General features: G+C 45.0%; 3 protein-coding genes, 1 long non-coding RNA gene and 1 pseudogene across 10 annotated transcripts; 3 read left to right on the top strand and 2 right to left on the bottom strand.

Annotated features, from left to right (window-relative positions):
* Window positions 1-31,444: 31,444 nt before the first annotated feature.
* Window positions 31,445-86,132, bottom strand: LOC113897301. Its single transcript, XR_003512320.1, has 4 exons — window positions 86,050-86,132; window positions 41,064-41,143; window positions 40,558-40,639; window positions 31,445-31,531 (listed from the first exon to the last, which is right to left on the bottom strand). It is a non-coding gene; the product is annotated as an uncharacterized LOC113897301 (long non-coding RNA).
* On the top strand, window positions 31,474-44,992 carry LOC113897274 (histone-lysine N-methyltransferase PRDM9-like). Its single transcript, XM_027549827.1, has 10 exons — window positions 31,474-31,557; window positions 31,964-32,087; window positions 32,395-32,502; window positions 36,694-36,743; window positions 38,532-38,688; window positions 39,529-39,630; window positions 39,847-40,118; window positions 40,696-40,763; window positions 41,909-42,102; window positions 43,783-44,992. Exons 1-10 carry the CDS (start codon window positions 31,483-31,485, stop codon window positions 44,724-44,726), a joined length of 2,094 nt encoding a protein of 697 aa, XP_027405628.1. The 5' UTR covers window positions 31,474-31,482; the 3' UTR covers window positions 44,727-44,992.
* Window positions 57,530-57,904, bottom strand: LOC113897299 (histone H4). The gene has a single exon (XM_027549911.1). The coding sequence runs from the start codon at window positions 57,870-57,872 to the stop codon at window positions 57,561-57,563; it is 312 nt and encodes a 103-aa protein (XP_027405712.1). The 5' UTR covers window positions 57,873-57,904; the 3' UTR covers window positions 57,530-57,560.
* LOC113897279 (zinc finger protein 596-like) lies at window positions 86,079-100,098 on the top strand. Of its 7 annotated transcripts, none has more exons than XM_027549881.1 (8): window positions 86,079-86,238; window positions 89,056-89,140; window positions 91,059-91,277; window positions 92,955-93,037; window positions 94,970-95,096; window positions 96,282-96,377; window positions 97,144-97,235; window positions 97,704-100,036. In XM_027549881.1, the coding sequence occupies exons 4-8, from the start codon at window positions 93,026-93,028 to the stop codon at window positions 98,949-98,951; spliced, it is 1,575 nt and encodes a 524-aa protein (XP_027405682.1). In that variant the 5' UTR covers window positions 86,079-86,238; window positions 89,056-89,140; window positions 91,059-91,277; window positions 92,955-93,025; the 3' UTR covers window positions 98,952-100,036. The 7 variants fall into 7 exon arrangements, with proteins under 7 accessions (XP_027405682.1, XP_027405702.1, XP_027405692.1 ...); XM_027549901.1 differs by lacking the exon at window positions 86,079-86,238 and adding an exon at window positions 86,251-86,480 and having other exon boundaries at window positions 97,707-100,036; XM_027549871.1 differs by lacking the exon at window positions 86,079-86,238 and adding an exon at window positions 86,254-86,480.
* An 11,177-nt stretch (window positions 100,099-111,275) lies between these two features.
* On the top strand, window positions 111,276-111,707 carry LOC113898321 (annotated as a pseudogene).
* Window positions 111,708-132,045: the final 20,338 nt, after the last annotated feature.

Below are 132,045 nucleotides of genomic sequence, written 5' to 3'. Positions count from 1 at the left end.
TTTTGTTTTCACTTTTTTCTATAGTTATTGCTAACAGTAATACTACCATAGGAGCTCTTATTAAATTTTTTTTACTTGCTATGCTAGTCATAGAACCAAAGGCCAATATCTACATCAAACAGGAGAAACATTAATGGAAACTGTAAACAATTTTATTTATATAACATTGCCGTGCTCCTATACAGTCAAAATGGACATTCAAAAGGACTTGATTTTTCTGAATGTTTATTTCAGAAAGTTACAATTGCTGCTGCTAAGTCGCTTCAGTCGTATCCAACTCTTTGCGACCCCATAGACGGCAGCCCACCAGGTCCCCCCCATCCCTGGGATTCTCCAGGCGAGAACAATGGAGTGGGTTACCATTTCCTTCTCCAGTGCAGGAAAGGTGAAAAGTGAAAGTGAAGTCACTCAGTCGTGTCCGACCCTCAGCGACCCCATGGACTGCAGCCTACCAGGCTCCTCCGCCCATGGATTTTCCAGGCAAGATACTGGAGTGGGGTGTCCATCGCCTTCTCCAAATTACAATTGGAGCCTGCCGCAAAAAATAAAACTAATAATATATTAATACATAATGTTAATAATATACAATTGGTCATTCTTTTTCCTATTCTACCACAGCTGACTGGAAGTCAGTTTTAGTGACTACTACTAACATAAGACCCTCACCAATAAGTGAAGAGATATCAGAAAATCCATAATAGATCTAAAACCATCCAAGATAAAATGAGATTAAAAAAAATACAGTGACATCTTAGCTGGTGTAAGAAAACAGGATGATATATAAAGGAAGCCAACAATCATGTACAGGCCATGGAAGCTTGTGGCTGTCACGAGTGTTGACTTTGTCCTTCATCTGAGGTTGTAAAAAAATGTGTTGTAAAATCCTGAGGTTTGCAGCAGTTGTAACCTACTGAAGAGACTGCAAAAAGGGTTTCTAGAATATCCTGACAATTCCATCTACCAGGCTGTGGTGAGCTCAAGCAATACATACTCCAGAGGACAGAAGACAAATTGGAAGTGGGAATGACTTCTACTGCATTAGGGAGAAAGGGCATGTTGCTACTCAGCCTAGTACATGTGTAGAAGCAACACCTCAGTGATTAAACCTTTAAAAAGACGCTATAAAAATGACAACGACTGGTAAAATAGACCTCAGAAGTGCCTTCTTAGACCTCCCATCATAAGCACAAGCATAATAAAAACACTGAGTTTTCATGTCTCACACAAATTAGACTCACTTATGACTTTGCTTTGAGAGGATTTGAACTACTCATTGTTAAAGAGAAATGATCCTTTCTTCTCTGAAGATTTGTGAATCATTCAGTTGGGTGTGGTGAATAAAATACTTAAGGATCTAATACATAAAAATGCAATAGGCAAAGCACAGAGATTTTTTTTCCTTTTTCAAAGGATGGAATATTTTGTATTTGCACTAATTTATATGTCTTGACTTCAGTACAATTATATATTGACATTTTTAGTTGAAATACAAAGGACTAAAAATATTGACCTAATACTAATAAATCATGTTGGTATGTGTGGTTGTCACATATGATTCACAGGAGATTTAAATTCACATTTGTCAATGTAAAGGATTAATGATATTTAGCTTCTTCATGAATCTATACCATTAATGAAGAGCTTTTCTCAACGTATTTCACTGAGGGAACTACAAGGATGATAGGCATAATACTATGCTTCAACTCATGATTTCTAAGCATTGCTTACAATACAGATCTGATTTCCAACATCAGGGTTCTTTCAGTGTCCTTGAACAGCATTTTTTTCTGTATACAGAAGAGAAAAAAAAACTCATGAATATCAAACTTGTTCACATAAAACGAGTGTATGAATTGTTATCTTCCTGACCCAGGGATCAAACCCACATCACTTCCATCTCCTGCACTGTAGGCAAGTTATTTACTGACTGTGCCACCTAGAATCAATATACATTTCAAGAACCACTGCCATCAGCTTCTACTGTTCATGACCAAAGTAGGAGAAAGAACATTGAAAGAAGTACCCATAAAAAGTACTCATAGGTCAAGGAACTGTTACTGGGTACTCCAGTTATTACTGGGACAAGTCAGTTCCTCCAATGATGAGGGTATAACTGAAAAATTATTACAAATTCATGGGATGCGATGTCTGCATGATAAATGGGTTCCTCTTATGCTACTGCTTCAGGTGTGCCTACTTCAGCATGAAGGACTGCACTTCAAGGGGATGCCTGCTATTCCAGCTCAAGCAACAGATGGAGAAGTGCAGATCATTGTCCTTTGTAAAATAATCCACAGTTTGTCAACATATTAACATGCCAGAGCAACCCTTGGGATGGAAACTCAAAAAACAGGTTAGGCTCTCTTTTTGCCAAGCCCTGCGATAAAATAAAATCAAAAAAAAGAAAGTAGCATCAATTTTGTCAGGACTTCCTCACCTTTTCTTTCTGGATGGCAGGAAGCAGACATTGCCAAGCCAGATGACTGCAGGATTAATTGTGAACTAACATTTGGTGGGGTGGAAGCTCATCACTCTAGTAAGAATGTGGCTCAATTAAACTGTTTCACTTTCATTCACTTCATGTACATAGAGTTCTATAATCCCTCATTAAAGAATAAATAAATTATGCTTCTTTACACCTTCACAATCTTTTGGTTTACACGAATGTAAATTCCTAGTCTGGCATTTATACAATGAGTGTTACACGGTAGTAATAGTGAATAAATGATGATGAGCAATGACAGGAAGTTTATTTAGTCTCTGTTTGAATTCTCAATTTTTATATAATCAATCAGTGAAATATACTTACAGATGTGAATATTTTAGTGGCATGCTTAAATACACATTGAGTAGTGCTATGATAACTCATAGTGTTGGCACAATAATTGTCATGGTATTATGTCTTTTTCATATTCTTTCCATTATACATTATCATAAGATATCAATACAGTTTCCTAAACTGTACAGTAGGTCTTTTGGTTTCTTTCATATATAGTACTATGTATTTGTTAATAATTCAAACAAAAACTGTACACAAATATTCATAGTGACATTATTCACAATAGCCCAAAGGTAGAACCCATTCAAGTGTCCACTGGTGGTGAATGAATACGCAACACAGGGTATATTCAAAAGCTTGAACAGTATTCTACCATACAAAAAAATAAACTAAAATGGAGCTGCCACTTGCCAAGAAATTACAGAAATTACTCCAAAACTAACACATGGAATAAATATATATGTCAATTTCAATTCATGCTATGTACTCAAAAGGTTTGGGAAAATGGGCTGAAAAAAATGCATATCTGCAGTCATATTCACAATAGCATGATTCACACTGGCCAACAAACAAACAAGCTAAGTGTCTATGGCAGCCAATTCCATAAACAAACTGTGGTATACACACAATGAAAATATGATTCAGCCCTTAAAAGTCAGTAATTCTGACAATGCTACAATGTGGACGAACATCATGGTCATTATATTAAGTGAAATAAACCAGACCAAAAAAGGACAAACTTGTGATTCCACTAGTATGAGATATCCAAACAAGTCAAACCAAAGCCAGAAGAAGCAGAAAGTGATTCCCAGGGATCGAAGACAGTTCATTTTTCATGGACCCCACCCAGTTTCCTTGGGTAAACTGACTTCTCATGATATCTCCAAAACCAATTACACAAACAATTGGAAGCCATATCCAATCAAATGAATGTAGACATAATTTTACAATTTATACCAACCCCACTCAAACCTCTCAGCAGACAAAAGGCAAAACTATATCTATGGTACCTCAGTTTTGCTTAAAATTGTATCTACAGTACCACAGTTTTGCTTATGAAATTCAACAAAAAAAAAAATAAAGTCTATTCAAAAGAGGATATAAAATTTATACTATGAACTTTAAAAAATTAGAAATTTAAACTGTGAAAAACCTTACTCACAAAACTTAAACACAAGCCACAGAAAAATATTTACAAAATATATATCTGATAAAGGATTGTACTCCAACTAACACAAAAAATCGGGAACAAACAACCTCATTAAAAATGTATAAATCTGAACACCTGGCCAAAGAAAATATACAGATAGTAAATCAGCATATCAAAAATACTCAAAATCATATATTATTAGGAAATTACAAACTAAAACAACAATGAAGTCGCACTGCACACCTATTAGATCCAGGAAACTCAAAAAACGGGGGGTGGGGGTGGCGGGGCTTCTCTGGTGGTTCAGTGGTAAAGAATCTGCCTGACAATGCAAGAGACTCAAGTTCGATCCCTTAGGAAATCCCCACAGAGAAACTTAGCTGGATTTTTCCTCAGCTAAACAAGGCTCACCATACCCCTTCAGCATGAGAATTAGTTGGACTTAATTAACTTTTTTTTTAAGAGGACACATGATCATCTCTGAAACCAAGTTCAGGCGGCTCTCTGAGTCACATTTACAAGATAACTCTCATTTCAAAGGAATTCTCTGTATATATCAGATAGAAGGATGACAGTCTTGTGAAACTCTTTTTTTTATCAATAGGAAAGCTAAGACGTAAATCTGTACAACAACTATACCCTATCTTTTCCTTATAGTTTTATTTTTAATATTTGTTTTTTATTTGGCTGCACCAGGTGGACCTTCGTTGAGGCAAGCCACATATTTAGCTACAGCATGCAAACTCTTCGTTGTGGCATGGGAGATCTAGTTCTCTGATCAGGGATGGAACCTGGGCCTCTTCTTAAAGAGTGTCCAGTCTTAGCACCTGACCACCAGAAGCCCCTGTTTTGTTTTAGATGAAGACGGTATCCCAAGGTGATATCTTGGGCCATTTCAGTCACTGACTCAGTTTCCCAAGTTCTCTCCAAAGCACGCACAAGGTGCACATTATTAAAACTGGTTTGCACAAACAAGAGAAGGTAGTTCATACTACACCACTGTATGCTTACAACTATGTAAATGGTAAATGGCATGTTATTTATTTTTAATTACTATGGGGAAAAAGAATGTAGTATTGATACATGTTACAAAATGAATAAACATTAAAAACATCTTTGTGAAAAAAATCCATATAGAAAAGGCCACCCAGATCCCATATTCACCATGTCTGCTTTACATCCACCAAGTTTGTCCAAATGACAGAAAATCTCAGTAACAGTCTAAAAAAAATTGGATGAGGATGGGAAAAAAGATATATCATACAATTGGAAATTGCTGAAAGTGGAAGTGGGCTGTGGATTACATTATAATGTAGAAACTATATGATTTCTGATTTTGGAGATAATAGCTGGTTCCACTGGAGAATGCACCCATTTGGATAAAACACATGGAGTATTTTAGATGATGTGTGCAAATTTGAGTACTTTTTTACCATTCATTAAGAGTTTTTGTGGCACACAACCATGTCAATACCAAAAAGAAAATCAGATCAGACAGGCTTGAAATTTTTCCTCATAGAGGCCAAGACTACCACAGATCAAGTTCAAGGACGCTGTGATGCTCATTGTCCTTGTAGGGAGTCCCATGGAATTTCCAAATAAAATTTCCCCCACATAACTTCACAAAAGTTTTTAGAATACATTCAGTAAAGTTGAATAATTCGGGATCATTTTTTCAATCATATAAATAATACAATTTACATCTGAGTCCAATATACGAAAAATCAGTTGGTTTCTATACACTGAAAACAATCGAGAAACTAAATTAAGAAAAACTTAACCAAGGACGGAAAAGACCAGTAGTCAGGAAAACTGGAAAGCAGTGATAAAGAACCAAAGAAAACATAAACAGAAAAAAATATTCCATGCTCATGCACCTGGAAAAATGAGTTATTTAAAATTTCCATCTAACCAAAGCCTCAGCAAATGCACTGCAATCAAATATAATATCCAATGGCATTTTTCATGGAAATAGAAATATTCCTAACAATATTCTGCAACAACTAAGGACCCTGAACAGCAAAAAAAGACTCTGAGAGAGAAAGAATGAACCTGGAGGCATCTTCCTCTCCAACTTCAAACTACATCACATAGCTGTAGTACCACAACAGTGAGGAACTGGCACCAAACACCAGGCCAGGGACTCGAGGAAAGAATAGAGAGCCCAGGAATAAAGCCACATGTATTGGACAGTTCATGAAAATCAAGCCAAGAACGTGGCAAAGATGAAAGGACAGTCTTTCAAGAAACAGTGACAGGAAATCTGGCCACCTACACCAAAGAACATCACTGGCCATCTCTAGATCATACAGAAATCTAACTAAAAAACCCGCCATTTTGCACATGAGCTCTTTCCCCCGAGTCCTCTGAGATGGACCTCCGGTCGTGTTCAGCTGGACACAGGAAACGTCTACTTCGTCATTATTTTCCCCTCTTGCAGCACGTCCCTGCTGGCGAGCACTGAGGCAACCACCCCGCTCCTCTCAGCCTGGACGCAGCCTCGTCATCCACAAGCCTCAACCCTGACGATCCTGAGGAGACAAAGCTCCTGCCAGCTGGTCACCAAGCCGAGTCTGAAGGCAAACGTCCTGTGCCCACGGGTCAGAGCGGGGTTTGGCGCCCCCTGCGGGCCACCAGAGAAGAGCGGGCAGTCCCCGCGCTCACAGACCCCAGAGGGCTCACCCAGAACCAGCTTTGCTGTGAGCACTCAGACTGGAAACCCAAACTGAAATGGAGCCAAAAATCTCCATGACCCTGCTCAACACACGGCCAGGGAACAATTGATTAAAAAACATACGTAATGAAAGGAACATAAACAAACTTTGCAACTGACACACCACATTTCAATTGAAAACTATAAACATTTTAGAAAACAACAAAAGATCTACATGACCTTGAGTCTGGTGATGAGTTCTAAAACACAACAAAAAAGCCAATATACAAAATGTTTCAAATAAATTAATTAAAATGCTGACTTTTAAAAATGTATGCATTCACTCTGTAAAGGACCTTACTCAAGAAAACCAAAGGACAAAGTGTTACGGGAACCACTAACCAAAACCACCTGCCCGTCCTTGCCGGGCACCAGAGAAACCACCTGCAGGAGTCGTCTTACAACAGAGGTCCTGGGTAAGGAACAAGGAACTAACAGATCAGATCAGATCAGTCGCTCAGTCGTGTCCGACTCTTTGGGACCCCATGAATCACAGCATGCCAGGCCTCCCTGTCCATCACCAACTCCCGGAGTTCACTCAGACTCACGTCCATCGAGTCAGTGATGCCATCCAGCCATCTCATCCTCTGTCGTCCCCTTCTCCTCCTGCCCCCAATCCCTCCCAGCATCAGAGTCTTTTCCAATGAGTCAACTCTTCGCATGAGGTGGCCAAAGTCCTGGAGTTTCAGCTTTAGCATCATTCTTCCCAAGAAATCCCAGGCTGATCTCCTTCAGAATGGACTGGTTGGATCTCCTTGCAGTCCAAGGGACTCTCAAGAGTCTTCTCCAACACCATAGTTCAAAAGCATCAATTCTTCGGCACTCAGACTTCGTCACAGTCCAACTCTTCACATCCATACATGACCACAGGAAAAACCATAGCCTTGACTAGAGGAACTTTTGTTGGCAAAGTAATGTCTCTGCCTTTGAATATGCTGTATAGGTTGGTCATAACTTTCCTTCCAAGAAGTAAACGTCTTTTAATTCATGGCTGCAATCACCATCTGCAGTGATTTTGGGGCCCAGAAAAATAAAGTCTGACACTGTTTCCACTGTTTCCCCATCTATTTCCCATGAAGTGATGGGACCGGATGCCATGATCTTTGTTTTCTGAATGTTGAGCTTTAAGCCAACTTTTTCACTCTCCACTTTCACTTTCTTCAAGAGGCTTTTTAGTTTCTCTCACTTTCTGCCATAAGGGTGGTGTCATCTGAAGGAACTAACAAGCTACCACCAACCAGAAGAATTCAGGAAAGGTCAAAGGAGACGGGAGACTCCAATCCGCAGGTCTTACCAACCTCCCAGGATCCTCCTTACTAGAATCCACCTTGGATGAGTGATGCATATGCCACCAGGAAGGACCCCAATTCAGAATGACTGGCCAGAGACAAACCAGAAGCTAACCCAATGCCCATAAAACCTGAGACTGTGAGCCACGTGGCAGAGTAGTTCTCTCAGCTTCCCTCACCCTCCTGCCCTCCACCCAGGCAGCCCTTCCCAATAAAATCTCCTGCTTTGACAGCACACGTCTCCTTGGACAATTCATTTCCAAGTGTCAGAAAAGAGCCTGCTCTCAGGCTGTGGAAAGGGTTCTCCCTTCCTGCATCAAAATCACAAACCAAGAGAAAATATCTTCCAAATGTGTATCTGTGCAAAAGGAAATGGCATCCACTCCAGTATTCTTGTCTGGGAGATCCCATGGACAGAGGAGCCTGGTGGGCTACAGTCCAACAGCAGGGCATTTTGAAGAGAGGAAACAGTCCCAGGAAAGTTGAGGAGCTCACCAAAGGCCCCAAAGCTTTCGATGGCACAGCCAGAACTGTGGCTGAGCACCCCCAGCTCCCAGGCCTCTTGATACTGGCCCCTCTCACCAGATACAGGTGTGGCAACTAGAATCTAAAACGTGGCTGAAGGCTTCCCTGGTGGCTGAGTGTTAAAGAATCTTCATGCCAATGCAGAAGACGCAGGTTGGATCCCTGTCCATGCTGTGGAGCAGCTAAGCCCACACACCGCAATCAATGAGCCTGTGTTCTAGATCCCGGAAGCTGCAACTATTGAGCCAATGAGCCCAGAGCCTGTGTCCCACAACAGGAGTCACCAGTGAGAAGCCCACACACCACAACTAGCGTAGCCTCTGCTCACCATAACTAGACAAAAGCCCACACGACGAAGACCCATCACAGCCAAACATTAATATTTTTTAAAATGCATATCTGATAAGAATTTGTACTCAAATTATACCAAGAACTCTAGAGCAAACAACCCATGAATAATTGGTAAAGACTGAAACAGAAACCTGGCCACAGAGGGTACACTGATAATAAACAACCATAAAAAACACCTGGCCACAGAGGGTACTCTGATAGTAAACAACCATAAAAAACATACTCAAGATCCTGGTGGGATGTGTGCACAGCCACCTTTGGAAGACAGTCTGACAGTTTTTTTCCAAAGCTAAACAGACTCATCTAGGATGCAATACTATACCTCTTGTATTTAGACAACAGCTTTGAAAAACTGTGTTCAAACAAAAACTAGCATAAAATAATGAACGTAGCTCTATTCTGGGTTAAAATTGGTTAAAACTGAAAGCATCAGAATGTTCTTCTGTAAGTTAATTAATAAGCAGATTAGGGCACATATACATCAAGGGGAGCAGAATATGCAACCCCAGGTTGTGTCTTTTGGACATCACGATAATTCTGGACTGACATTTTAAAACAGCAGATCCAAAAAATGTTTGAAATTGCCATTTTAGGAATTAAATTTACATTTATTAGGGAAATCTCCACTTGTAAGGCTGTCTCCACCTGTGTACCAGAAATAGAAGGATAACTACGTCTTAAGAGAAGCTAGTCCATGGAGATGGCCTGGATGTAAATCTGCATAATATCCAGACCCTTGTTTACTGTGCTTTGCCTCCAAACCTCCCAAATCATTCCACCATGCCCCGCCCCCCAATATCTTTCTTTTGTTCTTAGCTAAAGATAGCCCATAAGTCACAGGCTTGGGCCATTTCAGGTTTTCCTAGGTACCTTACAAGCATATAAGGGGGTATGCATGGTAATAAGCTTCTGTTTTTCCTCAAGCTCATCTGCCTTCATTGTGGGGGAAAGTCTCAATGAGGAAAAGAGAAATATAAAGGGAACATTATTTTTCTTCCAATACACATGCATTGGGATAGTATTTGGAAATATAATAGAATGAACCATCAAATCAAGCAAAAACCATGGATGAATCTTCATGTATATTGCTAAGTGAAAGAATCCAGTCTACACACTGCTAAGCTGCTACTGCTAAGTTGCTTCAGTCGTGTCTGACTCTGTGCGACCCCATAGCTCACCAGGCTCCCCCGTCCCTGGGATTCTCCAGGCAAGAACACTGGAGTGGGTTAATGACCCCATTTATACTACATTCTGAAAAAGGCAAAAACAGACTTAGAAAAAGATTATGAGGCAGGAGGTTCAATATTCCATCTGATACATTACAATTGGACGTGAGTTTGAGTAAGCTCCGGGAGTTGGTGATGGACAGGGAAGGTTGGCGGGCTGCAGTCCATGGGGTCGCAAAGAGTTAGACACAACTGAACGACTGAACTGACATTACAGATGAATATCTACCACTGTGCATTTGTATAAACCCATAGATCTTAGACCTCAATTAGTAAATCATAATCTATTCAAATTTAGTAATTTAGGATATGAGAGTGTCACAGAATGAAACACAGAATACAGCGGAGTCTAAATGACTTAGAAATGCATGGAAAAAACTCACGCTTTGTTGGTGGCAGGGACGGTATAGGCTTACAAAAGCTGAAGCACCAGCAGGTCCTGAGGATCTTAGCTCAAAGAAAGCCGGAACTGGGAAGATAAAGGGGTACAGCAGAGCCCCCACCCCACCGGGAGGGGATGAGAGCTGTGGACAGATTTCAAGGAGAGTAGCACTGGTTAACCACACACTGGGCTGCTTGGTGCAAAGAAAGCCAAAACTGGGAAGATAAAGGGGTACAGTAAGGCCTGCACCCCGTCCCAGTCCTCCTGCTTCCCAGCACACTCTCTGGGCCTGGAGGAGGGTCCTCTCCAACTGGTCCGGTGTGTGGACCCATGGGCAGCGTCACTGGGTGGTCACAGCCGGGCACATGGGGCCCCTGGGCCACATGCAGCCGCCCAGGGCTTCCAGGAGCCCATGTGCAAGCGCCGGGACAGACATCTGACACATGGATTCACCACCTAAAGTGGAAACACCTATTTCCTGGGAATCTGGAACTTAGCTTTTTTAAGGCCCTTTCCTTGGCCCTCTCCCTTCTGGGCTGCTGTGTCTCCTGACTCCTCCCCCTGAGATGTGTAGCTCTCAGGAGCATCCCCAGGACCTGAGCTACTCAGCAGCTCCCACTGTGGTCCAGCCTCTCAGAGGGGCTGCTCCACCGCCCGTTGTAAACAGGGGAACTCGCAGTGGAAAGGCCCCTGCGTGACGGGCAGGAGACAGCTGCGCAGGGATGGCCACGCCCACGCCTTCTCTGCCTGCCCAAGCCTCCGGACCGCCGGGTTCACGGACTCTGTTCTCCTAGTAAGGGCCTCGGAGATCCCCCTTGGTCCTTCTGAAGTGTTCTTGAACGCGAGTGCAGGAAGCTAGCACACACTTTTCCGTATTCCGGTTCTGTAATGCGGCTCAAGCCTTTCCCTTCCACAACCGCACTGGCAGTGTTGGGAGTCACTTGGCTCGTTTTTTCCGTTTAGTTGCTCTGATTAACTGCAAGGACCACATGCCTACACACATCTCTAACTGGAGCATGCACGGCCCCAGTTCCAGGCATGGGGGATGCAAAACAGAGTGTCTGTGATACAGCTTCCTGGGGCATCATGTTTATTCCCGGTGCTTTAGAAGGACACCCATTCAGCCTGAACTAACCCCACAACGTCCCAAAGCCGAAACACCAATGGGTCCTGAGGAGACCCATCTCCTGTCAGCCTGAAGTGAACCCCACAATTCCCAAGGCCAAAACCTGAGCAGGTCCTGAGGAGACCAGACTCCCTGTCTTCCTGAACTGAGTCCCACAACGTCCCAAAGCTGAAGCCCCAATGGGTCCTGAGGAGACCAGACTCCCTGTCTTCCTGAACTGAGTCCCACAACGTCCCAAAGCTGAAGCCCCAATGGGTCCTGAGGAGACCAGACTCCCTTCAGCCTGAACTGACCCCCACAGCGTCCCAAAGCTGAAGCCCCAATGGGTCCTGAGGAGACCAGACTCCCATCAGCAGCCACAGGCAGCCAGGTGCTCAGGCAGAGCGGGAATTCCGCTTGGGGTGGGGGTGGGTCCGGGAGGCGGGCTCCTCGCTCTCTGCCAGCCAATGGAAACTGCAGATCAAGCCTCCCTCACTCGCGCAGGCACAGCTAAGTGGAGACTCCGCCCCTCAGGGCAGTTGGCTAGGTCCATTAAACTATGGAAATTCAAACTGAATATTGCCAATGTGCAAAACTTCTCCAAAATAGTTAAGGAATAATTAACTTGAAACTGTTTAGAATGAAATGTAGTCAGCAAATTCACTCAACTTTATTAACAGACATTTAAATTTTGAAACTATCAAAATTGTGGACATAAACACATTAAATCTACATAACCCTGGGTTTGGTCTGTATATCATGAGCTTTGAGTTTTAAACACACAAGCTGTCAGTCCACAAAAGAAAAATATTGTTGACTTTATAGAAATAAAGATGTCTATTCTGAAAGACCTCATTCAGAAAATCAAAATACAAGCCACAAAACTGGGAGAAAAATATTTGCAAAATTCATATCTGATACAGGATTTAGACACAAAATAGACAAAGACCTATTGAACAACCCTATAAACAATAAGTAAAGATCTGAACAGACACCCAGACCAAAAAAAGTTATACAGATAGTACAAAACAGAAACATGCTCAACATCATACACCATTAGGGAATTACAAATTAAAGTCACGAGCTATCACACTATACATATTAGGCTGCTAAACTCTAACTATATGACAATACCAATTGCTGGATGCTGAGGAATAGCAGGAACGCTCCCTCACTGCTGGTGGGATGCATGCACAGCCACCTTGTAACACAGTTGGCAGTTTTCTCCGAAGCTAAACAAACCTCACCTTGGGATCCAACAATCGTACTTCCAGTATTTAGGAAACTGCTTTGAAAAATCCATGCCCAAATGCAAACAAAGATGAACGTAGGCACAGCAGCACTATCCATAATAGTTAAAAGCTTGAAGTAATCAGGGTATCCTTCAATAGATGAATGCATAATCAAATTGGGGTATATTCATGCCAAAGCAAGTAGAACATGCCACCCCAAAATATGTCTCTCTGCTGTGAGGATTGCTTAAGTCCACTTCCATGGGAAAAAAAAAAAAGGAGGACTCTCAGTAAACTAAGTAGCAATTGCCATTTTGTGATGGACATTTACAACAGAGAAATCTCTGCATTTAAGGGTTGTCCCTGTTTGCACCAGAAATAAAAGGATAATTAAAACTCAAGTAAACTTATCAATGGAGAAGTCCCAACTTAAATCTATAAACAATCATACCCTTCTTTACTGTGTTTTGTGTAATTACCTTCCATAATGGGCTTCTCCCATTCCTCAGGGTCTTGTTTTTAGCTGAAGATGGCATTTAAGGTGGTGACTTTGGACATTTCAGGGAGTGAATCAGGATTCTTTGGTAGCTCCCCTGTATACAGAAGCTATTTGTTGTTTTAGTCACTAAGTCATGTTCACCTCTTTGTGACCCCATGGACTGTAGCCCGCCAGGCTCCTCTGTCCATGGGCTTCCCCAGGCAATAATACTGGAATGGGTTGCCATTTCCTTCTCCAGGGGATGTTCCCAACCCAGGGGTCAAACCCAAGTCTCCTGTATTGCCGGGAGCTACCATGGGAGATCCCACCCATGACAAAGGTCATGCGGAGAGGACCTGACAGGCAAAGGTGGATCAGGATTTGAGGGATTCCCTGGACCTGCTCGAGCATCTACCCCAAAACCAAAATCTGTCTGTCTACTGTTTATTATATTATACCTTTCACCAACTCTTCTGACATTAACAGGGGGCTATCCCCGACCACCTTTCTCTGGAAAACATCAACTTATGGCTCTAATTAATAAGTCTCCTGGGCATGAAAGGAGTATTTCAATTCAAACCCCTCTGTTGACATTTTAGCTTGCTTGACAGGTTTATCCATACTCTTGCAATTAACATACATGATTGTTCACAACTGCCCACCTTGAAAGGCACGGGAAGCCAAAACATTCTAAAAGTCCTAATGAGCATAGAGTCCTTTAAGGGGTAAAAAATTATTAGAAAAGTACTGGTAAAGGGCTTCATTGTTGGGCCAATGCTTGCTGCCAAGTTTCCATATCCCTTATCCATTGTGCACCTGGGAGTGCATCGGTTAACATAGTTGGAATGTAAGGAAAACAAGCAGAAGCCTTGGAATTAACCACATCAGACCTTTGAGCTAATTGGTTCTTTCTTTGTTGTAACTCCCTGCACCTTTGCTCCGTGAGAATGTAACTCTGTTTAGCACTTTCTGAGGCTGACATAGATTAGAAATATAAAGAAAAAAACACTTCAAGGGTAAATAAGTTTTCTGGTTGAGCAGCCTTTATCAAAACGGATCATAAAATGTCCACAGGCCTCCAAGGCCAGAAGATAATGTACACAACATTGTTTATGGGAAAGGTATGCAGAAAAAATCCTGGTTTCGATAAAGACAAAACAGATGTAATGTTTGGGCTGACTCTGCATGACTTTGCATCTTTCATTTCCCTCTATGTACAAGTCAAGGTATAAAAGTTCCTTTTGAAAATAAAGTTATGGGCCTCACTCACCAAAGCTTGGTCTCCCTGTGTCATTCTCTCTTTCCTTTTCTTTCTTTCTCCCTCTGTTCTTCTTTCAGGATGACTCCTTGGAACACAGGAGCTTTATTGGCTTTCTGTGTAAACCAAGGAAGATCAAGCCTCTTTCTCTCCCCTTTTACTTTCCTTATCGCCAATGCCATCATCCTGAGGGTACCCCTGGATCCTGCTGGGGCTGGACCCCAGCACTGTATTACAGGCAGATTCTTTACCACAAAGCCACCAGGGAAGCATAGAGGAGGTATGCTTCTATTTTTTCTCCTGGTAATTTGTCTTTTATTATGGAAGGGCAGAGTGAAAATTGTTTTTCCTCCCATACACATGCAATGGAGTATTACTCATCAGTAGTAAGGAATGAACCACCAAACTTTGAAATGTATGGTTAAATCTCATGTGCATATCACTCAGTGAAAGAATACAGTCTGGAGAAACAGCACACAGTATGACCTCATTTATGAAATTCTAGGAAAAGCAAAGCTACATAGATGATAAACAGATCATCTGCTGAAGAGGGTTGAAGTATTCCCTGTGATGCTTTAGGATGGACATCTGTCATTATGCATTTGTCTACGCTCATCAATTTGTATAGCCCAAGGGATCAAGCAATCTATTCAAGTATAGTTATTTAGAGTGTAGGAGAGTTGCAGGACAGAATACACAATGCAACAAAACCTAATCACATTATAAATGCACTAAAAAGATATCTCACTGTAGGAGATGGGGCAAAATGTGTTGACTTTGGAAATGAATGAATCGATACACAAAAGGCAAAATGGCCTGCACATAAACACTGGGCTTCATTTTATAGAGATCCTTCCAGAGTGCAGTAGCTAGCAATTCTGAGACCACTGTACACATAACCTGAAGAGGAGAAAAGAGCTGACAAATGCAAATGGCTCCTTGCTGCAGGAGTGGGAAGTTACAGATAAACAAAGAACAACAGGATGAAACTGAGCCCCTGACCACCAATCCTTATGGCTCTGAGTTGTGCCCAACAGGACCACCATCACCTGCACGTAGGTGCTATAACCCACCTGCCCCTTCTGGCCTTTCCCCTTCCTCTCTGCGATGATTCCAGTGACATTTCCAGCCTGCACCCCTCTCCCAGGCCAGGTGCATCTCATGGCCTCCCCATCTCATCCTGGGAACTAACAGGCCCCTCAAGGACTGTGATCCTGTTGCTCCCCATGCCCAGGAGGCAGCCCCAAGTTCTCCAGCTGCTGAGCCCAGATACCTGGTGTAACTGAGCAGGAGCCTATGGGACCCTCCCAGGACAGACCCCATCCTGTATCCTCTGCTGTAACTCCTCTCTGAAGTATAGAGATAATAGTATCTGAGGCACACTCAGGGAGTTGTTTTACCACTGCTAAAAGCCCCACTGAGTGGAAGAAGTTAACTACTTGATGAGCATGAACACATCACCCCCAGGGTGTCCAGTGCCTGAGGATTTGTGAGGTTAGCCACCTGTTACCTCACCAACCAGAGAACCGTGCACCAGTGAATCACATACTCTGTGACCCACACCCCTCCCTCATGTGGCCCATAAAACTTTCTTGAAGCCTTTCAGGGATTTCAGGGTTTAGAGCACGAGTTACCTGTCTCCACGTATTGGTGCCTTTACAATTAATGCTGCACTTTCCTTTACTGCACCTGGTGTCAGGCGACTGGCTTTACTGTACTCAGGTGTGTGGACTTGGTTCAGTAACACAGAAGCCTCCCAGGTTCCCAGTTCCTTGTGCCCCAGGGACTGTCAGCTCCCTCTCCGGGGCGTATGGCCAACCCCCACACTGATTCCCCTCTACACTCTCAGCCTTTGCCCAAGCCTAATCCCTCCATCAGGCCCTGACAAAGCTCCCTGCCCTCACAGTGCATCTCACATCTCACCCAACATGGTCTTTCTGAAGCCTGAACAAGACCATGCCCTGCTCCTCCCTGTGATTCCCCTCACCTGATGAAGCCAGGCATGATCCATTCCAGGTAACTCCAGGATCCTCATTCTCTCCAGACCCCACCTGTGTGGCCGCTGTCTGTGCCTGTCTATATGGGCCTGTGGTGATCTCCTAAAATGAGGGTTATTTTATATACAGATAATGGGGTGAATGGTGGCCCCAAAAGATGTGTCCCCCCCTCCTCCAGAACACAGAAACAGGGCCATATCTGGGAAAAGGGTCTTTGTAGATGTAATTAAGGATCTCAAGTTAAGGTCATATAGGGTTATGGTGACCTTCAATCCAACTGACAGAGTCCTTATAAGAGATGAAAGAGGACACAGACGAGAAGCCTCATGAAGATGGAGGCAGACATGGGAGGGAGGGGGCCACAAGCCCTGGGACCCCTGGAGCCCCAAAGCTGGAGAAGGCAGGAAGGACCCTATCCTGGAGCCTCTGGAGGAACCTCAGCCCTGTGCCACCTTGATCTTAGGTGTCTGGTCTCCAGGACTGGGGGAGGATGAATTCCTGTTGTTTTAAATCACCCAATATGTGGTCGTCTGTTAGAGAAGCCACAGAGAACTCACACAGGCCCTGCTCTGTAGGATCCTAGAAGTGTGGGTCTCACTAAAGGCAGATGGAGGCTGGATTACAGAACCCTTAGAGTCAGCACTGGGCCCTCATAAATGCTAAAGCAGTGGCTAGACCCCAAAATGTTGAGGGGTGAAGTCTGAACCCTGTCCCTAGGGGTACTGGCTGCACATGCCTCCCCAGGTTCTTAAACCTGTTCATGTGGTGTAGTATCTACATGTCCTGACTGAGGACATTTAATGTCACTGTTCACATTGCTCATTAAGAACACACCAGTTACACAGGTGAAAATCCAATTAGGATGCTTGCTACACCAATGAGCAATTCTGAAGATAGTCGGGGGTGGGGAATTAAGTGCAGACAGCAGCCCTTCCACTCTCCCACACCTCCTCTGTCTGAGTCCAGCCCCGGTTGGATCCAGGGATTCCCTCAGGATGACGGCGTCGGCAATTAAGGGATAGCAAAGGCTGAGAGATTTATTAGATGCTCAATAATAACTGGTTTACGTGGGAGATCAATAAAGTTCGTGACACCAAACTTGTTCTGACCACGGAGGCAGCAGGCGCCCTCTCAAATAGCGGAAGGTGCCCCACCTTAGGCACCTTCTCGAGTGGGTCTTAGAAGCCCAAGCAAATAAGTGGTCGCAGAGGACCCCCGAGCTCCAGATTATTTTGGCATGAAGGAAGAACAGAAGAGAAAAGGAGGAAACGGAAACAAGAAAGAATGACACGGGGAGATCAAGCTTCAGTGAGCAAGGCCCGTAGCTTTATTTTCAACAGGGGCTTGTATACCCTAAGTTGCACACAGAGGATAATAGGGGATGTGAAATCATGTAAAGTCAGCAGTCTTTGATCCTTATCAAAACCAGGGTTTCTTTCCTGCAAATTTATCGTATATAAATGGTTTAGGTGATTTACATCATCTTCTGGCCAGAAGGCCTATTAACATTTTATGACTCTTGACAAAGGTTTGTCAACCGTAAGACTTATTTCTCTAAGAGTAATTTTTTAAGGTTTGGCGCCATCCTCCGAAGGTGTTAGATACAGTTGCATTCCTATAGGGCAGAGGTGCAGTGGGTTTACAACAAAGGAAAGAATGTATTACCTTAAGGGTCTAAAGTTGCTAATACCAAGGCCACTACTTATTTTTTCTACATACCAACTATAATTAATTAATACACATTCAAGGATACAATACAGGGGATGTGGAAACTTGGCAGCAAGCATTGGCTCATCAATGAAATATTTTACTAGTTTTATTCTGACAGTTTCTAACTCTCTGAGAGGCTCTAAGCTATTTGAATATCTTAAGCTTCCCCTGCCTCTTGAGGCTGGGAGACTGTAAACAATCGTATGCATAGCTGTAGGAGTCCGGGGAAACTTGTCAGGTGAGTTAGAGAGCTAACTGAGGGGTTTAGATTTAAACACTCCTAATGCCCAGGAACTCTATTAACTGGAGCTGTAAGTTAACTCTTTATCAGAGAGAGCTAGATGGCGGTGGGGGACAGCCCCCAGTAAAGTCAGAGGTGAGAGCACAAAGCAGTAAAGTAGGCAGACTCTGGTTTTGGTGGGTAGATGCTCGAGAATATCCAGGGGGATTCCTGAGGCTCAATCCTGCCTTTGCGTATGCCAAGCCTCCTTCCTCATGACCTTTGCCACGGCTGGAGCTCCTCACGCCGGCTCCTGGCACTCCTCCACACTCCTGACCCCCTCCTCCACATTTCTGACCCCCTCCTCTACCCTCCTAACCCCCCACCCCCACTCGCACAAGGGTTAGGGTTCTCAGTGGGAAGCTGGGGGACCACACAGAGGCATCTTGAAGTAAATGCTGCCTGATCCCTAGGCTAGCTGCTCCTGAACATTCTCCACCCATCCCAGTTAAAATACTCGAATATGTGCAAAGAAAATTAGAGAAACCAAGGGAACATTTCACACAAAGATGGGCTCAATAAAGGACAGAAATGGTATGGACCTAACGAAAGCAGAAGATATTAAGAAGAGGCAGCAAGAATACAGAGAACTATATAAAAAAGATCTTAATGACCCGGATAACCATGATGATTTGATCACTTGCCTAGACAGCCTAGAGTGTGAAGTCAGCTGTGCCTTAGGAAGCATCACTATGAACAAAGCTAGTGAAGGTGATGGAATTCCAGCTGAGCTATTGGAAATCCTGAAAGATGATGCTGTTAAAGTGCTGCACTCAATATTCCAGGAAATTTGGAAAACTCAGCAGTGGCCACAGGACTGGAAAAGGTCAGTTTTCATTCCAATCCCAAAAAAGGGCAATGCCATAGAATGTTCAAACTACCACACAGCTGCACTGATTTCACATGCTAGCAAAGTAACGCTCTAAATTCTCCAAAAGAGGCTTCAACAGTCCATGAACCAAGAACTTCCAGATGTTCAAGCTGGATTTAGAAAAGGCAGAGGTACCAGAGATCAAATTGCCAACATCCACTGCATCATAAAAAAGCAAGAGAATTCCAGAAAAACATCTACTTCTGCTTCATTGACTGTGCTAAAGCCTTTGACTGTGTGAATGACAACAAACTGTGGAAAATTCTTAAGCAGATGGGAATACGAGACCACCTTATCTGCCTCCTGCAAAACTTTATCCTGGTCAAGAAGCAACAGTTAGAACTGGACGTGGATCACTGGACTGATTCCAAATTGGGAAAGAAGTATGTCAAGACTGTATAGTGCCACCCTGCTTATTTAACTTACATTCAGAGTAAATCACAATAAATGCCTGGCTGGATGAAGCACAAGCTGGAATCAAGATTGCCGGGAGAAATAGCAATAAACAGAGATGCAGATGACACCACCCTTATAGCAGAAAGTGAGGAGGAACTAAAGAGCTTCTAGATGAAAGTGAAAAAGGAGAGTGAAAAAGTAGGCTTAAAAGTCAACATTCAAAAAACTAAGATCATGGCATCCAGTCCCATCACTTCATGGCAAATAGATGGGGAAACAATGGAAACAGTGACAGACTTTATTTTCTTGGGCTCCAAAATCACTGCAGATGGTGACTGCAGACATGAAATTAAAAGACGCTTGTTCCTTGGAATAAAAGCTATGAGCAGCCTAGACAGTATATTAAAAAGCAGAGACATTACTTTGCTGACCAAGATCCATCTAGTCAAAGCTATGGTTTTTCCAGTAGTCATGTATGGATGTGAGAGTTGGGCCATAAAGAAAGCTGACTGCCAAAGAATTGATGCTTTTGAACTATGGTGTTGGAGAAGTCTCTTGAAAGTCCCTCGGACTGCAAGGAATCCAACCAGTCATTCCTAAAGGAAATCAGTCCTGAATAGTTATTGGAAGGATTGATGCTGAAGCTGAAGCTCCAAATCTTTTGCCTCCTGATGAGAAGAGCTGACTCATTTGAAAAGACCCTGATGTTGGGAAAGATCGAAGGCGGGAGGAGAAGGGGATGACAGAGGATAAGATGGTTGGATGGCATCACTGACTCGATGGACATGAGCTGAGCAAGCTCCGGGAGTTGGTGACGGAAAGGGAAGCTTGGCCTGCTGCAGCGCATGGGGCCACAAAGAGTCAGACATGACTGAGCAACTGAACTGAACTGAACTGAACTAGGGAACATCGAGTGAAAATCATGAGGTATCACACCACACTTATCAGGACTACTAAACTCCATATACATGACAATATCCACTGCTGGAGGATGAGGAAAAGAAATCTCCCTCACTGCTGGTGGGATGTATCTACGGCCACTTTATAACACAGCTGTGCAGTGTTTTCCAAAGCCAAAACACTGGATCCAACAATCATGTGTTCAGTGTTGTCAACTGCTTTGAAATTTTATCCCAAATTTAAACAAGGATGCAATTATGCACAGCAGCACTATTCATAATAGCTAAAAAAATTGAAAAAAAAATCATGATATCCTTCAATACATGAAAGCATAAGCAAAATGGGGTTCCTCCATGATAAGATGAGTAGAATATGCCACCCCAAAATATGCCTCTCTGGCATAAGGATTATTTCAGTCTAACTTTTAAAAAAGAAAAAACAGAAATTTCATAAAAGTAAGTAGCAATTGCCCTTTTGTGAAGGACATTTACAACAGAGAACTCTACATATTTAAGGGCTATCCCTCTTGGCACTAGAAGCAGATGACTAGTAACTCTCGGGTAATTCTTATCAGTGGCGAGGTCCTGACTTAAATCTGCAACAATCATACATTTCTTTACTATGTTTGCATGATAACCTGTCACAACAGGCTTCCCCATTTCCCCAAGGTCTTTCTTTTATTTTTCTCTAAAGATCGCACTTGAGGTGATGGCTTTGGACATTTCAGGGAGTGACTCAGGTTTCCTGGATAGTTGCCCTATATACAGGAGGTATAAAAGTTATTAAATGTCTGCTTTTCTCCTGGTGATGTCTCAAACTCACTGCTTTTATACAGGAACTGGAGAACGAGGCTGGGCTCCTGAAGGCCACTCCTTTTCATCTAAGTTTCTTCTATCAGTGTTGTAGTGAAAAGGGAAAAAGAGAAATGATTTTCTCTTCTTTCCTGAGAACAAAGAAGATAAAGAGAACAGTGAGCAGGCCGAATCCCTCCTAGATTTTCCTTTACTGCTCCTAATCTGTACTCTGTAACTAAGTCTGCTTTTCTGCTCCCTAACTCTGCTTGAGCTACATCCTGCACCTATTCTCCTCTAACCCCATACTACTTACACCCTAGTGCTTGCCTTTCCCACGGACCACCCCTTGCAGTTTTCCTTCTTTTTGCATTTCAGAAAGAAAGCAGCAGTGCAATGAACCAGAGATGAACAGACCTAATTACCCAGCTTCCTGATACCAGCTCTGATTTTTGTGGGAGTTTATTGCTGTTGTTATTTTATAATTTTATTTATTTTTTTATTTATTGTCTATTTTCGGCTGCACTGAATCTTTGCTGCTGTGTGGACTTTCCTTTAGTTGAGGAGAGTGTGGGCTTCTCCTGGTTGCAGTGTGAGGGCTTGTCATTCAACTATTGAGCCTGTGCTCGAAAGCCTGGGAGCCACAACTGTTGAGCTCACGTGCTGCAACCACAGAAGCCCACAGACCCCGAAGCCTGTGCTCCACAAGAAGAGAAGACACTGCAATGAGAAGCCTCACATCACAAGGAAGAGCAGCCCCCACTCACTGAAACTAGGGAAAACCCGTGCACAGCAACAAAGACAGTTCAGCCAAAAATAGATAAATAAACAAGTAAAATCAACATTTTTAAAAATTAAGGTAAAATAGTCAACAAGGACCTACTGTATAGCACAGGCAACTACACTCAACATTTTGTAATAACTTATAAGGGGGAAAATGGCAGAGTAGAAGGACATGTGGTCATCTTCTCCTGCAAGAACTCCAAAATTGCAACTCTCTGTGAAACAACCATGTACAGGAGAATGTTGGATCCCACCAAAAAAAGATACCCCACATCCAAGGGCAAAGGAGATGCCCCAATAAGATGGTAGGAGGGGCAAAATTGCATTTAGAATCAAACCCCATGCCCTCCAGAGACCCTTGGAGGGCTCAAATGAACCATGTGTGCACCAGGACACAGGGGCCCCACAGAGACTGACCAGACCTGCCTTTGAGTGTTTGAGTGTCTCCTGCAGAGGCAAGTGTCAGCAGTGGGCTGCCACATGGACAGGGGCTCTGGCTGCAGCAGACCTGGGTCACACAGCATGTGGCGTAAGCCCTCTTGGAGGAAGTTGCCACTAGACCCATCACAGAGACACCAAGCAGACAACCCACAAACTGCAGAACAATTATACCAAAGAAATTCTTGCACTGTTAAGAAAGTTCTAGCACCCACAACAGATTTCCCAACCTGGGGATTTGACAAAGGGACTGAGAACCTCCAGGAAATTAGACGTTGGAGGCCAGTGGTATTTCATTACAAAACTTCCACAGGACTTGGGAAACAGGCTCTTGGCTGTTGGCTCTTGGCTTTTGTGCACACACAAAACCTGTGTGCACCAGGAGCCAGGAAAAAGGAGCAGTCTCCCCACAAGTGACTGAGTTAGACTTCCCTGTGAGAGTCCAGGAGTCTCTGGTGGAAGTGTGGGTCAACACTTTGGCCTCAGGCAAAACAACAGGGAGGGAACACAGCCTCCCCCATCAATAGAAAATTAGATTAAAGATTACTGAGCATGGCCCCACCCATCAGAACAAGACCCAGTTTTCCCCATAGTCATTGTCTCCCATCAGGAAGCTTCCATAACTCTCTTATCCTCATTCGTAAGAGGGCAGACAGAATGAAAACCACAATCACAGAAAACTAACCAAACTGATCACACGGACTACAGCTTTGTTGAACTCAATGAAACAATGAGCCATGCTGTGTAGGGCCTCCCAAGACAAAAGGTTCATGGTGGAGAGTTCTGACAACACATGGTCCACTGGAGAAGGGACCACTTCAGTATTCTTGCCTTGAGAACTCCATGAACAGTATGAAAAGGCAAAAAGATATGACACTGAGCGATGAACTCCCCAGGTCAGTCAGTGCCCAACTATGCTACTGGAGAATAGTGGAGAAATAACTCCAGAAAGAATGAAGAGATGGAGCAAAAGTGAAAATAGTGCCCAGTTGTGGATGTGACTGGTGATGGAAGTAAAGTCTGATGCAGTAAAGAACAATATTGCATCAGTTCAGTTCAGTCACTCAGTCGTGTCTGACTCTGCGACCCCATGAATCACAGCACACCAGGCCTCCCTGTCCATCACCAACTCCCGGAGTTCACTCAGACTCACGTCCATCGAGTCAGTGATGCCATCCAGCCATCTCATCCTCTGTCGTCCCCTTCTCCTCCTGCCCCTAATCCCTCCCAGCATCAGAGTCTTTTCCAATGAGTCAACTCTTCGCGTGAGGTGGCCAAAGTACTGGAATTTCAGCTTTAGCATCATTCCTTCCAAAGAAATCCCAGGGCTGATCTCCTTCAGAATGGACTGGTTGGATCTCCTTGCAGTCCAAGGGATTCTCAAGAGTCTTCTACAGCACCACAGTTCAAAAGCATCAATTCTTTGGTGCTCAGCTTTCTTCACAGTCCAACTCTCATAGAGCCTGGAATATTAGGTTCATGATCACAGGATATTGGATGTGGTCAAATAGGAGATGGCAAGAGTGAACATTGACATTTTAGGAATCAGTGAACTAAAATGGACTGGAGTGGGAGAATTTAATTCAGATGATCATTACATCTACTGCTATGGGCAAGAATTCCTTAGAAAAAATGGAGTAGCCCTCATAGTCAACAAGAGTCCAAAATGCAGTATTTGGGTGCAATCTAAAAAATGACAGAATGATCTCTCTTTGTCTCCAAGGCAAACCATTCAATATCAGAATAATCCCAGTCTATGTCCCAACCATTACTCCCAAAGAAGCTGAAGTTGAATGGTTCTATGAGGACTTACAAGACCTTCTAGAACTAATACCAAAATAAGATGCGGTTTTCATCATAGGGGACTGGAATTCAAAAGCAGGAAGTGAATCAGACTATACTACAAAGCCACAGTCATCAGGACAGTATGGTACTGGCACAAATACAGAAATATAGATCAACATAACAAAGTAGAAAGCCCAGAGATGAATCCACGAACCTATGGACACCTTATCTTTGACAAAGGAGGCAAAAATATACAATGGAGAAAAGACAATCTCTTTAACAAGTGGTGCTGGGAAAACTGGTCAACTACCTGTAAAAGAATGAAACTAGAACACTTTCTAAGACCATACACAAAAGTAAACTCAAAATGGATTAAAGATCTAAATTTAAGACCAGAAATTATAAAACTCCTAGAGGAAACCATAGGCAGAACACTCTCTGACGTAAATCACAGCAAGATCCTCTATGACCCATCTCCCAGAGTAATGGAAATAAAAGCAAAAATAAACAAATAGGACCTAATTAAACTTAAAAGCTTTTACACAATGAAGGAAACTATAAGCAAGGTGAAAAGACAGAATGGGAGAAAATAATAGCAAATGAAACAACTGACGAAGACTCAATCTCCAAAATATACAAGCAGCTCATGCAGCTCAATACCAGAAAAATAAATGACCCAATCAAAAAATGGGCCAAAGAACTAAACAGACATTTCTCCAAATAAAACAAACAGATGGCTAACAAACACATGAAAAGATGCTCAACATGACTCATTATCAGAAATGCAAATTAAAACCACCATGACGTACCATCTCACGCCAGTCAGAATGGCTGCCATTTAAAAGTCTACAAACAGTAAATGCTGGAGATGGTGTTGAGTAAAGGGAACCCTCTTACACTGTTGGTGGGAATGTAAACTAGTACAGCCACTATGGAGAACAGTGTGGAAATTCCTTAAAAAACTGGAAATAGAATTGCCATATGACCCAGCAATCCCACTGCTGGGCATACACACCAAGGAAACCAGAATTGAAAGAGACACCCGTACACCAGTGTTCATTGCAACACTGTTTACAATAGCTAGGACAGGAAGCAGGACAGGAGAAGGCAATGGCAACCCACTCCAGTACTCTTGCCTGGCAAATCCCATGGACAGAGGAGCCTGGTAGGCTGCAGTCCATGGAGTCGCTAGGAGTCAGACACGACTTCACTTTCATGTATTGGAGAAGGAAATGGCAACCCACTCCAGTGCTCTTGCATGGAGAATCCCAGGGACAGGGGAGCCTGGTGGCCTGTCGTCTATGGGGTCTCGCAGAGTCGGACACGACTGAAGTGACTTAGCAGGACAGGAAGCAACCTAGATGTCCATAGGCAGATGAATGGATGAGAAAGTTGTAATACATATACACAATGGAATATTACTCAGCTATGAAAAAGAACACATTTGAGTCAGTTCCAATGAGGTGGATGAAACTGGAGCCTGTCATTCAGAGTGAAGTAAGTCAGAAAGAAAAACACCAATACAATATATTAACATATATATGGAATTTAGAAACATCATAACGATGACCCTATAGACAAGAGGAAAAGAGACACATGTAAAGAACAGACTTTTGGACTCTGTGGGAGAAGACGAGGGTGGGATGATATGACAGAATACCATTGAAACATGTATATTACCATATGTGAACTAGATGACCAGTCCAAGTTAGATGCATGAAACAGGGCACTCAAAGCTGGTGTACTGGGACAACCCAGAGGGATGGGATGGGGAGGGAAGTGGGAGGGGGCTTTGGGACAGGGGGACACATGTACACCCATGACTGACTCATGTCAACGTATGGCAAAAACCACCACAATATTGTAAAGTAATCCGCCTCCAGCTAAAATAAATTAATTTTTTTTAAGTAGGAAGTCAAGAGATACCTGGAGTAACCAGCAAGTTTGGCCTTGGAGTACAAATTGAAGCAGGGCAAAGGTTAACAGAGTTTTGCAAAGAAAATGCACTGGTCATAGCAAACACTATCTTTCAACAACCCGAGAGAAGACTCTACACATGGGTATCACAAGAAGGTCAATACCAAAATCAGATGATTATGTTCTTTGTAGCCAAAGATGGAGAAGCTCTATACAGTCAGCAGAAACAAGACCAGGAGCTGACTGTGGCTCATATCATGATGTCCTTATTGCAAAATTCAGACTTCAATTGAAGAAAGTATGTTATACCTGCCATTCAGGTATGACATAAATCAAATCCCTTATGATTATACAGTGGAAGTGACAAATAGATTCAAGGGATTAGATCTGATAAACAAAGTGCCTGAAGAGCTATGGATGGAGGTTCCTAACATTGTACAGGAGGCCATGATCAAAACCATCCACCAAAATGAAATGCAGAAAGGCAAAAGGGTTGTCTGAGGAGGCCTTACAAATAGCTGAGAAAAGAAGAGAAGCTAAAGGCAAAGGAGAAAAGGAAAAAGATATACCCATCTGAATGCAAGGTTCCAAAGAATACCAAGGAGATATAAGAAAAATCTCTTAAGTGAACAATGTGGAAAAAAAAATAGAGGGAAACAATAGAATGGGAAATAATAGAGATCTCTTTAAGAAAATTAAAGCTACCAAGGGAACATTTCATGCAAAGATGGGCACAGTAAAGGACACAAAAGGTATGGACCATTTCTGAAGCAATAGATATTAAGAAGAGGTGGCAAGAATACACAGAACTATACAAAAGAGAGCTTAATGACCCAGATAATCATGATGGTGTTTTCACCCACCTAGAGCCAGACATCTTCGAATGTGATGTCAAATGGGCCTTAGGAAGCATCACTACGAACAAAGCAAGTGGAATTCCAGCTGAGCTATTGCAAGTCCTAAAAGATGATGCTCTTAAAATGCTGCACTCAACATGCCAGCAAATTTGGAAAACTCAGCAGTGGCTACAGGACTGGAAAAGGTCAGTTTTCATTCCAATCCCAAAGAAAAGCACTGCCAAAGAATGTTCAAACTATTGCACAATTGTGCTCATCTCACATGCTAGCAAAGTAATGCTCAAAATTCTCCAAGTGAGGTTTCAACATACGTGAACCAAGAACTTCCAGATGTTCAAGCTGGATTTAGAAAAGACAGAGGAACCAGAGATCAAATTGCCAATATCCACTGGGTCATAGAAAAAGCAAGAGAGTCCAGAAAAACATCTACTTCTGCTTTATTGACTACACCAAAGACTTTGACTGTGGATCACAACCAACTGTTGGAAAATTCCCAAAAGTTGGGAATACCAGACCACCTAACCTGCCTCCTGAGAAATCTGTATGAGGGTCAAGAAGCAACAGTTACAACTAGACTAGTTCTACATTGAGAACAACTAGACAACAGACTAGTTCTAAATTGAGAAAAGAGTACATCAAGGCTGTATATTGTCACCATGTTTACATAACTTATGTGCAGAGTACATCATGGGAAATGCCAGGCTGAATGAAGCACAAGCTGGAATCAAGATTGCCGGGAGAAATACCAATAACCTCAGATATGCAGATGACACCACCCTTATGGCAGAAAATGAAGCAGAACTAAGAGACTCTTGATGAAAGTGAAAAAGGAGAGTTTAAAAGCTGACTTAAAGCTCAACATTCAGAAAACAAAGATCATGGCATTCGGTTCCATCACTTCATGGCAAATAGATGGGGAAACAATTGAAACCGTAACAGACTTTATTTTCTTGGGCTCCAAAATCACTGCAGATGGTGACTGCAGCCATGAAATTCAAAGACACTTGCTTCTTGGAAGGAAAGTTATGACCAACCTAGACAGCATATTAAAAAGCAGAGACATTACTTTGCCAAGAAAGGTCCATCTAGTCAAAGCTATGGTTTTTCCAGTAGTCATGTATGGTTATGAGAGTTGGGCCATGAAGAAAGCTGAGTGCCAAAGAATTGATGCTTTTGAACTGTGGTGTTGGAGAAGACTCTTGAGAGTCCCTTGGACTGCAAAGAGATCCAACCAGTCAGTCCTAGAGGAAATCAGTCCTGAATATTCATTGGAAGGACTGATGCTGAAGCTGAAGCTCCAATACTTTGACCACCTGATGTGAAGAACTGACTCATTTGAAAAGACCCTGATACTGGGAAAGATTGAAGGTGGGAGGAGAAGGGGATGACAGAGGATGAGATGGTTGATGGCATCACCGATTCAATGGACATGAGTTGAGCAAGCTCTGGGAGTTAGTGATGGACAGAGAAGGCTGGTGTATTTCAGTCCATGTGATCACAGAGTCAGACACAACTGAGCGACTGAACTGAACTGATAAGGGGAAAGAATATAAAGAAGAATAGATATCTGTATCAAGAATAGATATCTAAATCTATACCAGGCCAGCTGGAATGTAAGGGATGCTGATGGTGACTGGTTCTGACTCTAAAGATTTCAATCAACGGAAGCTTGGAGTCTGCCACAGCCCAAGACCCTTAATGATCATGCCTGTAAAGTTAATCTGTTAGCCACTTACTCGTGTCTGACTCTTTGCAACCCCCTGGACTATCAGTCTCCTCTGTCCATGGGATTCTCCAGGCAAGAATACTGGAGTGGACTGCCAGGCCCTCCTCTGGGGATCTTCCCCACTTAGGGATTGAACCTGGGTCTTCTGGTATGGGCAGATTGTTTACCGTCTGAGCCACCATGAAAGCCTGAACATGCCTGTACCCATAGATTAAAGCTTCGCCAACTTTGTGGTTTAGAGAGAGATACTCCTCTGGAAAGCTCCATGGTGTTCTCCATAGTTCTACAAGTAATACACTTTTCCTTCCCACGAGCTTTGTCTGGGTTGTATCTTCTGGCTCAACACCCACCAAGAGGTAAACTCACTTTCCTGGTAACATTTCTCCGCCCAGACTCCCAACCACCACTTGATACTAATTCTACAGTCAGTTGTCTTGTTTCCAATACATGGAAATCACGTTATTTTTCTGTGAACGAATCTAGCTAAGGGCCAGAAACAGTGTCCCTGTTTTATCTTGTGAAGCCAGTAGGCGTCAAGCAAACTCAGCTCTGTGGATCCTTTGTCCTCCAGTTCGATGCCTCATTTTACAGAAAATACTTGCAAGGCTTTGAGGTTTTATTTATGCCTCATTTCTGAAGGCTTTTAATACCTACATTAAATATATAGATGACTCATCAGTGCCACTGCTACTTTGAGGTTTAAAATCCTCCAAGTTTTTTCTAACATACTTATTCCATGCCTTGCATTTAAATCTTTAACCATATGTTGTTTATCCTGTGTCTCATCAGAATTTAATTACACCGTTTTCCCCTGAATAATGCACTACTCATCACATAGAGTTCTTGCCAAAACTGGATTTGACAAGGGAGGGCACAGGTGGGCCTAGGAGAAAGTCCAGGAGCACGACTACTGTCTGGTGGAGCCGAGATTCCAGTTGAGGGCACTGGAAGGAAACATCGAGCCTGAGGACAACCTGCCCACTTGAGGATCCAGGCCTAAGAGGCCATGCCTGAAAACTAGCAAAGAAAACGGCCGAGATGCACCTGCGCGCTTGAGGCTTCTTGACAGACACGCCCCCAGAGCGGCCAATCCCCGAGCGGTGGGGCGGGGCCTCCATCGCGCTCCGCACCCTCCCAGCGCCTATTGGCCAGACTGCCTCTGTCGCAACGCTGATTGGTCGCTCGTGCCTGACAGGGTACAGCCCGGCGGCTCGCCCTTCACTTCACCTCAGCGCAAGAGGACTGGACGTCTCTGTGGTGCTAGCGGGCCCCAGGCGGGGTTGGGCAGTGCCGCAGGACAGCGAGGAGACTGATGGGAACACACCCGTGCAACCCTCATAAACCCTTAGCCTGACGGCTTCAAATTCCAGGGTGGGAGGCCCGAAATCCTGTCAGCTTTGAGGAACCTGAATCCTAATCTGAAGGAAGCTTGCGTCTCGTCAGCTTCAGGGACTACAAGTCCGTTCACCCTCAGAAACACCAAATTCCCTAGTGCTGCGACCCTCAAATACCTAGAGTAACCCCAGTTCCCCTCAGCCTGAGGGACCCTAAAAATAGCACCCGCAGACAGACCAAATTTCCTTAACCTCGGAGACCCTGAATACCTCAGCCTGGGAGCTCTTAAAACTCTTCATTCTCAAGACTCCCACTGTCCTGCCTGTCAGAGACCTAAAGCGCCTTAATAAGAAACCCCCGATTTCCTCAGCCTCAAAGATCCCAAGTTATCTCACCCTGCGCATTCTACATCAGCCAAAAGATCCCCAGTCCCCTCTGTCTGAAGACCCCAGTTCCTTCAGCCCGTGTGAGCCAGATCTCCTCAAGCCAAGTGACCTGTCCCTTAGACGTAGAACCCACATTATGCCCAGATTTTTCTGAGTCCCCAGGATGAGATCCTCAAAACCCTTCTTGGAGAAATATTCCCTCTCCTGCATTGGAACAGCGGAGAAGGCAATGGCAACCCACTCCAGTACTCTTGCCTGGAAAATCCCATGGACGGAGGAGCCTGGTGGGCTGCAGTCCAAGGGGTCGCTAGGAGTCACGTCACTTTCCCTTTTCCCGTTCATGCACTGGAGAAGGAAATGGCAACCCACTCCAGTGTTCTTGCCTGGAGAATTCCAGGGACAGGGGAGCCTGGTGGGCTGCCGTCTATGGGGTCGCACAGAGTTGAACACGACTGAAACGACTTAGCAGCAGCAGCAGCACTGGAACAGAGCCCTGATTTCAGCCAGACCCCAGTCCAGCAGTTAGGGGCTTCCAGGTCTCCTCAGGAATCCCTCCATCACCCACAGAATGTCCCACCCAGTGCCTTTCCTCGGAGGGGCTGAATTGTAGGGGAACCAAAGAAACCAACTCTAGTCCACATTAGGCTTGTCTGTCATAGCTAGTCGGGATCTGTCCATCCCACCAATACCCTCACCCCGACATTCCCCTCACCTTCTTGCCTTGGACACTCCACCCAAGGAAGACAGACCAGGCTCTGGACAGTGGTCTGGGCTATCTCAGCACCTTCTTCTTCCACAGGCACCTTGGCGTTGAGCACTCCAATGGCCATGAGGCCAAACACATCTCCAGAGGAGAGCACTGAGGGAGATGCTGGGAGAACAGAGTGGAAGCCCACGGTGAGAGGCAGAGGCGGCAAAGCTGGGCTCTAAGCCAGCTCTATAGGAAGGACATGGCGCTGGTCCCTGAAGGACCACAGACTGCTTGCCTGGTTAGCTGAGTGAACTTCTCTACGACCATACACAGGATGGGAATGCCTGGTCCTGTCTGAGATGGTGGGGTGGAGTGGGACAAAACAGGACACTAGCATTGTCAACTTCTTTGTGTCCAGGAAGAGTTAGGAAAATGCTCAGTGTGTGCTCAATTAAGCAGGACACAGTAGGGAAGGAAAGTCTTCATCCCTGTCTCACAGAGACCATCCAGTAGCTTCAGGCTACTCCCTGCACAAAAGGTGGAGGAGAAGACCCAGCTCTAAGGTCTGACTTATATTAGTAAATCACTGATGAAATCTATTATTTTCCTTAGGCCAAAGATGCTTTCAAAGACATCTCTGTATACTTCTCCAAGGAAGAATGGGAAGAGATGGGAGAATGGGAAAAAATTCGATATAGGAATGTGAAAAGGAACTACGAAGCGCTGATTGCTATAGGTAACAGGAAGTGCTGGGTGCCCATGAGCCTGGGAAACATGAAACAGGTCTTCACCCTTGGTGTTCACTTGGCCCTCTCTTAGGTGGCTTCATTTGCTTACAGTTCCCTTTTGTGTGGAGACTAACCTGGAGGAAATGTTTATTGTTTTGTACTAAAGGGAGGTTGACCCTGCAGTGCAGAGCTCACCTCTTGCCTTTTTCTAGATTTTCCCAGCCCATCCTACTGATTTCCCTGACTTTGTGACACTTTCCATTGCTTCTGCGCTTTGTTCCTCCTTCTTATAACAAATATTTTGCTTCTTTCCAGGTTTCAGAGCCACTCGACCAGCATTCATGCATCACCGCAGGCAGGTCATCAAACTCCAGGCAGATGACACTGAGGATTCTGATGAAGAATGGACACCAAGGCAGCAAGGTGAGGGGCCAGGAGGATTTAGAGGTGTCTTCCTGAAACCAGTCTGGGCTTAGGTCTCAACTATATCTCAGCCATTAGCAAAGAAAATATAATTTTCAGCATTCCAAAGTGGTTGTGGCTGAATATTTACATAAGCCTGAATGAAGATGAATGTATAGGTTTTCCAGTGTAATTCTCAAAAGTTTTATGTTTAAAATTTATCATTCTTTTTAAAAAGAATTATTTTTGCTAAACATTCTTAATGAAAGGCAGTTAAAGAAAACTTAGAAATAAATTCACCAAAGAGATTTAATACTAATCTCATAATTGGTTATTGGATTAAATCTCTTAGAAGAGGAAATGATTAACATATTATGTCAAGATACATTATTTATGTAGGTATATAAAACAACACATGATCTTCTTACCCTAAGGTGAAATTAATTCTTTGTTTTAATTCTGGGAAAGGGTTTGAGAGAACTATTTATTCTCCCTCATCTTTCCCACATTTCACTGACCAGAGACAGCATCAGGTAAATAAAATGAAGTACACTCATTATAAAATAGAAGTGAGCAGCTCACTTCCTCTTCTGCTGCTCAGATAGTTTAGAAGAGTTAATCTGCCTAGACTGGAGCAAACAATTTAGATAGTTCTATGATTCTCCATCTATAGATTTCTGTTCTCCGAGATTTTTAAAAATTATTTATTTAGTTTTGGCTGCACTGGGTCTTCGTGGCTGTGCATGGGCTTTCTCTGGTTGCGTGAGTGGCTTCTCATTCAGAGCACATGCAGGCTCAGCAGTTTGTGACACACAGGCTTAGTGGCCCGGAAGAAAGTGGAATCTTCCTGGACCAGTGATCGAACCTGTGTCCTCTGCATTGGCAGGCAGATTCTCATCCACTGTGCCACCAGGGAAGTTCCTCTGTTCCCTTAGGTTATTAAAACTAGTGAAAGGGACATGAAAATCAAACATTTGGTTGTCTGCAAAGGTTTTGACATGAAGAGAGATTCTTCATAGGGAATACATACGCCACGGTCCACCATACCTCTGCACATCATTATTTACCTTAAGAATTTCTGAGTGTATGGTACTCTCTTGCTAACTATGTACACATTAGTGTTAGTGGCCATAATGTTAATTGCTCCATCATGTCTGACTCTTTGCATACCCAAGGACTGTAGCCCACCAGGCTCCTCTGTCCATGGGATTCTCCAGGCAAGAATACTGGAGTGGGTTGCCATTTCCTGCTCCAGGTGATCTTCCCAACCCAGGGATCGAACCTGCATCTGTTGCATCTCCTGCATTGCAGGCGGATTCTTTACCGCTGAGCCACTGGGGATATATATACACACATTGCTGCACAACAAATCTGTAGAACTTTTCCATCTTGCGTGATTGAAGCCCTAACCCACTAAGGAACAATTCTCCAATCCTTCCTCCTCATAGCCCTTGGCAACCATGATTATATTTTCTGTTTCCATGGGTTTGATTAACTTAGATACCTCATAGAAGTGGAATCAGGCAATATTTGTCTTTTTTGGATTGGTTCATTTCACTTAGCATATCATCAAGGCCCATCCCTGATGTAGCATATGACAGAATTCTTTTTTAAGGCTTAAAAACATTCCCATGTGTGCCTGTGTATATAACAGATATATCTTATATATAATCTTTATCTGTTTATCCACCAATGAACATTTAGATTCTTCCACATCTCACCAAATGGGAATAATGCTGCAATGACCAAAGATGTGCACACTATTTATTCAAGATCTTCCTTTCAATTTTTTATGGAAATAGACTCTTGAGTTGGATTGCTAGATCATACAGCAGTTCTAATTTTCTGAAGAAACTCCATACTGTTTTCTATGAAGGTTGCAACATTTTACATTTCCAACAATAGTGTATAAGGGTTCCTATTTCTCCATATCCTTACCAAACTTGCTATTGTCTTCTTATTTATATTGCCCATCACAGAAGGTTTCAATTTGTATTTCCTTATTGATTAGTAATGTTGAGCATCTTTTCATATGTTTGTTGGCCATTTGTGTATCTTCTTTGGAGAAATGTCTATTGAATTCCTTCTCCCACTGTGTTAGTCAGCTCAGACCGCCATAACAAAACAGACTGCATGCCTTAAACCACAGAAATTTGTTTTCTTACAATGCTGAAGCATGGAAGTTTGATATCAGGGTGCCATCATGGTCAATCAGGTTCTTTTCCTGACTTATAGGTAGGCTTCATATTGGTATATGCTTATTAACCCCTTATCAGATACATATTTTACAAATATTTTCTACAGTCCCATAGGTGGCCTTTTCACTCCGTTCACTGTGTCCTTTGCTGCACAGAGATTTTAAGATTGATGTAATCTCTTTGTGTATTTTTAATTTGTTACTAATACTTGTGCACTTGGTACCATATCTAAGAAATCATTGCTGATTCAGTATCATGAAGCTTCACCCTTGTTTTCCTCTAAGAGTCTTGTCAAATCTTGCATTTAGGTCTTGAATCCATTCTGAGTTGATTTTTCTTCATGATGTAAAATCTTTATTATTTTGCATATGGATATTTTGTTTCCCCAGCACCATTCGTTATAGGGATTAAACTTTCCCCATTGTCTTGACACCCTTGATGAAGATCATTAGACCATGTATCCAAGAATGTATTTCTGTTTATTTCTGGTTGTCTATTTTGTTCCATTGATTGACATGTCTGTCTTTATGCTAACGGGCTTCCTCAGTGGCTCAGCAAGTGAAGAATCTGCCTTCAATGCAGGAGACACAGGAGATGCAGGTTCAATCCATGGGTTAAGAACAGCCCCTGGAGAAGGAAATGGCAACCCCGTCCAGTATTCTTGCCTGAGAAATCCCCTGGACAGAAGAGCCTGGTGGGCTACAGTCCAAAAGGTCACAAAGAGTCAGCAAGACTGAGCAACTAAGCACAAACTTTATGCCAAAACTATACTCTTTTGGTTCCTGTAACTTTGTAATATATTCTGAAATCAGAGGCCTCCAGCTTTGCTGTTCTTTCTAAGATTGTTTTGCCTATTTGGGGTCCTCTGAGATTCGGTATTAACTGTAGGATGGATTTTATATATCAGAAAAAAATTCCATTGGGATTTTAATAGGAATTGCATTGAATCTTTAACTTGCTTTGGGTAGTATGAACAGCTTAATAATATTAAGTCTCCAAATCCATAAACATGAGACACTTTTCTATTTACTTGTGTCAGATTCCTTTCAGCAATACTTTGTAGTTTTCAATGTATAAGTCTTTCATCTCCTCAAGTTTACTCCCATGTATTTCATTCTTTTTGATGCTATTACAAATAACATTATTGGGACTTCTCTGGTAGTCCAGAGGCTAAGCCTCCACACTCCCAATGCAGAGAACTTGGGTTTAGTCCCTGGTCAGGGAACTAGATCCCACATGCTGCAACAAAGACCTGGCACAAATAAATAAATAAAAATAAATATTTTTTAATTTAAATTTAGATCTTGACTATAGTTTTTAAAAAATGAAAAATAAATAGGATTGTTTTCTTATTTTCCTTTTTGGAGTGGTTATCACTCATGCATGGAAAAATATTTGAATGTTGATTTTGTACCATGCAACTTTCTGTGTAGGTTTTTGTGTATGTGTGGAATTTTAAAGATTTTTCTGTACATAAAATCATGTCCTCTGTGAACAGACATAATTTTACTTGTTTCTTTCCAAATAGAAGCCTTTTGTTTCCTTTTCTAACTTAATGCCCTGGCTAGGACTTCTAACATTATGGTGAATAGAAATGTTGAGAATGGGCATCCTTGCCTTTTTGCTGGATCTTAGAGAAGTTTTCAGCTTTTAACTGATGACTATGATGTTAGAGGTAGACTTTTCCTATATGACCTTTATTATATTACAGTCACTTCCTTCTATTTCTATTTTGTTGAGTATTTTTGCCATGAAAGGCTAGTAAATTTATTAGATACTTTATGGACATCAGATGAGGCACAGATGAAGTTTCATATTTTTTTTAATTTTAATAAAATTATGTAATGCTCCCAGTGGAAGCATAGGAGTTGATGATACAGAAATCATTTTCCATTCCTCCTTTGGTAATCCTTGTCCTTGTCACTCTCTGGCTCAGAATTATGTGTCCTTAATTAGAATGCCCAGAGTTTGGAAACATTTACCAACCAAAACACTGATTCCCATCATTTTTTAGGTAAACTTTCTTCGATGGCCTTCAGAGTGGAGCACAATAAACACCAGAATGTGAGTATTTCCCAAATCCTGTTGCCAAAATATCATCCTCATGGATCCAGTCACAGGTGAGAATAGGAGAAAACACAGAGATCCTGGAGACTGCTGCCTTCCTGTCCTGAATCTTTAGCACAATGTCTGATATCATCACCATCTTTATAGTTAGTAAGAACAAGAACAATAGTAGGCTGTTCTGTTGTTACATAATTTTCACAATATTTCAGACTTTAAGCATTTTATGTGAATAAACTTATTTAAACCTTAAAACAATCCTACAGTACCTATAAGTAGGTATATAGCTATCACCATTATAGATCACAAAACTGAGGTTAAAAAAATGATTGATTATATGCCTGAGATCACAGTATCACTGGTAGTGCAATCTAATCCAAAGCACTTCTTCTAAACTCCTTACAAAATGATTAAAACTTCCATAGTTCTATGAAGTTTATTCATACATCTTTATATCATTCATCTGAGAGATGTTTTCAACCTCAGTTCTTTTGTGCTGTGCTAGGGAGGGATATGCTAAGACATCTGACTAAGGGAAGCTTAAGGACTTGCTGGGCAGTTTGTAGAGTGGACGGTCCAAGATGAAGAAGCTTAAGGACATGCTGGGCAGTGTGTAGAGTGGACAGTCCAGGATGATGAAAGTGACAGGATCCCTACTTCAGAGCCTCCCAGTCCAATAAGAGGAAGCAACTCGCAACACTGACAAGCCTCAGGTTTATGACTGAAAAGCAACAAATAAGAAAATAACTGAAGGACTTCACATAGGTTACCCACTTTTGAGTAGAAACTCATCATCTGGGCATCATTTCAAATGCTCATTCTTGCAGGAGGAAGTAACAAGTCCTTCCCCTGAGCTATGATTAGGCAACTCTCATGTTTGGAATCATTTGTTTAGCCTGCCCTGTGTTGTGAGCTTTGAGAGCCTAGCCCATACCCGTTAATTCTTAGAAGTCAAGGCCCAGCTTAAAGCCCCTGAGAGCCCCCTGAATGTTTTGTGAATGAGTGACTCCACATTTAAACATTCATCTAGGAGTAAGAAGATCAAAGAATGCTGAAGATAGTATCTGTGAGCTAGACTTCAAATATAGAGACAGTTGAAGGGATAAATTGATGGCAGGGATGTACACTCACATTCATACTGTATTAAATAGCTCACACAATGATTTATTGAAATGTTATTAAATTTCATGTCCACTGTAACATTAAAAATTAGCATGTATACCAATTTATGGATCAGGAAACTGAGGAGAACCAGCTAGTCATACAGCCTTGTTCAAGCAGAATTGATGAGGTCAGCTACTTTAATTCCAAACATTGTCTCTAAGAGGACATGGCAACCTGCAACTTTCAGCTCATTTTCTTTATTGTCTAAATGTGTTTCTGCCGATCGTCTTTTCTCTTCTCAATCTCACTGCTTTGTCACCTTATCTTCCAGATGTGTTTTGTCCCCTCTGTAATTTTCCATACTTCCTCGTCCATCAAAGGGCCACTAATTAATAGAAAACCCCCCGGATTTCTCTATGAGCCCTTACCCACTTCTTTCCCTGACCTCCAGCTATTCTCCTTGCCTTGCTCTCACTTTTCTGTAGAAAGTTGAAGGGAAAGAGGCTTAAGATATGAATTCTAGTTTTGATTCACTACCCACTTAGGTCCTTATTTTACACTCCAGTGTTCAGACCCCTCCTCCACCAGGTATTTCCAAGAATTGTCAAAGTCATGCATGTGAAAACACTTCATAAAGTCCTAAAGAACTAAAGAAATTCATGTTGTCTTTTATTCATGTGGAAGACAATGTCCAGAGCACCATTAAGTAAGGAATCTAGTTTGAAGGAATTGCCGGGAGCAGCCAAATTGCTGAAGACAAGTGGCTCCAAGCAGGCTCAGAAACTGGTGCCCCCTCCCAGAAAAGCAAGGACTCCTGGACAGCACCCCAGACAAAAAGTCGGTAAGAGAAAATTTGGGGAGTTCCTCTAATTAGTTCCTCTAATCCCTATAGAAAAGCTAGTAAGTATGGACTATGTGTGTGGCATGGACTTTGGGTAGGCTTGGGTTTAAGCTGGACTGATTTGAGACATGAAGTTAGCACTGGGGCCTTGGGAAAATCTTATGTTTTCTGAGATCCTGATTGCTCATCTGTAAAGTGAAGATAAGGATGCATAACTCATACAGTGTTTGAAAGCTTTACATTAAATGCAAAAGTGCTGACACTTTTTTGAGCTAAAAGTAGTTCAGTAAATCCAGCTGTGATGATAGGGACCATGCCTCGTTAGTGTTTATGCCCAGACCTCTGCTCAATGCCTTACATGTCATGTGCCCTCAATGTATGTTTTCTGAGTACATGTGTCAGTGAACTATTTCCTAAGTAAGAAGGTGGGAAGTTAAACCTACTAACGGGAAGTGCAGGAAGCTAACACTGAACTGGGCATCTGTGGTCAGTGAGGAGCCTCAGTCTCCTGAACCAGGAGTTAAAGGAAGAAGAAACAAAGTATAGAAAAGGGACTTCCTGGTGGTTAAGTGGTTAAGACTCCATGCTTCCACTGCAGGGGGTATGGATTCCATTCCTGGTCAGGGAACTAAGATCCCACAAGCCATGCAGCTTGGCCAAGAAATAAATAATGTAACATTAAAACATAAAATTACAAAAGTAAAAGTTTAAAAAATACATGTAAACAAGTTTTAACAAACTGTATAAATGAACAAGTAGGAGATCTCACACTTTCCAATAAAACAGGGACTAACTCTCCAAACCCCACCAGCCTTGCTTAGCATCTGTTCTCCATCTTAGAACTCAGAAGAAAGGAGACTGGAGTGAAGAGGTACAGTCTACGAGAAAGAAAGGGGCATGTGTACCAAGAGGTCAGCGAGCCCCAGGATGATGACTACCTCTGTGAGTGCCCCTGCTGGCCCACTCGTGGAGAAGGGGCTACAAGGCTTTGGTCCAATAACCTCACCTCACCATTTGGTCCCCCAGTCATCCCTTTCCTCTATGACTTGGGGTGCAGGATCAAGGCCACATGCCATGAGTGCCCCAGTTCTTTCTGAAGCTCTTTACAACCAGCAACATCACTATACCTCCCCTCATCCCTGTTGCTCTCACCTCCAGATTGTGAGGAGTGTCAGGACTTCTTCATCGACAGCTGTGCTGCCCATGGGCCCCCAATCTTTGTAAAGGACTGTGCAGTGGAAAAGGGGCATGCCAACCGCTCAGCCCTCACTCTGCCCCCTGGGTTAAGTATCAGAGAGTCAAGCATCCCTGAGGCTGGGCTTGGAGTGTGGAACGAGGTGTCTGATCTGCCGCTGGGCCTGCACTTTGGCCCCTATGAGGGCCAGATCACAGACGATGAAGAGGCCGCCAACAGTGGATACTCCTGGCTGGTGAGAAACACCCCTGTTTCCCTGTTCTCTGGCCTTGAATTGCTTGTGTGTGGTGACGGGTGCTTCATGTCTATATGCAAGGATGCAGATGGTGATGACATGGTCAGCAATGACACGGGCAGCCCTGTGTACTGTGCACTGGGCATGAACATCTAAAGGTCAGAGGAGAGGTGGGAGACACTGTGTACAGACACACAGGACCTCTATCTAAAGCTCAGAGGAGAGAAGGGGGACAGTGGTCCAGGCACACAGCACCTCTGTCTACAGGTCAGAGGAGAGGTGGGACCACAGTGTACAGACACGCAGGACTCCTATCTAAAGGTCAGAGGACAGGTGGGAGACAGTGGTACAGACACACAGAGGTGACTCCTCCCTTGTGTAGCCCTTGCCTTCAGTGAACCAAGAGACTCAGACTTTGAATGATGATTAAGCAGCTTACCATTTGGCCCGACTGGCAGTTGAATCCATGCAGGCTGAAGATCACCAATGACTGCAGAGGGAAATAGTTCTTCTATTACTTCCTATCAAAAAAAAATAAAAGAGAGAGGAAAGCTTGTATCTCTTTTCTAACACTCAGATCACCAAAAGGAGAAACTGCTATGAGTATGTGGATGGAAAGGACACGTCTTTGGCCAACTGGATGAGGTGAGTGCAGTGAGTCTGCAGTTTGTAGATGTCGCTCTTCCCTCAAGCCTGCACCCCTTTCCTTCTCAACCCGTCTCCTTCAATAGCTTTCACATCTTCTTCCCTCTTTTCCCTCCATGTCATGGTCTTTTACTTCAAAAGACATTAGAAAGAAGGAAATAAAAATATAGCATATATTGTGCCCTCAAAATATAGTGCCCTCAAAATACAGATCTATATGCTGAACAAAACTGGGGGACTTGAAAACAACTTGAGTCTAGATTCACCAGGGTCACTTTAACTCACTTAATTGACACTTACCAAGCATTTTATGTTCCAGTTTAGACCGTGAACTTCATTACTGAGGTAGATCACACGTCCCATGTCCTTTTGGAAAACAACTGCAGACAGACATTAGCCAATTGATTTCAGGAACAGTAACCTTAATTTTTCTGTTTTTAAGTAACTGCACAGCACCAGGATAACCTAACATGGGAGACCTTGAGTCTATGCAGGCAACAACCTCCCCAGGCTCGGTTCCAGTGAGAAGTGGGCCCTGAGGCCTCAGAAGGAATGGGGGGCAGGATGGCCATGAGCAGGGCTGTTCTCTGAGGGCCGCTTCTTTCATCAGGGCAGGAAGAAAGTGAATAAACTATCACTGTTCTGGGTCTCAAGCTATGTCAGAGCACTCTCCAAGTTTCCATGGGAGGGGGTGGGCAAGTGAATATGACCCTGGATACACGTGGGGAGATTGGAGGAAAGCCTCGGGAGAGAAGGCAGGCTGGGGTGAGTGCTGAGGGCTGTATGCTAGCAGAGGAGCACCAAGCCCTGTGGAATGAAAGAGAACTTAATTCAGAGTTTAAAGGAGCTGGAGGTCACCAGCCTCATGGACAGCCCAGGTGGAGACGAGTCTGGAACTGGGCTCTATAAAATGGCTAATTAGGAAAGGAGAGAAAAGCATTCCAGCCAGGAAGAGGACCGAAAACAGGATCTGGAAATGGGAATTCACATGGCCTGGTCGAAGGTGTGAACAGAAGGTCCATCCCCATGATGGGTGGTGGGAGCCATGGCGGCCTCAGAGCCTGAAGGCAAGGAGCTGGGCATGGCCCGACAGTGGAGGGGACTCATCACCTGTGGTTTCTTTCCCTTTCTGGCCTCGACCCCAGGTATGTGAACTGTGCCCGGGACGACGAGGAGCAGAACCTGGTGGCCTTGCAGTATCATGGGCAGATCTTCTACCGAACCTGTCAGGTGGTCAGGCCGGGCTGTGAGCTGCTGGTCTGGTACGGGGACGAGTATGGCCAGGACCTTGGCATCAAGCGGGAAAGCCGCAGGAAAAGCGAGCTCGCGGCCCCCAGAGGTGAGCGCCACCCCTCTTCCAGCACCCCACCCCATCCTGGGGAGCCTCCCTGGTCCGACTCCGAAGCAGAGTACAATCCAGTCCAAAATCAGTCTAGTCACAATTAAAATGTCTCAGAATTTGATTCATTTCATATGACTGTTAGGAAAAAATTTTATATTAAAAATGTTAGTTCTAATTTTTAATATTTCATGCAAAAAAATATGTAACATCACCTTCTGCTGAAAGGTTTAGAAGCAAAAAGCAAGTTTTCTAGCACCTACCAGCTCTCTCCCCTTACCTGTTTCTTCCTCATTTCCTCCCATTTCTAAGTGACACAAGTGCAGTGATTTGCATTCAGTTACTGTTTCAGTTTGTTGTCATGTGAGTTCATGCTCTGTGCCAGACAGGGCTCCATGCACCGAAACAGACAGAACCACTGCCCTAGGGCAGCATGGGCTTCATACCAGATGGGGGCTGGTGCTCTGAGGAAAACCAGTGCAGGGAAAGCACCTCCAATCAGCGTGAGCAGAGGGTGGGGTGTGGTGCAGGATGGTGGGCAGGGTCTCTGCAGAGATAACACCTGTGGGAAAGGATTCCAGGCAGGGAAGCAGCCAGTGCTGCAGTCCCAGGGCCGGGAAGAGAGGCTATGCCAGTGGTTGCAGGAGGAAGCATAGAGGGAGAGGAAGGAGGCTGGACAGGACACAGAAGCCTCAGGGCCCATGTCCATGTGCAGGCCCCAGGGGTCTTCTTGGGTGACATAGAACAACCATGAGGCTTTCAGCTGCAAATGGCATGTTCTCTGTGCTAAGACAATGCTTTGGTTCATTTTTGGGAAGAGACAGCAGCGGGGAGTCCCCTCAGAGGTCAGTTCATTGCCAGACATGAGGGGAGAGTGGGCTGGCTGAAGATGCTTGGGAGTGAGGGTGTGAGGAGTCTGGCTGGAGATGTACTTTTAAACAGGGCTTCCTAGTGCATGTTAAATGGGCTAAGACTGAGTGAAATAAATGAAGTGTGAATACTGGTGAGGCTGGAGAAAGGACATGCCTTTACTTTATGATTTATGGAAAACTGAGAGAGGAGCAATTTGTGAACCAATTGGGGCAGCAGGAGCCAGAGACCTGTAGTCAGTGGGATCTGGGCCGCTAGGTCTCACCCAGTCTGAAACCCACTTCCTGCAGAGATTGACACAAAGGCTGCTCTTTGAACAAGGAGCCATAAATTCAGCTTTACTCAAACCTGCTCTAACGATCCCCTGTGCTGCCTCCCACATGTAGAGAGCTCCAGGCCAGGTGCCCCTAACTTAATAGACCCTTTCCCCTCCCAGGGAGCCGATCAGGAAGATTCCACCTAAGTCATCAAGTCTAATCTCTCAGTAGGATAAAATGCCTGTGGCCACTGTGACATGACTTTTCAGATACTTATACGCAGGGAAAGGTCCCTGTAAATCCACCTCTATCAGGAGAGACGATGCCTCTGATGCTGCTGGAAGGTCCCCAGTCTGGGTGATATGTAGAAAAGACCCTTGACACAAGATTCCTGGATTTCTGTAGATGTAGAGAATAAGAATGGATGGAGAAGTGGACTGTAAAGACACACTTGATGGGAGACAAATCGTGCACTGTCAACACCTAGATGATTAGTGGGGCGGCCTTACCGTGGCAAACCCGCCACCTGACCAAAAGCTTCCTCTTTCAGCAGAATCGAAGCCCAAGATCCACCCATGTGCCTCCTGCTCTCTGGCCTTCTCCAGTCAGAAGTTCCTCAGCCAACATGTCCAACACAATCACCCCTCTCAGACCCTCCTGAGACCATCTGCAAGAGACTACCTGCAACCAGAGGATCCCTGCCCAGGCAGTCAAAATCAGCAGCAGCGATATTCCGATCCACACAGCCCAAGTGACAAACCTGAGGGTCGTGAGGTCAAGGACAGGCCCCAACCTTTGCTGAAAAGCATAAGGCTGAAGAGGATTTCAAGGGCCTCCTCCTACTCACCCAGAGGACAAATGGGGGTTTCTGGGGTGCATGAGAGAATCACAGAGGAGCCCAGCACAAGCCAGAAACCAAATCCAGAGGACACAGGCAAATTATTCATGGGGGCAGGGGTCTCAGGGATTATAAAAGTCAAGTACGGAGAGTGTGGGCAAGGATCCAAGGATAGGTCAAGTCTCATCACAAACCAGAGGACACACACAGGGGAGAAGCCCTATGTTTGCGGGGAGTGTGGGCAAAGCTTCAATCAGAAGTCCACTCTCATCACACACCAGAGGACACACACAGGGGAGAAGCCCTATGTTTGCGGGGAGTGTGGGCGAAGCTTCAGTCGGAAGGACCATCTCATCACACACCAGAGGACACACACAGGGGAGAAGCCCTATGTTTGCGGGGAGTGTGGGCGAAGCTTCAGTCAGAAGTCCACTCTCATCAAACACCAGAGGACACACACAGGGGAGAAGCCCTATGTTTGCGGGGAGTGTGGGCAAAGCTTCAATCAGAAGTCCACTCTCATCACACACCAGAGGACACACACAGGGGAGAAGCCCTATGTTTGCGGGGAGTGTGGGCGAAGCTTCAGTCGGAAGTCCACTCTCATCACACACCAGAGGACACACAGAGGAGAAGCCTTATGTTTGCAGGGAGTGTGAGTGAATCATGACCAACAAACTACATTTTAGTCACAGGAGAATTACTGCAGCCACCCCATGCCTCAGCTCTAAGGGGGCCTCAGAGGAGGTCTGTGACCTGTTACAGTCACCAAGAGTGTGAGGAGAGACTTCCCAGGTGGTCCAGGGGCCAAGACTCCAATTCAGGGACCCATGTTCAATACCTGATTGGGGAACTAGCTCCCACATGCTGCAACTAAGACACAGTGCAGCTGAATAAATAAATACATAAATAAATATTTTAAAGAAAGAGTGTAATAAGCACAGAATTACTTGATTAGATAGACCTTCCACTTTCATGACAGGAGAGGAGGTAGATAAACAGCAGAGGGTCTCTTAAGTGTTCTGGAGATATTCATGCCAAATGTCTTCGTGGTTTTTTGTACTCCTAATAAATTTTGTCTCCAAACAAATCTGAAGCCCAGACTATGTACTCATTTCCCCCTTATTACTGACAGCAGTGGGGTCCAGTGGTAGCTGAAGCCCTGGGAAGGCATAATTCTGGAGCCAACTCAGTTAGGTCACTGGACAGTCAGTTCCTGGGTCCAGGGAGAGGAATCTAGGGTTTGAGACAGACTCACCAGGGAAGAGAATTCCCCGGCCTCCTGGAAAGAGTGGCCTCTCCTCCTTATAGACCTCGGCTCTCCTTTGGCCTCTCCTTGTTGCCCTCTGTCTTCCTCTGACTCCTGTAGCCTCAAAGTGAAGGCCTCGTGCACGTGAGTGTGTGTGCGTGTGGGTGCCTGGCTCAGCGTGGGCCACCTGGTCTTTGCCGCTCCCTCAGGGTCATCACAGCATCTGGACTCCAGATTCAACCACAGGGGTCCAGTTCTCAGCCCTGCCCTCAGCAGCTATGTGACCTGGGGCAAGATGCTCAACCTGTCTGTGTCTCTATTCTCATCTGTGATACAGCGCGGGAGCACCAGCATCTTGGTCTTTTCATAAGCACAGGTGGAATTTGGCAGAAGCTGGCTGAGAATGCAAGCCCTGCTTCTGCTGTTCTGTGTGGTTTTTTCTTTAATCTTTTTTAATTTTTTAATAGAAGGATAATTGCTTTACAGAATTTTGTTTTCTGTGTGTCCTTCAGCCCCCACACCATCCAGGTCTTCAGAGCTAGACGGGGAAGGGGCCGTTTAGGCACTCGGCTGCCCTGATGAGGGGGTGTGAGGTCAGAAGTGCTAAGGGAGGGTGACCTCTTTTCCCACCACTGCCATTCCTGCTGAGCTGGGCAGCCCCAGAGCCCCTCCACAGACAGGCAGGGCCGACAGTCGTCCACCCTCCTGAGAACAGAGCCTGGAGCCATGTGTGCAGGAAATCCCTGTCTGGCCCCCATCCCACCCCCACACAGAGGGTCCTCGAAGCCCACACCACAGCTTCTCTATGCACGGGCCTCACACCTGTGCCCACATGCTCTGGTCAACGCTGTTGCAACCTTGAAATTCTTAACTAGGGAATACTTCATCCTTACATTTCCCTTTTATGAGTGAAGTCTGATGGACCGTGGGATGTGCTGTGAGCAGAGAAGATGCACACAGCACGGGTCCCGGGGTGACCAGGCTGCACATGGGGACAAGGTGGACACAGAGTCCTCCCCCAGTGAGTGAAGGTGGGGACCGCATCAGGAAGCCACGCTTGCTTAGACCCAGAACTGAGCTCCAACACACCCTCCCCTCTGTGAATGACCTCTGCCCTGTCCTGATCCTTCCAGAAGGGGTTCAGGAGGCTGAAGTCTGCCCGGTCACCAGAAGACACCAAGGGGAGAGTGGGCCACGGGGCAGTGGGGGAGGGTGCAAACTCCAGGGCTGGGGGCAATGGCCCTCAGTCCCCTCCCTGTGCCAGGCTTCCAAAGTGTCTCTACATGAACCGTGTCAGTAATAACCACCCACTGTTATTTTCTCGTTTCTTTCATGCTTTCTTAAAGGAACACGTTTGTCTGTGGCTTGGTTTTCCTAGAGAGAAGGCAATGGCACCCCACTCCAGTACTCTTGCTTGGAAAATCCCATGGATGGAGGAGCCTGTTAGGCTGCAATCCATGAAGGGAAGCCACATAAACTCTGCATCTTCTGTGGCTTTAGGCAGGGGCCATGAGAGGGAGAGTTAAGGGTGGTGCAGGCAGAGGGGCTTCATCTGAAAAACAGTGGGGACCCAGAAACTTGCAGGAGCTCCTCATTTGCACCTCCCACCAGAGCTGAGCCTGGAATCCCCTGGAAGGCTGAGCAGGTCAAAGCTTCTCCTTCCCCTCCCTCCCCTCTCCTCCCTCCCCTCTTCTCCCCTCAAAAAGCTGACTCGTGGGCCAGCCCACAACACCCCAAAATTCCCCATCACCCACAACCCCGCAAGCCCCTCCCTCACAGAAGTGGGATGACCTACACGGCAGCAGATATGGTGTGTGACCCCAGACCTGAGGGTCTCAGCTGACCTTGAGCAACGGGGCTGGTGCTTTACACAGCCTCCCAGCCCAGGGAGCTGCCAGCAGCCACAAGCCACGATCTGAAGTGGAGTTGGAGGAGTGGGGATGTGAGCTGTCTGAGGTCCCATCCTGTCCCCGCGACGGTGGCCAGGCCTCACCTGACACCGTGACTGCCCTGCACGGGCACACAGGAGTGCAGCAGTCACGGGGATGGACAGGCAGCTGCCTCTGCTGCACACTCCACTCTGAACGCAACGGCCCCACGGCTGTACCAGTCCTGCCTGCGCACAGCTCTGCTTGGCTCCCAGGGCTCAGGGACCCTGGGTGAGTCAGTGAGGGCAGAGCTCCAGAGGCCAAGCCTGCCTTCAGCTGTCAGACCCGCCCTGGTCACCAGACTCATGAGCCCAACCAGTATCTGAAGCCAAGATGCCTTTGGGAGAATGACACCACAGACACTGACCTCAGAGCTCAGACTCCTGAAAATTTACTAAACAGATTATTTTTAGTCTTTTTTTAAAGTGAGATGTTGGCAGGAAGAAGGGAGGGAAATGACTTCCTTGGTGGTGTTGTGGTTAAGAATCCACCTGCCAATGCAGGAGACACGGGTTCAATCCCTGATCTGGGAAGACCCCACGTGCAGTGGAGCAACTAAGCCCGTGCACAACTTCTGCAGCCCAAGTGCCTAGAGCCTGTGCTTCCAACCAGAGCAGCCACCACAGTGATAAGTTCCGCACAGAAATGAGACAGCAGTCCCCACGCCCTACAACCAGAGAAAAGCCCGCACAGCAGCGAAGACCCAGCACAGCCAAAAGTAAATAATCTTTTTTTAAGTAGGAGGTTGCAGCATTCCCTGCTGGTCCAGAAGCTAAGACTCTGAGCTCCCAACACAGGGGGCTGGGTTCAATCCCTGGTCAGGGCACTGGATCCCACATGCCTCAACTGAAGACCCTGCATGCCACGGCTAAGACCCAGCCCAGCCAATTAAATGAATATTCAAAGGTAGGAGGCTGTTCATCTGTCACCATAGAAAACTGAAACATTTTAGAGAAAGAAAAGAAAACAAAGATCTTATTTTGCAAGTTCTCGTGGTTGATTGCAAAAATTTTCTCATAATATGCAGCTGTTTAAGAAAAAAAAAGAAATTTAGAAAATACAGAAACTAAAACCCACCCATAAATGTGTAGGGAACACCAATTACTGCAGCAACTGGCCACCACACACGGGAACACACAAGTGTGTTTTTCTTCTACAAAAACTTTCAGCCTCCCCCTCTTCCCACCGGCCTCTGCTCTGCTCACCAAGAAGACTACGCTTTGGCCTCGTGATTGAGGGGGGTTTCTGTTGAGCTCAGGGAGGTGGGGGAGCGGGGCTGTGAGGTTGGAGGCATGGTCTGGCCTGCAGTGAGGGGAAAAGTGCGAGTGCTCCCCCTCTGGGTCCACTAACTCCAAGGGCCTCAGGGGAGGTGCCCAGGAAAAAGCCCTCTCCTCAAACACCTTCCCTGCAGTTTCCACAGTTACAGCACATCCCACATCTCAGGGCTCGACTGTGGGTTAACAAATCCTCTCTGGTTGGACAGAAAAGTGTCTCCACAGAGAATCTGCCTGGATCTCAGCCTCAGTGTTTCTCTTGTTGGAAACGAAACGTGTTTCCACAGAGAACCTGCCCAGATCTTGACCTCAGTTGGTTCTCTTGTTGGACATGGAAAGTGTTTCCACAGAGAATCTCTCTGGATCTTGGCCTCGGTTGGTACAGATCTAACAGGCAGTATGCTCAGGGCTCAGGGAAGTTAGTCCTCAAGCTTCCTGGGATTAGGTTTACAGCGCCTCCTCACCTCCACCCCTTCTACGGTCATGGAGCTTTCTCTTCCAGAGGAAGGTGTTTGGCAACATTAGCCACACATACCGAAGAGGAGAAAGGCCACGGCAGGCAGGGCTGGGTATTCTTGGGGGAGCAGAGGGCCCTTGGACACTCCATGCTGGACCCCTGCCCCACCGGCTTCTCCTCCTTCTCACTGGGCATGCAGCTTTCACCTCCTGGGTGCCTGCCAGTGAGGGGCTCCCAAGACACCAAGCTGGGGTTGGTGATGGGTGAGCTGGATGCCAGGGAACCCGAGACTCTGCCGCAGGTCAGTGCACTGTGGACAAGGGCCAGCCTCACTGAACGGTTAGGCCCTGTGCATTCAGGACACCCTCTCTGGACTCCAGGTGGAGGTGCTGCTGTCCCCAGTGCCCACCTGGGTCTCAGGAGGTGGAAGAGAGACCAGGTTGTCCTTCCCACTTCCTGCCCAGAGAATGACAAAGGCCAGACCCCAAAAGTCAGAGCAGGGTGGGCAGAGCAAGTGCTTGGGTCTCACAGGGTCCCTGTGAAGAGGGCTTTACTGCTGACTGGATCATTCTTGGCTGGTTCTCCTTCTGTGTTGTCTTCACATCAAATCGCAAGGACAAGGCAGTCGAGGTGCCCACACATCACTTGCCCAGGCGCCAACAACCCTCCTTATTTATTAGGGGCAGGGAGACATGGTGGCTGCTGTGACGCTCCCCTGGACCAGAAAAGAGACCCCCTAGGTTGTGTCTCTTCTACCTCCTGAGACCCAGGTGGGCACTGGGGGCAGAGCACCTCCACCTGGGGTCCGGAGAGGGTGTCCTGAACGGACAGGGCCTAACTGTCCAGTGTGGCTTCAGGGGGTACGGGCAAGAGGGGCACTAATTCCTTTTTAAATATTTCAGACAACCACTGAGTTCCTTTTGGTTTTTGGTTTCAGATCTTTTTGATATGGTCCATTTTCAGAGTCTTTATTGAATTTGTTACAATACTGCTTCCATTTTATGTTTTGATTTTTTGACTGCAAGGCATGTGGGATTGTTACCAAGTCCAAGCTCACTCTGCTTGCCTCACAACAGGCCAATAAATCACAGGCAAGGTGCTGAGGTAAGGAATATGACTTTACTTGGAAAGCCAGCAGACTGAGAAGATAGCAGACTAATAACTCGAAGAAACCATCTTTTCAGGGTCTGGATGCCAGTGTCTTTTATAGAACACAGAGCTGGGAGGTGAGGAAATAAAGTGAAAAGGCCTTTAATCTGGAAAATATCTCCTGGAATGGCCAGCCTCAGGCGGAGACGTGTTACTTGCTCCCTTCCTGTAGCCACCCATAGGTGGACAGGTCCTGGACAAAGGCAGAGGGGCAGGGTTTCCTGAAGCAGGCCATTATGTATGGACAGTATCCCTGTAGCAAACAAACCAACAGGAAGCAAAGGTTAAAGTAAAACATCCAACATGGAGTCAGATTTTGTTCTTCCCTGTACCAATTTCACACTCTCGGTGTCCATTCCACAATCTTATGGAAAGGGGGGACCTGATTGTTCTAATTGCTCCACTAGCTGCATCTTTTGGGGAGTGCCCACAACTGGGCCAGTGTTCTGAATGTTGAGATTTATCTTTTGTTGCTCTTTGGAAAGTCTCTACTTCATATGTGTAGACATAAAAATATTTATAATCTAGGCGTTGAGAGTTATGTTTTATTCAGTAAGAATCCTCTAGGATTTCAAAACCAGGAGGCAGCACCTAAAGTTAAGGAATTCAGCACTTCTCTGTGTGTGGGAAGATGCACCAGCCATCTCACTGCCATCATCCCCTTTGACACACACCTCACCATCTGGGGCCAGTATCCTGTCTTCTCCTTCCCAAGTTTCCTCAGCGATCACCGTGGGGAGTGGCTACAGTCTGATGGCTGCTAGAAAGCAGGTATTCTTCTCCTTCCCGAGTTTCCTCAGGGCTCACCAGGAGAAGTGGCTGCAGCCTGACGGCTTCTAGAGAGAAGGTATTCTCCTCCCCGAGTTTCCTCGGGGCTCACAGTGGGGAGTGGCTGCACTTTGATGGCTGCTGGAAAGCAGGTATTCTTTTCCTTCCTGAGTTTCCTCAGGGTTCACCATGAGAAGTGGCTTCAGTTTGATGGCTTCTAGAGAGTAGGAGGGGGAACCTGGGTCCCCATTGAGATCATCTCAGCAGAGAGAGCAAGCATGTCCTGTGACTCCAGACAACTTCCAATGTTCAGGGATCAGCGTTCAGCCTGCAGGATCCACAGACTTCAGCTCAGCCACCACGCTCTGCACTTACTTGCTATGTAACCTACACTGCAGGAGGCCCTCTAAATGTGGTATCCTGTCCATCAAACTCTCAGTCACATCCTCCAAGCCCAACCCAGGCCCAGCTTTGCTGAGTGGGTCTCACTGGGGACCCAGATTCCCCCTCCTGCTCTCCCACATTCCATACCTGAGTGGGAAAAAGGCAGGTGCTGGGGGCACAGTGCCTCCAAGCAGGTAGGGCAGACATTCTCCCATCACCCCCTGTGGCCCATCCCTGGGAGCACAGTCTAATGTCACTTTAGCAGCAGAGGACATGTGTTGGGGGCCAGAGTGAGGTACTCCGCCCGTGACAAAGGTCATGAGGAAGGAGGCTCGACATACGCAAAGGCGGGATCCAGCCTCAGGAGTCCCCCTGGAAATCCTCGAGCATCTACCCCCATAACCAGAGCCTGCCTACTTTACTACTTTGTGCTCTCACCTACATCTCTGATTTTACGGGGGGCTGTCTCCCACCACCTCTTTTGGAGAAGGAGTTAACTTAGAGCTCCAGTTAACAATAATTCCTGGGCATGATAGGAGTGTTTCAACCTACAAACTCCTCTGAAGGTTCTCTGGCCTGCCTGACAGGCTTGTCCGGCCACATGTGATTGCTCACAGCCTCCCAACCGTGAGAGGCATGAGATGCTTTAAACCTTCTAAAAACAGGTTCCTTAGAAAAGTTAGAAAACTATTAGTATAAGTATAATGGGCTGATTAGAAATTGTATTGGTGAAGGGTTTTTCATTTGTTGAGCCAATGTTTGTTGCTAAGACTCCACATCCCCTGCCCTTACACACATTAATGAATATATAGAAGAAATAAGTATTAACCTTTGATATAAATCACGTTAGACCTTAGGCTAAGTAAATTCTTTCCTTAACTAAAACCCACTACACCCTCACCCTATAGGAATGTAACTTTATTTGGGTGGTGTCTGTTTTAAGAATAATCACCCCTGGAGAAATAAGTGTTCTGGTTGACTGACCACTGTCACAAGGAGAGGGTCGTAAATTGTCAGCAGGCCCCCCTGGCCAGAAGATGATGTAACACCCCTAAGACCTCTGTATACATTTGTGTGAAGCACCTGACTTTAATAAAAGTCAGGACTGCTGTCCCCACGTGACTTTCGTATAACATCTCAGTGTATAAAAACAGACTCTGGAAAATAAAGAATTGGGATCAGTTCCTCGAAATACTGGTCTCCCCATGTCTCTCTCTCTCTCACTCTGGCTGAGTCTCCATCTGGAGCGTGGAACCTGCCATGCTTACTAATTATGCCTGGGCTTCTAAGATCCGACCAGGGAGGCCTCAGTGTCTCCTCTCCTTAGGGAGAATGGAAGGACACCTGTGGCCTACGTAAGTGGTGCAAGCTTCTTGTCTTGAAGTTTTATTGGTCTCCCACGTAAACCAAGCCACTCAGCCTCTTTTCTCCACTGAATTTTCCTACTGAGCTATCCTCATTCTATTACCCTTTATATCTTTGATAAATATTTAAATAGTTGCCTAAGCCGTCTCCCCTTCGAATACCCTGGATCAGCCGGGGCTGGACCCCGGCAGACATGTGTCCCCAGATCCGGCCCACTATCTGGGCAGTGTGAGCTGTGAGCACTAACACAGGAGTGACCTGCTTAGGCTGGAAGACTAGCTCCTGGGACATGAGCTGAAGCCTGAAAGTAGCTTCTCACTGGGATTAGCCTTCTCCAGACCTAGCTTGGGGGCAGCAAGAGTCCAATAAGTGACCCCAAGCTGGGGCAGCCACACAGTGCCTCTCGACAGCCCCACAGAGACTGTGCAGTAGAGTGCCCACAAGCCCACATTCACCTGGCAGATGGCCTCTGAGAGGCCTGTGACAGACCAAAGCAGCCATGAGCCTGCACTCACACAGCAGAGAGCCTCAGCCTCTAAGAGGTCTGTGACAGGCCAGAGTGACCACAAGTGTACATTTATCCAGCGGACAGCCTCTGATAGGTCTGTGACAGGTCAGAGTGACCACAAGCCTGCATTAACCCAGTGGATGGCCTCTGAGAAGTCTGTGACAGACCAAAGCAGCCATGAGCCTGCACTCACACAGCAGAGAGTCTCAGCCTCTGAGAGGTCTGTGACGGGCCAGAGTGACCACAAGCCTGCACTCACCCAGTGGTGAATTCTTGCCTGGAGAATCCCATGGACAGAAGAGCCTGGTGGGCTACAGTCCATGGGGTCACAAAGAGTCAGACACAACTGAGCACCTGAGCACACACACATGAAACAGAAACAGACTCAGGGACAGAGAGGACAGCCTGGGGCTCTCCAAGGGGCGAGGGGGGGGTGGTTGTTGGAGGGATGGAGTGGGAGGCTAGGGTCAGCAGATGTAGCTTTTATAAGTAGACTGGATAAACAAGGTCCTGCTGCATAGCAGAGAACAATATTCAGTATCCAATGATAAACTATAAAAGAGTAATTTTAAAAAAGAATGTATATACATGTAAAAGTGTATCCCTGAGCTATGCAGCAGAAGTTAACACATTGTAAACAAACTATACTTCAAAAAAATATATATATACTGATTAAAAAAAAAAACAAGAACAGACCCTACCCAATCACAACAGATACTAAACCCAGGAGCACAGAGTCCCAAGCATTCAGAACACGGACCAACCAGTCAGAAGAGGGGCCAACAAGAGACGGGGTCCCACAGCAGCCCACAGGCTGGCTGCAAGCCCTGGGCGCCATAAGCCGTGAGTGCCGCTGGAGGAAATGAGAACTCTACCCACACGACTCCTCCTCCAGCTCAAGACGAAGTGCCTCTGCTTCCCCTGACCCCTTAACTGAAGGGGCCCCAGGACGCCCTGGCTTGGTGCTGGGACCAGGAATGTATGGTCAGATCCCAATGCAGGGAGGTCTGTGAGGGCACCTCTGGAGCACGGTGGGCCAGGATGAGCGCAGCAGCTCAGCCCATTCCTCGAAGGTCGGACAAAACAGAGCCCAGGAGGCTGGAAAGTGTTCTAATGGAGGGCAGGCCTCCACGTCCGGTGCCTCCACTCTCTGGCTGAGGCCCAGTGCTGACCCCCTGTGCCAGTCTGCAGCACGTTCTGCACACATCCTGGTAGCTCAGCTGCTGAGCCCCAAGGTGAAGGCTTGTGATGGCAGCCATGCCCACAGGCACCAACAGCACCGACCACCTGGCTCCTGGCCCAACTGCGAGGTCCAGCAGAGACCAGTGGACACGTTATAAGCTGTGCTCTAGGGTGGCCTCCATGTCACCAGTAAATGGCGGTGTCATGATGCAGGCCAGCAGGACTCAGCCTGGAGGATTGCTAGAATCAGCAGGGACACACTGACCCATGAACACTCCCGGCCCAGAGTCAGGCAGAAACCTGAACAGGCAGACAACTGCAGAGAGCAGAGTCCACAGCACAGACAAGGTGCAGCCGTCCCTGGGCAGGGAAGGGGCCCCGTCTCAGGGGGCACCCTCAGGATCCCCCAGCTTAAGCATAAAGAGGCTTCAGGGACAGATGTTGGGAACAGACTTGGAGCTGCTCTTTAAGTCATGCAGGGCAGGACACGCAGGTGAGCGAAGGCCAGAGGGAATTTACCATAAAAAGCAGAGTGTCCGGGGAACAGACGGGCTTAGGTGGAGCTGAGCCCAAGGAGGCTGGGAGTCCAGACTTAGAAACCCTATATGCCTCTCTCCCGTCTCTGCCTCCTAATCTACTTAACCCCCACTCTGCAGCCTGCCGCCGCCTGTCCTGTGCATCTCCATGCTCAGACCATCCACTCATTCACAGATATTTGCTTAGCACCTGCCTCTGGCCAGGTCGTGTTCCAGGCTGGGGACAGCCGTGAGCAGATAGACAATAACCCCAGTCCTTGGGGAGCAGAAACTCTACCAGAGACCAGATGCACCCCTCCTGTGGCCAAGCCCCAGCTGAGCCCTGCTCAGCCACCAGCCGGCCCTGCTGGCGCTCCAGCCCCAGACGCAGTTCCATCTGAGCTTCCCCCCTTCTCCAAGGAGGCTCCTCTCTGGACTCGCCACCCGTCAGCCCCTGCACCGCCCCCCCACCCCCCGTGCCCTATGCACGTACCACCATCTGAAATGGCCTCACCACCTGCATCACCTCAGCGTACCTGGCCATGTCACGACCTCAGTGAAGGAAGGTCCCAGCTGCCCTCACACCCTTTCTGCTGAGTTCTCACCACAGATTCCCGTCACAGCGGCCTGGAAGGACTCTCCAGAAGGGTGTGGAGCAGGGGCTCGGTGGGGCCCGAGAGTGTGGGCCCACCTGGGCCACTCAGTGGTCAGGGTAGGCAGGGACCTCCCAGTACCGGCTTGGACCAGACGGCAGGCAGACCAGCTTCCTTCTCCCTGGGACCACGAGGGGGCAAGGCTCTCATCGCTGCTCAGGGTCGTGGCTGCCCAGGAAGGGCTGTCAGTTCCACGGTCCTGAGCTCCCTGTGTGCTGTTACACGTTTTACCTGTGTGATCTCAACTCCCTCAGCAGAACACTTTGGGCTACACGCTTGGAAGAATCAACAGGAATAGTTTAAGGTCACTAGAGGTAACACAATCCAGAGACAAAAGGCCCCGCCACCTGCCAGGAGGCCGAGGGACAACACCTGGAAGGGAGCTGCTTGTCTCCTGCTCAGCATCTCATGTCTTCCTTGGCGTGAGTTGTGCCCTCCTGGTACCCAGGGGCTGCTGTGCCTCCAGCATCACATCACACAGTCAGAAGGGAGTGGGAGGAGGAGGGCAGGCCCACCAGCAGAGCTGCACTTTGCTCCCAGGAGCCTGAAGGTGCTGTATGCCAGCTACCATTAGGGGGTCACATGGCGAGCATGGCAAGGCTGGCCCTGGCACTATTAAGCTAGACCCCCTGCCTGCTCTTAGTCAGCCCGCTGCCCTCTCAGGTTCCAGGTGAAGCCCACAGGATGGGCAGGGGCCCTGGTGAGGCCACAGAAGCACCTGTGGTGATGCCCTGTCCTGCCCTGCCTTGTGCTCTCCCAGGACTAGGTTTCCTCTTGGGGCAGAGAAAGCGTCAGGGCTCTAGACAGAAGGGGTGACAGGCAGCCACCAAAAAAGGTTTGATTCTTGTTTTTGGTGGCTTGCTTCTGACATTTGAGACTGTAATACTGGAGTGGGTTGCCATGTCCTCCTCCAGGGGATCTTCCCAACCAAGGCATTGAACCCAGGTCTCCTGCACTTCAGGCAGAGTCTTTACTATCTGAGCCACCAGGGAAGTCCAAGAATACTGGAGTGGGTAGCCTATCTCTTCTCCAGGGGATCTTCCCGACCCAGGGATCAAACCAGGGTCTCCTGCATTGCAGGAGGACTCTTTACCAGCTGAGTGACCAGGGAAGCCCAGAAGGGAAGGTTGCAGAGTGAAAATGATCAATTGACACTGCTCGCCCCAGACGTGGTCCTGGCATCACTCCTCTGTGTCCCACACCAGAAGGTGTTCCAGCACACAGCCCCTCTGCACCTCAGCTTCGGCCCCTGGGACATGGGGACTCTGACAGCCACCCCTTGAGCCTGTGCTGGTGATGAGGTGAGCAAACCCTTGTAATGGATTGAAAGCTGCTGCAGATTCAAACCACAAAGCTATACTGCCACTCCCCCTGGTTACCAACTGGTACTCACCGCTCACCTCACACACCAACAGGCTCCCTCTCTGCACTCAGCTGCACAGCTGCCAGTGTGTGGGAGGCAGTTTATGTAACTGTCCCTCGTGGTGGCAGTCTGCTTGTTTATGGTCCTGTCCCCATGTTTCTGTTCAGTTGCTAGCCGTGTCCGACTCTGCGACCCCATGGACTACAGCACACCAGGCCTCCCTGTCCATCACCAACTCCTGGAGTTTACTCAAACTCATGTCCATTGAGTCGGTGATGCCATCCAACCATCTCATCCTCTGTCGTCCCCTTCTCCTCCTGCCTTCAATCTTTTCCAACATCAGGGTCTTTTCAAATGAGTCAGCTCTTCACATCAGGTGACCAAAGTAGTCGAATTTCAGCTTCAACATCAGTCCTTCCAATGAACATTCAGGACTGATTCCCTTTAGGATGGACGGGTTGGTTCTCCTTGCTGTCCAAGGGACTCTCAAGAGTCTTCTCCAAGACTACAGTTCAAAAGCATCAATTTTTCGGTGCTCAGCTTTCTTTATAGTCCAACTCTCACATCCATACATGACTACTGGAAAAACCATAGCTTTGACTAGACAGACCTTTGTTGGCAAAGTAATACCTCTGCTTTTTAAAGGCCCCTGAAAAGGGCCTTTAGTTTTTCTAAAGGTTTCAAACTAGATGCTTTGCTCAACCACCAAAACCGTAAAGGGTACGGCCCTGACGTTTGAGCGCGTAGACCACATCCATGGCGGTAACAGTCTTGCACTTAGCGTGCTCCGTATAGGTGACCGCGTCCCGGATCACATTTTCCAGAAACACTTTCAGCACCCCACGAGTCTCTTCGTAGATAAGACCAGAGATACGTTTGACGCCTCCACGACGAGCCAGACGCCGGATAGCTGGCTTAGTAATACCCTGAATGTTGTCCCGCAAGACTTTGCGATGGCGCTTAGCACCCCCCTTGCCGAGGCCTTTGCCACCCTTCCCACGACCAGACATGGTTGCTGTCGCAATCACCTCTGCTTTTTAATATGCTGTCTATGTAGTTCATAACTTTTCTTCCAAGGAGTAAGAGTCTTTTTATTTCATGCCTGCAGTCACCATCTGTAGTGATTTTGGAGCCCCCCAAAATAAAGTCTGCCACTGTTTCCACCGTTTATCAGAATATAATCAATCTGATTTTGGTGTTGACCATCTGGTCATGTCCATGTGTAGAGTCTTCTCTTGTGTTGTTGGAAGAGGGTGTTCGCTATGACCAATGCATTCTCTTGGCAGAACTCTATTAGCTTTTGCCCTGCTTCATTCTGTACTCCAAGGCCACGAGAGCAACTTTAAAATGATGCTGATGGGCTCTTAATAGTCACATGTCTATTGTCATGAAAACTCCTGGGATAAAACATCAGAAAAAATTCAAGCCAGAGTCAACTTTCAAGAAGCCAATTTGAAGAGGTGAATGGTACTCACAGTGTGTAAAATACAAAACACATGAAAAGATTCTCCACATCACTATTTATAAAAGAAATGCAAATCAAAAGTACAGTGAGCTATCACCTCATACCAGTCAGAATGGCATCATCAAAAAAATCTACAAACAATAAACGCTGCAGAGGTCGTGGGTTAATGGGAACCCTCCCACACTACTGGTTGGGATGTAAATGGTGTAGCCACTATTGATAAGTATATGAAGGTTCTTTTAAAACTAAACAGAGAATTACCGTATGATCTGGCAATCATACCCCTTCATTAGTTCTGGAGAAATTTTCAGGGCAGCCCTATTTGCAACAGACAAGATGTAGAATTATCAAAATGTCCATGGATTGAAAAATGAAGACTAAGTGGTACAAGTTTAGAATAGAAAAGTACTCAGCTGCTAAAAAGGAAACCCTCCCACATTGATGCTGAGAATGTAAACTGGGAAGAGCCACTCTGGAAGACAATGTGGAGGTTCCTTAAACTATGGATATGAGAATGAAATTATGATACTTCCTAACACCATATGCAAAAATAAACCCTAAATACATTAAAGATCAAAATGGAAGGACAGATACTGTGAAATTCTTGAGGAAAATATAGGCAGAACATGCTTTGACATAAATTGCAGCAAGTTCTTTTTTGACCCACCTCTCAGAATCATAAAAAATAAACAAATGGAACCTAACAAACTTTAAAAGTATAGTTTTCAAAGGAAACTATAAATGAAAAAAAATGACAACTCTCAGAATAGGAAAAAGCTTTTTGCAAATGAAGATACCCATAGGGAATGTGTCTGCAAAACTTACAAACAGCTCATACAGCTCAATAAACAAACAACCCAGTTTTTAAAATGGACCAAAGGTCTAAATGGACATTGCTCCAAAGAAGGCATACAGGTGCCATGAAGCACATGAAAAGGTGCTCCCCATCCCTAAGTCTTTGCTGTTGGTTCCTTAGTCACTAAATCCTTTCCCACTGAAAGGATTAGGTAGGCCTCAGGGAGGTCAGGGTCCCCAAGAGGAACTAAACTGCAAGTGGCAGGCGGTTTTTTTTTTCTCTTTACAAGATTAAAGGAGGCGCCTTTAATCCTGTGTTGCCATGACAACATTTGGTTCTGCCTGAAACTAACTGAGCTGCTAAGGGCTCAGCAAAACAATGCATCTGACTCAGGGAAATGTTTTTCTTAAGCTACATTAATGACTCTATGTATTTGCTTGGGAATCTCTTTTTCTTCAAATTGGTTCCTCCTGAAACCAATTTTTTCTCAAACCTTGAGAAAGAGGTTGAGCTGCTAATGGCTCAACAAGCCAATGTGTTTGCCCTACTCATGGAAATGTTTCTCTTAAGCAATGTTAATGATACTATGTATTTGCTTGGGAATCTGCCTTTCTTCAAGACTCATGTCAATTGTTTCGTGCTGATGCTGCATCAAAAGGCTTATTAGGAGAGGAGCCTTGTGCAACCCTCAGCCTTGAGGTGTTTCTTTTATCTATGATTAGCAGCTTGCTATCAAGTATGAAATGCCTTGCTAAAAAATCAGCAAGGAGACAACCTTTCTGTCCCCTTCTGATGTCTATACCAGAAACTTTCTCTATCCCTTTTACACTTTAATAAATCTTTGCTACGCAAAAGCTCTGCCTGATCAAGCCTCATCTCTGGCCCCAAATCAAAATCCTCTCCTCAGAAGGTCACAAATACCAGATCCGTTCACAGCTCACTACCCAAAGCTTTCACTACTCTTTACCACCTCTTGAACTGTAGCCCACCAGGCTCCTCTCTCCGCGGGGTTTTCCAGGCAAGAACACTGGAGTGGGTTGCCATTTCCCTGAGGGATTCTTCCTGACCCAGGGTTGGACTAGCATCTCCTGCATTGGCAGATGTGCTCCCATTGAGCCACATGGGAAGTGGAAAAGAAAGTGTCTCTCTTAAGAGAAAGGCAAATCAAAAGTTGAACGAGGTATCACCTCACACCAGTCAGAATTGCCATCTCAAAAAATTTAAAACAATAAATGCCACAGGGGGTGTTGAAAGAAGTGAACCCTCCCACAGTGGTGGGGGTGTAAATTAGTGCATTTGCTACGGGGAACAGTAGGGAGGTTCTTTTAAAAACTAAACACAGAAGTGTCAGATGACTCTGCAACCCCGTACCTGGGCACAGATCGGGAGGTAACCAGAATTTTAAAAGACAACTGCTCCCTAATGATCATGACAGCACTAACTGAGAGGAACAGAATGGACAAAATAGTTGATTAAATAGTTAATCCCACTAAAGGATTATAAGTAAAAAAATATGGGAAGCTCCTTTAAGTTAATGATTACTCAAGAAACCAGGCTTGCTTAGCAACAAAACCTTGCAACAGAAGCATGGGAGGTGTCCCCAAAACAATAAAATAATGGTGGCATGAGACCCACATCCTTCCCGGTGAGCCCAATAAATTAATGCCCCCAAAAGAGGCGCTGTGCACTCACACACACACAAAAATCATTTATGGGAAGGTGAATTTTCAAAATGAAAAACCCTCCTTATACTGAGACCTGAAAATATTTTTTCATCTCATCCTCTGTCATCCCCTTCTCCCTCCTTCAATCTTTCCCAGCATGAGTTGGTGATGCCATCCAACCATCTCATCCTCTGTCATCCCCTCCTTCTCCTGCCTTCAATCTTTCCCAGTGAAAGATTGTTGCTGAACGAAAAGACTCCAGGATTCTTGGCCTCTGAAGGAGAAGAATTCAATCCAGAACCAGAGACGAGGCTTGATCGCTCAGAGCTTTTGTGTAATAAAGTTTTATTAAAGTATAAAGGAGATAGAGAAAGCTTCTGACATAGGCATCAGAAGGGGGCAGAAAGAGTGCTAGTCTTCAGCTGGCTGTTACATAGTCACTAGCAGTCTGTTTATGAAAGAAAGGAATGTCTTAAAACTCAGAATGGCACCAGGCCCCTCATCCATAAGATGCATTTTGGGATAATCTTGGCACCAGAGGATTCATCCCGGGCCATAAAAAGATTGACTTGAATCTTGTAGAAGGGCAGATTACCATACAAATAGTTTCATTTACATAGATTAGGGGAACAATATCTGAGTATAACATACTGGTTTGTCAAGTAGGTTCTGAGCCATTAGATGGAACCGACTTGAAGACAGAGTCTGGGGTAAATGCATAGTACATTAACATAGCTTAAGACAAACATTTACATAAGAAAAATGCATTGGTTAACTCAAGGTTTGAGAATAGTTAACTTCAGGTGAAATCAGGTGTCATTATGGCTACACAGTATTTTAAGAGAAACCTCCTTTTAACTTTGTATAGAGAAGGAAAAAAAATAGTTTGTTTCCTCCTGCCGCTTAAGAGAGATAAAAATGTCTGACACTTGCAGCCTATTTCCTCTGTTTGGAGACCCCTGGCCTTCCTGCCTTTTACCCTCTCACCAGCATCAGGGTCTTTTCCAATGAGTGAGTACTTCGCATCACATGGCCAAAGTATTGGAGTTTCAGCTTCAGCATCAGTCCTTCCAATGACTATTCAGGATTGATTTCCTTTAGGATGGACTGGTTGCATCTCCTTGCTGTCCAAGGGGCTCGCAAGTCTTCTCCAACACCACAGTTCAAAAGCATCAGTTCTTCAGTGCTCAGCCTTCTTGATCATATACGGAGGGACAAGTAAACTTCCCGCCCTATTTGGGGAAGGAACTGAGATGGAAATGTGCCATCTTCTCAAGAAAGACAAAGAAGGTCTTCTTCCCCTGCCCACTTTTCCTTTGATTATAAACTGTAGTCTAGTTCTCAAGGGGCAGTATTTCTCACCTGCCTGCTTGTAAACCTCGCAAACATCCTAGTTTAATAAATCATGTCCTATCTGCCACTTTGCTCTTGCTGAATTATTCTCCATCTAATATAAAGGACTATGGTACCAGAGCTCTTCAGAGCTCCCCTGAAATGACACCAATCAGTTTCATAGGTACAAAGCTAAGACATGGTAGCAGCCGAAGTGTAGGAGCACAGACGAATGGATACAGAGGAAGCGGTACATAGACGCAAGGCAGTGTCAATCAGTCACAAAGAAGAATGAAGTAATGCCATGTCCAGCCACAAGGGAGAAAGTGGAGACGATCATATTAAGTGAAGGGAGACAAGGGGGACGAGTATCATATGATATCACTACTGGTTAAATCTAAAACTTGATACAAATGAACTTCTTTACAAAAGAGAAATGGCCTCACAGACTTGGAAAAGAAGCTTAGGGTTACCAAAAGAAAGGTAGGGAGGAGGGAGTACTTAGCGGCTTCAGATTAATATATACACCTTAAAACCAGTGCCAAAGGGCTCTTAATATTCACAAGGTCTATCAGATCAGATCAGATCAGTCGCTCAGTCGTGTCCGACTCTTTGCGACCCCATGAATCGCAGCACGCCAGGCCTCCCTGTCCAGCACCAACTCCCAGAGTTCACTCAGACTCACGTCCATCGAGTCAGTGATGCCATCCAGCCATCTCATCCTCTGTCGTCCCCTTCTCCTCCTGCCCCCAATCCCTCCAAGCATCAGAGTCTTTTCCAATGAGTCAACTCTTCGCATGAGGTGGCCAAAGTACTGGAGTTTCAGCCTTAGCATCATTCCTTCCAAAGAAATCCCAGGGCTGATCTCCTTCAGAACGGACTGGTTGGATCTCCTTGCAGTCCAAGGGACTCTCAAGAGTCTTCTCCAACACCATAGTTCAAAAGCATCAATTCTTTGGCGCTCAGCCTTCTTCACAGTCCAACTCTCACATCCATACATGACCACAGGAAAAACCATAGCCTTGACTAGGTGAACTTTTGTTGGCAAAGTAATGTCTCTGCTTTTGAATATGCTATCTAGGTTGGTCATAACTTTCCTTCCAAGGAGTAAGCGTCTTTTAATTTCATGGCTGCAGTCACCATCTGCAGTGATTTTGGAGCCCAGAAAAATAAAGTCTGACAATGTTTCCACTGTTTCCCCATCTATTTCCCATGAAGTAATGGGACCAGATGCCTAGTTTTCTGAATGTTGAGCTTGAAGCCAACTTTTTCACTCTCCACTTTCACTTTCATCAAGAGGCGTTTTAGTTCCTCTTCACTTTCTGCCATAAGGGTGGTGTCATCTGCATATCTGTGGTTATTGATATTTCTCCCAGCAATCTTGATTCCAGCTTGTGTTTCTTCCAGTCCAGCATTTCTCATGATGTACTCTGCATAGAAGTTAAACAAACAGGGTGACAATATACAGCCTTGACGAACTCCTTTCCCTATTTGGAACCAGTCTGTTGTTCCATGCCTAGTTCTAACTGTTGCTTCCTGACCTGCATACAGATTTCTCAAGAGGCAGGTCAAGTGGTCTGGTATTCCCATCTCCTTCAGAATTTCCCACAGTCTATAGGCTCTAAATGATACTAGCCCTGAAGAAATGCCCTGGGGTAAAATCCTGGACAAGGTTTCTAAACAGGACTGACTTTCAAGAAGCCAGACTTAAGAGGTGAATTGTACCCACACTGAATAACATATAACCACATGGAAAGATACTCAACATCACTAATTATTTTTTATAAGGCTTCCCTGGTGGCTCAGATGGTAAAGTGTCTGCTGCAATGCAGGAGACCCAGGTTTGATCCCTGGGTCAGGAAGAGTCCATGGAGAAAGAAATGGCAACCCATGCCAATATTCTTGCCTGGGAAATTCCATGGATGGGGGAGCCTGGTAGGCTACAGTCCATGGGATCGCAAAGAGTTGGACACAACTGAATGACTTCACTAATTATTTTAAAATGTTGATAAAAATTACAATGAAGTATCCCTTCCACTGATCAGAATGCCCATTGTCAACAAAAATCTACAAAGAATAAGTACTGGAATTATTCTACAAAGAATAAGTGTGTGGAAGAAAGGGAATCCTCACTGTGGTGTAGCCACTATGCAGAACAGTACAGAGGTTTTTTAAAATCTAAGCAGAGAGCTACCCTATGATCAGACAATGTCAATCCTAGGGTTAGATCTGATGAACATTAAAATTTGAAACTTGCCCACTCTGATTTTCATAGCAGCACTGTTTACAATAGCCAAGACAGAGAATCCACCAAAATGTCCATCTGCAGAAAAATGTAGACTGTAAGGTATAAATATACCAAGGGATACTCTTTAGCTGGAAAAAAAAACTAATGCCATTTGCAGTAACATGGACTGACAGAGAGATTATCACAGAAAGTGAAGACAGAGAGAGAGAGACAAACACTATAAGAGATTACTTACAGGTAGAATCTATTAATTCATACCAATGAACTATTTTTTTAAGAGTCTAACAGACTTAGAAAACAAAGGTATGAATATTAAAAAGGAAACTTAGTGGGGAGGGATATATTACAAGGTTTGGATTAACATATACGAATTGCTGCTGCTGCTGCTGCTGCTGCTGCCACTAAGTCGCTTCAGTTGTGTTCGACTCTGTGCGACCCCATAGATGGCAGCCTACCAGGCTCCCCCGTCCCTTGGATTCTCCAGGCAAGAACACTGGAGTGGGTTGCCTTTTCCTTCTCCAATGCATGAAAGTGAAAAGTCAAAGTGAAGTCGCTCAGTCGTGTCCAACTCTTAACGACCCCATAGACTGCAGCTCACCAGGCTCCTCCATCCATGGGATTTTTCCAGGCAAGAGTACTGGAGTGGGGTGCCATTGCCTTCTCCGCATATACAAACTAATACATGTCAAATATATTTTCAAAAAGGAAGGACCTACTGAATAGCATAGGGAGCACTACTGAATATACTCTAACACACTCTAATACTCTATTCAGGAAAAGAATCCGAAAAAGAAGATACACATTTATGAACAACTGAATCAATGTCTTGTGTATCTAAAACAAACACAACCCTGGAAATCAATTCTACTTTAATATAAAATAAAAACTATATTTAAAGATTAAAAAAGGTGCCATGATAAATGCTGCCACCTTGTGGCTCTATCTGCTAAAAGAAAATGTAAAACCTGGGCTTGTGGGAGATTAATATTTAAGAGGCCTGCAGGGCAGTCGAGAAAAAACACCTGCTTTCAAGATATGTCCTGGGGTATGTTATCAAAAAAGAATTCAAAACGGAGCAGACGTTCAAGAAGCAAATCTCAAGATCTAAGTTTTACTCACTCTGTTAAAAAAAAAAAAAAACATGAAAATATGTCAACATTGGTAAATATTAGAGAAATGCAAATCAAACTACAATGAAATATTTCCTCACACCATTAACTATGGCCATTGTCCAAAAGTCAACAAACAATAAATCCAGGAGAGGGTGTGGTGGAAAGGAACTCTCCTGCACTGTTGGTGGGAATGTAAACCGGTAACAGCTTCTGTGGAGGACAGTGGGGAGGCTCCTTAAACAATGAAAATGAGAGTGAGACTAGAGTACCCCCTAACATCATACACAAAAATAAAGCCCAAATAATATAAATATCTAAATATAAGGATGGATACTATGAAATTCTTGAGTAAAATATAGGAAGGACATGCTTTGACATAGATCATAGAAAGATCTTTTTGATCCACCTCTGAGAATAATGACAAATAAAAATAAACAAATGGGACCTAATTCAACTTAAAAGCATTGGCACAGCAGAGGAAACCATAAATACAACAAAAAGAGAAACCCCAGAATGAAACTAATATTAGTGAACAGAGACACCCCTGAGGAATTCATTTCTGAAACATACTAACAGCCCATACACCTCATAACAAACAAACAACCAATCAAATAGGGACAAAAGATTTAAAGGAACGTTTCCCCAGAGAAGACATAGAGAAGGATATGGCCATGAAGGACATGAAAAGATGCTCACCAGCTTAATTATTGTTGTTGCTGTTCACAATAAATTTTATTTATTTTTACAGCTTCAACTAAAAATAAATTTAAAAATAATAATAAAAGACAGTTGCACCCCAATGTTCAGGGCAACACGATGCAGAATAGCCAAGACATGGAAGCAATCTACGTGGAGAAGGACAGATGAATGGGTGAACAAGATGGGGTGCGTACACACAGAGAATATCACTCAGCCTTAAAAAGGATGACACCATGTCATGTCCAGCAACAAGAAAGGAAGTAGAGATGATCATACTAAGTGAAGTTAAGTGAGACAAGGAAAGACAAATATCTTAGGATACCACTTAGAGGTAGAGTCTAAAAAAGGATACAAGCAAACTTCTTTAGCAAACAGAAATGGCTTCGCAGACATAGGAAAAGCACTTTACGGTCACTAAAAAGGAAAGATCGTAGGCAGTGAAAAATGAGCAGGTGGATATGAACATATACACACTACTCTTTAGGAAATAATCAACAAGAACCCACTGTAGGATGAGGACCCCTACTCAATGCTGTATAATAAATTATATGGGACGATAACCTGAAAAAGAGCACATATACTGATGCAATGAACATGAACTTGAGCAAACTTTGGGAGATGGTGAGGGACAGGGAGGCCTGGCATGCTTCAGTCACTGGGGTTGCAAAGAATCAGACACAACCGGGTGACTGAATAACAACATACGTTTACGCATAAGTGAATCACGTTCCTGTACACTTCAAAAAAGAAAAACAGCAAACGTGCCACACCACATTGTAAGCTGCCTCTGTGCTGTGCTGTGCTGTGCTGCTCAGTCGTGTCCAGCTCTTTGTGACCCATGGACTGTAGGCCCCCAGGCTCCTCTGTCCATGGGGGTTCTCCAGGCAAGAATACTGGAGTGGGTTGCCATGCCATCCTCCAAGGGATGTTCCCAACCCAGGGACTGAACCCATATCTCCCGCATTGCAGGCAGATTACCAGCTGAGCTACCAGGGAAATCCAAGTCATCTCTACACCAATATAAAATAAAAATTAAAAAAAAAGAAAATGCTGACTCTATTTCCCTCAGGCCATTGTGACCTAGAGCCTGGGCAAGCCTGGGTTCCACAAATGGACTGTCTTGTCCTGATGGAGCTGGGGAAGATGCACCAGCCAACAAAACCTCCTTTGGGACCTGAAATGCCCATTCCCCTCTGCACGGACCCACAGCCTCCAGATGCAAGTGGTCCTTCTGAAGTAAGTGCAAGCCTATTGTACCCAAAGGACAGTGGAGCCTCCAGGCTAAGAGATTTGAAAAGTCCCCTGGTCTCCATGTGCTCTGGGCTGGGTTCCCACCTCCAGCCTGCTTCTTCGGGTCACCACACTTACAGATGACAGCAGCCTCTGCAGAGTGCTTTTGGAAGAACTGGGATTTGTCCAGGGGATAGGGGTAAGGAAGAAGGAATGGGACACAACCCCTGGGTGTTTCTTCTGGCACATTCCACTCTAGTTGACAATCCAGGAACAGGACTTTCCCTAAGGTTCTGGTTGCTCCTCTACACATGGACATCACCAGATGGTCAATACCAAAATCAGATTGATTATAATTTTTGCAGCCAAAATTGGAGAAGCTCTATACAGTCAGCAAAAACATGACAGAAAGCTGACTGTGGCTCAGATCACGAACTCCTTATTGCAAGACAGACTAAAAATGAAGAAAGTATGGAAAACCACAAGTGAAACTCGAGCCCTTTCCTGTTTGCTCAAGTACATTTCACTCTTTCTCAGCCCAAGAAGCCAGCTTGCCCTAAGGCTCTGATTGACCCCAGGAACCAGAGGTGGGCCGCCTGCGGACGTTTCCTGTAACTACAACTTGACCACCACAGCTTACTGAAGTTAAGTGATGTGAAGTTGCGCAGTCGCGTCTGACTCTTCGAGACCCTGTGGACTGTAGCCTACCAGGTTCCTCCGTCCATGGGATTTTCCAAGCAAGAGTACTGGAAACTGAAACTCCAGTACTTTGGCCACCTCATGTGAAGAGTTGACTCATTGGAAAAGACTCTGATGCTGGGAGGGATTGGGGGCAGGAGGAGAAGGGGACAACAGAGGATGAGATGGCTGGATGGCGTCACTGACTCGATGGACGTAGTCTGAGTGAACTCCGGGAGTTGGTGATGGACAGGGAGGCCTGGTGTGCTGAGATTCATGGAGTCGCAAAGAGTCAGATACGACTGAGCAACTGAAGTGAACTGAACTATATACCTATTAGCAAGCTGCTAATTAGAGAAAAGAAATGGCAAAAACTGAGACAGTGGCACCAGGCCCCTCACCCACAACATGTACTTTGAGAAATCATTGGCACAAGGTGAGTCATCCTGGGCCATACAGCAATTAACGTGAATATTGAAGAAAGGTAGATTACAAACAAATACATGGTCTCATTAATACAGCTTGAGAGAACACTTCCATGAATAAAACATACCGGTTTGTTGAGCCATTATCAGTTCTGAGTCTTAGGTGGAACCAACTTGAAGAAAGCCAGCTGCTGCTGCTGCTGCTGCTAAGTCGCTTCAGTCGTGTCCGACTCTGTGCAACCCCATAGATGGCAGCCCACCAAGCTTCCCTGTTCCTGGGATTCTCCAGGCAAGAACACTGGAGTGGGTTGCCATTGCCTTCTCCGACAGATTAGGTTAGTAGTTCTAATTTCCAGGAAGTTGTGAAACGGTCAAAGAGACCGGAGGGTTTTGACCGAGAAAGGAGAGTTCAGACTGCACGCTCCATCCATCTCTGGCCACTCCCCCAGAGGAGACACTGGGTGCCTCTTGACATTAGCGGGTCAGTATAATTTCCCAACAGGGTTTCTTCCATAAACCATATAAGGTCACCATGGAACTGCAGATTAGGACACAGCTCTCGTTTCACACACGTGCATCTCTTTCAATCAGTCACAAACACAGGTAAACAGTAGAGTTAGTAAAGTACAGCAGAATACATGTTTGCTAGGAGAGCAAAGAACTAGAGCTCCAAGTGTCCTTACTTTGTCCTGAAGATTCCTGAACAAGCTCCCAAGATGAAAGGTGGTTGCTGCTACCAGCCATGAACAATGGCCGGATTCTAGGTCATAAATGAAATGTATTCAAGGAGGCCAAACCTGGTAGACACTCCCCTCCAGAGCCCAGGACTGGAGCAGTTCCATCCAGGATGGACAGTGCAAGGCGGGCTATGCAGTAACGACAACAGATGAGACTGTTACACAAGGGTGGTCAGCACAACAGGCTGAGCTGTGGGCACTCAACCAGGCGCTAAGGGACGCCAAAGGAAAGTGAATTAACATCTACACTGACTCAAGGTACTCCTTTGCTACTCTACATGATCACAGAGCCATTTATAAAGATAGGGGACTACTGACAGCAGGGGGAAAGGAGATCAAAAACAAAGAAGAAATCCTTCAGCTGTTAGAGCCAGCCTGGAAGCCTTCCAAAATGGCAGTCATCCATTGCAAAGGCCATCAAAGAGAAACTGATCCAGTCAGCAGAGGGAATCAGTTTGCCAACCAGGCAGTGAAGGAGGTGGCAACCCAACTGAGTCCCACAGTGGGTCCTGAGCCAATCTCTAAGGTCCTCTTGGCATCAGAATTGCCTCCATCCCCAAGATGTACCAAGGAAGAAGATCAATGGGCTTTAGATGAGGGAGGCACAAAAGGAAAAAAGGGCTGGTGGAAGCTTCCAGACCAAAGACTATTTGTTCCCAGCAACACAGCAGTCCATCTGGTGAACAGCACCATGAGACAACTCACTTAGGGAAAACTGCGCTGGAAAGTTTACTGAGGCATTACTATTCCATTCCTAAGCTCCCAACCCTGCGCCCAGATCAGTGCTAGATGTGTGACTTGTGCACAAAACAATGCCAGCCAAAGAGCAAGACCCAGCCCAGGGGTGCAGACACCTGGGACACTGCCCTTTGAAGATCTAGAAGTGGACTTAACTGAAGTCAAGCCCTATAGGGACCATAAGTATTTCCTTGTGGTAGTCTGCACCTACTCAGGAGGGGCTGAAGCCTACCCCACGTGCACTGAATGGGCACGAGAGGTGGCCAAGGCCCTGCTAAGAGACATGATCCCGAGATATGGGCTGCCTGTCTCCATAGGGTCTGACAAGGGCCAGGCTTTGTGTCAGAAATAATCCAGACTTTGTCCAAGACATTGGAAGTCAAATGGAAGCTCCACACTGCTTACAGGCCACAAAGCTCTGGGCAAATTGAGCACATGAATCGGACCCTCAAGACTACATTAGCTAAGCTCTGTCAGGAGACCCAGTTATCTGGGGTTGACATGCTCCTCCTAGCCTTGCTCCAAGTCTGATGCACCCCAAGGTCTCAGGCTATTCTCCCTTTGAGATCTTATATGGAAGACCAAGCTTGACCAACAACTAGCTGACCTGGAGATGCCCCATTACCTCCAGGCCCTGGGAGAAGTATAACCCAAGAAACCTTAAAAAGGACTCTCATTCCTTTGGGCAATTGGGTTTATGCCTATCAGCCAGGAGATGAAGTATGGGTTCAAGATTGGAAAAAGGAACCACTTCAGCCAATTTGGACAGGCCCCCATACGGTCGTCCTTGCAACCCCTACTGCTGTTAAAGTTACAGGCGTCAGCCCCTGGATTCACCACACCAGAATCAAGGTAGCAGTGGCTCCCCTCGACAAGGACATCTGGAAAGCAGTTCGAGACCCTGAGAACCCACTCAAGGTCCAGATCCAAGTGACAGCCCTCACCCACAAATGACACCGAGCCCTGCTCTAGTCACTGGGAGCTGACTAGTCAATGCACAGCAGAAGCTTGAGAATTCTGCAGCCCTGCTCCAGCCACATCCCAGCAGCTGGTTTGTCGACACATGATGGAAGCTTGAGAATCCAGTCATTGGGATATAAATGGGCTTCCACGGACACCCCGGCTCCTTTCCTTGATCAACATTACTGCCGTGCTCTTTGCTATAGGAATATCTTCAGCCACTCCCCAGGACTGGAATTTGGCTCAGAAGCTGCTATTAGCTGTCTGCTATCTCATCATAGTGGGGATGAGATAGCATCCTTATCAGGATGCTACCTCATCATCCTTATTAGGTACCTCTTCTAATCACTCCCCAGTCAGACACCCCCCTTTTTTCAACTAGAGACATCAGAGAGTTAGGGTTATGACCACACCCTGCTGAATGGGGACTGGTTACTCTACTGGCCTTGATGCCTTCTGTGGGTCAGACACAAGAGTATCTTGACTACAGTCTACCTAAAGGTAGTGGGATTGTTCAGTAGAATCAAATGTTTTGGTAACAGTGGTTTATATCCTGCTGAGCTGTAGTGTATTAGAAAGTAAAATAGACCCCACATGTATTTCATGCATTCGCATGACTAGATCAGGTCAGGGGGTCGCTTGGACCTTGCTTTACCATACTCACTTCTCTTGCCAAGGAGATGTCGAAACTTGTGTACTTAACAAAACAACCTATTCTATTTGTCAACACTAATGCCAGACATCCGTTTTGACCCCAGTTCCCCTCCCAGTGAAGACTGGTTAGAGGTTCACCACTTAGAAGGAGGGCTGTGGATGAACCAGACACAAATTACGAATTTAGAAAGCCCATGGTTAGAGGTTCGCCACTCAGACGGAGGCTCTGGGTGAGCCCGACACAGATTACGAATTTAGAAAGCCCAGTGATGGTGCACTTTGATGAGAGTGCTGCTCACAAAAACCCCAGTAACCCCAGTACTCTGAATGGTGGAGGCTTGTCATGGGAACAAGAATGCACATTCAATGACAAATACATGTGTAAGCCAGTATCCCATAACACTGGGTGATATGAAGGCCCCTTTCTTCACAGATTGACCTGGGCCTGTGTCAGATGAGCAACCTGGGAAAATATAGAGGTGACCTGGGAGAATAAGGACAAAGTAACACTCCTCCAAAAGGGAACTGTTGATCCCAAATGTAAGCTGGGGACGTGTAACCCAGTCAATTTCACTGTCTTCAACCCTGGGGACTCAAGATGGGAAGAGGGTCACCAGATCAGCATCTATATTAATGGGAGAGGTCCTGACCCAGGAACTGCATTGCTATTCCAGAGCATTTCTGTTCCTCTCTGGATTTCCACACACAGGCTCTTCCATTCTTTTTATGAAGAGACTGAAAGTGGTCCTCTTCCTATTCCAGCCAAAACTAAAAACGTCTTTAGCCCTGGCAGAGACCATAGCCCAGATATTAATGGTTACTTCTTGCTATGTGTGTGGGGGAACTAACATGGGAGACCAATGGCCCTGGGAAGCCAAAGAATTAGATCACTAGAGACCCTTCAACAATTCAGGGGAATTCAAGAAGACCAGGGTCAGAATTTGGCATTTAAAGACTTCTTTAATTGACAAAAACTGTCTGGCATGGTGGGGCCAATTATTCAATGTTCCAGTAGGAAAACTCACTTGTCTTGGCCAAAAATATTATAATATTATAATATTCATACTTCTGGTTGGTGGGGATGCCCAAACTATACAGAGCCTAATCCTCACCCTCTAACAAGCATCCCCCATTTAAAGACCTGATGGGATGACTTGTCCACTGAAGGCCATTGGCCTCGTCCAGAAGGATCATATTGGATTTGTGGGACTAACGCACATACAATTTTGCCAGCCAACAGGTCAGGAGCATGTGTATTGGGGACTATCTGTCCTTCCTTTTTCCTACTCTCCCTAGCCTAAGGTGAACCATTGGGAGTCCCCGTATATAAAGACAGAGGCCCCACCAAAAAGCGCAGGTCTCTACAGACTGGAGACTGGAAAGATGATGAGTGGTCTCCTGAACGCATAATCCAATACTACAGGCTAGCTACATGGGCAGAAGATGGGTCCTGGGGCTACCAAACCCCAATTTACACGCTTAACAGAATTATCCAGCTCCAGGCAGGGATTGAAATCATTACTAATGAAATGGCTAAGGATCTTAATTTACTGGCAGAACAACAAACCAGGATGTGTAATGCTATTTATCAAAATTGCCTGGCTCTGGATTACTTACTGGCTGCAGAGGGGGGCGTCTGTGGAAAGTCCAATCTTAGCAACTGTTGCCTAGAGATAGATGATAATGGCAAGGTTATAGAAGAAATAACCAGAAAGATGGCTAACATAGCTCATGTCCCAGTCCAGACTTGGAAGGGATGGAATCCCGGAGAGCTATTTGGGGGATGGTTTTCTTATCTCGGAGAATTCACAACTGTAGTGGAAATAGTCCTACTCCTCCTTGGGACTTGCCTCCTCTTACCTTGCCCCTTGCCATTATTTGTGAGGACAACTTCCAGCCTAGCTGAGGCCATCGCAGACTGAAGGGCCACCACACACCTCCTAGCCATGAAAGGTTATCAGCCCCTGAGCCAAGAAGATCAAGAGGTTGATGCCTTATAAGATTTGAGGGACATCAAGAGTGGGGATTGAAGAGGAAATTTTAAAACTTAAACCCAGGTAGAAATAACTTCATGCTGGGTCTGCTTCTGTAAGTCAGCTTGCTCCTTGCAAAGTCACATAAGTTACATAGTTTGGGGGGAGGGGCAGGAAATGGAAACTTACAACAATGCTAGGAGCTGAAATTTAGCTGGCTCACCCTTGTCAATTACCCAGCCCCTGTAATCCTGCTTAAGCAAGTTTGTATAAAGGTCAGGCATCCCCCCTGCTGTGTCCTAACAGCTGATCCCAGAGCATGTTGGAAACCCCTAGTTTAAACTAGCCTATTAATAGTCAGCACTGCCCACTAAAGTCTGGTGTCATGCATTGCCTATAAAAACTTTGTAACCCCGTTGTTTGGGGCTCAGAGCTGGAAAGTGTTAACTCCTGTGGACCCACCAGCATAATAAACCTGAGTTCTCCAACTCTCTGAGTGTGGTGCTTGGTTTCTCGATGGTCCAAATTCTGCAACACTTGCAGCAGGCACCAGAGAAATGAATTCCAAACACAGTTGACTTATAGAAAGCCAACTGCCATAGGTAAATGGTCCTCACATGCTTTAAAGAAAAAAAAAGAAAAGAAAAGAATAAACATACCCAAACCTCCACCACAAAACAATATGCTCAGAATCTCTTAATTGCTGCATGAACGCCAATCAAAAGGACAGTGGAAAATCAAAACACAACACTCACACTTGCCAACATCACCAGTCTAAGGCAATAAATGTGGGAGAGAATCTGGAGGGAAAAGATTCCCCCTAGGCTGTCAGTGGGAACACACATTGGAAGGACAGTCTCCGAATGCCTGAAAACAACTGTCAAATCAGGCTAAGCCTAGGATCTGACATTCCTGCACATTGGCCTATATCCAGAGAACACCACCAATCAAAAGGCACATGCACCCCAACAAACCTCCAGCACTTTTCCTTCTAGGAGCCAAGACACAGAGCCTGCAAAGACCCCAACAAGAGATTAAAGCTTAACAAGACTATTTCTCACTCAAAAACAGACACCGAAGTTAGGGAACTATAACACTAGGAGCGGAGAAGGCAATGGCACCCACTCCAGTGCTCTTGCCTGGAAAATCCCAGGGACGGAGGAGCCTGGTTACAGTCCATGGGGCCGATACATAAGCACAGACTCCACAATCACGTAATTGGAGAAGGCACTGGCACCCACTCCAGGACTCTTGCCTGGAAAATCCCATGGACGGAGGAGCCTGTAGGCTCCTCCGTCCATGGGGCCGCTGAGAGTCGGACACGACTGAGTGACTTTACTTTCACTTTTCACTCTCTTGCACTGGAGAAGAAAATGGCAACCCACTCCAGTGTTCTTGCCTGGAGAATCCCAGGGACGGAACAGCCTGGTAGGCTGCCGTCTATGGGGTCACACAGAGTCGGACACGACTGAGGTGACTTAGCAGCAGCAGCAATACTAGGAGACACTGGGATGTACCTTGAAGGATGATAGGTAAAGTGAAGTCAGTCAGGCAGAGTAAAATCCTGATATATGTGGTCTCATCTATGAGGGCTTCCCTCATAGCTCAGTTGGTAAAGAATCTGCCTGCAGTGCAGGAGACCCCAGTTCGATTCCTGGGTCAGGAAGATCTGCTGGAGAAGGGATAAGCTGCCCACTCCAGTATTCTTGGACTTGCCTGTGGCTCAGCTGGTAAAGAATCTGCCTGTAATGTGGGAGACCTGGGTTCGATTCCTGGGTTGGGAAGATTCCTAGAGAAGGGAAAGGCTACCCACTCCAATATTCTGGCCTGGAGTATATTCCATGGACTGTATAGTCCATGGGGTTGCAAAGAATTGGACATGACTGAGTGACTTTCACTTTTTTTTCACTAGGTCAAATGAGAACAGATGTAAAAATCAACAAATTCACATCCCAGAGACTGTGAGAATCCAAAGTCAAACCATTTCAGAATAAATAAATAAGGTGGAAGGCCTGGAAAATTTAAGGGGGAAGTACCTAAAGCAACAACAAATCTGTACCTGTAATAAACCATCCACATGCATTATCTTCCTCTTTCCTTCCTTTCATCCAAATAGACTCAGAAATCCGTAGCTCTAAGAGATAATCCACAATAATTATCTCCTATCTTCCTGCTTTCTAGTCACGGAAAAGTGTTTCTGAGGTAGAAAATGCACGACTTGATGCTCACCACTCTGCTCGACCTCTTAAGGCAAAAAGTCCCAAAAAACCTATGAGATACTCCATAGATGACTTAATACCTGAATTACGCGGTTGTTCAGTGACAATAATCATAATATAGCAAATGGGATTCTGTGCTGCAGGGAGTATTGGCAAGATATTAAAGAAAAGCAGTGTCGACTGTATTAGGTCCGACCTCCCTGACTTGGGATGCTATCCCATCTCTGGAGGGTGAACAGGCTGGGATCCCACTGTTGAATGGGGGTGAGGTTGACACAGCCTGGAAAGGTGACCTACATTGAACACTTTTTAAAGGTATAGTGAGTGCTTTGTCTGGCTGGGACAAGAGTTTCCCGTGGCATCAAGGGCCTGAGAAATTTCAAGGCAAAATTCAGCTAGCCTCAACCTCTCCTGGTGCTTGGAATCCCAGCACACGCCTCCTTCCTGAGAGTGCAACCTCCAAGCACCTTAGCGCCCTCAGCAGTGACCCTGAAGGGATTAGTCTGGACTGGGTGTTTGTGAGATGTGGCTCAGCTGGTAAAGAATCCGCCTGCAATGTGGGAGACCTTGGTTCGATCCCTGGGTTGGGACGATCCCCTGGAGAAGGGAAAGGCCACCCACTCCAGTGTTCTGGCCTAGAGAATTCCATGGACCATATAGTCCATGGGGTTGCAAAGAGTCAGACACGACTGAGCGACTTTCACTTTCACTTATATGGTGGGTAAAACTAGTGAGACTGAGCCCTCGGCTGTCTCCTCAGGATATTCCTCTCTTTTTAAGCTCAGGAAGCCAACTGCCCCTAAGGCTCCGGTTGCCCCCAGGAACCAAAGGTGTGAATGAAGAGTGCTGCCGCCTTGAGGACATTTTCTGTAACTACAACATGATCACCCTTGCTGCTGCTGCTGCTGCTGCTAAGTCGCTTCAATCGTGTACGACTCTGTGCGATCCCATAGACGGCAGCCCACCAGGCTTCCCCGTCCCTGGGATTCTCCAGGCAAGAACACTGGAGTGGGTTGCCATTTCCTTCTCCAATGTGTGAAAGTGAAAAGCAAAAGGGAAGTCGCTCAGTCGTGTCCGACTCCTAGGGACCCCATGGACTGCAGCCCACCAGACTCCTCCGTCCATGGGATTTTCCAGGCAAGAGTACTGGAGTGGCTTGCCATTGATCACCCTTGCTAACAGGCAATTCACAAGGTCTGGGGTTCCCTTAATGACAGTTGCCCTCAGGAAATGTCCTGCAGCTGATTCCAGAGAAATAAATTCCAAACACAGCCGACTTTCAAGAAGCCAACTGCCAAAGGTAAACTGTCCTCCCACCATTTAAGGGAAAAAAAAGAAGGTATAATCACACCAAACCTGCCCCACCAAACAAGATGCTCGGCATCCCTAATTGCTGCTGGAATGCCAATGAAAAGGAGAGTGGGAAATCAAATCCCAACACTCACAATGGCCAGCATCACAAGTCTACAGACAATAAATGCAGGAGAAGGTCCAGAGGAAAAAGAATCCCCCTAGACTGCCAGTGGGAATATACATTGGTAGCAGGCACGGGAATGGACAGTCTGTGAATGCTTGGAAAAAGCCATCAAGTTGGGCTAAGCCTAGGATCTGACATTCCCTCACCTTGGCCTATATCCTGAGAACACCACCAACCGAAAGGCACAGGCACCCCATCATATACCTCCAGTACTACTTCCTTCCAGTAGCCAAGACACACAGTCTGCAAAATCCCCAACGAGAAATTAAAGCTTAAACAAGATGTGGTACATATATCTGGTAGACTATTTTTTACTCATAAAAAACAGACACTGAAATTAGGGAATCATAACCCTGGGAGACACAAGTACAGACCCTGAGGGATCATAGGCAAAGGGAGGTCATCAGGCAGAGGAAGACCCTGGTATATGAGGGCTCATCCAGGTCAGATGAGAGCAGATACACCAGTCAACAAACTGACTACCCAAAAGAGACTCTCAGAACTCAAAGCCAAACAAATGGTATCGGGAAAAAAATAAATTAAGTGAAGGGTCTGGATTAGCGCAAAAGTACCTAAAGCAACAACGAATCTGTACCTTTAATAAATAATCCACATGGACTATCCTCCTCCTTCCTTCCTTCCCTCCACAAATACACAGAAATCTGTAGTCCTAAGAAATGATCCTTAGAAATTTTCTCCTCTCATCCTGCTTTCTAGCACAGAAAAGTGTATCTGAGGTAGAAAAGGCATGAGGATCTGATGCTCAACACTCTGCTCCACCTTCAAAGGCAAAAAGTACCCCCGCCAAAACCATAGAGTACCCCACCGATTACTTAATGCCTGGATCAGGCAGCGATCTGGTGACAATTATCACAGTCTGGCAAATGGACTACGCTGCTGGGAGTATTGGCAAGATGCTAAACAAAAGGGAGGGAAAGCAGGGCCTACTGTTCTATGTCCAACCTTCCTGACTTAAGATGCTATCCCATCCCTAGAGGCCGACCAGGCTTGAGTCCCACTGTCGAACTGGGGTGGGGTCGAAACAGCCTAGCAGGGTGTCCCTCGTTGAACACTATTTAAAGGCCTACTGTGTGCTACGTCTGGCTGGGACAAGTGTCCGGCGTGGCATCAAGGCCCTGAGGAATTTCAAGTCAAAATTCAGCTAGCCTCAACCTCTTCTGGTGCTGGGGATCCCAGCTCAAGCCTCCTTCCTGAGAGTGCAGCCTCCGAGCACCTAAGCACCCTTAGCGGTGTACCGTCGACCGGGCTGTTAGTGAGATGCTTTAGGGGGAAGACGTAGTGAAACTCAAGCCCTTTCCTGCCTATTCAGGCACATTCCACTCTATTTCACAGCCCAGGAAGCCAACTTGTCCTAAGGCTCTGCTTGCCCCCAGGAACCAAAGGTGGGCATGAAAAACTGCTGCTGCCTGTGGACATTTTCTGTAATCACATGGTCACCGTTGCTAACAGGCACCTCAATTCAAGTGGCCTGGGGTTCCATTCATGACAGCTGCCCTCAGAAAATGACCTGTGGCCAGCACGGGAGGAAAACGTTCCAAAAAATCAACAATCAGGAAGTCAACAGTCTCCGAATGTCTGAAAAAATCTCTCAAGGGAGGCTAAGGCTAGAAATTGACATTCCCACAGCTGAATTTATATCCCAAAAAAAAAGTATCAGTAAAAGGTACATGAACCCAAACGAGCACTGCAGCACTAGTCTCGATAGCTAAGACAGAGAACCAGCAAAGATTCTGACAGATGAATTGCAAAACAGGTTGTGGTACATATCCATGAAAAACCGACACCAAAATTAAGAAATTATGACACTGGGAGCCACAGGGATGGACTTTAAATAATCATACACTAAGGGAATTCAGTCAGACAGAGGAAGCAATAATATACCATGTCCTTTCTAGGCAATATTTTTAAAAAAGAGAGAAAGAAAGATACAAAAGAATGAATGTACAACTCAACAAGAGACTCAGAATTCAAACAAAAGGATCCATGAAAAAAAATAAAACACAGTGAACAGCTGGGAATAAATTAGGAGTTTGGGATGAACATAGACACAGAAATCTGTATCTGTAGTTTATCATCAATAAGTAGTGTCCGACTCTTGCAACCCCATGGACCTGCCAGGCTTCTCTGTCCATGGGATCCTTCAGGCAAGAATACTGGAGTAGGTTGCCATTTACAAGGATTATCCACTTGGGTCCTTCCTGCTTCCCTGCTTGCCTGCCTTTCTCATATACACAGATACCTGTATCTCTAAGAGATTAAGCACAAGGGTTATCCCCTTCCTTCCTTCCTCACTTCCTTGTATACACAGAAAACTGTATCTGAGATTAGATAATCCGAAAGGGCCTGATGCTCAACACTCTGGCTCCACCTTCTATGGGAAACCGCCCCCCCCCCCCAAAAAAGCCTAGAGATGCCTCATGGATATGTGACACCTGAACTGGGTGGCCACACACCGAGAACAAGAGCAACAGTACTCCAACACAGCACTGGCCTGGCGTGAACGGAGAGGACAGAAAAGCAGTTCCGACTTGACTCCCTCTGATCTCCCTAACTGGGGCTGCTATCCCATCCCTGGAGCCCGAACAGGCTTGGCGCCCACTGCTGGCCTGGGGTGGGGTCCAGACTGCCTGGCAAGGTGCCCTTCATTGAGCCCTTTTTAAATCTCTGCTGTCTGCTTGGTTCTGCCTGGGACCAGAGTCCAGAGGTAGGTCAAGTCCTCGAGGATACTGGAGGCAGTGGTCACCAAGCTTCCATTTTTCCTGGTGCTGGCATCCCCAGCTCAAGCCCCCTTACTCACAATGTAACCTCCTAGGCAGCTTAGCCCCCTCAGCTGGGAGCTGTGGCCCCCACTAGGATTAATCTGGGGGTTAAGGGTGTGAAGCTTTAGAGGGAAGAAGTACTGGGACAGAAGCCTTTCATGTTTGCCCAGGCACATTCCACTCTATTTCACAGTCCAGGAAGCCAGCTTTTCCTCAGTCTCTGTTTGCTGCAGCAACCAAGGGCAGGTGTGGAGAAGTACTGCTCTTTGTGGACACTTCCTGTGACTGCAGCGTGACACTGGTGCTTCCTGGCACATCTAACTCCCAAGGCCTGGGGCACAGCTGTGCAGCTGCCCTCAGCAAATGTCCTGTGGCAGAGATCGTCGAAATAAATTCCAAACATGCCTGACTGTCTAAAAGTCACTTGCCACTGGTGTCAGGGGACTTCCACTTTAAGGGATCCAATATGTTCTTCTTTTGTGTGCTGTTTCTCAAGGACACTCTATTCCTTATCAGTTCCTGGAAAACAAGAGCCAGCAGAGCTGCATGCAGTTCTCAGGACTGAGATCATGAGAAGGGGCACCTGCTTGGATTCCCTTCAGTGACCCTTCAGTGACCCTTCAGTGACTCCCTTCACTGACCTTACTTAAATTTAATCTATTCAGTTATGCCCCTCTTACTCAAGATATTGAATGCTTTCTGGCCCTTTGAAGATTGTTATTTGCTTGGCGTTGTTTTTGCTCCATTTTTTTTTTTTTACTGCCTAAAGCTGTCTTGTATGAAGATATATAAACATGCATTTCTGCAAATAAACCACCCTTGTTTCACTTGAGACTTGGGTCCCCTGTGTCCCTCTTCTCATCAACTCCAGTCCCCAGGTCCCGGTCTACAAAGACCATGACACACTGGTAAATTTTTCTCACACTCTTTAAAAAGAAATTAAGTAAAATACCACACAGCCTCATGGGACATGATGCTCAGCATTCCTAATTGCTGCAGGAATGCCGAACAAAATGACAACGAGAAATCAAATCCCACCATTCAAAATGGACATCCTCACAAGTTCACAAACAATAAAGGCAGGAAAGAGCCTGGAGGAAAGGGAACACACGCACACTGTCAGTGGGAATGTACATTGGCAACAGCCTCTATAAGGGACAGAATCTGCAGGAGAGAAAAAAAACTATCAAGAGCTAAACTAAAATCTGAACTCCTATTTTCATAAAGGAAATATAGAAAATAAAATTTCCACATACGGAGATACACACCCATATTTCACATAGAAAATACAAAAATCTGATTTTCTTGAATGGAAATATACACCCATATTTTCATATAGGAAACATAGAAATTTTGATTTTCATATATGGAAATAGTTCAGTCAATCAGTCATGTCTGACTCTTTGTGACCCCATGGACTGCAGCACCCCAGTTGTCCCTGGCCATCACCATCTCCCAGAGCTTGTTCAAACTCACGTCCATTGAGTCAGTGATGCCATCCAACCATCTCATCCTCTATCATCCCCTTCTCCTCCCGCCTTCAATCTTTCCCAGCATCAGGGTCTTTTCCAATGAGTCAGCTCTTCCTATCAGGTGCCCAAAGTATTGGAATTTCAGCTCCAGCATCAGTCCTTCCAATGAATATTTCAGGACTGATTTCCTTTAGAATTGGTTGGATCTCCTTGCAGTCCAAGGGACTCTCAAGAGTCTTCTCCAACACCACAGTTCAAAAGCATCAATTCTTTGGCACTCAGCTTTCTTTATAGTTCAACACTCACATCCACACATGACCACTGGAAAAACCATAGCCTTGACTAGACGGACCTTTGTTGGCAAAGTAATGTGTCTTCTTTTTAATATGCTGTCTAGGTTGGTCATAAACTTTTCTTCCAAGGAGTAAGTGTCTTTTTATTTCATGGCTACAGTCACCATCTGCAGTGATTTTGGAGCCCCCAAAAATAAAGTCGGCCACTGTTTCCACTGTTTCTCCATCTATTTGCCATAAAGTGATGGGACCGGATGCCATGATCTTCATTTTCTGAATGTTGAGCTTTAAGCCAACTTTTTCACTCTCCACTTTCACTTTCATCAAGAGGCTTTTTAGTTCCTCTTCACTTTCTGCCATAAGGGTGGTGTCACCTGCATATCTGAGGTTATTTATATTTCTCCCAGCAATCTTGATTCCAGCTTGTGCTTCATCCAGCCCAGCGTTTCTCATGATGTACTCTGCATAGAAGTTAAATAAGCAGGGTGATAATATACAGCCTTGACGTACTCCTTTTCCTATTTGGAACCAATCTGTTGTTGCATATCCAGTTCTAACTGTTGCTTCCTGACCTGCATACAGATTTCTCAAGAGGCAGGTCAGGTGGTCTGGTATTCCCATCTCTTGAATTTTCCACAGTTTATTGTGATCCATACAGTCAAAGGCTTTGGCATAGTCAATAAAGCAGAAATAGATGTTTTCTGGAACTCTCTTGCTTTTTACATGAGCCAGCTGATGTTGGCAATTTGATCTCTGGTTCCTCTGCCTTTTCTAAAACCAGCTTGAACATCTGGAAGTTCATGATTTAGGTATTGTTGAAGCCTGGCTTGGAGAATTTTGAGCATTACTTTGCTAGCATGTGAGATGAGTGCAATTGTGTAGTAGTTTGAGCTTTCTTTGGCATTGCCTTTCTTTGGGATTGGAATGAAAACTGACCTTTTCCAGTCCTGTGGCCACTGCTGAGTTTTCCCAATATGCTGGCATATTGAGTGCAGCACTTTCACAGCTTCCTCTTTCAGGATTTGAAATAGCTCAACTGGAATTCCATCACCTCCACTTAGCTTTGTTCATAGTGATGCTTCCTAAGGCCCACTTGACTTCACATCCAGGATGTCTGGCTTTAGGTGAGTGATCACACCATCATGATTATCTAGGTCATGAAGATCTTTTTTTGTACAGTTCTTCCATATATTCTTGCCACCTCTTCTTAATATCTTCTGCTTCTGTTAGGTCCATACAATTTCTGTCCTTTATTGTGCCTATCTTTGCATGAAATGTTCCCTTGGTATCTCTAATTTTCTTGCAGAGATCTATAATCTTTTCCATTCTATCATTTTCCTCTATTTCTTTGCATTGACCACTGAGGAAGGCTTTCTTATCTCTCCTTGCTATTCTTTGGAACTCTGCATTTAAATGGGTATATCTTTCCTTTTCTCTTTTGCCTTTTGCTTCTCTTCTTTTCACAGCGATTTGTAAGGCCTCCTCATACAACCATTTTGCCTTTTTGCATTTCTTTTTCTTGGGGATGGTCTTGATCCCTGCCTCCTGTACAAAGTCACAAACCTCCATCCACAGTTCTTCAGGCACTTAGTCTATCAGATCTAATCCCTAGAATTTATTTGTCACTTCCACTGTATAATTGTAAGGGATTTGATTTAGGTCATACCTGAACGGTCTAGTGGTTTTCCCTACTTTCTTCAATTTAAGTTTGAATTTTGCAATAAGGAGTTCATGATCTGAGCCACAGTCAGCTCCTGATCTTTCCCATTCTATTCAGCCCAATCTCTCTCACCCAATACAAAATCCCACTGTACTGGTTCCTTTACAAGTGTTGACAGAGCCCACCCCAAAATAAAATCTTCTTTACTGTGTTTTGTTGAGGAAAATTCAATTAAGAATTAAGAAGAAAAGAGGGAATTTTTATTGGAGTCATACTAAAGATTATAAACTGGGAAGCAGATTCTCAGAAGCTCTGAGCCTGTTCTGCCTGTTAGAAATTGAGGGCATAGTCACATACATTTTTGAGACAAAGGATCATGCCTCAAAATGATACACTGATATTTTACAGAAAGTTCACCAAAGATACCTAGCCAGGTAAACTCAAACATAGCAAGCAGCAACTCATCATCGCCCCCTACAGAGCCAGAAAAGAACACTATTCTTTTAAATAGAATAAATTTAATTTAATAAAATTAAATTAATTAATAATTTATTAAATAATTAATAATTTATAATTACTTTTAATATATATTAATTTATATTTATATTAATATATAATATATTTTAATTTATATTAATATAAAGTATAATAATTTGTTAATAATTAATTAATTAATTTAAAGTTAAATCAACCCTTAAATATTCATTGGAAGGACTGATGCTGAAGCTGGCCATCTGATTCCAAGAGCCGACTCCTTGGAGAGGACCCTGATGCTGGGAAACACTGAGGGCAGAAGGAGACGCAAGCATCACAGGACTAGATGGTTGGATGGCATCACTGACTCAATGGACATGAGTTTGAGCAAACTCAAGGAGATAGTGTAGGACAAGGAAGCCTGGGGTGCTGCAGTCCATGGGGTCACAGTTAGACATGACTTAGTGACTGAAAGTGAAAGTGAAGTCGCTCAGTCGCGTCCGACTCTTTGCAACCCCAAGGACTGTAGCCTCCCAGGTTCCTCCATCCATGGGACTTTCCAGGCAAGAATACTGGACTGGGTTGCCATTTCCTTCTCCAGGGGATCTTCCTGACCTAGGGATCAAACCTGGGTCTCCCGCATTGTAGGCAAATCTTTTACCGTCTGAGCCATCAGGAAAGTCCAACTTAGTGACTTAATAATAATTGCTAGCTTCAGAAGAAAAGGGAAAAAAGCAATATTGTGGTTGAGCACGCACTCCTATCTTTGAGGAGCTCTGGCTAATATGCATGCAAATTCACAGGCACATTATGGAGGGAGAAGGCCCAAACAAACACAGAGAATTTTATGTTTACAAATTTTATTTTATCAGCTTTAACAAATGTCACTGATGTTTCTTCTTTAACACTATTTCCTGACAACTTTTTCTGACAACATTATTTTCCGACGTTTCCAACAAAGAAAGGTCCATCTAGTCAAAGCTATGGTTTATCCAGTGGTCATGTATGGATGTGAGAGTTGGACCATAAAGAAAGCTGAGCACCGAAGAATTGATATTTTTGAACTGCGGTGTTAGAGAAGACTCTTGAAAGTCCCTTGGACAACAAGGAGATCCAATCAATCCTAAAGGAAATCAGTCCTGAATATTCATTGGAAGGACTGATGTTGAAGCTGAAGCTCCAATACTTTGGTCACCTGATGCAAAGAACCGACTCACTGGAAAAGACCCTGATCCTGGGAAAGATTGAAGGCAGGAGAAGGGGACGACAAAGGATGAGATGGTTGGATGGCATCACCGACTCAATAAACAAGAGTTTGAGCAAGCTCCCAGAGTCGGTGATGGACAGGGAAGCCTGGCCTGCTGCAGTCCATGGGGTCGCAAAGAGTCGGACACAACTGAGCGACTGAACTGAACATTATTTCAGATAGCCGTGGGAATATAGATAAGGTCAATGTGAAAATACAATGTATTTATAAATCAATGACTTGAATTAGGAGATTGTCCACACTGTCATGGACATGACATGAAGTCCCCCGTGGTGAGCTCAGGGCTCGTGCTGCCTCCCTGGTGAATGGGGACAGAAAGGGAAACCCTGTTCTTTTTGGTTTCCATCGCCAGCGCAGACCACTTCCAGCGCAGGGAGGGCAGGAACCGCAGGGCCCAGCTGGGCCCAGCCACGTTCCCGCCGGAGGCCGAGTCCTGACAGGAGTCTCCAGGAGCGAGAGGTGATTTCAACTTAACCCGTTTTCCACACGGTAACAGGGAAACATCCCAGAATTCACTAGGAAAGGCCTCACAACTGTCAGCTCCGACCTGGAGTTGCTCGAAACACTTATCCCGAAGCCAGGAGGAAGCAGCCCCAGCGCCCGCACAGCCAAAGGCTGAGACTGAGATGTGTGAGCCCGCACCGGCCCGGCGGGAACCCGCGGAGGGCAGGGCGGGGGGAGTCTCCGGCCGCGCCCACAATGTCCACCGAGAGGACACGCCCCACACCGCTCCAGCCGCCCACCGCGCTCAGGACACGCCCATCCTGGGCGAGGCCTTCCGAGGCTCCGCCCAACCCCGGCCCCACCGCCCCCTACGGCCACGCCCCCCCTTACCCGGAAGCGGGTGTCGGGAGCACAGGGCCTCTCGGAGAGTGCTGTCCTGGGCACTTCTCGCGCTCCTCGGCCCCGCCCCACCCCTTCCTTCACACCGGGGCCCGAGTCCCTGCCGACGTCACAGACCCGCTCTCGCGCCGCTGGCCCGGGGCTCCCTGACACTCGCGAAGCCGGGAGCTCCGCTGCCAGGTTCGAGTCGCATCCGTTTCCGGATCCGAGGCCATCCTGGTCCGACCTTCCGGCCTATGGTCTCTTCACGGGGTCCCGCCCCGTGTCAGGTCCCCACTCGCAACGTGCGCTCTCGCCCTCTGTGCCTCTCGGGGCCGCACGGGACTCCGCGCCCTCCGGCGGCTCCAGGAATCCGCAGACCCCCGTCTTCTCCAGAAGCGGCCCGGCCCCGCCGCTCGCTCCCCTCGGCGGTCACCGCCTCAGTAAGGCCCCTGAGCCCCCTGGGGAAGGGTATCGGCCCTGTCCAGTGACGCCCCGTGACCTTCTGTCCCAAGTCCTATCCTTTGCCGGCACGGGTACCGCTCCCTCATGGGACAGTGTCCTCCTGGGCAGAGCATCTTTGCTCCATTCCATGGGTGTCGAGTGGGGCGGGCAGGCCGAGACTGAAGGAAGGAGTAAAGGAGAGTGAGGACTTGAAAAGCAAAATAGAGGAGGGAGGGAGGTGGGTGCAGTGGGACTGGAGAGACAAAATACCGGTAAAAAAGGAAAGTGACTGAATAAGTAGCATTGTGTGTGAGGTGTGAAAGTCGCTCAGTCGTGTCCGACTCTTGGCGACCCCATGGACTACAGTCTAGGGGATTCTCCAGGCCAGAATACTGGAGTGGGTAACCTTTCCCTTCTCCAGGGGATCTTCCCAACCCAGGGATCGAACCCAAGTCTCCCGCATTGCAAGCAGATTCTTTACCAGCTAAGCCACCAGGGAAGCCATAAGAGGCATTATGGTACATGAAAACAGACAAAAAGGAGATCAATACGGAGATGGCCAAGGACAGAATGGAGGCGGGGACTTTCACCCGCAGTAGCAGTTGGGGAAAGTAGAAGGATAGATTCCAAATTCATTCAGTTCAGTTCAGGTCAGTTGCTAAGTCGTCTCGGACTCTTTGGACCCCATGGACTGCATGTGCTCAAACTCATGTCCATTGAGTCGGTGATGCCATCCAACCATCTCATCCTCTAAAATTTTCCAAATTACTTTAAGTGTATTGTGTCAGATTCAAATCATGAGACCTTGGTCCTTTTCTTGTCATTATTGTGTACTAAAAGTATTCTCTGGTGCTTAGTAAATAATTTGTACACTATTTCGTGTGCAGTTGGTAGGGATATTAATGATTTTTGTCTTAAAAGTCAGTACCAGGTAGTTTAAACTAGTGGTCCAGTGTTCAACAGCATTCTTTCTTCTGTATGTGAGTTTTTAATTTATTGGTCTGTGATCTACAGTTTTCAACTAAGTATATGCTCTCTTCAAATTTCTTTAATTTTTTTGTTTGTTTTGCAAATATTGAATGATAGGCTGGATGATTCTAGAACTTGTTCTCACAGATCTCATTTGTTCATGATGAGTACATTACTCAGAGCTGTTTCCATACCTGAACGTTGGTGTTTCCCAATGCCGTTATTTAAAAGTGTTCTTAATGTTATACTTTTTATATAGTCATAGAATTGTATATTTTGATATCTATTGTGGAAAATAGAAATTAAATGGTTTTAATCAAGATGATTACAACCATGAAAGACAACTTGCCCTTGCTCAGGAAAATGAAATGAGATCTGGAATCTTTAGGGGCAGGAGTGAGAATGATCCTGGACCACCTGGTGCCTGTGAGGCCAGTCATGGTTCCTCTTTCCTGTTCATGTGTCTTTCCACATGCCCCAGGATACATTCTCGCATAGTCAAAAGGCAACTGGCAGGGAAAGATCAAGAGTGTTTAAGCACAAAACAGAGGTATTTCTCCAAGGAGGATGTGGCACTTGGTTCAGGAAAGGGAACTTGGAGGAGAAAGGGTGATCCACTTTGGATGTTAGAGAGTGAAAAAGAGCCTAGGAAGCTCAGCAACAGGAGAGGAGGAGACCTCTTCCCATCCTTATCTGGTGATGCTGTGCTCAGCAGGTGCTGGAAGACACTGTGAGGATTGACTTGAAAGGGAGGGTTGTACCAACTTGCCTTCCCATATCTGCTGTGTGATGTGTGGGCTTTACAGCATAGAGGGGCAGAGAAACTTAGCTGTTGATGCCCATGTAGGAGTTTATTGGCCCTGTTCCCTAATAGTTCAGCAGATGCAGAGGACCATTTTTTCCAAATGTTTAATTTCTCCCCTACATGTGTGGTTGTGGCCAGAAAGGGGAGAAGTTATTTGAAGACATGAATGGCACTTCCCAACACTAAAGAGTGACTTCTGGCCTGAGCAAGACACTCAGAGTAGGGGAAAGATGAGGAGTCAGGAGTAAATCTTTATTTGGGAAAGCTCATATTATCTGTTGCTTGATCTGCCCTCTCTTTCCTGTAATGCTGTTCTCAGGACTTGCTAAAATCTGACTCTCAGATGTCCTGCCTAAGACGTTTTCTCACTCATCTATGGCCTCTCCTATCTCCAGACCAATTCTATCTCACTGTCACCCAGTGACATGGAACTTGGGACGTGGTTCCATTTGGGGGATCATCATGAGCAATGCTGCATGCCCAGACATTGACTAGAGACAGGAACTGGACACCATGCAGTCAATAAGATTGCCAGTTGGGACTGCATAGGCACAAGAGGTGGATGTAGACCAAGATGAAAGAAAGTTGTGGAGAGGGGAAAAGTGTTCTACCTGGTTGTACAATGTAGCTAAAGCTTAACAACATAAATCTTTTTATTTGGCCTGTAATTAGAGACTTAGCCATGACAAATTAAGGTGGCATTTCATCCACATCATGTAGTATATTTTATTCTGTAATTGTTTAAAAACACAATCAACCCAAAATGTCTGATAGTAAGAGGATTTTAACATTGTTCACAGCACACCTGTCCCAGGGAGATGTTGGTGTTCATGGATTTGTAAAGAATTGACTTGTCTGCAGATACTGAGTGTTCCTCCTCTTTGGGTAAGTTGTGGTTTTGTTGCTGAGCCAATAGATGGCACATTTCATTTTGTAACAGGTTTTGGCACCGTTCTCTACACGAAGTACACAGTTGCCAAGAAATCCTCGTCTGTCTGTCCCCTCGTGCCTTAACCAGGATTCATTTAAATATGTGTGTATAATTGTAGATTTGGATAAAATGACAACTCTTTGTTCCTAATTTCCATTTTACTAATGATTTAAGAGACTGAGTAAAGGTTATTCTTTATAGACATGTATATATAGAATGAATTTTCCTACTTATTTTTCTAATTTATGGTTTAGTTACATACACACAGACACTTTGATAATGTTGATGCAATGAAACCAAATCATGGCCTTTGCTTTTTTTCCCTTCGTAAGGTGTCACCTGTTTCATAGTATAAAATATTACGTTCATTTAGTCCTAATATATTGTTTAATATTGTTTATTTCAACTATTTAATTTGAGCTATTTTAAAGTTTCAAATAATATAGGTTCAAATGTAACTTGACTGATCTCCAGGTGTTTTTTTTTTTTTTTTTTTTTCTTTTCACAGTTATTTTGGCTATATCCTCATCCCAAATCAAAACTGAGACAAAAATCAACTTTTCGGATGTTTCTCATTTTTTATGTGAAATATTGCATATGATTTTTGGAGGGTATACTTGATTTACAATTTTGTTTTATATGTACAGCAAATTGGTTCAGTTATACATATATATACACGTTATTTTTCAGATTCTGCATATGACTTTTAAATTTGAGTTGCACCACATTTCTGCAGTCACAGATTTTTTTTGTCACCATGTCCTCTAGTCTAAGAATTTGGTTTGGCAGACTTTGTTCATGTCACATTTATGTCCTTAAAAAGTTTTAAAATTTCTTTGCATGAGTTTGCAAATTTATTTGAAGTTAGAGTCATAATATTTGGCTATTATACATACAGACTGGCTTTCATGTGTTTACTTAGGTTTTAAACTATTGTTACTAAATAGGAAACATTGATTTTAGTACATTAGGGTTGGATTTGTCCACTTTAAAAAGTATTATTAGGTATGATAGTTAAAATGGATTCTTATATATATTTTTTTAGTTTGAAATCATATCTTCCAAAAATCATTACAATTTCAGCTCCTTGATACCATTTTTGAATTTCATCTTTTTCCTCTCTTTTCTGGGTTCTGACTCAAGCACCTGCACTGATTTCTAGGATACTTCTTACTTCTATTTTGGCACAGCCTGGTGGTTTCTTACTTCTATTTTGGCACAGCCTGGTGGTTTCCAGGCATTGGGAGGAGAGGGGAATGGGGACTGGTTGTTTAGTGGGTGCAGAGTTTCAGTTTTACAAGATGAAGAACATTGAAGATGGTTGCACAACACTATGAATGTATTTGACACCACTGAACTACACACTTAAAAATGGCTAAGATGATAAATGTTATGTGTATGTTTTATTTTACAATTTAAAAAATTAAATTCTGTGTACAATAAAAATCAGTCCTGAAACTAATCATTTATTCTGGAAATCCTTAAATTTTGTGGATTGCAGAGTTTTTCAGTTATTAGGTTAACAACTAGGTCTGACTTGAAGAGACGTACACTGAGCTTTTTCTTGCTTGGGAGTAAAAATGAAAGATATTTCTTTGGATAGAGATTTACTCAGCATAAATATTTACACTTATGCAGAGTCACCACTCTTCTGTCCTCAGTCTGTGAATATTGTTGTTAGATTACAGATCCTCTTACAAATAAAACTAAAGAGGAGGAAGGATTCATTTGCTGCAGATTCTCAGTGCTGCCCAGAACAACCAAAATCATAAAACACTGAAGTCTGAGAAAAGGCATAAAGTTTCCTTTTGAGACTTTTAGAGGACGCAAGAACTTAAGAATACAATTTGTTGTCCTTAATTTCATCTACAGGGTCTGCCTAATTTCCTGATTTTATCTTGATTGGGACCCACTTAGTCAGATACTGTCCTTTGGAGTAAAACACTGATGAGATTATCAACAGCATCAAAAGAGAATTCATCAATATGATGCATTTTCTGGAAAGAGAAAGATGCTCTGAACTCTGGAATGTTGTGGCAGTGTCCTCGGTGAATATTTGGCTTTACTGGGTTTTCCGTCTGTTTAGTTCTGGTGAGTACTGGAGACCATGTTCACCAAGAGTGAAGTATTCATTTTGGTGGGAATTCAATGAAGGGATCTCTGAGGACCTGACACTCAAACAGATTGAAGGAAATAAGTATGGGGTAGCAAGTTGTGTTTATGTATTTGAGTGGGAATGAAGGATGCTAGTGAACAGTGTAGAAGTAATACCAATGCTAAACTGTATTTGTGATGTTCTGAGACAGCATCTGAAATGTTTACCTTTGGATGTCTGGTGGAGAAATTGAAAAGATTAGAGACTAGGTAAAGAGTAATATTTGGGGAGAATGAGAGATGATGTACTGAGATGTAGTTCATTTCTAGTATATATTAGTTTTGGGGGGGAAAAAGTGGTAAGCCCAGAAATGGAATTCAAACATGAGTTTTGTCACTTTCAATTTAGAAAAAGTAATGGAAGGAATCGAAGTAACTGTGTAAATATGTAGGCATACGTGGGCAATGCACATAAATAGAGAAAAATGAAGGAGGTAGGGTGGAGTCTTGAGATCTTCCAACAGTATCACTTGAGAAGTCCTTGGTAAGTGATACAGAGTTAGAGTGACAAGATTACTCTGAAGACTGTAGACTAAGAGAAAGTTAGGGAAAGTATGTTCCCCAAAAGAGCTTGACTTCCCATGCGGCTCAGCGGTAAAGAACCGCCTGCCAAGGCAGAAGACACAGCAGATTTGGGTTCAGTCCCTGGGTCAGGAAGGTCCCCTGTAGAAGGAAGTGGTAACCCACTCCAGTATTCTTGCCTGGAGAATCTCATGGACAGAGGAGCCTGGCAGGCTTCAGATCATGGAGTCACAAAGAATTGGACATGACTGAGCACACACACACATTGCAAGTAGGTGCCGTTGATTCCTCCAAATAAAATTACCTAAAATAATTAACCCTGTCAAAATATATTCTTAATTCTCTTAGTTCACAACTAAATGCAGAAGAAATCTAAAAGTGAGTGTCACTGGAAATTCTTGGAAGAGACAGTGATTCCAGATGAGTGTATGAGGGGCTGAGAAAAGCAGGGATGTTTCAAGGAACTAGAGGGGTGGAATGGAGCTGGAGAAACAGTGCACAAAGTAAGAATAATTAAACCTGAGAAGTTCATGGTTGTTACTCAAGGTGGAGACACACGTGGCATGAGTCATTGATCCCTGTGATTTGGAGTTAGGAGGGAACTGGACACTTCTGAACATCGTGAGCGAATTAGCATACCAAACTCAGTGGTGTCCACATTCTACTCTAAACTGAGGGTGTTTCTACCTTCTTTGGGCTTCCCTGATAGCTCAGTTGGTAAAGAATCCACCTGTAATGCAGGAGACTCCTGTTTGATTCCTGGGTCAGGGTAATCTGCTGGAGAAGGGCTAGGCTACCCACTCCAGTATTCTGGCTTGGAGAATTCCATGGACTGTATAGTCCATGGAGTCGCAAAGAGTCGAACATGACTGAGTGACGTTCACTTTTATGCCTTCTTTACTAAGAACAATAGCCATGCCTTCTTACTTTTGATCCTAGGAGAGCTCTACCCGTATTTTGCGTGGAGCACACTGCATGTTTCTTTTGGTTGTCCTGGGAGCTACTTCCAGGTGAAGGGCTGGGGCTTCATGACAAGTGAATATGGAGGTTGCAGACAGCTGAGAGGCTCACGACTTTTTTCTTCTTCCTCAGCTCTGCTTCCTGTTGCCTGGACTGTGTGTAAGTGAAAACCCAGAAGACAGTTGGCAGCTGAACTAGTTACAATGGAATCTCAGGTGGGTAGGAAATTACTCTTTCTACTGAAATTGGCAGTAGAAATTGCTTTCTAATCTCTATTGCCATTGCTGGTGGTGGGGTATATGCTCAGATTTGTCCGGCTCTTTGGAACCCCATGGACTGTAGCCCACCAGGCTCCTCTGTCCATGGGATTTCCCAGGCAAGAATTCTGGAGTGGGTTGCCATTTCCTTCTCCAGGGTATCCTCCTGACCCAGGGGTCCAACCCGAGTCTCCCTCATTAGCAAACGGATTCTTCACCACTGAGCCTTCTGGGAAGCCCTATTGCCAGTGTATGGACATAATTCTCCTACAGGCACACATGTTCTAAGCGCACTTGAGAGGTTGTTCAAGGATCTGAGCTTCAGTTAAGTTCCCCGGAATTCTGGAATGGTCATGTTGGGTCAAGGACTCATCAAATGGTCATTCCTTCCCAACGTTATAGTAAGATATTCCAGTCTTTATTAATGCCATGTATTCAAGAAGAGATAAGAGAGGTTTTCTTTTCTTCATGCAGCCCATGGCCCACTTGGCAAAAAAAAAAAAAAGATTGTCATTAACCATTATATTAACTGTGATGGGCTTAGGATTGAGGTGAATACAGGCAATGGAGATGAGTAAGAAGGAAAACGTTGCAACCCACCCACTGGAGAGACAGATGTTTCCACAGATGACATTGGTGAGTCCAGTGTTAGGTACTGAGGGAGTGCTGACTAGTGCTAAGAGAAAACAAATGATTATGCAGGAGAAGGCAATGAGGAGTCATTAACTTACATTTTTTCAAATTTAAACTTCTTAAAATTTTGATAAAGTATATTTGTGCTTTTCAAAATCTTCTAAAAAAGAAAACTAAATTTTCATTATTACCAATGTCCCAAGTCATAAATTTTTCCCTCTTTGTAATTTCTGCTTTTTCACATTTCATAACTGGAAACAGTGTATAGAGAATAGTGTTTTCTTAATTTGAGCTGTGATTCAGAAGAAAGAATATAGGAGGTAGAGTACTACTTTAAGCCCTGAGGAAGTTTTCCGTGAATGAAAGAGGCCAGAGCAATCAGGTGGCTTCAGATGTACTTGAGTAGAGAGACAAGACAAAGAAACAAAAGGACAATAATAACTGATATTTGGAGATCCCAGGGTAGTTGGGAAAGTGAGACCTCAGACATAGGAAGGTCGGGATAAGACTGTCCTTCCCTGCAGAAGTCTCAGACCTGTGGTGTGAGCTGCTGACTCATTTACCCTTAATAGCAAACACCTCAGCTTTGTAAGATGAAAGGTGGTACCTGCTGATCCCAAGACCTGTATGAATGCTAATCAGTTAGGCAGAATTCTAGATGTTGCTTCAATATTCTCTACCATTTCCTGAATAATAAACCTAAAAGTTATATTTAAGAAATGGCTGCTAGATAGCACATCACACATTAAGTCATTAGATCTTTCAGAACTGATGACACATTATTAAAAACCATTTCACTGAGGAAGAAACTGAGGCCATATAGAGCAATAATCTAACCACAGTCATGTTTTAAAAGGGGCATATCATGGATACGTCATCCCTTGTGATGATTCTTAGATTTACTTGAAATTGAATTGAAGACTGTTCAGTTTTCAAGTGGAAATTTTATAATCATGATTTGGAAGTTGTAATTATAAATCTATTGGGAAATCTCCACGGTTTGTTACACCATGGAGATTAGTAACAAAAGACTTGTATTGTCTTTTTATAATGAAGTTTTCTGTATTCAGAGTGTGTGTGTCTTCGTAGGTTGCTGAAAGTCAGAGGTTTGTGTCAACGATGAGAATGATTTGATTGGACCCAAAGTACTGTTTGAGATTCTGTACACTCACCTGCCACTTCCTTAGTGCCTTATACCTGTACTGTCCTCCCCTGGCAGAGATGGCCGTGTCTAAAACGATTTCTGTGATGTTTTAGGAATCAGTGACCTTCCAAGATGTAGCTGTGGACTTCACCCAGGAAGAGTGGGCCCTCCTGGACACCTCCCAGAGAACGCTGTTCAGAGAGGTGATGCTGGAGAACATCAGTCATCTGGTCTCAGTTGGTTAGTCAGTTACTCTTTAATGACTGGTGTATGTATTCATTCAACAAGGATGGAGGAAAACTTTCCCATTTCTCACTCCAGATTCTGTTTTGACTCTTTATCATAACTCTTGGAACTACCTTATCAAAATTTTCTTTAATTTCTATATTTTTGGGGGCTTCCCTGGTGGCTCCCCTGGTAAATAATCCACCTGAAATGCAGGAGACCTGGTTTGATCCCTGAGTTGGGAATATCCCCTGGAGAAGAGAAAGGCTACCCACTCCAGTATTCTGGCCTGGAGAATTCTATGTACTGTATAGTCCATGGGGTCACAAAGAGTCAGACATGACTGAGTGCTGCTGCTGCTGCTAAGTCGCTTCAGTTGTGTCTGACTCTGTGCGACCCCATAGACGGCAACCCACCAGGCTCCCCCATCCCTGGGATTCTCCAGGCAAGAACACTGGAGTGGGTTGCCATTTCCTTCTCCAGTGCATGAAAGTGAAAAGTGAAAGGGAAGTCACTCAGTCGTGTCTGACTCTTAGCAACCCCATGAACTGCAGCCCACCAGGCTCCTCCATCCAGGGGATTTTCCAGGCAAGAGCACTGGAGTGGGGTGCCAGTGCCTTCTCCACACGACTGAGTGACTTTCACTCATTTCACTACTTATGTATAGTTTGTCAATCCCACTACAATGTAATCTTCCTTACACAACTTTGAGTCTTCGTTGCTACTCAGTCTCTGATGCTCAAGCAATGGTGGGAACTCACTATTTTTGTATGGGTAAATAAATGTGATTTCTTAAAATTTATTTTACAGCAAGGACTGTGGTTTGATCAGATCACAGTGTTAAAAATAATAGATATATTGTTTTCCACATAGAACTTAGATTTTTCTGGTGGAAGTTGTATGTATTGGATTCTTTGGATATATAGTATTAAAGCACTGTGAAATGAAAATATTGCAGATTCCATAATCTGTCTTTGAACTTGGGCATGGGCATTAGTGGTGATAGGTCATTAATGTCTTTGGGAACAAGTTGAAGAGTTATCATTTTGCCAGTCAAAGCCTGTACATGTTGTTTTCAACATACTCTTCTCTGTTCTGACCTTTAGAGGTTACTGTATTCTTCCTCATTAGTCTGCTCTGTGATCATGCACTGTTATGAGCATGGAACTCAAAATCCACATATCTTTCTCCTACAAACAGGTAATCAGCTTTACAAATCAGATGTGATTTCCCATTTGGAGCAAGGAGAGCAACTTTCAAGAGAAGGGTTAGGCTTCCTGCAAGGTCAGAGTCCAGGTGAGTTCCAAGAACCTGTACTTCAATAGGAGGAGGAGCCTGGTCAGTGAGTGAATAGGCCCTAAGAAATCAAGTGAAAGTTGCTCAGTCGTGTCTGACTCTTTGTGACCCCATGGACTGTAGCCTGCCAAGCTCCTCTGTCCATGGAATTCTCCAGGCAAGAATACTGGAGTGGGTAGCCGATCCCTTCTCCAGGGAATCTTTCGAACCCAGGTCTTCCACATTGCAGGTGAATTCTTTACTGTCTGAGCCACCAGGGAAGCCCAAGAAAACTGTTGGGTAGCCTGTCCCTTCTTCAGGGGATCTTTCTGACCCAAGGATCGAACTGGGGTCTCCCGCATTGTAGGCTGTTTTTAAAATTTAGACAGTGTCATGGGGAAGCATTTTTCAGATGTTATCATACATTGAAGGCATCAATTTTCTATTCACAAGGCTTTCTGCCATTGTCCTTGGCTTTACACAAGGTGAAATTTGTGTACCCACTGGAATTAATAAACATTCACAAAACATCCCTTTTCGTGGTCCTGTTCTATGAATAGGATCTTCTCTTTTCTTCCCCAACTTGCCATATTCATTTTATCTTCCTCATAATTCAGTCCTGAGAATGACAGTTGTTACATGTGTTTCTTCTCTCTTTACAGTATTCCCTAATTTGACATTCTTTCCCATCTGTGTGTTAGTATTTGAAACAGACACAAATGAGCATTGAGTCACTTCAACATTTTACTTCCACTGATATCATTATAGTAATTTATTTTTTTTCTAGTCATTTCAGATAGAGAAGATGATCCAAAAAAACAGGAAATGTTATCTATGCAACATATCTGCAAGAAGGACGCACCTCTAATTAGTGCAATGGTAAGCTTCACAAGTGTAAATATGTTCCTCCAGATGAAGACCTGGGACTTGAATAAGTTGGAAATTTGGCATACGTACCTGGTTTAACTAAAGTTGGGATCATGGACTTCCACAGGAGAAAATTTTAGTTAGTCTGGTTTTAAGGAAGAAAAGATTAACCAATAGTCAGAACTATAAACAGTTTATAGTCTTATAAACAGTTATGTAATTATGGATTATATTCCTAAACACTGAAACATAATAATGTCTTTAAAATTAAATAGGTATCTCTGCAGTTGGGATATTACAAAAGGTAAATCTATGCTTGCAAGAGAGTAATAGCTCATGTTTATGTAAATATTAAAAATACAGAAGCAATTTTAACTGGAGTCCATCACTGAATGATTACCCTAGAATTTATATGTAGAGAAAGGAAGGAATGAATAAATTGGGCAAATTTGTAACAATCTGTCATTTCATTTCAAAAAGCAGTGGTCTCACACTCAAGAGGATCCTTTGGAATGCAACAACTTCAGAGAAAAATTTACTGAAATCTTACCATTGACTCAGTATGTAATACCTCAAGTGGGAAAGAAACCCTTTATTAGCCAAGATGTTGGAAAAGCCATCAGTTACTTGCCATCCTTTAATATACAGAAGCAGATTCATTCTAGAAGTAAATCATATGAATGTCATCAAAGAAGGAATACCTTTATTCAAAGTTCTGCCCATAGACAACACAATAATACTCAGACTGGAGAGAAAACATTTGAATGTCATGTATGTAGGAAAGCCTTCAGTAAAAGTTCTAACCTTAGACGACATGAGATGATTCACACTGGAGTGAAACCACATGGATGTCATCTTTGTGGAAAATCCTTCACTCATTGTTCTGACCTTAGAAAACATGAAAGAATTCACACTGGAGAGAAATTATATGGATGTCATCTGTGTGGCAAAGCCTTCAGTAAAAGTTATAATCTTAGGCGACATGAGGTGATTCACACCAAAGAGAAACCAAATGAATGTCATCTGTGTGGGAAAGCCTTTGCTCATTGTTCTGACCTTAGAAAACATGAGAGAACTCATTTTGGGGAGAAACCATATGGATGCCACCTGTGTGGGAAGACTTTCAGTAAAACGTCTTACCTTAGACAACATGAGAGAACTCACAATGGAGAGAAACCATATGGATGTCATCTATGTGGGAAGGCCTTCACTCATTGTTCTCACCTTAGAAAACATGAGAGAACTCACACTGGAGAGAAGCCATATGAATGCCATCTATGTGGAAAAGCCTTCACTGAATCTTCTGTCCTTAGACGACATGAGAGGACTCACACTGGGGAGAAGCCATATGAATGTCACCTGTGCTGGAAAGCCTTCACTGATTCTTCTGTCCTTAAGCGACACGAAAGAACTCACACTGGAGAGAAACCATATGAATGTCACCTATGTGGGAAAACCTTCAATCACTCTTCTGTCCTTAGACGACATGAAAGAACTCACACAGGTGAGAAACCATATGAATGCAATATATGTGGTAAAGCCTTCAATAGGAGTTATAACTTTAGATTGCATAAGAGAATTCACACTGGAGAGAAACCATATAAATGTTACCTATGTGGAAAAGCATTCAGTAAATATTTTAACCTCAGACAACACGAGAGAACTCATGCTATAAAGGTAATAAATGAAGATTCACCACCCATACCTTCAAAGTATAAACACTCTTGAGGACTCACACAATGAAGAAATACTATGTTTATTTTCAATGTGTAAGAGTCTTTATTCATCCTTATTAATTAACTAAAGTTAATTCACAGTAGACAGAATCCATATGTATGTCACCTGTGTAACAAAACCTTTAGCAGTGGACTCGTGGGATAACAAACTGCAAATGGAATGAATGTGGAGGAATCTTCATCCTCAGCTGTAACTGTTAAATGGATAAATCACATTTCAGAGAAATTCCAATAATATATCTGTAATTAGTGTAGAAATACCTTTGGTTATGTTATCCTTTAAGTAAACCACAGAGGGGAGAAACTGGACCTGTAATCACTGTACTGGTTTACCTTAGCACCACTCCTGGCACGCATCTGAAGATTCGGTGTCAGGTGACTGCTAGTGGAAACAAACTAGGACATGAAAAATACGGAAGGCATTTGGAGTATCCCCTTCTGGAATGCCTGACATACATGTAATGAGAAAAGTGCTGCCCCTCCTAGTGATGCATGAAACACCCAGAAAGCAGGGAGAGCAGAAGCAGCCATGGTCCCCTGATCTTGCCCATATTGCCCTGTCAACAGCCATGAATCCACAGATCCCCAACTGGGAGTGAGACCCAGGAGTTCAGCCCCTCCCATACACAAACAGAAGGCTCAGAGAGGGGAAGGTGGAGCTTCCTTCCGCCAGGGTAACGAGAAGGCCTGGGCCTTGGTACCCATTTAAACATGTCTATTACCTATGTGTCACAGGTGGCAAAACTGAAAACACAGATGTTTGTAATCAATTTATCCCATGTTTTTCTGGGACATACATATGGACTCGAAGGGATGGAAAACATACTCCACATAAATGGAAATCATAAGAACAGAGGTAGCCATGTTTACATCAGACGAACTAATTAAAAACTGAGTTCATCAAGAGGATATGTAACATTTGTAAATATGCCATACAATATAACACCTGGACTAAAGTGCAGAAAATACCTTATAGTGATCAAATAGAGGAAGCATTCCAAAATAAAGGGAGATAAGATGAAGGAAAGATTTGTATTTTATTGTATTGTATAAAAAATATAACTAAGATGAATCAGAGTGCACGTGTTCATGTATGTCTGTATGTGTGTGCGCACAATAAAACTACAGAATATAAAACAGTATGTGAAGTTACATGAAAAATTGGTCAAGTAGGAAAGTTAATTTACATGTCAAATAAAATGCATTAATCAGTCATCAGTGACATGGAAAGAGGAAAACCATATTCATCTCTTCACATGCATAAAAAGTAATGTAGTGTAAAGTCCTGTTTAAAGCTGAGTGAAAAGCCCACCTCCTGGTTGTGGATGAGAATAGCTTTAGGCAGGGGGTAGCTTACCGATTCAATGGACGTGAACTTGGGCCAACTCCAGGAGATGGCGAGGGGCAGGGAAACCTGGCATGCTGCAGTCCATGGGGTCCCAAAGAGTCTTGACACAACTTGGCGACTAACAACAAAGCTTGCCAAACTATCAAAATATGAATACAGCCTAGTTTGAATCAGCAAATGAACTCCAACTTGCCCAAAGCAGAGGAAAACTTAGACTTCTGCAGATAAATCATTCTGCTCAGAAATGGCCACTAAGAATTCCTTATGAAAAGAGTGTATCTTGAGATGGATGAGGGCTCAGGGAAGGCCATGAGTGACTGAGCAGATGTGTGAGGCAAGATACAGGAGAGAGATTAGCAGGCCCTGGGGAAAAAGGACATGTTAGGAAGAGAACACACCAACCAAAAGAGACGATGCTTCCTAAGAAGCACTCCTGACTCCTGCTCTTCTCATCTGAGCTCTCTAAGGCAAGATCAGCCTTAACTGGTCACTCCTGGGAATTGAAAATACATCTTTCAACATACCTCGTTCCTGTGACACAAGCATATACATAAGGACAAATTCCCCTTGTGGGTGTGATGGTCATCCACTGTCCAGTAAAACACTGGGAACTCAAAGTCTATAAACATGGAACCCACAGATCGGTTTTTCTGTCTTTCAGTTCCCTTTGCTAATGAAACCCACGTGTTGCTTGGCAGCAGTGGGTATAAGAGAGGGACTGACCTACCTGTGAATTGGAGACACTGAAGATGCTTCTAGTCCCTGATGAACAGCATATCCAGGAAAGGATGGGCAAAATTTTTCATTTGCCCTAATTCTCCCACCCAATCCTAGCTCCTTAATCCTCTACAGTGTTCTTTTCATTCTCCAAGCCCAGTTCACATAGCCATGTGGCCCCTCCAAATGGGAAAGGTAGTATTGTTCTCTGCTTAGTTTTAAAAGTCTTGGTCCAGATGACACCCGCACTGAGCACTTGCCTTGAAGCAGCTGAGGCATATTCTAGATAAAAGATATTCATCCTCAAGCAGCACACTTTAATAACTAAACAGTGTCTCCCTTTGCAGGCACACTGTAAGTGAGAGTCCTCATTCATAAGTAAGTAGGAGGATAAGAGAGAACCCAGACCCCGGGGTCAGAACCCAGACCCACACCCTGGGCATCTCTCTCGCAGTGTGAAATTTTGCTAGTTTGGACTCTTCCTCTGAGGTCACATTTGCAGGACAGAGAAACGTTGCTACTTCACTGGAGGTTGTCGTGGGGAATTATGGTTACTGTGCCACCAGGCAATTATTTCATAAATAAAGACCTTCCCTTCTGGACAGGCCAAGCTCTGCCTTCACATCTGCAGTGGTGATGTCACCAAGCCTCTGCTGTGAGTGAACTCCTGCCATGGATGCTCTGCCCACTCTTGCTCTGACTGTCCTGGCCCCACTCTCCTCAGACACGCTGACCTCGCAGCTCCTCATTAACTGTCTCCCTGACTTGGGCTCCTATTGTTGCCACATAATTAAACTATGATTTCCTTTTCCACTTCCATCTCTTCAAACTTGCTCCCCCACACCTCTGAGCTGTGGGTCAGAGCGAGCTTGGGCTGGGAAACAGGGCTACTGGGCTCTGAGGTCTGATCCAGGCTCCAAGCCTGTAAGTGGCTTCTGGCCACCCCTTTGTGCTCCAGTACTGTGCTCTGTCTCCTCTCATCACAGCAGAGATGGGCAACTGGGGGTGTCCCGGCTCCACACATTCTGAGGTGCTGGATGAGAGAGAAAGGACCTTGGCCTTCAACCCCTGCCAAGGGGTTTCCTCGGACCGCAGGGGGCCCTATAGCCAGAGGAGGCTGCTTATTGAAACCTGAATGGATGCAGTGGAGAAGGGGCTGCATGTGTCCCTGTGGCTGGTGGGGTGAAGGGGGTGGTCCTGACACTGTTAAAGAGCAGGCAGCCTGGTCCTGTTTACACTGTATGTGTCCTGGGATGGGACACAACCAGGCTGCAAGCCCCTCCCAGCCCTCCTCGTGGGGTCAGTACAAGGCTCTCTGGCCAGTTCTCTGAGGGGCAGAGAAGACCAAGGAAGACAGCGGGGTGTGGGGATGCTTGAACTCTAAGCAGTCCCCAATCCCCAAACCCTAGAAGACTAAAGGCAGATAAAAGAACTTCTAGAAGGATTGGAGGGAGTGGGGGGGTGGGCTGCATCTAGGGAGTGGGCGAGGAGGGAGATGGGGGAGGAGCTTGAGGGCTGCAGGGAGGGTGGGAACTTGATGGGCCCTGTTTGTGATTGATCGCCTGAGTGGACACAGGCCACGAGATCAGCAAGGGGACCCGCCCCTCTGGTCTTCCACCCGGTGGCCTCAGCGGTCACCAGGGGCAGGGCAGCAGCCCAGGTGCAGAACCCCTCCCCTGGGGAGGAGGCTCCCCACCCCCACCCTCCCGGTCGCCCCCGCCACACAGCACTGCTCTGACCAGGCACTGACACGCTCCAGGTAACGCATCCCCAGACAGGCTTCGCTACGCTGGCCAAAGCCTAACCAGATGAAGAATTTAGTTCTCTTTGAAAACGTTGTACTTTAGGCTAACATACTAATGTAATTTGTGGTTTAATAGCAGTTTATTTAGATTTTAAATACATCAAAGGCTAAAAACTACAACTTTTCCACCACTTTATACCCAGCACCCACAGCAATGCCTAGCACTGCCTCATTCATGGTCAGTAACATCAGATAAAAAATCACTTTGTCGGTTCTACTTTCCTCTTTCTCGTCCATCCGTTGCCTCCCTAATATTGTCTGTCATGTGTTTCTTAAAATACAATAATACCCTGTTGAATTAATTCACATTTAATTAAACTCATCTCACAAACTAGCAAAGTAATGCTCAAAATTCTCCAAGCGAGGCTTCAACAATATGTGAACCAAGAACTTCCAGATTTAGGTGGATTTAGAATTGAAGCTGGACTTAGAAAAGGCAGAGGAACCAGACGTCAAATTGCCAACATCCGTTGGATCATTGAAAAAGCAAGAGAGTTCCAGAAAAACATCTACTTCTGCTTTATTGACTACACCAAAGCCTTTGACTGTATGGATCACAATAAACTGTGGAAAATTCTTCAAGAGATGGGAATACCAGACCATCTGACTTGCCTCCGGAGAAACCTGTATGCAAAAAAAAAAAAGAAAGAAAGAAACCTGTATGCAGGTCAGGAAGCAACAGTTAGAACTGGGCATGGAGCAACAGACTGGTTCCAAATTGGGAAAGGAGTATGTCAAGGCTGTATATTGTCACCCTGCTTATTTAACTTATATGCAGAGTACATCATGAAAAATGCTGGGCTGGATGAAGCACAAGCTGGAATCAAGATTGCTGGGAGAAATATCAATAACCTCAGATATGCAGATAACACCACCCTTATGGCAAAAAGTGAAGAACTAAAGAGCCTCTTGATGAAAATTAAAGAGAGTGAAAAAGCTGGCTTAAAACTCAATATTCAGAAAACGAAGATTATGGCATCTGGTCCCATCATTTTATGGCAAATAGATGGGGAAACAGTGGAAACAGTGTCAGACTTTATTTTTCTGGGCTCCAAAATCACTGCAGATGGTGACTGAAGCCATGAAATTAAAAGACGTTTGCTCCTTGGAAGAAAAGCTATGACCAACCTAGACAGCATATTAAAAAGCAGAGACATTACTCTTCCAACAAAGGTCATATAGTCAAAGCTATGGTTTTTCCAGTGGTCACGTATGGATGTGAGATTTGGACTACAAAGAAAGCTGAGCACCAAAGAATTGATGATTTTGAACTGTGGTGTTGGAAAAGACTTGAGAGTCCCTTGGACTGCAAGGAAATCAATCCCAAAGGAAATCAGTCCTGAATATTCATTGGAAGGACTGATGCTGAAGCTGAAACTCCAATACTTTGGCCACCTGCTGTGAAGAGCTGACTCATTTGAAAAGACCCTGATGCTGGGAAAGATTGAAGGCGGGAGGAGAAGGGGATGATAGAGGATGAGATGGTTGGATGGCATTACCAACTCAATGGACATGAGTTTGAGCATGCTCAGGGAGTTGGTGATGGACAGAGAAGCCTGGTGTGCTGCAGTCCATGAGGTTGCAAAGAGTCGGACATGACTGAGTGACTGAACTGAACTGAAATAATTCACTCCATTCCAAAGGGAAAATCTCATTCACAAAACCAAATGCAGTTATATCATTAATTCACTCAGTGGTTTCCACATGCCTTTGACGGAGAACCTCTGGACCTGTCATGACTCTGGGCCCAGAACCCAGTCCTGCTGCCCTGCCCAGGCCAGCACCCCCACCTCTGCCCCACAGCCCCACCGCCAGCCTGCCCTCAGCTCCCGGGCACAGCGGTTCTGTTCACCACTGACACTTTACCCAAGTTCTGACACCATGGGGGAAAGAAACTGTAAAACTTTAGTCCTATTTCCAACTGCTGAAATAAAATTTTACTAATTTCACTACTGTGTGTTTATTATTTTATTCCCCAGCTCCACAAATGTTTTCCTTCAGAATCATGTCTAGAGGGTATTTTTGTTTCCTTAAATTTTCCCTTTTAAACTAGCCCTTAAACTCCAAAGTAGTTGAAAATATGTCCTTCCTATATTTCAGGCTAATTCTTCCTAAATGGCATGGGCCTTGTTCAGAGTCTTCTGGCTTATATATTAATTTATAGGAAAAAAAAAAATCATTTGCCTCACGAATGCTACAGCTTAAGTCAGGCTGTAAAGACACAGGAACGTAAAAGCGAACCATGTTTGTTGAGCATAGATGACACGAAATGGTTGCTATGAATACAATACACCCTACAGGGTTTTATAAAATGATCTGCCTGGAATCAAATATTTGTATCTAAAATGAAAACTGCTAGCAAGCTAGCAAGCACAGGCAGCTGCGACAGCGCACAAGAGTGGCCGAGAGGAGGTACCCCATGCCTGAGGTCAGGGGCCATGGCTGAGAGGAGCTACCCTATGTCCCAGGTAAGGAGCAGCAGCTGCACTTTGCTGGAGCAGCCGTGAAGAGATACCCCACATCCAAGGTAAGAGAAACCCAAGTAAGATGGTAGGTACTGTGAGAGGGCATCAGAGGGCAGACACACTGAAACCACAATCACAGACAACTAGCCAATCTGATCACATGGACGACAGCCTTGTCTAACTGAATGAAACTAAGCCATGCCATGTAGGGCCACCCAAGATGGACAGGTCTTGGTGGAGAGGTCTGACAGAATGTGGTCCACTGGAGAAGGGAATGGCAAACCACTTCAGTATTCTTGCCTTGAGAAACCCATGAACAGTATGAAAAGGCAAAAAGATAGGACACTGAAAGATGAACTCCCCAGGTCAGTAGATGCCCAATATGCTACTGGAGATCAGTGGGGAAATAACTCCAGAAAGAATGAAGGGATGGAGCCAAAACAAAAACAACACCCAGTTGTGGATGGGACTGGTAATAGAAGCAAGGTTCGATGCTGTAAAGAGCAATATTGCATAGGAACCTGGAATGTCAGGTCGATGAATCAAGGCAAATTGGAAGTGGTCAAACAGGAGATGACAAGAGTGAACATCGACATTCTAGGAATCAGCGAACTAAGACGGACTAAATGGGTGAATTTAACTCAGATGACCAATATATCTAATACTGTGGGCAGGAATCCCAGAGAAGAAATGGAGTAGCCATCACGGTGAACAAGAAAGTCCAAAATGCAGTACTTGGATGGAATCTCAAAAACGACAAAATGATCTCTGTTCATTTCCAAGGCAAACAATTCAATATCATGGTAATCCAAGTCTATGTCCCGACCAATAATGCTGAAGAAGCTGAAGTTGAACAGTTCTATGAAGACCTACAAGGTCTTCTAGAACTAACACCCCAAAAAGATGTCCTTTTCATTAGAGGGGACTGGAATGCAAAAGTAGGAAGTCAAGGAACACCTGGAGTAACAGGCAAATTTGGCCTTGGAGTACAGAATGAAGCAGGGCAAAGGCTAATAGAGTTCTGCCAAGAGAACACAATGGTCATAGCAAACACCCTCTTCCAACAACACAAGAGAAGACTCTACACATGGTCATCACCAGATGGTCAACACTGAAATAAGATCGATTATATTCTTTGCAGCGAAAGATGGAGAAGCTCTATACAGTCAGCAAAAACAAGACCGGGAGCTGACTGTGGCTCAGATCATGAACTCCTTATTGCCAAATTCAGACTGAAATTGAAGACAGTGGAGAAAACCACTAGCCCATTCAGGTATGACTTAAATCAAATCCCTTATGACTATACAGTGGAAGTGAGAAATAGATTTAAGGAACTAGATCTGACAGACAGAGTGCCTGATGAACTATGGAATGAGGTTCGTGACATTGTACAGGAGACAGGGATCAAGACCATCCCCATGGAAAAGAAATGCAAAAAAGCAAAATGGCTGTCTGAGGAGGCCTTACAAATAGCTGTGAAAAGAAGGGAAGTGAAAAGCAAAGGAGAAAAGGAAAGATATACCCATTTGAATGCAGAGTTCCAAAGAATAGCAAGAAGAGATAAGAAAGCCTTCCTTAGTGATCAATGCAAAGAAATATAGGAAAACAATAGAATGGTAAAGACTAGAGATCTCTTCAAGAAAATTAGAAATACCAAGGGAACATTTCACGCAAACATGGGCTCGATAAAGGACAGAAATGATATGGACCTAACAGAAGCAGAAGATATTAAGAAGAGATGGCAAGAATACACAGAAGAACTGTACAAAAAAGAGCTTAATGACCCAGATAATCATGATGGTGTGGTCTCTCACCTAGAGCTAGACATCCTGGAATGTGAAGTCAAGTGGGCCTTGGAAAGCATCACTACAAATAAAGCTAGTGGAAGTGATGGAATTCCAGTTAAGCTATTTCAAATCCTGAAAGATGATGCTGTGAAAGTGCTGCATTCAATATGCCAGCAAATTGGGAAAATTCAGCAGTGGTCACAGGACTGGAAAAGGTCAGTTTTCATTCCAATGCCAAAGAAAGGCAATGCCAAAGAATGCTCAAACTACCGCACAATTGCACTCATCTCACACTCTAGTAAAGTAATGCTTCAAATTCTCCAAGCCAGGCTTCAGCAATACGTGAACCGTGAACTTCCAGATGTTCGAGCCGATTTTAGAAAAGACAGAGGAACCAGAACTCAAATTGCCAACATCCGCTGGATCATCAAAAAAGCAGGAGAATTCCAGAAAAACATCTATTTCTGCTTTATTGACTATGCCAAAGCCTTTGACTGTGTGGATCACAATCAACTGTGGAAAATTCTGAAAGAGATGGGAATACCAGACCACCTGACCTGCCTCTTGAGAAACCTATATACAGGTCAGGAAGCAACAGTTAGAACTGGCCATGGAACAACAGACTGGTTCCAAATAGCAAAAGGAGTACGTCAAGGCTGTGTATTGTCACCCTGCTTATTTAACTTCTATGCAGAGTACATCATGAGAAATGCTAGGCTGGATGAAGCACAAGCTGGAATCAAGATTGCCGGGAGAAATACCAATAACCTCAGATATGCAGATGACACCACCCTTATGGCAGAAAGTGAAGAAGAACTAAAGAATCCCTTGATGAAAGTGAGAGAGGAGAGTGTGCCGAGGTCCAGCCCCGGCTTATCCAGGGAGTTCGAAGCGGGGACGGCATCGGCGAGGATCAGGATACAATAGCTTCAATTAGATATTAATTAGAGATGTAAAGAGTAATAGAATGAGGATAGCTCAGTAGGAAAATTCAGTGGAGAAAAGAGGCTGAGTAGCTTGGTTTACGCGGGAGACCAATAAAACTTCAAGACAAGAAGTTTGCACCACTTACATAGGCTGCAGGCATCCTTCCGTTCTCCCGAAGGAGAGGAGACACTGAGGCCTCCCCGGTCAGATCTTAGAAGCCCAGGCAAAATTAGTAAGCTTGGTGGGTTCCGTGCTCCAGATGGAGACTCGGCCAGAGTTTGAGAGAGAGAGCGACATGGGGAGACCGGTATTTCGAGAAACTGATCCCAATTCTTTATTTTCCATGGTCTACTTTTATACACTGAGATGTTATGCAAAAGTCACATGGGGTCAGCAGTCCTGACTTTTATCAAAGTCAGGTGCTTCATACAAATGTATACAGAGGTCTTAGGGGTATTACATCATCTTCTGGCCAGGGGGCCTGCTGACAATTTATGACCCTCTCCTTATGACAGCGGTCAGTCAACCAGGACACTTATTTCTCCAGGGGTGATTATTCTTAAAAAAGACTCCACCTTCCGAAGGTACCAGATAAAGTTACATTCCTATAGGGTGAGGGTGTAGTGGGTTTTAGTTAAGGAAAGAATTTACTTAACCTAAAGTCTAACGTGATGGTCCAACGTGATTAATATCAAAGGTTAATACTTATTTCTTCTATATATTCATTAATGTGTGTAAGGGCAGGGGATGTGGAGACTTAGCAACAAACATTGGCTCAACAAATGAAAAACCCTTCACCAATACAATTTCTAATCAGCCCACTACTTATACTAATGGTTTTCTAACTTTTCTAAGGAATCTGTTTTTAGAAGGTTTAAAGCATCTCGTGCCTCTCATGGTTGGGAGGCTGTGAGCAATCACTTGTGGCCGGACAAGCCTGTCAGGCAGGCTAGAGAACCTTCAAAGGAGTTTGTAGGTTAAAACACTCTTGTCATGCCCAGGAGTTTTTATTAACTGGAGCTGTAAGTTAATTCCTTCTCCGAAAGAGGTGGTGGGGGACAGCCCCCCGTAAAGTCAGAGGTGTAGGTGAGAGCACAAAGTAGTAAAGTAGGCAGGCTCTGGTTATGGGGGTAGATGCTCGAGGATTTCCAGGGGGACTCCTGAGACTTGATCCCGCCTTTGCGTATGTCGAGCCTCCTTCCTCATGACCTTTGCCATGGGTGGAGGTCCTCACACCGGCTCCCAACAAGAGTGAAATAGTTGGCTTAAAGCTCAACATTCAGAAAATGAAGATCATGGCATCCAGTCCCATCACTTCATGGGAAATAGATGGGGAAACAGTGGAAACAGTGTCAGACTTTATTTTGGGGGGCTCCAAAATCACTGCAGATGGTGACTGCAGCCATGAAACTAAAAGATGCTTACTCCTTGGAAGGAAAGTTATGACCAACCTAGACAGCATATTCAAAAGCAGAGACATTACTTTGCCAACAAAGGTCTGTCTAGTTAAGGCTATGGTTTTTCCAATGGTCATGTATGGATGTGAGAGTTGGACTATAAAGAAAGCTGAGCATTTGACTGATGCTTTTGAACTATGGTATTGGAGAAGACTCTTGAGAGTCCCTTGGACTGTGAGGAGATCCAATTGGAAGGATCTATGTTGGAGCTGAAACTCCAATACTTTGGCCACCTGATGCAAAGCGCTGACTCACTGGAAAAGACCCTGATGCTGGGAAAGATTGAGGGCAGGAGAAGAAGGGGACAACAGAGGATGAGATGATTGGATGGCATCACTGACTCAGTGGACATGGGTTTGGGTGGACTCTGGGAGTTGGTGATAGACAGGGAAATCTGGCGTGCTGGAGTGAAGTTGGACATGACTGAGCAACTGAACTGAACTGAAAATGAAAAGATCTAGCTTGATTTTTCTTCAAAGGTAATTTATGATTTATTATTTAACCTGTGTCCTATGATTGCCAAATTTTTTAATATTATTGGAAAATAAATGAGTTGAAAAATGACATTACAGGAAGATCAATTATACAACTAGATAATTTATTTCAGGATTCTGCAGTATTTTGAAGCTTGGAGAATATTCTGGTCCTTAGGTACAGCAGCTAAGTGTGATCTGAAGAGACCCACGCCGGATGGTTTTCTCAGACTTAGAGTACGACATGGGGTGCTCCAGAGCCCTGAAAACTGTATCTTTTTACAGCGCCAGCATTTCTCCTTTTGCCATCCTGGCTTGAGAGGATGCTGGTAGCTTAGGTGTTGTCTTGGGAATGAGGAGTAGGATGGTTCTGCTGCTAAGAACTAGTAACAGTCTCTAGCTGCATCAGGACAACACAACCTCACAAAGCAGTGAGGCCACTGGCCACTCACAAAACAGAGATGGCCACTCTGTCTGGCAGACTGAAGGAGCAGAATTCCAGGAAATGCCAGTTTTCCATAATTGTATCATTGCCATGTTCTGTGCCTGGGGGACATACTTTATTAAAGAGGTTGGGTCGATTAGATTTGTTCTGACTGGTATCCAGGTGGGTTACTCAGGTGGCTGCCCTGGATTACCTGCATGATGAGATTATGTGACCCAAGGGGTTCCATACCTGATGAGGTTATATCAATGATGGGGTTAAGCTGCATATAAGAGCTCACCATCTGAAAGGGGCTTAGTTTCTAGAGAGACACTCCGTGGTGACAGTGACCCCAGCAGAGAACTGGCTTTGTCATCTTCTCTATAGATTTGGATCCTGGTAAGCATTCAAGACTCCCTGGTAGCTCAGCTGGTAAAGAATCCGCCTGCAGTGCAGGAGACCGCGGTTCAATTCCGGGGTTGGGAAGATCCCCTGGAAAAGGGATAGGCTACCTACTCCAGTATTCATGGACTTTCCTGATGGCTCAGATGGTAAAGAATCTGCCTGCAATGCGGGAAACCTGGTTTGATCCCTGGGTGGGGAAGATCCCCTGGAAGAGGGCATGGCGACCCACTCCAGTATTCTTGCCGGGAGGACAGAGGAGCCTGGGGGCTAAAGTTCATGGGGTTGCAAGGAGTTGGAAGACTGAGCCACTAAAACAATAACAGAATGGAGCTGATAGCTCTTCAGTCTAGCTAGAGTCCAGACGACAGTTCTTTCCCTGTCAGTTTAGAGACACAGGTAGGAGAAACTGAAGTAACTTGAGTCCTTCTTCTCCAGACCTGGGAACCAGGAGGTGTCCTGCAGAGCCGGCTGTCAGCAGCGGACAGGGACCTCACCCCCAGGCCTGAAAGATGGGGAACTGCATCGGCTCCAGCACCGGGGACGACCGGCCGGTCGCTCGGTTTCCGGCCCCCCTCCGCGAGCGCAGAGGCGGAGACGGCCCGGGGGCGGGGGGACCGCGGGGTCCGGAGCGGCGCGGGGCGGGGGCAGCCCCGCCGGGAGCGCCGCTGACCTTCCGTCGAAGGATCCGCCTCATTCAGAGCCCACCTCGAGACGTGTACGGAAGGGATGGATGCGAGACGAAGACCACCGAGTGCGCGGTCTGTCTGATGGACTTGGTGCCCGGGGACCTCATCCGGCCTCTGCCCTGCAAGCATGTGTATCACCTGGACTGCATCAACCAGTGGCTGACCCGGTCCTTCACCTGCCCGCTCTGCCGGGGGCCCGCGGACGCCGCGCAGCCTTTGTTTGAGGACGCTCTTGAGCCCAGACCCCTGGTGTGATTGCAAGGGACCCATCATTTTTACTGATTTCCATGTTCCGTACTGTGCCCAGATAGCCAGGGATTAGGAATTTAAATCGTGCACAAAGGTTTATTAAAAGTTCCTGGAATGTGGCAGATGTCCGGGAACCGTTTCTAATGTTTTAGAAAGATAGGGAGAAATAGCGGGTGAACCTTGACCAAGTGCTGAGAGGTATAATGACGTCTTAGCATTGTCCTCTTGCTAGAACTGTGCACCCTGTTTCAGCAGCTCTACGTGTTGCATTGCATCTGTTGAACGTCAGGGAAAGATAGTGGTTACTCTTCCTAAATGAAATCAGATTCTTCTCCCCCATCCAACTTAAAAGTTGCTGGCATTTAGGCCACAGTTTTATGAAAAGTTACAATTTATACAACTGAACTAAAATAAAATCAAAGTATGTATGAGTGAATACCTGAAGAATGTTATTCTCAATTGAGCCTTCTAAATGGTCTTATCCGTTTGTTCTCCATCATTTTGAGACCCTTAACCCTTTCCTCTTATAAATCCAAACCAGGTGAACAAAGTGTTCCAGGGAAGAACAGTCCTGAGCAGGTTTATTATCTGTGTAATCAGGGCGTGTCCAGGCACTTTAGCTGTGTTTGAAAGTGAAAGTGAAGTCGCTCAGTCGTGTCCAACTCTTTGTGACCCCATGGACTGTAGCCTATCAGGTTCCTCCGTCCATGGGATTTTCCAGGCAAGAGTGCATTGCCGGTTCCTTCTCCAGGGGATCTTCCTGACCCAGAAATCAAACCCGGGTCTCTCACATTGCAGGCAGACGCTTTACCATCTGAGCCACCAGGGAAGCCCAAGGGAAGATAGTTCTCCATTAAACTGGAAGTCAGCCAGCTTCACTCCAGTTCCACTTTACAAGCCTTATCAATTTACATTTTCCTACCAAAGCAAATACTTAAAGTTTGAACTTTCAAAATTTTCTATTTTTTATTTGTCTTTATCTCTTATGGTTGTGAAGAGCTAATTCATTGGAGAAGACCCTGATGCTGGGAAAGATTGAGAGCAAGAGGAGAAGGGGGTGACAGAGGATGAGATGGTTGTGAAAGGTTGTTGTTGAATCACGCGAATACACCGGGATTCTTGGCCCCCGGAGGAGAAGAATTCAATCCGGGGCCAGAGACGAGGCTTGATCGCTCAGAGCTTTTGTGTAGTAAAGTTTTATTAAAGTATAAAGGAGATAGAGAAAGCTTCTGACATAGGCATCAGAAGGGGGCAGAAAGAGTACCCGCTTGCTAGTGTTAATAATGAGGTTATATAATCCAAAGAATGTCTGGAGGTTGTAAAGACCTCCTCCGACCTACTCCCATAATTTACATTTTAAGATAACACTGTCCTCAGGCAAGATACATCCTTGTAAAGACCAGGTACACTCCCATAATTAACTTTTTAAAATAACAGAAGGTTGAATCCAAAGACTGTCCTTAGGCAGGATACATTATTGGTATATAATCCTAAGGAATGTGGAGAAAGAAAAAAAGTTTGTCCTTTTTTCCTCCTTGAGAATTCCAGACCCCTCTCTCTTTGGGGACCCCTAGACTCCCTATCAACCTGCCTAGGAAATGACTCTCTCATTCCCCCCTTTTCTTTTAGGAGAATTATGTTGCCTAGGGAAAAGGGGCGTCGTTCTCGTTCCGTAACTGCTTCCAAGCTGATAAGGGGCGCTGTCCCTAAATTGGTGACGCAACATATTCTCCTAATCCTCATATTGAGGATATCTGATCCAGGGGCCCCAAATAGTAGCTGGAGGAAGCTACAGCAGTAGCAGGAGTTTGAGCAACCATTTGTAACTTAAAATCTTTCATGCGGCTAGAAACAAATCCAGTTATACAATTACAGATGCAGGGAGCAAACAGCAAGAACAAAACAACCAGAATCAAAATTAAAAGTCACATTATGTCCATAGTTAGAGTACAAAGTGTTGCACCAGTCCATTTTAGGGTTGGTAGATGTCATCAGATGAAGAAGAGGCATCGCATGTGATTGTTGTTGAAGGTATTCACAGACTTGGAGAAAGTCTTTTTCTTGAAGTGGGGATGTCCACCACAGGAAGCCTTCCACTGACGAAGAGGGGAGCGCTCCGCAGACCCAGCAGTTAGACCGATTGTGGAATGCAGCATAGGAGTGAGCCCAGGACAAGAAGACATTGTCTTGAGGATCCAATGGCAGACTCAGGATATTTGGAGTCAGCAGAAGTAGACTCACGTAGATTATCAGGCCCATCCGCTGCCCTGTGCTTAACTCTAGAGCTCGGGTCAGGGCCACAAGCTCCGCTAACTGAGCACTGGTTCCCTGGGGGAGAGACTTTGCTTCTAAAACCTGTTCAGCAGTCACCACGGCATAACCTGCTTTACGCTTTCCATCCCGAACAAAAGAACTGCCATCTGTAAATATTTCCATGTCAGGATTGTCTAATGGGGTATCCTTTAGATCCTCCCGAGCTGCATAGTTTAAAGTTAGGAATTGAGAACAATCGTGATCAGGTGTTTCATTTTCCTTCTCAGGAAGGATAGTGGCAGGATTTAAATTTCCACAAACTTTAAGCTTAGTTACTGGTCCTTCTAACAACAATGACTGATACTTAAGAAGCCTACTGTCTGTCATCCAAATATTAACCTTAGAATTTAAGATTCCACTCACATCATGAGAAGTCAGTACAGTAAGGTTTCGTCCATTAATTATTTTTAAAGCTTCAGGTGCTAATAAAGCCGTTGCCCCAATTACTCTTAGGCAGTGGGGCCACCCACATGCAACTACATCTAATTCTCTGCTTAGATAAGCAATAGGTTGTTGGTGAGACCCTCGGGGTTGTGTCAAAACTCCCAATGCCACACCTTTTCTTTCAGTGACAAACAAATTAAATTCTGACCCTGTGGGCAAGCTCAGAGCTGGAGCTTGCAGGAGAGCAGTCTGAAGAACCTTAAAAGCCTTTTGAGTTTCTGGAGACCAAACCAGTTTGTCGGTTTGGGCCTGCTGAGTTTCAGCTATAAGTTTATATAAAGGCCGGGCAAGTTCCCCATAACCCGGAATCCAAATGCGACAGTAACCTGTGATTCCCAAAAATCCTCTCAATTGTCTTAAAGTCATAGGTAGGGGGTGATTTAGTATAGTTTAATTCTCTCAGGGCCTATGGCCCTAGTCCCTTCTGATATGATTAGGCCCAGATATCTAACCGATTGTTGACAAAGCTGAGCCTTTTCTCTTGATGCCTTGTAACCACAGCCTGCCAGAAAAGAAATCTTCTGAGGCTCGCGAACAAGCTTCCTCTGTCTCAGCACAGAGCAAAATATCATCTGCATATTGTAACACCACTGCTTCAGAGCTATTAAAATTTTGTAGATCCCGTGACAAACTTTGTTCGAATAAGTGAGGACTGTCACGAAATCCCTGGGGCAAAACTGTCCAGGTTAACTGAGAAGCTGGCTGCGTAGGGTCTTCAAAGGCAAATAGGAATTGACTTTCTTCCGCCAAAGGCACTGAATAGAAGGCATCCTTTAAATCAATTACTGAGAAATATTTGGCCCGTTCAGGAATTTCAGACAATAGAGTATAAGGATTAGGCACCACGGGGTGTAAAGGAACTACAGCCTCATTTATTATTCGTAAATCTTGAACTAGTCTCCATTTACCATTTGATTTCTTTATACCCAAAATAGGAGTGTTGCAAGGACTGTTACAGGGAATTAATAGTCCCTGTTCCTTTAAATTTTCGATGATGGGTTTTAATCCTTTCTTAACTTCAGGTTTCAGTGGATACTGCTTCTTATGTGGAAATACGTGTGGGTCTTTGAGCTTAACAACTACAGGAATAGCATTTTGTGCTCGACCCACAGATTTTCCATCAGCCCATACTCTAGGATTTACATTTTGTTCAACTAAAGGGAGAGAAAGGGAGGGTTCCACATTCATGAAAACAGAGGCATGGACCTTGCTCAGTATATCCCTTCCCAAAAGGGGTGAGGGAGATTCTGGCACAATCAGAAACTCGTGTGAAAACAGCACAGAATCCCAGTTGCAAGATAAAGAATAACTGAAATAATACCTTTTGGCTCGTCCAGACAGTCCCATTACGGAAGCGGATCGGGAAGAAAGTGGGCCAGGGGCTTCAGTAAGCACAGAATAAGTTGCCCCAGTATCTAAAAGGAAATCGACGGATTGGCCCCCCACAACTATTAATACCCGGGGTTCCTCAGGTGTAATTAGGACGGGAGCTTCTGTGGGGACCCCTGGGCACCTTCAGTCCTGATTGTCTTGAGAGTCCGACCCCGGAGACCTACGCCTCTGGGGACAGTCTCTCTTCCAGTGTGGTCCTTTGCAGACCGGACATGGAGCCGGGGCGGCTTAGATCCCTGAGGGCAATCCCGCTTGAGGTGCCCCTCCTTTCCACAGCAGTAGCAAGCCCATCCCTTTTCACCTGGGCCCCTCTGGGCATTTTTCTCAGGCTGTTTAAGAACGTTTTTCATAGCCATGGCGAAGGCTTCCGCCTTTTCCTTTGTCTTTTTTTGCCTTTCTTTCTTTTCCTCATATTCCCTACCATAATAGACTGTCTGAGCCAGTTGTAACAGAGTATCTAAAGACTGATTTGGTCCATACGCCTGTTTTAATAGCTTACGGCGGATATCTGGAGCCGACTGAGTGAGAAATCTATCTTTTAAGATCACTTTTCCCTCTTCACTTTCGGGATCAATCTCAGTGAATCTGCGAAGGCCTTCTCTCAGTCTATCTAGGAATTTACCAGGAGCTTCTTTCTCCTCCTGTTCTATGTCTGCCAATTTGCCATAGTTTAAAGGCTTAGAACGCGCCTGCCTAAGTCCTTCAAGAATACATCTAACAAAATGACTCTGATCCCATCTTCCTTTAGCTGTGTTGTAGTCCCAGTCTGGATCTATAGTTGGGACCGCCTGATGCCCAGTGGGGAGGGCCGCTATCTCATTCTCCCTCTTCCCTACTGATTCATTACCAAGCCACTCATCTCCATAAGCAACCGCTTTTCCCCAAACTCAAGTCTTTGACTCAGGAGTCAGCGTTTGTCCCAAGATATACATCACATCCTTCCAAGTGAGGTCATAAAGCAGAGTAACACCTTTAAAAGCTCTAATATATTTTTCTGGGTCCTCTAAATAGTCTCCCAGATCCTCCTTGATTCTTTGTATTTCTTGATAAGAAAAAGGCTTATTAACTCTCACAGACTATTTCTCCCGGTGGGTGTTTCATAAAGAGGCAACAGCTTGTGTGGCTGTTCCTCAGTCTCTCTGGCTGCTCTGCGCATATGATCCCAGGGATAGATTGGAGAAACCTGTTTCTCCTCTTCTCTTTGTCTCCTGTCCTCCATCTCATCTCTTACTTCGATCTCTTACCCCTTGTACTGAGACAGGAGTTGTTTGGACCTCCATGTGGGCAGTTTGAATCCCAGTTTGGAGTCCCAGGTACGGGGGCAAAGTAAGAGGATAGGAGGGAGCTGAAGATTTCACGCCCAAATCTATACCCTCAGGACATAAGTCTGGCATATTTTGCAGAGAGAAAATGGGCAACACATATGCTACTTCTACCCATTTCCCTTGTTCCTTACAGAACCGGTCTAATTGTAGAACAGTATTATACTTAAGAGACCCTCCAACTGGCCACCGTTCGCCATCCTCCAATGGATACCGTGGCCATGCAGTATCACATAGGAAGACCAGGTGTGTCTTCTTTAAGCCCTGGGGATCAAATCTATCCCAGTTTTTCAGGATACAGTTCAAAGGAGTGAGGCTGGAATTGTTAGCTCCCATCTGTAAGAGAGAAAAAAAAGCGACCAGCGCCATTTTTTCTACCGGAGGCGTCCCTCCCTGCTCTAGATGGGGGTGTAGACAGACGTTACACCAAAAGCTTTTCCTTCCTGGTCGGACTTAGTCTGTCCCTTACCGACACAGGCGCCGTACTCGTCCCTCCAGGTTCTACCACCGAGATGGGGTGGGGTGGGGATGTACCAGGGGTAGACTTGATAGCATCCCTACTTGACGTCCAGCTCTTCACCCTTAACCTTGCTTGCCTCTGATGTCACCCGGGGTGAATCAGAGTAACCTTCCGGAATGCCTCCCAAGCTAAGACCATTGTGGGAAACATTCGTCACCTGAGTGCCTGTGCACAACCCTGAGTATTTCCTGACCACAATAAGACCGACGCGAACATAAAACTGAGATGTTCTTTCCAAGCATCACCACACCAGTATAACAGCCTCCTCTGATCCACTAAGAGCCGGCATTACCAAAGGAAAAAAACCCATCACAGTCCCAATCTGAGTAACCTTTAACCTCAGAGATGTTCTGGGAGCTAGAGCTCCATCTAGCTTCCGAACTTTCGATTCCTAGCGAGGCTAGACACTTTCTTGACTACCAATCCAAGTTTGGGACCTAAGCCACAGTACAGTAACAGTATAGATCACAAGTCCCTTGAAAGTCTATGATCCGATAGATTAGGTTAGTACTTCTAATTCCCAAGGAGTTATGAAATGGTCAAAGAGACCGGAAAGTTTGACCGAGAAAGGAGAGTTCGGTCCACACGCTTTGCCCATTTCTGGTCGGTTCCCGAAGGAGACATTGGGTGCCTCTTGGCATTGGCAGGTCGGTATAACGCCCCGACAGGTTTCTGCCATAAGCCCTATGAGATCACCGTGGAACCGCAGAGCAGGGCCCCTTACTTGCTTCATGCAGGGCATGCCATTCATTCACACAAGCACACGGTAGAGTTAGTAAAGCACAGCAGAAAACGTGTTCGCCAAGAGAACAAAGAACTAAAGCTCCAAGCATCCTTACCTTGTCCTGAAGGATCCCGGACGAGCCCCCAAGATGAAAGGTTGTTGTTGAATCACGCGAATACACCGGGATTCTTGGCCCCCGGAGGAGAAGAATTCAATCCGGGGCCAGAGACAAGGCTTGATCGCTCAGAGCTTTTGTGTAGTGAAGTTTTATTAAAGTATAAAGGAGATAGAGAAAGCTTCTGACATAGGCATCAGAAGGGGGCAGAAAGAGTACCCGCTTGCTAGTGTTAATAATGAGGTTATATAATCCAAAGAATGTCTGGAGGTTGTAAAGACCTCCTCCGACCTACTCCCATAATTTACATTTTAAGATAACACTGTCCTCAGGCAAGATACATCCTTGTAAAGACCAGGTATACTCCCATAATTAACTTTTTAAAATAACAGAAGGTTGAATCCAAAGACTGTCCTTAGGCAGGATACATTATTGGTATATAATCCTAAGGAATGTGGAGAAAGAAAAAAAGTTTGTCCTTTTTTCCTCCTTGAGAATTCCAGACCCCTCTCTCTTTGGGGACCCCTAGACTCCCTATCAACCTGCCTAGGAAATGACTCTCTCAGTTGGATGGCATCACTGACTCAATGGACATGAGTCTGAGCAAACTCCAGGAGTTGGTGATGGACAGGGAGACCTGGCGTGCTGCAGTCCATGGGGTCGCAAAGAGTCAGACACGACTTAGGAACTAAACAACTCATGGTTGTAGCATCATAACTCACACCCATGTTACATTTTTGTGCAGGGGATTTTTTCTTTTCTTTTTCGCTGAGCTGCGTCTTTGTTGCAGCTGAAGGGCTCTCTCTAGCTGTGGCAAGCGGGGGCTACTCCCTTCTTCTGGTGCACAAGCTTCTCAGTGTGGTGGCTTCTCTTGTTGATGCTGGCTCATGGATTTAGTTGCCCCGAGGTATGTGGGATCTTAGTTCCCAGACCAGGGATCAAACCCATGTTTCCTGCATTGGCAGGCGGGTTCTTAACCACTGGATAAGTAGGGAAATCTCTGATGCAGTGGATTTTAAGAGGTAAATTTGCAGGTGGGTGCTGTTGTTCCCACTTAAGTCACTGAATATTGAAAAAGTCATTGAAATAATTCTATGTAATAGATTCTGGTGACATTTGGTTGCTAAGAGAATCTACAAAAAAAAAAACAAGATAAAAGAGATGAGGGCGTGATACCGCTGGAGACCCCAGTGCAGGAGGGAGTCAAGACTGTTCAGAATGACCCCTGCAGAGGTTTGACTTGGATTTGCAATGATGATTTAGAACCATGGAGCAAACTGAAGCTTCTGATCGCTGTGAGCTAGCAAGCATATACACCTCCATATTTTCCTCATTTTTATCTCACATGAAGGTGTTCCTACATCATTCATCAGCAGTAATAGTCTTATTGAACAATTTGCTCTGGAAACGAACAGAGATCATTACGTTGTTTTTGAGATTGCACCCAAGTACTGCATTTCAGACTCTTGTTGACTGAGGGCTACTCCATTTCTTCTAAGGGAGTCTTGCCCACAGTAGTAGATACAATGGTCATCTGAGTTAAATTCACCCATTCCAGTCTATCTTAGTCCGCTGATTCCTAAAGTGTCGATGTTCACTCTTGCCATCTCCTGTTTAACCACTTCCAATTTACCTTGATTCAGGGACTTATCATTCCAGGTTCCTGGGCAATACTGTTCTTTACAGCATTGGATTTTACTTCCATCACCAGATACATCCACAGCTATTATTTTTCCTCACTAGGGTCTGACTCCTCTAGTCCTCACTGGGCCCTGATACAGGTCCTCACTACAGCCTGACCATTGTCTTTATATGACCTGACACAGCTCCTCACTAAGACCTGACTCTCATCCTCACTAGGGCCAAACACTTGTCTTCTCCACATCCTGACACTCGTCTTCTCTGGATGCTGACTCTGGTCCTCTCTGTGCCTTGAGTCCTCTCCTCACTGGGCCCTGACTCTGGTCCTCACTGGGGCCTGACCATTGTCATCACCATGGACTGACTCTGGCCCTCAACAGGGCCTGACTGTCAACGTCACCATGGACTGACCCTTGTCCTCACTAGGGCCAGACTCTCATCACTGTGGACTGACTCTGGTCCTCTCTATGGCCTCACTGATTCTCACTACAGCCTCACCCTGGTTCTCAGTAAGCCTGTCCCTGGCACTCACTACAGCCTAGCCCTTGTCCTCTCTATGGCCTAACCTTGGTCTGCTCTTTGAACTGACATTTTCCAGCCAATGGCCTGACTCTTTGCCTCACAATTGCCTGAATCTTTGCCTCACTTTGGTCCGACTATTTACCTCACTGGGTCCTGACTCTTTCTTCACTGGGGACTGACAGAGATCCTCACAGGGCCCTGATTCTGGTCCCCAAAGGCCTGACTTTGGTCCTCACTATGACTCCTCACAAGCACCTGACCCTTCTGCTCACTAGGGCCTGACTCTGGTCCTCACTATGGATCACTCTGTGCTCACTATGGATCACATTGTCCTCTCTGTGGATCACTCTGTGCTCACTACTGATCACTCTGCTCATGGTGGATCACTCTGTCCTCTCTATGGATCACTCTCTCACTGTGGATCACTCTGTCCTCTCTATGGATCACTCTCTCCTCACTGTGGATCACTCTGTCCTCACTACAGATCACTCTATGCTCACTATGGATCACTCTGTCCTCATTACAGCCTCACTCTGTTCCTGTCTATTTCCTGACACTGCTTCTCGACGTGCTCTGACAGGCTCCTCACTGTGCACTGTCTCTGGTCTCCCTGGGCCCTGAGTATGGTCTGCACTGAGCTCTCACACCGGCTTTCTCTATGGCAACAGTGGTGCTCTCCTACTGACTCTGGTCCTCACTGCGCCTGACTGCCTCACTGGGCCCCGAGTCTGGTCCTCACTGGGTCCTGACTCTAGTCCTCTCTACGACCTGACCATGGTCCTCTCTATGACTTGACTCTGAACCCACTACTGCTTAACTCTTTCCCTCACTACGGCTTGACTCTTTGCCTCACTGGGCCCTGACTCTGGCCCTCACTGGGTCCCGAGCCTGGTCCTAACTGGGTCCTGATTCTAATTCTCTCTATGGCTGACTCTGGTCCTCCCAACGGCCTGACTCATGCCCTGTGTATGTCTTGACTCTCCTCTCTGCCTGACTCTTTTCCTCAGTGAGCCCTGACTCTGGTCCTCACTGGGCATGTCTCTGGTCCTCACTATGGCCTGACTCCAGTCCTCACTAGGGTGTGACTCTCACCCTCACTAGGGCCTGAATCTTGTCCTTCCTTCAGCCTGACTCTTTGCCACCCAGCTGCCTAATTTTGCCTCACTACGGCTTGACTCTTCACTTCACTCAGGCCTCACTCTTTGTCTCACTGGGGCCTGACTCTTTTCCTCACTGGAGCTTGACACTGGTCTTCACTGGGCCCTGGTTCTGTTTCTGACTATGGCCTGACTGTGCTCATTGCAGCATGACTTTCATCCTCATTAGAGCTGTCTCTCGTGTTAACTAGTGCCTCCTCTCGTCTTCATTAGGATCCATCTCCCACGGTCTTAGTGACTGACTCTCGCCCTCACTAGCCCTGGGTCTGATTCTCTCTGGGCCCTGATGCTGGCCGTCTTTACAGCCTGACTCTGCTCCTCTGTACGGCCTCAATCTTTCCCTCACTATGATCTGACACTTGGGCTCACTGGGCCTGTGGGACCACACTGACTGTGGTCCCCACTGGACCCTAATTACAGTGCTGACTACCGGCTGACTCTGATCCTCACAATGGCCTGAATTGACACTAGTCCTCACTAAGGCCTAATTATTTGCCTCACCATGTCTGACACTTTGCCTCACTGGGCCTGAATCTGGTCCTCACTGGGCCCTAACTCAGGCCCACACCCCTGACTCTGGTCTCAATGCAGCATGACTCTCGTGAGGACACGACGTCATTACTGTGGTCCTCACTCTTTTATTACCTGACACTGCTTCTCAAAATGCCCTGACTCTGGGCCTCACTAAGCACTGACTCTGGACATCACTGGGCCCTGAGTCTGATCCCCTCTGTGGCTTGACTCTGGCCCTCTCTATGGCCTAAATCAGTTCCTCTCTACCACGTGACTCTGGTCCTTTCTGCAGTCAGACTCTTTGCCTCACGATGGCCTGATCCTCTGCCTCTATGGGTCCTGACTTGGGTCTTCACTGGGCCCTGAGTCTGGTCCTCGCTACCCCCTGACTCTGGTTCCCTCTGGCTTTGCACTATCCTCTGTATGGCCTGCCTCTTCACCTCAGTGGGACCTGACTCTGGTCCTCACTGGGCCCCTGAGTCTGATCCTAACTCATCCCTGACTCTGGTCTTCACTAGGGGTTGGCTCTCCTCCTCAATAGAGCCAGACTCTGGTCTTTTCTATGGCCTGATTCTTTGTCTCCCATCTTCCTGACTTTTTGCATCACTACGGCCTTACACTTCCTCACTCAGGCCTGTCACTTTGCCTCACTGGTGCCTGATTGCTGTCCTCAGTGGAGTCTGACATGATTCCTCACTGGGCCCTGACTCTCATCCTCACTAAGGACTGTTTTTTGCTCACACTAGAGTCTGACTCTTGTCCTCACTACATCCTCATTCTCGTCCTCAATATAGTTTCCCTCTGGTCCTCCCTGCAGCCTCACTCTTTTCTTCTCTATTACCTGGCTCTTCTTCTCACTATGCCCTGACTCGGGTTCATACTCACTGACTCTGCTCACTTCAGCTGATTCTGGTCCACAACGGGCCCTGAGTCTGGTCCTCTCTATGGTCTGAATGTGGTTGTCTCTACGCCCTGACTCTGGTCCTCACTACATCTTGACTCTGGAACTCTCTGCAGCCTGACTCTGCCTCATTATGATCTGGGAACTGACTTGGGTCCTCACTGGGCCCTGAGTCTGGTCCTCTCTACAGCCTGACTCCGGCCCTCACTATGGCCTGAATCTGATCCTCTCTACAGCCTGAGAGTGGTCCTCTCTAGGGCCTGACTCTTTGCCTCACCATGGCAGGCATTTTGTCTCACTGTGCCCTGACACCGGTGCTCACCATGGCCCTGCTGCTGATCCTCACTGTGCCCTGACTCTGGTCCTCACTGTGCCCTGATGCCAGTCCTCACTGTGCCCTAACGCCGGTCCTCACCGTGGCCCTGCTGCTGATCCTCACTGTGGCCCCGACCCCAGTCCTCACTGTGGCCCTGACCCCAGTCCTCAATGGGCCCTGACGCTGGTCCTCACTGTGACCCTGACACTGGTCCTCGCTGTGCCCTGACACTGCCTCTAATGTTCCTGGATGCCTTTCCTTTATGTTCGGACACTGCCGCTCACTACATCAAGATGCTACTCCTTCCCTATGCCCTGACAATGCCTCTCACTCAGCCCTTAAGCCTTACCTCTCTCTATGCTCAGACACTTCCTCTCACTATTCACTGATGCTTTAACTCTCTTTAGTCCCCAGCATTCAGGTTTTTGAATCCAGCATTCAAAAAACTAAGATCATGGCATCCAGTCCCATCACTTCATGAAAAATAGATGGCTCCAAACGCAGTGCAGATGGTGACTGCAGCCATCAAATTAAAAGACATTTGCTCCTTTGTCAGTTGTTTCATTTGCTATTATTTTCTCCCATTCTGAGGTTGTCTTTTCACCTTACTTATAGTTTCCTTTGCTGTGCAAAAGCTTTTAATTAGGTCCCACTTGTTTATTTTTATTTTCATTACTCTAGGAGGTGGATCATAGAGGATCTTGTGATTTATGTCATAGAGTGTTCTGCCTATGTTTTTCTCTAAGACTTTTATAGTTTCTGGTCTTACACTTAGGTCTTTAACCCATTTTGAGTTTATCTTTGTGTATGGTGTTATGAAGTGTTCTAATTTCATTCCTTACACATAGCTGTCCAGTTTTCCCATCACCACTTATTGAAGAGACTGTCTTTGCCCCATTGTATATTCTTGCCTCCTTTGTCAAGAATAAGGTGCCCACGGGTGTATGGGTTAATCTCTGGGCTTTCGAGCTTGTCCAATTGGTCCATATTTCTGTTTTTGTGCCAGTACCATACTATATTGATGACTGTGGTTCTGTAGTATATTCTGAAGTCAGGTCCATACCATTTCTGTCCTTTATCAAGCCCATCTTTGCATGAAATGTTCCTTTGGTATCTCTGATTTTCTTGAAGAGATCTCTAGTCTTTCCCATTCTGTTGTTTTCCTCTATTTCTTTGCATTGATCGCTGAGGAAGGCTTTCTTATCTCTTCTTGCTATTCTTTGGAATTCTGCATTCAGATGTTTATATCTTTCCTTTTCTCCTTTGCTTTTCACTTCTCTTCTTTTCACAGCTATTTGTAAGGCCTCCCCAGACAGCCATTTTGCTCGTTTGCATTTCTTTTCCATGGGGATGGTCTTGATCCCTGTCTCCTGTACAATGTCACGAACCTCATTCCATAGTTCATCAGGCACTCTATCTATCAGATCTAGGCCCTTAAATCTATTTATCACTTCCACTGTATAATCATAAGGGATTTGATTTAGGTCGTACCTGAATGGTCTAGTGGTTTTCCCTACTTTCTTCAATTTCAGTCTGAATTTGGCAATCAGGAGTTCATGGTTTGAACCACAGTCAGCTCCTGGTCTTGTTTTTGCTGACTGTATAGAGCTTCTCCATCTTTGGCTGCAAAGAATATAATCAATCTGATTTCGGTGTTGACCATCTGGTGATGTCCATGTATAGAGTCTTCTCTTGTGTTGTTGGAAGAGAGTGTTTGCTATGACCAGTGCATTTTCTTGGCAAAATTCTATTAGTCTTTGCCCTGCTTCATTCCATGTTCCAAGGCCAAATTTGCCTGTTACTCCAGGTGTTTCTTGACTTCCTATTTTTGTATTCCAGTCCCCTGTAATGAAAAGGACATCTTTTTTGGGTGTTAGTTCTAAAAGGTCTTGTAGGTCTTCATAGAACCGTTCAACTTCAGCTTCTTCAGCATTACTGGTTGGGTTAGGGTTAGGGTTAGCAGAAGATATTAAGAAGAGATGGCAAGAATACACAGAAGAACTGTACAAAAAAGATCTTCATGACCCAGATAATCACGATGGTGTGATCACTCACCTAGAGCCAGACATCCTGGAATGTGAAGTCAAGTGGGCCTTGGAAAGCATCACTATGAACAAAGCTATTGGAGGTGATGGAATTCCAGTTGAGCTATTTCAAATCCTGAAAGATGATGCTGTGAAAGTGCTGCATTCAATATGCCAGCAAATTGGGAAAACTCAGCAGTGGCCACAGGACTGGAAAAGGTCAGTTTTCATTCCAATGCCAAAGAAAGGCAATGCCAAAGAATGCTCAAACTACTGCACAATTGCACTCATCTCACACGCTAGTAAAGTAATGCTCAAAATTCTCCAAGCCAGGCTTCAGCAATATGTGAACCATGAACTTCCTGATGTTCAAGCTGGTTTTAGAAAAGGCAGAGGAACCAGATATCAAATTGCCAACATCCACTGGATCATGGAAAAAGCAAGAGAGTTCCAGAAAAACATCTATTTCTGCTTTATTGACTATGCCAAAGCCTTTGACTGTGTGGATCACAATAAACTGTGGAAAATTCTGAAAGAGATGGGAATACCAGACCACCTTCCCTGCCTCTTGAGAAACCTATATGCAGGTCAGGAAGCAACAGTTAGAACTGGCCATGGAACAACAGACTGGTTCCAAATAGGAAAAGGAGTACATCAAGGCTGTATATTGTCACCCTGTTTATTTAACTTATATGCAGAGTACATCATGAGAAACGCTGGACTGGAAGAAACACAAGCTGGAATCAAGATTGCCAGGAGAAATATCAATAACCTCAGATATACAGATGACACCACCCTTATGGCAGAAAGCGAAGAGGAACTAAAAAGCCCCTTGATGAAAGTGAAAGTGGAGAGTGAAAAACTTGGCTTAAAACTCAACATTCAGAAAACGAAGATCATGGCATCCGGTCCCATCACTTCATGGGAAATAGATGGGGAAACAGTGGAAACAGTGTCAGACTTTATTTTTCTGGACTCTAAAATCACTGCAGATGGTGACTACAGCCATGAAATTAAAAGACGCTTACTCCTTGGAAGGAAAGTTATGACCAACCTAGATAGCATATTGAAAAGCAGAGACATTACTTTGCCAACAAAGGTCCTTCTAGTCAAGGCTATGGTTTTTCCAGTGGTCATGTATGGATGTGAGAATTGGATTGTGAAGAAGGCTGAGCACTGAAGAATTGATGCTTTTGAACTGTGGTGTTGGAGAAGACTCTTGAGAGTCCCTTGGACTGCAAGGAGATCCAACCAGTCCATTCTGAAGGAGATCAGCCCTGGGATTTCTTTGGAAGGAATGATGCTAAAGCTGAAACTCCAGTACTTTGGCCACTTCATGCGAAGAGTTGACTCATTGGAAAAGACTCTGATGCTGGGAGGGATTGGGGGCAAGAGGAGAAGGGGACAACAGAGGATGAGATGGCTGGATGGCATCACTGACTCGAGGGACATGAGTCTGAGTGAACTCCGGGAGTTGGTGATGAACAGGGAGGCCTGGTGTGCTGCAATTCATGGGGTCACAAAAAGTCGGACATGACTGAGTGACTGATCTGATCTGATCTGAAGTCAGGAGAGTTGATTCCTCCAGTTCCATTCTTCTTTCTCAAGACTGCTTTGGCCATTTGGGGTCTTTTGTGTTTCCATATGAATTGTGGAAATTTTTGTTCTAGTTCTATGAAAAAATGCCTTTGGTAATTTGATAGGGATTGTCTTGAATATCTAGATTGCATTTGATAGTATACTCATTTTCACAATATTGATTCTTCCAACCCAGGAACATGGAATATTTCTCCATCTGTTTATGTTGTCTTTGATTTCTTTCATCAGTGTCTTATACTTTCTGTACACAGCTTTTTTATCTCATTTTTTTAAGATATAATGTGAATTGTAATGTATATGTGATTTGAGGGCATCCCTGGTGGCTCAGTGGTAAAGAATCTGTTTGCAAAGCCAGGAGATGTGGGTTTGAACCCAAGATAGGAAGACCCCATAAAGAAGGAAATGGCCACCCACTCCAGTATTCTTGCCTGGGAAATCCCATGGACAGAGGAACCTGGTGGGCTACATTCCATGGGGTCGCAAGAGTCAGACATTGCTTAGTGAGTAAACCACCACCACATGTTGTGGGTTTTTCCCCTGCTATACAGCAACTACGGGGTTTCCCAGGTGGTGCTAGTGGTAAAGAACCCACCTGCCAATGCAGGAAACATAAGAGATGCAGGTTCGATCCCTGGGTTGGGAAGATCCCCTGGAGGAGGGCATCACAACCCACTCCAGCATTCTTGCCTAGAGAATCCCATGGACAGAGGAGCCTAGTGGGCTACAGTCCATGGGGTCGTAAACAGTCGGACACAACTGAAGCGACTTGGCCAGCTAGTTATACGGCAACTATATTCACTTATACATTGACGTTTATGTTTTGGGGGTTCTTTTCCTGTACAGGTTATACAGAGTGTTGAGTAGGGTGCCTTGTGCCACACAGTGGGTCCTTGTGGGCTGTTTTATAAATAGTGGTGTATATATGTTAATCTGAGCCAGCTAATTTCTCCCTGCTCCCCAGCTTCTTTTCTTGGTAACCGTAACCGTAACCGTAAGTTTTTTTCTAAATCTGTGAGGCTGTTTCTCATTGGAAAAGAAGTTTGTTTGTATCCATTTTCAGATCCTTTCCAGAAGTGATATCATATGATACCAGTCTTTCCTTGTCTTTCTTCTTCACTTAGCATGATCATCTCTGCTTTCATCTGTGGCTGCCAATGGCATTATTACATCCTTCCTGATGGCTGAGTAATGTTTCACTGTGCTTATGTACCCCATATTTTTTATCCATTCATCTGTCCGTCTACATTTAGGTTGCTTTCGTGTCTTGGCTATTGTATCTAGTGTGGCTGTGATTGTAGGGATGCAAGTGTCTTTTAAAATTTTGGTATTCTTCAGATCTACACCCAGGCATGAGATTGCAGGGTTCCATGGTTCTTGTGCTTGTGGACTGTGGTGTTGGGGAAGAATCTTGAGAGTCCCTTGGACTGCAAGGAGATCAAACCAATCAATCCTAAAGGAAATCAACCCTGAATATTCATCAGAAGGACTGATGTTGAAGCTGAAACTCCAATACTTTGGCCACCTGATGTGAAGAACTGACTCATTGGAAAAGACCCTGATGATTGATTGAAGGCAGGAGGAGAAGGGGATGACAGAGGATGAGATGGTTGGACAGAATCATCAACTCAATGCACATGAGTTTGTGCAAACTCTGGGAGATGGTGAAGATCAGCAAAGCCTGGGTGTGCGGTCCATGGGGTGGCAGCGAGCAGGACGCTGAGCGACTGAGCAGCAGCACGGTACTTGTTTGTTTAGTTCTTTAAGGGACCTTCATGCAATTCCCAACAGCAATGTAGGAGAGTCCCCTTCTCTGCATAGTTGCTCCAGCATTTATCACTGGAGATTTTTTGAATGGCCATCTGAGTGGTGTGAGGCGATATTTTCTTGGCTGTTTTGTTGGTTGTCTTTCTCTAATAACTAGTGGTGTTGAGCATCTTCTCACGTTTAACGGCCTTTCTTGTTGTTGTATGAGCTCAGTTGTGTCTGATTCTCTGCGACTCCATGGACTTTAACCTACCAGTTTCCTCTGTCCTTGGAATTTTCCAGGCAAGAATACTGGAGTGGCTTGCCATTCCCTACTCTAGGAGATCTTCCCAACCCAGGGACTGAACCTGTGTCCCTTGCATATCCTGCATTGGCAGGCAGATTCTTTACCAACTGAGCCACCCGGGAATTACCCTTAATGGCCATGTGTATGCCTTATTTAGAAAAATGTCCATCTAGGTCTTTGGTTCACTTTTTTAATTGAGTTTGTGTTGCTTTTATTATTTTGATATTGAGTTATTCAAGCTCTTTGTATGTTTTGGAGATGAAATCTTGATCTCCAAATGAAGATCCTTGCATTGAAGAAGAAAACTTAAAACTTATAGCTAGGAGTAGCTTCATACTCATTCTGCTTCTGTGAGATATGCTTGCTGTGCCGAGAAAGGAACAAGCTGACATGGCGATCAGTTAGAACCGTAAATTGTTCTGAGAAGTCTGGAATGTTCTGTTTCTGCTTCTATGAGTTTCTGTTTAGAAACCCCCTGCATGTGAGCAGCTCCCATGCTCTGTGACTGCCCGCAGCCCACAGTAACCAGGTAAACGATCAATCTGTGTGGAGAGTAACTGTGTGCACTGACCCTATGAGAGTGAAGCCCACTCTGAGCTCAGGCCCCAGAACTTCGGAGCTTAGCTCATCTGGGATGGCCAGCTTACTAAACCTGAGTTCTCCAGCCCTCCAAGTGTGGTGCTTGGTTTCCCGACGGTCCGACTTCTGCAACAGTATCTTCATTTGCAAATAATTTTTCCCATTCTGGGGGTTGCCTTTTTCTTTTATTTAGGTTTTCCTTTGCTGTGCAAATGCTGTTAAGGTTAATTAGGTCTGATTTCTTTTCTGTTTTTTTCATTACTGTAAATGGTGGATGAAAAACACCTTGCTATGATTTATGTCAAAGCATGTTCTGCCTTAGGAATTTTATAGTATCTGTCCTTTAGTTCACATGTTTAAACTGGAGTTTATTTTTGTGTATGGAGTCAGGGATTATTCTAATTTCATAGTCATTTTCATCACTTAAGGAGGCCCCACACTGTACTTGTTAGGGAAAGTAAAGAAATAGTCCTGCTTAGGCTTCAGAGACAAAGCGGAGCAGGCCTCTGACCTTACTTCTAACTGCCTGGACACTGCCCTGACTATGGGTGCCCTGATTGCCTGCTGTGAGTGCAAGACTTGCAGCACCACAGATCAGTTCAGTTCAGTTACTCAGTCGTGTCCGACTCTTTTCGACCCCATGGACTGCAGCACACCAGGCCTCCTTGTCCATCATCAGCTCCCGGAGTTCACTCAGACTCATGTCCATCGAGTCAGTGATGCCATCCAGCCATCTCATCCTCTGTCGCCCCCTTCTCCTCCTGCCCTCAATCTTTCCCAGCATCAGGGTCTTTTCCAATGAGTCAGTTCTTCGCATCAGGTGGCCAAAGGATTTGCATTTCAGCTTCAGCACCAGTCCTTCCAATGAACATTCAGGACTGATTTCCTTGAGGTTTGACTGGTTTGATCTTGCAGTCCAAGGGACTCTCAAGAGTCTGTAAAACACCACAGTTCAAAAGCATCAATTCTTCTGCACTCAGCTTTCTTTATAGTCCAACTCTTATATCTATACATGACTCCTGGAAAAAACCATAGCTTTGACTAGATGGAACTTTGACAGCAAAGTAATGTCTCTGCTTTTTAATATACTATCTAGGTTGGTCATAGCTTTTTTTCCCAAGGAGCAAGCATCTTTTAAAATAGATAAAATAGGGGACAAATCTTGAGATTGTTGAGTCCCTGGATGGGGGCTGGCTGACTAAGCCCCAGGCTTAACAGCATTCCAAGTTTTACAAGACAAAACAAACAGCATTAACATGAAACCCGAGCTGAAATTTCCTCACAGATTGATGAAGATATCCCAGTTTGTATCCTGGGATTAATAGCAGGAACCCTGAACTTCGGTCTTTGAACTCTCACCCAGAGAGTGGACCTCCCGCCTGAGATCTTTTCCCAGTTGGGACTCCAAGTATGCTGGGACTTCCCTGCCCTGTTTGAGTCTGGATGTTTGTCAAAATCCAATTTGGTGATGTATCCTCTGCTGTTTTTATTTCTCTTTTCTTTTAGTGTTGGTATGTTGAAAGTCGGCTAGATAATTATCTAATAAATATTGGTATTATTTATTTGTATAGAACAGGTGGCTTATTTTGTTTAACAAATTCTTTGAACCTGAAACGAAAGTGAAAACTTTCAGCAGAACAATAGCCCTTCACCTTCTTGCCCTCACCCCCCCACTGTGGGGAGGTTGTTTCTATTTTTGATGGAGCCACAGGAGCTGTTTGTGTGCACTGCAGACCAATTCGTTGTGGGTATCTCTGCCAATATTTTTATTCTGAGGGTTGTCTTTGTCTTTCCTTTAAGGTTTCCTTTGCTGTAAAAATGCTGTTGAGATTAATTAGGTCCTGTTTTCTCATTTCTGGTTTATTTTTCATTATTCTAAGAAGTGCTTGCAAAAAGTACTTGATGCCATTGATGGCAAAGTGAGCCCTTCTGAAATATTCCTCCGAATTTCCTAGGATCTGTGCTTACACTTGGAACCTATACTCCTTGGAGTTTCTTTTGGTGTATGCTGTTAGCAAGTCTCGCATCTCACCCTGTTTTTCATGGTGGAGGAACCTCCACAGTGTCATCCGTCGTGACTCTTCCCAAGTTCCATCCTCAGCCTCAGTGGGGTGGCTCCCATTTGTCCACACCTCCTCCACAACTCACTGTGCGGTTTTTGACAATGGCCTTTCTGACTAGTGTGAGGTGACACCTGGTGGTGCCTTGGATT

This window comes from Bos indicus x Bos taurus, chromosome 1 (genome assembly GCF_003369695.1).
Source record: "Bos indicus x Bos taurus breed Angus x Brahman F1 hybrid chromosome 1, Bos_hybrid_MaternalHap_v2.0, whole genome shotgun sequence".
In the NCBI taxonomy this organism is placed as follows: domain Eukaryota; kingdom Metazoa; phylum Chordata; class Mammalia; order Artiodactyla; family Bovidae; genus Bos; species Bos indicus x Bos taurus.
This window is presented reverse-complemented; position numbering and strand designations above follow the sequence as displayed.

Bases quoted from the DNA above. Each gene is read 5' to 3' on its own strand.
- LOC113897299 (XM_027549911.1), bottom strand. From the start codon at position 57,872: ATGTCTGGTCGTGGGAAGGGTGGCAAAGGCCTCGGCAAGGGGGGTGCT.
- LOC113897274 (XM_027549827.1), top strand. From the start codon at position 31,483: ATGGCCATGAGGCCAAACACATCTCCAGAGGAGAGCACTGAGGGAGAT. The intron at 31,558-31,963 runs GTGAGAGGCAGA...TATTTTCCTTAG, and splicing joins GAACAGAGTGGAAGCCCACG to GCCAAAGATGCTTTCAAAGA. The intron at 38,689-39,528 runs GTAAGAGAAAAT...TCTCCATCTTAG, and splicing joins GCACCCCAGACAAAAAGTCG to AACTCAGAAGAAAGGAGACT.
- LOC113897279 (XM_027549842.1), top strand. From the start codon at position 93,644: ATGGAGATGAGTAAGAAGGAAAACGTTGCAACCCACCCACTGGAGAGA. The intron at 95,097-96,281 runs GTTAGTCAGTTA...TCCTACAAACAG, and splicing joins CAGTCATCTGGTCTCAGTTG to GTAATCAGCTTTACAAATCA. The intron at 96,378-97,143 runs GTGAGTTCCAAG...TTTTTTTTCTAG, and splicing joins CCTGCAAGGTCAGAGTCCAG to TCATTTCAGATAGAGAAGAT.